Source organism: Lycorma delicatula, chromosome 7 (genome assembly GCF_047948215.1).
Source record: "Lycorma delicatula isolate Av1 chromosome 7, ASM4794821v1, whole genome shotgun sequence".
NCBI classification, from domain to species: Eukaryota; Metazoa; Arthropoda; class Insecta; order Hemiptera; family Fulgoridae; genus Lycorma; species Lycorma delicatula.
The window spans coordinates 86,672,180-86,784,319 of record NC_134461.1 but is presented as its reverse complement, the minus strand read 5'-3'; the positions used below and the strand labels follow the sequence as shown (position 1 = coordinate 86,784,319).

At 30.2% G+C, this 112,140-nt stretch overlaps 1 protein-coding gene across 1 annotated transcript; it reads right to left on the bottom strand.

Annotated features, from left to right (window-relative positions):
• Window positions 1-680: 680 nt before the first annotated feature.
• On the bottom strand, window positions 681-111,873 carry bif (protein phosphatase 1-binding protein bifocal). The gene is made up of 4 exons (XM_075372285.1): window positions 108,800-111,873; window positions 58,905-59,111; window positions 7,505-7,721; window positions 681-1,135 (listed from the first exon to the last, which is right to left on the bottom strand). Exons 1-4 carry the CDS (start codon window positions 111,374-111,376, stop codon window positions 900-902), a joined length of 3,237 nt encoding a protein of 1,078 aa, XP_075228400.1. The 5' UTR covers window positions 111,377-111,873; the 3' UTR covers window positions 681-899.
• Window positions 111,874-112,140: the final 267 nt, after the last annotated feature.

Below are 112,140 nucleotides of genomic sequence, written 5' to 3'. Positions count from 1 at the left end.
AAATCCATCAGAAGTTTAACTGGCGAAATTTTATATATTAATTCAGGCAATTATTTTGAAAGAGAATGAAATATTTTTCATTATACTTCTAACATCATTAGTTTCTATTTTATTGTCGTTATGAGAATTGAGCAAATATGGGCAACTTACTTGATTTACATTAAACTAAATGTTATTTTGACTTTAACCATTTACAGCTAAATAAATAATATTTCAGGCCACAAGGAATGGATTAAGAAAATTTTGACCCATTTATTTATAAACAGAGGTTGGATAGCAATCGATCATAATAAATATACGCCAATGTACTTGTTAACTCATACATTATGACTGCTATACTTAAATATAACATCGTTTCATAATTTTTCAGAAAAATTTTCATTAATATACAGCCATCTGAAACCATACTATGACTTATATATATACATACATAAACATATATATTAACTATAAACAAAAACTTACAAGACTAGATGAGCTTAATAAAAATTTTATATAATAATGCATAATACAAAGTATATAAATATATACATAAAAATTCTCACAGACAATAATGATGTTATTAATGACAATAATAATAATAATAATAATAATAATAATAATAATAATAATAATAATATACTCTACAAAAATTAAAACAATAAAAATTTATATAAATGTTATTAATTATTTAGGCCCTAATGGTTCTTCTATCAATTAAATACTAATATAAAAAAATTACAATTTTAGTAATAATTATACAACAACAGCAATATTAATAATAAATATTAAATGTATAAACAAAAATAATAATTTTATTTCATAAATAAAGCACAAAAAATAATGTTTAATAATCAAGTGATACAAAATAGTTTAATGTCATGTTATGTATTATTATGTAACTTGAAAAATTATATTTATTAGAAAAGTAAATCGGTAGCGGTCTCTTCACTCCATGTAACAGTCTGTTCAGAAGTCGCGGGTTTAAGATAATCAGAATTATTACTATCATCACCAGAATGTTGTAAATTCATTCCATTATTACAATTACTGGTGTTGCTACTATTTGCAGGTGGTGTATGCCTTGTAATTCCTGGCTGCCAATCTTCTGCATCACCCATTTTACTTGGAGTATAACTGGCTAAACTGCTGCCTCCTATGCAAATAAAAAAGCATACAAATAAAAGATTAAGTGTTAGGTAAAGTAATTTTTATTTTAAAAATAAAACAAGTACCTAAAAAAAGTGAGTTACAATAAAATTTTTTTTTAAATTACTACTAAAAAAAATGCCAACATTTTTCTTGCTGGCTTGTAATCAGATGGTCCTGGGTTTGATTCCCAGCAAGGATCAGCTTTTTTCATCAATCAATTATTCATCAAATAAAACAAATAAATGTAATTAATTCCTCCTTTAAGGACAGCTATAGGAATAATTAAACACTGTTCAAAGACCTTTAATATAAATCACCAACATACATAAAAAGATAAATATAAATCAATCACAACCAACAAATTACTGTAAATCCTAAAATAAAAATTATAATTTAGCTAGTTAAATAAAAATATAAGTAATATTACAGATTAATATTTTATTAAAAGGATAAAGTACTAACAACATTAATAATATTTAATGATAAATATCACTGTTACAAGAATTATTATTTATTACGAAAAAATAATACATTTTTCAATGTTTTGCTACATGATTCTCTAATTCTGAGCAGAACAATTTACAGCATTACATATTTTCAATGAAGCATGTTTTTAAAAATAATATCTACATTTTTTTGCCAATTACAAATAAGTTTTTTTTTCAAAAATATACTTAGATCTTGCTGCACTACCGTTTGTATTTTTGCAAAGTCTACACTTTTTAAATTAAATGAATACCTGTACAAATAGATATATAATATAACATTAAAAAAATAAAATAAAAAGTCTAATAAAATAAAATAAATAAACAGAAAATGATGTTAAAAAAATAAAATTAAATCTAATTACAGCATCACCTTACAAAGCTACAAACTTAAGATCAACTCAATCTACATGAATTAACATGAATAAATGTGAATGAAGGAAACGTACAAGTATTTGTTCATTCAGTGAAGATTGACATTAAAAATTGCCCTCTTTAAGAGTACAAATACTACCAACATGACAGCACACTACAAAAAGAAGTTTAATATGGTTAAAATTCATTGTCGACTCACTCTAAATCGTACAAACATACTTTAATAAAATAATTTTTACTATATATAAGAATTTCTGCTGGACAACTAAAATCTTTTCTTTTCTTAGGCAGTTAAGTCAGTCAGTAATTCTGGGGTTTTGTCTATATAGTTATCTAACCTTTATGAAAGATATTACATACATAAAAATTGCACACAACAGCTGATCTGAATTAATTTTATCAACTTCTACCACTTAATTTCTTGATAAATCAATGAACAGTTATTACAAAATTGGTCCAGCATTCAAGAATTAGAGCATGCTACAAAACCTACATACATACAGAGTAAATAAACTTATAACTCTATTTGACATGCCACAGTTAAGTATAAAAAAAAACATTTTCAAGCAATGTTCACAAATGAATAGACAAAATGCAGATAGAAATTTAAAAAAAAGAAAAAAACAGGATAATTCGGTAAGTTAAAAAAAAGAAATAAAAGTAAATAATAAAATTTTTTTATAATAAAAGTAAATAATAAAATTTTACTTATAACAGAAATTTACGACAACATTTTATGAAACAACAAAAAATTTTATTTGATTCTGGGACTACACTGTTCCTTAAAATTCCAATTACAGCAATGTAAAGGTTTTGTTAATATTCATACCAAATAGATCTGAGGTGCTGTAACAATTTTGTTTAATAAATAAATAAATAAAAAATACACATACTAAAAGAGTACATAAATTCAATCTTTTAACTGAATGCAATGGATAATACATAAATGGTCAAAGTCTTTGCATGGAAATGTAATAATTGTAATACACAAAAAATGCCAAGTGTTTCTGACAGTCAAATCTAGAACCTTATGGAAGAAAGGCAAAGATAGTACCACTCTGTCACAGAAGCCAACAATTTATAACTATACCAGTGGGTATTAATAGAAATGATTTGATCTTGATTTTGCTATCTTATTCTAACAAGTTGGAAGCACAGTGAAATTATGGACTACCACTACTTAGAAAAAAGGCTGGTGTATGCTTAAATTGTTACAGAATAAAAAATATTTTTAACATAATTATCTTTTTTCTCCTTATTTTTAGGAGCCAGGAGATTCAAGTGCATTACCATGTACTCTCCTAGCTGAGCCTGTCATACTGGACATCATGGAATAACTACTGTTTAAAAAAACTGATGATCAGTAACTGAAACAACTAAATAATTACAAGATTTAAATAAAAGAATTTTGAATGTTTTGATTAAAAGATTATAATACTGAAATAAATAAAAAATTATATTAAACAATTTTAATTAGTTTAAACAGTTACTGTGCATCGCCCAATACTTAGGGAGTAGCTAGGGGAGTGTACAAGGTCCCGAATCACTCGAATCTCCTGACTCCCAAAATTAAGGAGAGAAAAAAAGACTATTATTAGTTAAAAATATTTGACATGATAATTATAATAATTTCAGTCAGTATAATCAAATAGAGATGACAAATCTAATCAATATAGAGATGCAAAAGGAAAATTAACTGCTTATTTTAAATGCTATTAAAACCTTTCACTATTTTGTAAAAAATCATTTTGATAACGTTTAATTTACACCGATTAAAGATATCTACAGAATTATTACTTTTAATTTAAAATTTACTTACTTCTTAATTATCAGTACAAATACTTAATTAGATAAAACTGAAAAAAAATTAACTAAATTCGGTAAAGAAAAAATACAAATAGCAACACATAAATTAAATAGATAATTAAAATTACAATAAACAAAACTAAACACCATCGAATCGTACTAACAGATTTACACAAATCTAAATGAAAAATTAATTTTATGATTAAGTTACTGACATAAAAAGTTCATTAGAGTACACAAAATTACACTAATGACTCTGTACCGATTGGCCACAAATCAGAATCACTGTTTTTATCATCACTTAAAGAATTAACGTCAGAAACAGTATCATCAGAACCTGTAATAAGTAGCAACATCAGAATCTGTATAAGAGCCCTTTGACACAGAGAGTAAGTTAATAATTATCCACAATGTAACTTTATTTCAATTTAAAAACCTACACAAAACATAATTTCTCAACATAATCCTCTTGCTTTCCAATTTACTTGTTCAATCATTGCAAGTGATTTTTTTTATATTCTCAGGGAAAATATTTTTCGTTGAGTAACAAGCCACACAAGCACAACTTACTTAAGCTCTTTGTCAAGAGGTGAATCGATAGCCTCTTAATTCCTATTTGAGTGGACCAGACAAATGATATTTTAAAAGAGCAATGTCAGGACGTCAACCTAATATCTAAAACATAATTTTCTGGAAGATTTCAAATAAGTAGACGGCAGAATGCAGACAGGCATTGTCATGCAATAAAACAATGTCTTTAGGCAATTTTCCTCAGTATTACCTTCAAATTACAGGCTTCAGATTATCAATAAGCATTTCACTATCACGGGCACTATTTATTGTTGAACCTCTACTCATAATGTTCCAGTGTTGCTGAAATCAACTATGAAAATCAATTTTCTTGCTGAAGGATGATGACAAAATTCCATACACTCCCATTTATACTCTCTGGCTCGAAATGGTAGACTTGTCCTTTGTCTCGGTGATGATTCTATCCAAAAAAAGTCTAACACCTTCACTACCATATTGGACCAAATTTTGTTGAAAATTTCCAAGCACATTTGTTTATCTAGCAATCAGTTGTTTTTAAACTTATCTTGCCAAACTTCATAAAGTTAAATCTTTATAGATGATTTTGTGAACTATGACTATTTTATAAATCATTTGCTAATTCAACCATAGTCACTCATCTGTATTTCCAAACTACAGCATGTATGCGCATATGTTGTCATCAGTTGTAACCAGACTGACATTTGGCTCATTCTTTCAGCTTAACATTTGTGTGAACAATTTTTAATTTTCCTGTACTAGTAGTACTCCATGGAGTAGTAATACTCCATTGAAATAAAACATTATTCCCATATTGTATTAAACATCTTTTATAGATTTTGGCCCCTGATTCACCTCGAGCCGAAAAAAATGGGTTACTAAATGCTGATCTTTTTTAGTGCAAACAAAAAGCAGAAAGGTCATGGTTAATGTTATGGCTGCGACAGTAGAATTACTTCTAAGCTATGCAGAATTGTTAAGTCAGAAACAACATATAGCATGTGTATGAAACAGCAGTATTGCTAACAAAAGAAACAAATGCAAAAACAGAGCAGATAACTATTGACTCACCCTCATATATACACAGATAATAGGCAAAAATAAATAATGTTTTATCAAATCTTTTAAATTAAAATATATCTAAATGTTAAAATATAACATAATATAAAATGTCTAAACAAAATATAATCTAGAAAAGTTAATTAATAAACAAATAAAAAAAATTGATTCTTTCTGAAGCAACTTGCTTGCAACTTTCTTTTTATGAGAAAAAACACTGAAAAATTAGCACATGTTTATCAACACAACTTTCATTAAAGCAAAATCAACCTATGGTGAGATGTACCAAGTCAGAATTGTACAGTAATGGCCAATTCCTTCTTTAAAAGTACCAATTAATAAATTGATGCATTATCAGATTAATTGTAATCTAACAGGAAGTCCAGTGAGGAAGGGGAAATGTCTTATCTCTTCCTACACCATAACATTTATTTTGCTTTTTACATCCAAATTTAGACACATTACAATGTAAATCATAGTTTGTAAATACTAAATATCTTTAACAATTAATATAAAATGCAAAGTTAATTTACATTTCCAAAGTAACTTTTAAAACATCTTTCACACTATATTGTTGTTCTGAGAGTTCTTGACCTGACAAAGAAACACAAGAGTTTTCAGAATTTTTTTTTATTTTTCACTCTAGTCTCCTTGCAATTCAAAACATTTAGACCAGTGACTTTCTAACTTTTTAATATCCTCAATGTAATGCAATCTGTCCAACTGTAAAATAATTGGTTTTCTACTTTTACCTTACCATTTGAAGTGAATCTTTGTCAAGTGAGCCACTTCTTCAGATTTGGAAGAAGAAGTCATCACTGAGAACCAAATCTGGTGAATACAAAACATGTGGAAGCACTTAGATGCCTACATCATGAAGTTTTACAGCAATAACCCGAGAAGTGTGTGCAGGCAGTATCTTTTTGAAAGAGCACTTTCTTTTTTGCCACATGTGGCCAAGTATTTGTGGTATGAACACACCACAAGAATCCCAAAAACTGTAGCTAATACTTTTCCTGCAGATGGAACTGTTTTCACTTTCTTTTGTGCATGTTACCTGTTCCCAGCCACATTTGGTTTCTAGCATGTAACAGTGAATCCACGTTTCATCTACTGTTATAAAATATCAAAGCAGCTTAGAAAAATTACGTTTAATAATTCTAAACATTCTCGAGAAGTGTTCAGTTTAAAGTATTTTTTATTGACTATTAAAACAAATGCAGCACCCATACAATTCATTCCAAAACATTGTATTAATTGTTACTGGAAATTGTCAAAATGTTTGCAATGTCGGCAAGTTCTCATATCTTCAGTCAGTGATTATCTAATATGGCATTATGGATTTTTGTAACGAAATTGTCGGTCATAGTGGTTTTTTGACATCCAAGAATTCATCATTTTGAAGGGATGTATAACCACACTTAAATTTAGCAGCTCAATTCTTTACCAACAAAGACAAAGGGGAGGAATCCGCAAAGTGGAATCTAAGTGAAACTCTTTTTGTATGTCTATCAGGGTTAAACCTTTTAAAACAAAAGTATTTTAAGACAAATTAAACTTCAGTTTTATCAATTTTTCAAAAAATGTCAAAACTTGTTTGCTTATTCCATTGCGATAAACAAGCAACTAAGCGCTTGCTTCTGAAACCTTGCTGAACACAATCTAAAGGATGTTAATTAATAAATATCGTAGTTAATCGGTCATACATGCATAAAAATGACACCTTCATATTGTTTACCACAGGAAGTAGCAGTGATGTAAAAATCATTATCTTCAGCAAAAGTGATGAAAGGAAGTACCTTGTATCATTTGTACCTTTGCATGTGTCACAGTTATAAAAAAGATAGTGCAAAGCAACAAAATAATGTGCTACTTTCTATACTGAAACAATAACATAAAGGAAATATTTTACAATTAGGCAATATAATATTACAATATTATATTACATATTATTATTGATTATATTATAATAATATTACATTCAAATTTAAAAATAAATTGATCAGTCCTTTGCTTAGTTTATAAATAATAAAATTTCAATTTTTTCTGTATATTAAATATAAAATTAATAAAAAATTAAAAACATAAAATCAACTAACCAAGACAAGGTGCTGAAGGTATAGAAGAAACTGAGGCAGAAACAGTGCTCCCATGAGATGGCATTGACAGTGAACCTTTTCGTATCTGTGTAGAGGAAGAACGATCATCCTGTTCGTTACTAACATCTCCTCCATCAGTTGCTGTCATTTGTTCACTAAGCGAAGATTCTGAAGGATACTCAAATGTTGTAGGTTCTTCCTTAAATTGTATCCGCAACTGAAAAAAAAATGAAAAAATTATTATAAAATATTTAAAAAATACACATTATTGTAAAGAAATCTACCCAGAATTATTACAACTTGATGTATATATAACTGGAATATCTTCAGGAAGAGCATCCTAGAAATTTTACAGTGAAAATCTTAAAGTGAAACCACTATGTGATGATAATAATAATACAATCATTAACAATTTGTAATTCATAAATGTAACTTATTATTTATACATGTTAAATGAGGATGCAGTAAGTATAGGTTTTAAATTTTTTTAATTAATATTATAATAGATACAATTAATATGATTTAAAATCTCATAATTACAATAGAATAATATTTATTCTATAAAAGAAAATTTGTTAATTCTATTTGAAATAAATTTTGGAAAGAATTGTTTAAAAGGGTGGGTAAGTTATCAAAAATAAGAATATTTTTCAGTGACTAAGTCGAAGTGTTATGTAAAAGTAATTTTATGGATCGATAAAAATGGATTCTGTTAATTTTAGGAATAAATCAAACAAATGAATAAATCAAATTAGAAAAACAAATGTTTAATCAAAACATGAAGAAAAAATTTCTTCATCAAATGTTAAACAACCTAACAGAAATACAATAAGTATTTTATTACACAAAACTCAATATAGCACCTACACTTGAACATTTGTTCGATCACGAACTAGTGTCAGTTAATCCACTTATCTTACAAATTGACTAAGCTTGGTAAAAGCTTGATAATCAATTTAAAATTTAAAAAGCAGAAAATTAAAGGAAATTTTAAGATAAAGTGTCTGAAATTACAGAAGAAAAATAATTTAAGTAAACTAATTAAAATACGGTCAATAAAATACATTACGTTAGAAACCTTACTAGGTTAATTTCATTTCTTTACTTGTATTATCACACAATGGTATATAAAATAGAGTATAGCAAAAATAAGAAAATAAAAAATAAATTATATATATTATTGACATGTCTTATCTTGCATTTCTTTACCTTAAATATTACTTTAACAGTTAGTTAAAGTAATTACATCCATATATGGAGTTTATATAACTTATAATAATAAATTCAAACACACAAACAAAAAAAAAAGATAACTCATTTATACCAATAAATTACCATATTATTCTTTAATTACTTCAGCTAGTTATTTATTTTAAAAATGACAACTTTTTTAAAGGTAACGTATTCTATGAAGTGAACAGCAAAATGAAACTAGTATGAAGTTCTGTGAATATAACAACTTCTTTCCATAAACAATATTTTTATGACAATAAGTAAAAATATGTTCAGGTATTCAATAACAAAAAACAAAAAAGTATTCTTTAGTATTTTTTTTTTTTTTTTTTTTTTTTAATGACTAATAATATGCAATGGGAGAACACCTTACTAATGCAATATTAAACATTTATTTTTTCAACGATTAGAATAAAATAAGTAAAATTCTTGGGTATCTGATTTATTTCATTCTTGAAATTTTACTCAATAGATTAATTAACAGTGTCCTAAAATGAAAAATAAAAGACTGGAACACAGTTTTCTTTGCCTGAAAGTTTGTAAAGGAGTGCAAATTTTGGTTACTGCTTCAACAAAAAGTGAAAACACATGTATACTACATGCTATAAACCTAAATAAAATGACCTGACACAAAACACCAATCGCTTTCAAATATGGCACAACAATTCCAAAAAAGCAGGAAATTTAAGGACTAAATGTTTTCCATTGCTTTCTCACTAATCCACACTTTCATACTAAGTCGTGCCAAGACCATCAAAATAGAGGTTAATATTATGCCCTATAAATGACACCATTCTGTTTACTGAAGTTACTGGTTGAATAATGAGCATCATTACTCTCAGAGAAAGAAAACACGGATTACTGCCAGTGGTATAGCAAATGCTTTCTTTATGTGTGTCACAACCTTAATAGAGACTGGGATAGATAGTGTAAAGCAGCAAATTAATGTACCCCTCTGCTGAAAATAATAATTATGCATGTATAATGCAATGTAAGTAGTTGTTGAATGTATAACCATAAAATTTGGTACAGTAACTCAAACAAATGGAGCACTGATGCTGTTAATATTTATGATAATCAGAGAAGCGGATCAAGTAATTTTTTTTTTACAAACACATTACAACTATTTCAAGAAAAACGCATTTTGGAAATTTTTCAGGGAACATTTGAAAATTAACTGTGGTAATGGGAAAAAAGTCTGCAAAACTTACTCATCATTCATACTTTCACGTCCTCTCTAATAATAATAATAATAACAATGTAAATGTTCAATTTTTTTACTTTTTGACTATTAAAGCAGAAAATCTGGTACAGTGCCACAGGGGAGCATACCCTCCAGAGGTGGAACAGGAAATTAGAATCAAATTACTTTTTTCATTTTTAAATTATTCAAGACCTTTTCTAAGGACAAAGAAGTGGGTTGCCCTCTTTTTGATCCAAAACTATTTTCAAGACTAACAGAGGAGGTATTTTTTTTATTTTTTTACATGATCAGTATAGTCATTTTGTAATATATTTTGCCCTTTTTCTTTTCCAAAATTATAATCTTCATTTCATCTCACAGTATTTCAATTCTGAAAATTTTAGATGTTAAACACAGCAAGGAAAGTTTTGCAAATAGATTTTTTTTTCATTTAATATTTAGAAATTATAAATGCCTCATAAAAAATGTAAGCCTAACTAAGAAGCAATGAACATTATCAATGCTGTCATCATTAAACCAAATCCTTTAACACTTTTTTACACTAATGCTTACATAACACAAAAACATTTTAATTTTTTACGCAGTTAAAGTTTTTTATTTCCATTTCAAGAATTATAACTTGTTTTACTACAAAACTGTGATTATGACTGCACTTGAGCCCCAGAGTAGATTTTTTTTTAATTTCCAATGTATAGAACTAAATTTGGATTTTACAGTATTGTAAACAATAAAAATTAGGTTTTTATGAACATTTAAAATTAACAAATTACAATAGTAGATAAGAGGCCACAACTCATTGTAATAATACATATTTCTCTAAATTTATAAAAAAATAAAAGCATCAGAATAATGGCAAAGCACACAACCTATTTTTTTAAAATATTTGACCATTTAAGCATAAAATTTTATTACCACATATGTCACACACCAGTTAAAAAACATTTAAACTATTGGTTTGGGGAATCGCCACTTCTTCAAACTAACCAATTTGGTAATATGTCCACACAGACACTGTATACATCCTTAAGCCAGGTCTTAATATAATTCTTTCTCAAAAATATTTTTGTGTTTATTTTAAAATATTTCTGATAGCAATTATAATAAAATTTTATATCTAATTTTAACTACAATATTAGTTATAATTCTTTGCTGTGTTATAAATTTATTATTCTTTTTTGCATAGAGGATTTTTTTAAATATTTTAACTATGTGCAGGTTTTTTTTTATTACTCGAAAAAATAAAAATATAATAAACAGATTGGGAAACAACATTATATAACAATATAAATTCCAATGACAGCCCAATTAAGTGTTACGTATTTATTTCAGATATTTATTTCTGCATACCATTAAGCCAAGAATAACTAAGGAATGTTTTCATGGAAATAACTACTTTTTACTTCTAATTTTGATTATTATGTTTCTAGAGGAAAATAATATGTTGCAGCACAACATAATTGTAAAGTATTTAATGCAAAAATTATTTTTTATAACTATATTACTTGTGTCCTTTGAGCTTCTAAATACTATTCATCTTTCTATATGTAAATCAATTTGAATGAGATGGCAGTCAGTGCCTAAAAGGATAATCATCAAAATTTGACTAATATGCCATTATCTCTCTGCGGATCAATTATTCACTTTTTTTGCCAACCTATTTTTCTATATTCTTTATCCTTCCTTTACAGACTAAACAAGTTAATATGAATCACTTCACTTAGTACAACTCGTTATAACACTAGTTAGTGTTTATATAAGCTTAATCTGTGTTTTTAGGCAGATTTCATAAGAAAGCTACCCATTGTAATGGATACCATGATTCGACTTCTGGAAAATTTTGACGTATCTTCGTGTTTCACATACCCCAGACCCCAAAACCACCGTCAGTTCAAAAGTTTATATATATATTTCACTTTCTTGTGGACACAATAAATGCCGTAATTTTGCACCAATCACTTTCGAATTGATACATATAATACAAATATAAAGACCCAAAATCTAGGTGAGTTCGTTAATGGGCAAAATCGGACCATGGGGGTGGAAATGGGGGCTTTTACAAAAAAAAAAATATCGCTATAACCTTATTAAGTAAAATATCAAATTCAGTTAACGTTCCAACTATTCTTTGGATAAGGGGCTAAAACTTATTTAAATAAAGTTTTTTATATCACTAACCATTGGCCTAAGGGATGGAAAAATGGGGTTTCCAAGACAAAAAAAATCATACCTCTCTTAATAGGTACGGTATCCAATTTGTTTAAAGTGGTCATTAATCCTCTAAACATTACCTAAAACTTTTGTTTGACACAATTCTTGGTATGACCAACTCTTAGAGCAAGGAATGACCAAAATGTTGCTGGAATTGTAAGAAGATGGGGCTTGTTGTATGCTAAACAAGTGAAAAGTTTTTCACATCCAACCACTGCCGTATTGAGTAAATTTGAAACTTTTCTTAAATTTAAGGTGGAAATTTTTTTATCCCCTACTTAGCACCGATGAAATCTACCTCCCCGTTCTGGCCTCACGAAAGGGATTTTTTTACCAACAGATAAAGCAAATCTAATATTATTAAGTACCGTATGGGTACATATATGTAGATTCAGAAAGTAATAAAAATCAAGCAACAATAATTATTTAGTATTTTCTTTTAATCTAATTAGAAATTAAAAATGATTTTTCAATTTTGTAATTAACTGATTCCGCAGTATATGTTACTGCATCTACGAGATACATGAGTTTAGGATATGCATAATAAATAATAAGAGCACATAATGTACTGTGTCAAACAAGCTCCTAGGCTATTTAATTCTTCACATCACATAACGCAAGCATTTCAACACGTATTAACAGAAACCTATATTAAGAAACAATAGAAAATTTTTATGGCGAGGTTTATGTAGCCAGTATAAATCGGGTATATATGCATAAGTTTTTTTTCCTCCTCTAGTGTTAAGTCATCATCAGACGATGGGCAAACGACTGCAGCCGTAAAATTTCTACTAAAATACAGCAAGAAGAATTTTTTTTATATATACATGTATTTATTTTTTTATAAAAGCGATATAATGTTCCGCGTCCGATTTAACGCATTCATTAAGCAGCATACATACTATACGGTTACCATGCACGTCTTTCTCACGCTGCAATACGGCTACCTACCTATCTACCTTCGGTACCAACCGCACACATTTCATGCTTGTCACGCAACCAAACATCTAATACGCATACTACTCCGTACACATACAAAACACACACACACAAAAGGGAAAAGAATGCCGAACCACGCGACCATGGATCATATAATATCATCACACGCATACAGCCAAACACGGCATGTAACGCACATGCAATGAGTCGACGTCACCGAAGTCGATGTTAAATCAATGATGTAACAAAGACGGACTAGTAAACCAACCGCCAAATCTAACATCCCCCACCCTTATAATTAAAAAAAGAAGTTACGCAAATCATATAAAACACGTGTGTTTCATATACATTATATATATATATATATATCTATGTTCACTCACATACACACACATTCACACAATAGCAGAAGTTGCTTTGAGAGCTCAGACCTCACAGCAAGGGAAATGACACAACTGGTGGTAAGAAGTCAAGAAGCGGAATTGCCTCCGGGTACAGTCAACACACAAAATATACTTTTCACTTCCCCTAGTGAATATAATCGAAAAAAAATTATGAAGTAAACACACGTACGCAGTCGATAAAAATACTAATTTAAAAGCGGCATTTCAGATATTTGAAAATCAATATAATAAAATACTAGTGCAAAAATTAAACGTAAATAGTAAATAGTTTTCGATCACAACAGTGAAAAACGATCTAATAACAATAATATATCAATACAATCATACATCATAAAGTGATGCTAAATTAATTAACCTACCATAAAATTTTTAAACTCAAAGCATAAAAAATTCGCTACCAGACCGTTACACGCTATCGCTAAAGATTTATCGTGAATAACCACGCTGATACCGATACAAATTTTGAACGCTTGTTTTCTTCTTTTTTTAACAAATGTCTGTTCTAAGTTATCCGTTTCATATATTACGATATTTGTCGGTTTTTCCTCCCACACATCCTTTTATTATCAAATTTACTAATCCTAAAAGTTTAAATACGCGGTCCACTAATCAAACATTCGTCTTTCGGTAGTTTATCGTAAATTTTTCTCTTCCAATTGTCTTCAGAAATCTTCATTTCGTATTTTAATAACCCACCACCCTTTATTCTGCTCATTTTCTGGAAATATAACTGTATAATAAAAATATTTTTAATTTAATATCAATTTGGTACACACAATTTCATTTCTGCATGAAAGCTCTCTGCTTGTACCAATCTGATTTTGATTACTCTGTCGTAATTTTTGCAACTTCAGAAAAAATATCTTCGTCTATCTTAATGCAAAATTTCCCAATTATCCTCCATTCTATTATATTTAGAAATTAATTTTTTTTAGTCTTCTCAAGTGCAAACTGAATTCTCTTGCAATAAATCCACGCTAAATAAGAATTTCTTCAAACTTATTTTATACTTTTCCCAAAACAAATATCAAATTTATTTTTTATTGGATCAAACCTAAAATCAAATTTTTCTTTCGTTTCCCATATAGTTAAGTTGAAAAACCACGCGGTTACCTCAACATTACGCCTACACAAACCGTAAAAATATGCAAATAAGATAAATTTTTACAACTATTCTATGTTTAAGTAAATAAACCTTTTAAAATTATTCAAATAAATATGTACATATACATCACGGATCCATTTAAAATTCCTGCGACATGTAAAACAACTCTTCGGATATGCAAACGGATAGAAAATTATAATTATCAATTATTCGCGACACTGAAAGCTCTAAGTATATTATGACGAAAGATTTGAATGTAATTCTTGATAAAAAAGTTACTAAGGATGTAGAAAATTGAAAGATTAAATTATAGCAAGAAAGGTGAGACGCCATTATTCTGATTTCAACGTTTATTCCACACTTTATTTCACCCATTTCGTACAAATTATCTAAACATTATATACGAATGGTATCGATGGACTGCAGGAAATTTAATTATTTTTTACAGAACTATCTAGGTTTGAGAAGATTAAAAGGATTATGCTTGCCGTAATATTACAATTTATCTCTGCAGGATGAATATATGCGTACAAAATTTCATATGAATATTTACTCAGGACATGCATGTAAACAGAGACATGTGAAGTAGCGGGAGAAAATAAAAATTTTTCTCACCGTGTATTATGGACTAGTACTAACTACGGATACGTATTTGGAATTGATCTTCGGAGCAACGGGTAAAAGAATTATTTATTTAGAAAGGAGCATTGAACGTAATTATAATTTTCAGGAAGTAAATGAATTTGTTGTTTTGATTCGATCGTTGCCGGAAGCAATTACAAATCCTGTTTTACCTCTAATGGATCCATTCTTGTTCTTTCTCCCTTGTGGCAATGAATTTCACAAGTACGTATCAGGTTACGATTTGATCTCCATATCTACATAATGAAACCTATTTGGTTTGGTATTGAACGAAAAAAAATGTTATGGAAGAAAGACGATAATAATTTTGTATGGTTAGCTACGTACGGTAAGGGTTGTTGAATGCGGTCGAAATCCCCTACAATGGAGTGGCAATGTGTGGCAACATTGAGTTATTATAATCGACATCGATCCTCTGTACGTACACGATAAAAATAGGAAGGGTGTCTTCATGGTACTTGAATACCATAGTTTTCATAAAATCCAATGAGGAATCTAAAAGAAAAACGTACATTAACCTAAGAAATAATTCCAGATTTTTCGAAATTTTGTAAATAATTTTCCAGAAAGTAAACACGTAAAAATTTTGAAGTACATGTTATTACTACCACCATAAGCGATGAAGATTTAAAACGTACATCGATATTTCTGTATATACATCTGGTTATTGTTGTTGTTACTACTCCTATTGCGTTAAAGGGCAATTTAATTTTAGTGGGTTAAGAAAGTAAAGCAGGTCTGTGTTGTTGATTGTTACACCGTGAAACCGGCTCCTTCACAACCACAATATCGTGACAACTGAAACCAGCGCTCTCATAATAATAACAATAATAATACTAACAATCGTAATAAAAAATAAAAAAAGTCCGATGTCATTTCAACCAGCAGCAGGTATATATATCGTTTGAAGAAGAAATAACATGATAAACGAAATAGCTACCGACTATTAAACCTATCGGTTCCAAGATAATACTGTAGTTCCTTCAATCCTTGCTGTTAAAGCGTAAAAATAAAAAAATATATATTCTTACAAATTCACCCAGTGACCAATCGTATATTCTAGTAACAACATCCAAATCGCTGCTGGAAAAAAAGATACGGTTCACCGTGAACTTTTTAAAATTTGTTCCACCTTGTCAGTCAAAGCCACCGACTGACTAAATATATATATACTATACATATAAGATACTATTTCAGCTACTCGTTTTTATAGAAAAACAATAAACAACGTAATAAAAAGAAAAAACGTAAACATTTTAATTTTTTTATTAGTTCTTTTTTTAAACGACACACCATATTACAAAAATGTAACGCTATGATATAAATACAGGAAGCGCTCTGTTATTTGAAACTATAAAAAAAATACTTGTATGCAGTTGCAATTCCAAACTTATTTTTTAAAAGTAATTGAATTACCCGGCATCCCTCAAGTTCTTTTCTATTACAAGGAGGAGGACGTGTTTTTTTATCTAAAAACGTATTATAAAATACAATAAAATAATATAAATTAAACAAAAAAAAAGTACGGTAATCATTTTAAAATAAAATTAAAACTTAAAATACAAAACCAAAATAAAAAACTTAAACTAAAACACTAAACACGGATAACAGAAAAAATATAAATTTTAAATGAAATTCATAACAACATAAAAATAAAATAAAAAAAAATAAAACACTAATACAAAGTATCTAAAATACCAACACTTCAAAGAAATAAAAACACCTGGCCCAAAACTTCTCTGTCATTGCCCAGGATTCGTCGAATCCTGGGCAATGACCTGCCCCCCAGTTCTGGGCAGGAACAATCCTTGTTCCTGGGCAGTTTAAATTTCCGACACAAGACCGCATAACGTACGCAATCCACAAGGATGTGGCGCACAGTCGAGCGGCAGTCGCATCGGGTGCATACTGGTGCGTTTCCGGCCTCCGTAGAGCGAGTGGTAGCTTCTCGGCCTTTCATCCGGAAGTCCCGGGTTCGAATCCCGGTTAGACATGGCATTTTCACACGCTGCTTGTCATTCATCTCATCCTCTGAAGCGATGTACTTAACGGTGGTTTCGGAGGTTAAAAAAAAAAAAAAATACTGGTGCGTTTACTGCTGATATCAGATACCCGCGAGTAGCACTCGTATGTCTTATCTGCAATCGGCAGAGGACCACTTGCCCGCGACGAATTTTCCTACGTGAGAAATCCCGTGGCAACACAGAACCTTTAATGTACCAGAGTTTGTTATCTACTGTAGCCGTCCAGTCAGTCATCCTGAAGGAGGTGGAGGAGATGCACCTCGGGTGAAACTCCCGTTTAAAAATGTTTTTATTGTATACAAATAGGAAAAACATTTTTTATTACACAGGTTAACCGTATTAGGGAAACACACCAGCCGATCATCATGAAAAAGATTAATTGATGCTGAGCTTTCAAAGTAAAATTTTAATCTATCTGAAATCCCGTAAAGAACAATCAACGTAAAAAAAACCTGCAAAAAGAAAATCTTACGACTATAATAAAATCACGCATGCACTGAAATGATTTGATAATAATTATCGAAGTCAAAAAGATAAAATTATCAACACGGGAAAAAAATTAAATAACTAATTTGCACGAACTACATATATTAACAATAATATTAATAAATAAACAGACAACATATAAAATGTTATGGCTGCGGGACTTCGGCTCGACAATAAGTTAATATGTTACGACACAATCACTAACCGGTTGTAAGCGACCTTTTACGAGCCAACAGTCGATCCCAGGACGTGGTAATGGTACAACTATTCTACGGTTTAATAAGCTTCACATATTACATTTTAAAAAAGCAAATGAGGGTGTCGTGGTTTCAGTGATACCTTCGTTATACAACCGAATATTAAAACTATAGAGAAACAGAGATTGAAGCAGTTTCCTCAGTATCATCTTCGACGAACTGAATATCAGAACTACGCCGAGATATTCAATATCCTATCAGTGACAGTTTCATTCGATTCATCAGAGATAATGGCTAAAAATATATATTAGTCGCAAAGAAAACGACTCTTGGACCGATGCCGATTTTACTCATTACAAGTATCACAGCTATAAAAATACCGAGACATACATGTATAGTGTAAAGCAACAAATTAATGGACTCCTTTCTCTGGATAACAAAGTATTATATACGCTATTTCCACTCGCAGTAGGGGAAACGTTTTCAATAATGAATTAGTTGTATCTTTTACTTTAGTTTTTTATGAAAGTAAACGTATACACTTTTATTATTATTTTTGCACGCTGTTTCTGTTCACAGGACAGATTTTTATTGCTGAGAAATTATAATTTATTATATATTAAAAAATGGCGAAAGATAATGAACAAAATTTATAGATTTAACCTTCGGGTATTCGCGCTGTTGAATTCTGTATAAAAGGTATGATATTTTTTGTTTGTTTTAAGCATGAAAGGGGATTTTATTTAAAATTTTTGTATTCTTTAATTCGCTCAATTTTACTATGTATAAAAATTTATAGTCGTATTAATACTGAAGTTGAGTTCACTACGGGAACTAGGATTAAATTTCGTTGTTGCGAACAACATTTTTGGTGGTACGTTGTTGTTAATTTACTTCGAATTTCGAACATTTACTAGAAATTGGCTCAATAAAAGTGGAACTAGGCGCAGGGTTCGTGCTTCCGCGAACTCGATTAGCTAGTTCAGAGGGCAACGATGTAGGAGATTCAAGATGTCCAGACGAGGCCTACAGCGAAGGCAAAAGCCGAGTTTAAAAATCAACGATGTAAATGTCTACCGAGACATTTACATCGGTGGCATCCCAAAGAGGCCTGGCTTATTACTATGAGATGTAAAAAGTTACAGGACGAAAGACGACTCCCGTTAAAGTCCATCAAGGCTAGGAACGGAAGGGGGGTAGCGTGGCGACCGGAAGCGTCACAAGGCGGGTGTCTTCCTCTACGGGGTTGGGATGTTGCTTTAATAGCATAAGTATTGTTTTCAGCTTTTGAAATATTGTATTTCTCGGTCAAGCGACTTTTGAGACACCCGGTATTGTTAATGCAAAAAAAAAACTTTTAATCGTACTTTAAATAAATTGATGAGAAAGTTTTTAAATAGTTCAGTAATTTATTAAAAATACTTAAAAATGAAGACCCTTCTCGTAAACCACAGTATCAATTACACGAAAACAGTTCTATTATCCGATTTGGTAAAGGTACCATTGTTATTTTTTTTAATAATTACTGATTATTCTTTTCAGCAAAGATTGGATATTTATAAATACAGAGTGCCCAGTAAAGTCTCCATACATAGCCAAATAAATATTGTTTTTTTATTTTTTTTTGGTTTTTATTTATATAAGCTGTACCCGCCACGCTTCGCTGTGGCACATTGTGGTTGCATGGATGAGAAATGAGAAACAAAACAAAGCATACGTTTCATAGAAGTTTAATTTTGCAATACTTGTGGATATACAATATTTCAAATTTTCCACTGTCTGCGTAGATATAAAGGCTATCTGGTTTGCCGACTCGGGAACACGCAACATACAGTTGTCCATGTGAGAAGCAATCCGCATCTAAATCTAAACCACACAATTCTAAAGATTGACCTTGAGCTTTATTGATTGTGATTGCAAATGCCAATCGAATTGGGAATTGCAATCTTTTAAATTGAAATGGTGTATCGGTCGGTATCATGGGTATTCGAGGAATGAGGACATCTTCACCTTTGAAAGGCCCCGTTAAAATCGTTGCTTCCACTACGTTATTCATCAATTTCTTAACTGCAAGTCGCGTGCCGTTGCAGAGTTTTGGCTTATTAATATTGCGCAACAGGATAATTGGCACACCTACTTTCAATTTTAATATGTGTGGTGGCATCCCTGGCAGATCAAGTGAGTTTAATTATTCCGTTGGATAATTAACTACTTCGTCTGCTTCCACAACGGTGTCTATCGACTTATATGTAATTTCCTCACTTTGAATGCTGGATTGAATAACATTATTAAGTTGATAGACATCTTTATTCTTTGCGGCAAGGCGCAGCTCAATCACGACACGATCACACAAAAGTACCTCGATTAAAGTGAATATTTAATTCAGACAAAAGTGAATATTTAACCTAACAAAGAAATTTGTTTCTTAATCAATTGTGATTTTGTTTACATTGGCAACGGCCATACGGGCTCTTTGTGATTGGTCGTTGTGTTTGACAGCGGCCATCTTGCATTGATCTGATTGGTTTTCCTTTGTTTACATTTCCATCTGATTTATTAGCCTCTTATTTATTAAAAAACTGTACAAATTAAAAATAGATAGATAGATTTATTAAAAATAGATGAAAACAATCTTTGATGCGGGTTATATATCGTGCTAAAATTTGAGCTCAATCGGTGCAGAACATTTTGAGTTTTTGAAGCCGTACACAAACGAACTTAACATTTATATATATATATATATATGCACTACAAAACTATCACTGTTTTAAAAACACACTTCGACGCGTGTCCTTAATTACTGAAGAACAAAAATCCTCCACATAAATTTCCATACGTAGGGAAAAAAAATTTTTTTTGATAAAAGCCATGGTGAAAACATACAAAACATAAATTGTCTCAAGGAACTTAACAACAACGCCATTACAAGCATGTTTTCTATCTTTTACTGATACACTATGGCCTTCGTAAAAAAAAGAAATGTTTATTTTCCCTACGTATGGAAACGTATGAGACATATTATATAAACGTAAGAATTAGTTAACGTTGTTAATTTTTTTAAATAGTGTTGTATAGTAAATTAAAATCCACACGTGAATTCATTTTATGATCACATACGAGTATGCAGAGTACGAGTCCAATTGTATATATACTATGTATCACCTGTTAAAGAGAAACTAAGAGGAATGTATTTATATTAAAGGTAAAAGCCAAGCAAATGAATGGTGGACACTTGTGAACAAAGAACAAAGATAATGTAAAAAGAGAAAGAGAGAGAGAGTAGTAGTAAGAAAGAAAAGAAAGTATTTAATAACAGGAGTGTTTAAGTGGTTAATGTGAGACCGATTTAAATGATTACCGCCACCCATTTCCTCTCTTGTTCTGACCGGTTCATCAATAATAAAAAAACAGGTAATTTTTATACGTGCTTTTCAGTTTTGTACTTGAAAGTTAGTTTAATGAAAGCGTCTATAATCCAAGTATGTAAATTAAATGAAATTAATTGTTTACATTTACAGTTCATTGTGAAATTTCTTTTATTGTACGGTTTAAATAGACCAAACCGATAGCGAAATTTTATATTACGATCAACAGTTTAATCAACAGAAGAAACCCTGTTTTTAGTATTTAAAAATACACAGCAAAACAACACAAAAATAATAATACATTTGGTGCACTATTATACATAAATGGAATACTGCAACGTATATGAAGTTTACCATAAATTATTATCTTTTTTTGATTATCCATTCATCAATAATAATTACGTTTTCCGAAAATGTAAAATGCAGAAATTTACCAAACATACACAAGTATTTTAAGTCCCATTCCATTTATTTTTTAAATTTAATTAGAGGTTGAAGAATATTGAAAATCTAAGTAAATTAACTTTCTTTTCTTATTTATCCTCCGGGAATTACCGTTCAGGTATTACTTCAGAGGATGATATGTATGAGTATAAATGAAATGCATTCTTGTACAGTCCCACTTCGACCATTCCTGAGATGTGTGGTTAATTGAAAACCCAACCACCAAAGAACACCGGCATCCACGATCTAGTATTCAAATCCGTATAAAAGTAACTGCCTTTACTAGGACTTGAACGCTGGAACTCTCGAACAAATCTTCCCAAATCAGCTGATTTGGGAAGACGGGTTCACCACTATACCGATCCTGTAGGTTAAATAAATTAACTAAATGTAGTAAATTGTACTGTAAGTATAGAATATTCAAAAAGTGACGCAACCTTACGGGGAAAATGAGTAAGTTTCAATAGTTGTTAAAGGTGGGCTCCATTATGTGAATCGTATTATTGAATACGACGTTGCATGCTCTTAAACACATGTTGTAACATTTGATGAACTGTAGGGACAAATCGTTCAATCTAGCTCTACAACTCGGGAATGATGCGAGGATGAGTTTTGTAAGTAATAACCTTAAGGTATCCCCACAAGAAAAAGTTAGGAGGGAATAAATCGGGAGATCGAGGGAGCCACAACCCCTTCGAAATCACTTATCCATGAAAAAACTGATCCAAGAAAATCGTAGTGTTGTTGGCTGTATGAGCTGTATCATTGTACTGCTAAACCCGCGTGTAGCCGGTCCGCAGGTATAGTGTTTACAAATTGTTGCACCATCAGTATGCACTGCACGCTGTTCAATGTATGAATGAATGCCATGAAGATTCGCCTATGTGACATTGCAAACCAAACGCCCACTTTTTGTTCGCGCAGAGGAGACTCGTCCAGCTGCTCTGGACTTTCGTTTCGTTACACCAAATGCGTGAATTCTGTGCACTCAACGTATCCATCGAGGTAGAACCTGCCTCGTGAGACCGAAACCGATCATCGAGTCCTTCCCGTCTGGTGTTACAGATGACATGAACCGCTAACAGAAAGTTATACGTTTTCCAATGTCTGCAGGTAACACCTCGTGAACGATACGAATTCTATACGGATGCATCTTTAAACAACGAAGAAACCAGACTGCTTAGATAGGCGTCGCGCGGACTTCTTGGGATACAGAATATGCAACTTCCAGGTCGATCAACTTTTCTGGTGTTAACACTTTCGGTCGACCACTTTTGGCTGCATCTGGCACATTCCCTGCCTCTTGGAACTTGTCATACAGCCGCTTGATGGAGGACTTTTTGATGCATCTGCTCTATACATTTCTGTGAAGGCATTCTGTGTCTGGACATAACTAGTACATCTAATGTATTAGGAGACAATGAATATTTTCTGCTGCATTGTGTAACCCATTTTTCCTCAATTAAATCAGCAACTAAGGAAGGAAACATTTTTCCATAAAACTGAGTCATTTTTTTGAACACTGTATTTTTTAATATAAATAAATCGACTTTCTAGAAAAAAGTTTGTCAATAAATACAAAATTGAATTACTTTTTTTTTAATTTTATTATTTATTTACGTTCCTGCCTGTTATCTTTATAGTATATAAATAACCAAGCCTTTTCTATTCATATCTCTTCTTGATAACTCATTCATCACTAATTTTTTATTTTGAAAGCTAGAAAGTAGAACTTTACCGTACATCCGAGATCTACGTTCAAGTACCATATCGGTAATGTTTGTGAGCGGCCTGACACGTGACGGACACCCCAAAATCCGACATTTACCTATATTTATTTAAAATTTATATTATACCTTAATTATATCTTCCATTAGGTTTATTTATAATATAATATTTATATCACCATTCATATTTATTTTTAATAAGAAAAAAAATGACTATAATTAATTGCTATCCGAAACGAGCAAAACCAAAAAGGAATAAAAAACATCTGTCAAGATGTATTTTTATATTCTACTACCTAAGTACATGTTTTTTATAAGGGCAGATCAATTTCTACGTTGTATAAGTTAAACCAATTTGTAACACGATACGTGAAAGAAATGTTTGAAGAGTTATCTGGTATTAAACTTTTTTCATGGATTTGATTTTGTAAAATATTTCCAGAACTTTCGAAAATTAAACTGGAAATAAGAAATTCCTTTTTTTATTTTTTTTTTTAAAGGGATGTTTAAATATGTATCATCGAATTTCGTCTGCTGAATTTTTAAATTTTATTCAACGATAGAAATCATCCACATCGAAATTACGAAATTCGCAAGTATGTTTTCCTTTAAGGGTGGTTAAGAAGGGCTCTCCTCATTCATAAACACCGCTTACAGGTTATTTCTACCCCATTCAAAAGGGTGCAAATCGATTTTTTAAAAATTAAACAAAGTTCCTTCTAGTTAAGATGCAACGTTGAAATTATTCACGAATTTCCCTTAATACCACCCCAAGGGGGTTAAACGAAAAAGGTTCTGTTCGCTAAACTCTATATCTACTGAATACGTAATTACAGTTTGAGATCTCAAAATTTTATCAATACACCAGTAGTCTGTTCTCTCAAAAACCATCCCTGAAAGAGGGAAATCATATTATTAAAAACGGATATCACAGTACTTTAATTTTTTGCAATGCTATTTTAGTAGAAGCTAAAACTCGACTTTAAAAGTAATGCCAAAATATTTCAAAAAACAGATCTCTTTTAACCACCCCTAAAGCACTATATCCATGAATTTCCTAATTTCCGATTTTCATTAGTTAAAGAACTACCGAACTCTATGAAACATTAAAAAAATTCCCTTTATGAGGATATTAGAAAAAGGAATTTATTATTTACGGTTTCCATTTCCAAGTACTGGAAATATTTTACAAAATTACCATGTCTAAAAGAAAAGTTAACTTTTCTCTTATATGCTAACTTCTCTTATAATTTAACTTCTCAAATAACCATTTAAACGTTCCGTTTTTTTTCTGTTTAGCCTTCGGTAAATACCTTTCAGATAATACTTCAGAGGATGAATGATGTTGATATGTAGAGTGTAAATGAGGTGTAGTCTAGTACAGTCTCAGTTCGACCATTCTTGAGATGTGTTCTTAACTGAAACCCTACCACCAAATACCACCGGTATCCACGATCTAGTATTGAAATCCGTGTAAAAGTAACTGACTTTAAAAGGACTTGAACGCTGGAACTATCGACTTCCAAATCAGTTGATTTGGGAAAACGCGTTTACCACTAGACCAACCCGGTGGGTTACATTGTACTTTTAAATAGTTTAACTTGCATACCCCGGATATTAATCTGCACCTATAAAAAGCTTTCTTAACTTCGAAAGGTCAATGACACAGAAGGCTTCAAAAATTACTTATCTGACCTTGTGAAAAAATTGGAACTTAGCTAGTAGTAAAAAAGTGTAATAGATTTCAAACGTAGGGCTCCATGCCGCAGGGAAAATGCTTTATTCACAGAGAACTAATTTTGGCAAATATTTTCATCAAAATATACAGTTTTTTTTTTAATTTTTAAATTTTAAAAATTAGAAATTTTTGAAATTTAAAAAAGGAATTGAAGCACCGTTTAGGGAAAACAGTTTCTTCCGCTGTAGTATAAGCTGTAAACTTCAATGAACAATTAAATAACAAAAAAAGAAATCATAATTATTTAGATTTTGATCAGAGGTCTGCTTCCTGTAAATAGATATTGTTATTCAACATAATTTTGGATAATTCATTTAATATTATTAATTATACAAAATTAAAATGAATCAGATTTAACGGTTTAGTTAATATAATAGTAAAAGGCCTTTTACTATTATAAAATATTGTAGTATCTGTAGTAGTTATTTCTTTGAAGGAACTACACGTAAACATAACGTGAATTACAAAGGACCTCGATCAATAAAAAAAATGGAATGCGTTAAATTATTACAATTCCATCCTAAAAGAGGAATTTTAAACAGGCTACAACTCACATTTTACATCAATTAATTTATCATAACCGGTTGCTTTCACAGCTTAATAATTTTTTTACGTACAAAATATTTATCTGACCATTAAACATTCTACAACAGAAGGAATATATTTGATAAATAGCTCTGATAAGAAATTGACGATTCTACAGACATATTGTTTCTCGACAAAAGGGTATATAAATTTATTTCTTTACACTGTCACAATATTTTTATTTCTGGCTGTGACTCATGTAAAAGCATCACAGGGAATAAGAAATACAGGTCAAACGTTACTTTTTTTTTAAAGTAGTGATGCACAATATTATTAATTATTTAAAATATAAAATGAAATCATGTAAATATAATAAATATTTTAAAAAATCTAAAAAATTACCCACGATTCGTAAGACATTGATAAAAATTATTTTAAGCACATATTTATATATACGTTGAAAACGATACAGAAAATTCAGGTTTTTTTTTTAATCTTTAATTGGTATCATTTAAAAATTCAATGGAAACTTCATTACCTCATCAGACCGAAACCAATCATCGAGTCCTTCACCGTTTGGCGTTACAGATGACATGAACCGTTGACAGAAAGCTATACATTTCCTAATATCTGCAGGCAACAGCTAATAAACGACACGAATTCTGTACAGATGCATCTACATCATCTACATTTTGAGTAATATTGTTAATGTGAAAGAAATTGTTTTAATTGTTTCAATGTTCAATATATATTTAACCACCCAAGTTGAACATGGGATACTTTATTCTTGAGAATGGTTATGCCAATTTCATTCAAGAATCTTATCTCGTCACCTTTTTTCTTTTTCTTTTTCTTTTTTTAACCTCCGGGACCACCGTAATTGCTTCAGAGGATGAGAAGAATGACAAGTAACGTGTGAAAATGCCATGCCTGACCGAAATTCGAACCCGGAACCTCCGGATGAAAGGCCGAGACATTTTTAAATAATTGTAGCAAACACGAATATTCGTCGAGTACAAATGGGCTACCCCTTAATATAATTTTTTTTTTAATAAAAAAGGTGAAACAAATTAAGGATGCCTAAATAATATACATATTTCTAATAAGCATATTTAATTCGATAAATTACAAAGATTTAATTGGGTAAATATTCTTAATTTTAGAAGAAAAGAAAAATCATCTATTTACAACAAATACAATATATTTAATTACGAACTCCAGGGATTTTTTTCATTTTACACATGAATAATTCCTTTTAACTATTTGTTAAATTGAAAGAAATATCTGAATCATAAGAAAACAGATTTTTATCTCAAGTATATCTCTAACATTCTATAAACCTCTTTATAGTAAAAATTGAGAATAATATACAAAGTGTACATAATCCAACATAAACAAGAATTTTATTTCCATCCATGCGATATAGTAAAGGAATTTTATGAAAAAACACTCAAGTAGGAGGAAATTTGCATAATGTTGATTTGATAAGCAACAAAATACTTTTTGAAACTAAAATTGAATAATTTCCAAAATAATGATACAATTCCATTGCGATTCAGGGAGACAACATTGTAAAGTAACATCTAAATACAATTTTAATATGTTATATTTAAACTTTATAGCAACAAATTCTTATTTATATCTAAACAACAATGAAATTCATTACTAAATTTCTAGTAAAACTGAAGAAAATTTATTTTTTAATACAGATTAATTTGTAAGATCGACAATATGTTGATAAAACAGTTTTTTCTTCGTGTAAAATATAAAATAAAAGCACATTTGAAAAACTTTCATAGAAAATATACAAAGAATAAAATACAATAATGTGCAGACTAAATGTAAATAAAATACAACACAAGACGTCTTTTATTTCACGGAAAATGTAATCCTCACCACAATATCGATTGCAAGGTTAGGATTCGCGTAACATAGTGTATTTACTTCCCTTATCAAGTAATAAAAATCAATAAAGTGGTTGAATCTATATCTAGAGCTGGGATTCATTCGAGCATGAAAAATTATATACCGCAGATTTTATTGCACTATAGCAGGAATACAACATGCTTGAAAGATAAAATGTAAAACCCAATATTGGTAATCGTTAAAATTAATTTATTAAAACAACGTAATAAATAGAACTAAGAACAATAATAACAATTTTTAAAATACGACAATTATAATATAACAATAACTTCAAGTTTAATAATCTCAGCTCTTGAAATAATCAGTAAGACAACGCCCTCAGTTAAAATCGATTGAGGTAATTTTTTTTTTAATTTCCCAATGAATCAACACTTATCATGGGAATAAAAAGTACATTAGTCATGAAATTTCCTATTATTAAACAGTTATTGCAACATCTTATATTTTAATTATTCAACGTGAAAAGAAAACTCTCACCTTAAAAACAAAGCTTTCATCTAACGGGAATTTTAATATTATGGCACATATTTATAAAAAAAAAAAAAAATGGATAATTTAATTAATAAATATTTGCATGTTTGAAATAAAATATCTAAACTCAATTTTAAAGTATTCTTTTTATTAATAAACAATTCGAACGGTAAGATCTCGTTTTTTTATATTAATAATTTGCACAACGCATATATTTATTTCTACTCCTCAATTACCTGTTTCGTATACTGTTATAGAATTTAAAAGTAACAACGTGATAAACTCAATATGGCCACCACTGAGATCTCAAACTATAAATTCTACGAGAAACTTTAAATCGGGAACCTTCCCTATTTTAAAAATACAGTACTACCATTTATCAGCCAACGTAATTTTACTGCCCAAATCATAATTTTCTAAAAAATCTGCAATTTCTAATATGAGGTCTGTTCAGAAAACAACCGAACATTTTTAATTACGCACCAAGGGAGATATTTAGTGACGTGTGCGGTTGGTAGCATTGTGTTCCGCATAACCTCCTCTGTAACCACATGGTCTTTAGTTTTCGTGTTATTGTCATTGAGTGCAACGTGTTTAAGTGTTAGCAGCGATTTTTGTAATGTACGATTTTCGGGAGCAACGATACAACGTAAAATAACGCGTGAAACTGGGGAAAACTTTCACAGAAACGTTTCGACTCTTAAAACGATCCGAGATGATGCTCTGGGTCGTACTCAATGTTACGAATGGTTTTCAAGATTTAAAAGTGGTCGTCAGTAGATTGAAGATGACCCTCGACCAGGAAGGCTTTCGACTTCAACTGATGACACACGCGTTTAGAAAATCAACAATCTGATACGTGCAAATCACCGAATGACTGTCAGAGAACTTGTAGAAGAGGTTAGCATCTCGACTGGATCACACCGTGACATTTTGACTGAAAAATTAAATGCGCATCGAGTCGCAGCAAAATTTGTTCCTCGTTTGTTGCTCGAACAGCAGAAAGAACATCGAGTGGACGTTTGTCAGCAACTTCTTGAACAAGCCGATAACGATGAAACATTCATGCGAAGGATCATAACGGGAAACGAAAGCTGGGTTTACCGCTACAACAGACAATGATGGATTGGCAAAGGATCACCACGCTCCAAGAAAGCATGTCAGCCTCGATCCGATGTTAAAGTGATCTCTATTTTTTTCGATTTTAATGGAACTGTGCATTTTGAATTTTTATCTCAAGGTGAAACAATGAACCGTGTGTACTATCAAGGCGTTTTACAACGGTTACGTGTAAAAATCTGCAAAAAGAGACTGGAGTTGTGGCGAGATAATTCCTCGTTCCTTCACCACGACGATACGCTCACACACTCATCTACGTCGATTCGTCAATTTTGTGGGATTATCCTCCCTAAGCCTTCCTACTCGCCAGACCTGGCTCCTTACAATTTTTCCTTATTTCCGAAAATCAGTGATGAAAGGACGCCGTTTTGAGATTGTTGATAACATTAAAGCAAATTCGTCACGGAACTTAAAGGCCATTTCAAATGAAGTTATCCAGACCTGCTTCGCGAAGTGGAAACATAGCTGGGAAAAGTGTGTGAATAGAGGGGAAGTACTTTGAAGGAGACAAGAAACAATAAAATTAATAATAAAGATTAAAAAAATAAAGTACGGTTATTTTGTAAACAGACCTCGTATATTGCGTTTTCCTACCTTTAATATTTCATTTATATTATCTGTAAAAAACAATATAATTTAAAACTTATAAATCACTATTAATTGAAAAACATAAGAGTTTGCATAAAAAGACGTACTCTCACTTACAAAGTATTCATATGGTAAAGATTTTATAATGAAATAATTTATGAAAGAAAGAGAAAATCAAGTAAACATTATTTTAAACAAAAATTATGTAACAATAAAAATAAGTATGATTAAAAAATAAAACAAGAAATGGAGAAAATTAAAAAAAGAAGATATCACAGATATCAATCTAAAAATGTAGTAAAATAAACAATCTAATAATACGAGCTATTGATAAAAAGTAAAACCATACAACTAATGGAGTGAAAATAATAATAAGAAAATAATACCGTAAAGCAAGTACTCGTAGTAGTAATAATAAATGTGAAAATCCTACACAAAAACCAAACAGAAGTACTTGTACGTTATTAGTGCTGTTAAAACTACAATTCAACAAAAATACCAGTGTGGCCTACCTAATTTAAGAAAACAACAGTGAAAGTTGATTACGGTACATTCACAGTAAATAGCATCAACCAATATGACCCCTACTGTACAATAATACTAATCAAATTTTAATGTACTGAATAGTGCATGAGTACGAGTACATAGGGAGCAAATACAGTATCTAGCCGTTAATTTCCCCTCACCTTTTCTAACCTTTACGAGCTACACCTATTTAAAAATTCTATTCTAAAAAATTTCTAATTCAACAAAAATTAAACGCCGATCGATCGATTTGTTTCCCCAAAAGACTTCGATAAATCCATCTGTAACTGATCAAATAACGAGAGTCCATTAATAATTAATATAACACACCGACGATTTAACGTCTTAACACATATGCTTCCCTGGAACTATTAACTGTACCGCACGTTAAGTGCAATAACTTTATAACTGAGAGAGACCTGGCACGAGAAATACAAGTTCCTCGCAAAAAATAACCGGTGTCTAATATTTGGGCTTAACAGAAAAAATTAGTTTTGAAGCGGTTTCCGTTTCCTTCTCAAGTTAAATTGTTGTAAATCTATATACCAAGCCCACCAAAATACAGGTGGATGGATACTCGATCCTTAATTTAAAAAGAATGTACAAGGATCTTTACCCCATATACCTAAGGATTGAATTTATAATGAACATCAATACTCTTAAGAAAAATTCTAGATTAGAGCTGTTTGCTCTGCTTAATATGAATAAGAAAAATTCTAACAAACACTGTGAAGCAACAAATTAATATATTGTTACTTTCTGTCGAGAAAAAAGCATTATTAAGTGGCTATATATATAATGTATACAGGTTAGAAACTAATTATACAGTGACATGATGAACAGACGTCCGTATAGATCCCAAGGCACCTGTGCGCAGTAAATGAAAATGTATCAGTAAATGTGTAGTCTTGATCAGACTCAGGCCGACCACTCCTGAGACGTGTCGTTAATTAAAACTCACCGGTATCCAAACTCTAGGATTCAAATTTTCATAAAAGCAATTGCCTTTATATATCTACTTCTATTGGATAATTAGGTGATAAAATTATAATAAGAATGTCAAAATTAACTTACAATGAACGGCTCATTAAAACCAAAAACTGATTTGTGTTTTGATTTCCCGCGAACAGATACTTTTTTTTAAAGTTTTATCACGGAAAGATCGATCGGTTCCATATTTTTTTTAAATTGAAAACTTTTCGGAATAAATTTTTGTGAAGGTAGAGAAGGAACGCTTTAAAAATCGAACGATTGGTTCGAATACAATTTTTAGTAAACGGGATTCTTCCTCCCTATTTTAATCATACATTTTATACGTATTATATACAAGTACACGTAAACCACACGCACTCGCTTTCTAACGGAGAATTTCTAACCTTCCCTGCTTCCCCAACCACATTATCTCTCTCATACATTCCTACTATCAAACATCAAACGTATAAAATAAACGAAATACTTTATGACAAAGAATTCTAAGTAAATTATTTATGTATATATGACTAATTGTTGAACCCGGATTCTACTGGACATCGCATATTTCCCCTCTACAACTTACAGGTCAATTGATTTGTTCGTACGTAAATAATAACGGACCGTACATTCCGATTTCGGTGGGGGTAATCTTAATTCTTAAATTGATGTTCAACCCTCATCAGAGTTCAGTGGGACATACGTATATTCCTTTTTTTTCCTTGTATGAAGTGAAGGAAGTATTGTGATCGCGAAAAATTTTGGTTTTCAGATTGCAACGAAAATATCCAATTTGACCATCCCTGAATCCATTTTGAATAGTTTCAGCGTGACGTCTGTACGTACTTATCTCGGATAAATCAAAAACGATTAGCCGTAGAATGTTGAAATTTTGGATTTAGGACTGTTGTAACATCTAGTAGTACACCTCTCCTTTTGACTGCAATCGATTGAATCAAAAGTATCCAATAAAAGCCCAAAATCCCAAAAAATTTGGATTTTGAACTTTTTCTTAACTGCAATAATAAATCCCTCATTGAAAACTTTTCAACGATATATCGTAGGTGGTATTTATTTTCTTTGGTTCCAAAGTTATAGCCAAATAAAATTTTAATTAATGAAGTACTTGGATGTTACAAGGGGAAGGCACGTCGGTTCGAATCTCGACTTCATTTTTTTTAAACTCTTTTTTTATTTTAAATATATTGATTTATTAATAATTATTAACCTGTGATTGTAAAAATTTTTTACAATAAATAATAATTCAATAACAATAAAAAAAAATCATAAGTTATTAGTGAAATAACATTTTATGTACTTTTAAAAATGTGAATATGTAATTTAATAGGCATTATTACAAATGCGTATATGTAACAGATTTGGTGAAACATCTGATTATTTAATAGTAATTAAAAATTGTAATTTGGAATCGTATTATTTTTGTTTTTTCTAGCTTAACTTGTTTAATTTTTTTTAATTATTCCGGAATTTCTGTTTAGTTTTATCTATATTAAAGTTAACTACAGAATGACTGAAAAATAGACCCTCACAAGAACAACATATTCACTGAGACAAACATGCCCGACCTTTAACAAATTGCAAAAAATTCTTTAGTTCATTACTCCTCTGATATTGTAGGACAATATTCTCAAAGTCGGACAATAATATCCCAAGTCATCATCATTTCGTTTGTTTTTGTTGTCAATCATTTAATAGCTCTTTGGTTTGATATAATTCTTCTGATCTAAATTTGTGTACTACACGTTCTCTGCTTTTCAAATTTTCTCTCGTCATTTTCATCATCCTCTCATAATCTTTTTATTCGTTCTTTGGTTTTAACATTTTCTTCCTCTTTATATTTATTATCTTCTCTTAATTTTTTTATTCTTCCCTTGTTCTTAACATTTTCTTCCTCGTCATATCCATCTTCTTGTTTTTTTAGATATATTTCTTCATGTTATCTTTGTTTTTCCTGTATGATTGTTTCTTTTTCATTTTTGATTAATCACCAAATAATGTAATAAAAACTGAATATTTTACATCTTAAGGTTGAAATAAACATTTGTAACCAGTATACGGGAGTTAACTAAACGGAATAGTATAATTATTATTAACTTTTATTTATACGACACATCAGAAATCTAAAACTTTTGTTAATCAGTAACTCACGAAGATAAGAATAATACTGATCTAGTATTACGAGTAACAAAAGGACTTTTACTCTATGCTAAATATTTCATGATTGTTGAATTAATTGTTTAAAATATTTGATATTAATATTTCATCAATTGTGTAACTGTCCACTTTATTAAAGAATTGGAGGATCGTATCTCACTTTCAAATGAAATAAGTTTAAATGAAGTGCAGCAAAAAATGTGTTTTGAGTAATTTAATAGGCATACAAAGAACTCATCTGGTGTCCACATCAGATTTTTTTTCTTTATTCCCCTCTCTGGAAATAAAAAAAATATAGTAACTATTTACAGAGAAACAACTGCCAATTTATAATCGGCAACAACATTAGAATATTATAGTGTTGTTAAAATTACGTGTATTAACTAATAATCAGTATTTTTTAAACCATTCTTTGCATAACAATATATTTTTTAGATTTGTTTTCAGTTAAAATTAATATTAATTCCTTATCCCATTCTTGACACTCAGAAAGTAAATATTTATTTTGAGTTGAAATTAATATTAATTCCTTATCCCATTCTTGACACTCAGGAAGTAAAAAAATAACAACATATAAAATATTAATAAAGCCCACAACATTCCAAACATATTTAGTATATATAATATACAGTAACCGGAATAATTTGAATGCACATGATCCACCCAAAATTCCGGTTAGGAGTAAAAACTTTTCTCCTAGTATTAATACAAATTTTTCTTAATTTACAAATTTACGAAAGGAAACAAAAAATTCCGATCAGGTTTTCTAAATTTTACTGAATACTCGTATATAAACAACACATTATAGTATATCCTGCAACAAATTGCTCAGCCCGATAACTGCAAATTTATGAAATGGTTATATTATTCACGCATTTATAAATACAATGCAGGTGTACTGTATTGTAATAGTTAACGGGACGTTTCTATAATTTGTAAAATTGTGAAAAACTATATCATCTCCTGAATTGTACATTTGTTTACACAAAGAGGTAAATTAAGTAATGTGATATAAAAAGTTTCATCCTTATTAAAAAAAGGGGGAAAAACACAATTTTTTTTAATTTTTTGGTTTTGGTCGATTTTTTATTCTTCATAATATGAGAACCTGTATAAGAAAAGTTTTATTGAACTTTTTTTTTTAATTTGTAATGTGATTCTACTCCCATTGTAGGAGTATTTTTTTTTAATCATTATTATGAGTATATTTCGATCGAAATTTTTATAAGATAAAAATCTTTCCCATAAAAAAGATGGTGCGTGGGTTTGTTTGTTTGTTTGTTTGTTTGCTTGCTTGCTTGCTGTATATGCTCACATTTTTACTTTAGCTGTTACTGACGTAGACCGGGCCAATGGCGGTGCGCCGGGCGGCTGCGCACAACGTACGAACTATTCATTCGTTCGAACGATTTATACTTCTTGATATGAACGATTTATCTTTCTTTTTCCTGTTTAGCCTCCGGTAACTACCGTTTAGATAAAATTAGATATAAACGATTTATCTAAAATTATATTTGTGTTTTGGGGATAAAAAAAAGGTCTGGGTTACAGCTGTGTCAAAAAAATTACAACTAAAGAAACAGCTAAAATTGATCAGGATTTCGAAATTTTTCGTTGTATAAAAGTTTTTGTTGTAGTTAGTACGCTAAATTCATGAACATTAATTCAATTGGCAAAAACATTTAACAAAATCATGTATAATAAATCATAAACCATGTAATATTTTTGCGGCGGACCGTAGGTCCGGCTTTTTACCTAGTACTAAAATAAATTTCAATTTTAAGAAACTTATTGTTTTTCAACCAAGCTCCGTTCCCACTCTAACAAAAACAATTTATTATGATTTATACAAATAACTTTCGTAAAATGTTTCAAAGTATAAAAATTAGATTAAATAAAAGAAAAATCAGAAATTTTATGAGGGCTTCCTTCTGGATAAAAGTTAAGAAGACATGATATCTGAAACTGATTTCACTGTTTTTCACCGATTATAAAATGGAAAATTCCTATCGTCGTAAATGGTTTTATTACGCTTTATTTGGTGATCGTATTTAATGGAAAAATAAATTGATTTCCAATAAATTACCATTAATAAGAGAAACGTCCTCGACATCATATTTTATTTAATCTATCCTCCAGTCATTACATAGCAAGTTACACGGGTTTTTTTATTAATTTATACGGTAGATATTTATTTCAACATAGTAACGCAACGTTTGAAAATATTCTCATCAACAGAATAAAATAACAAATAGAGATCGTTGTTAAGTTAATTAGAAAGAAAAATAATCAACAATACATGTCTCCACTTCATCGGCTTTGGTTATTGGTTTCGTGAGATTTGTTATACGTACAACTTAGAAATTTAACCTCGATGTAATGGAACAACTAAAGACAAAAAAAAATCAATTATATGGAATATTATTTTCATCCGTTCAGAAAAAAGAAACAATTACTTTTATTTAATTTAGAATTCTCCTTCTGAAAATATCAATCTGCCGACGATTTTGATGAAGTGGTAACATTGAATAAAAACTGTTATTTTTAAGGTTCTAATCTCGGTCAGGCTTGGCAAAAGCTACAAAAAATTCACCTATTATAATCGACGAAAATGTATTGGATTTAGTACCGTTCTCGGTTCAATAAATAAATAAATTCAAGACTTATCAACTATTATTTTAAAACTTTATACGCAAAAATTTACAGTAAGAACTGAAATAGATTGCTAAGGCTTTACGTATTATCAAATAAAATTATTATTACAAGTACAAAAAAATTGTTAATAGTACGGTTAATTGGTTCTCGTAATAATAATACAAACATAAAAAAAGACTGTACTATATACAAAAAAAATATAAAGCAGATTAAATCAAACGGATCATTTACGCTACACAAAATTACAAAATAAATTAACTTATTATATTATCAAAAAAACTTTATACAATCCAATCAATCGATGAAAATTTGAGTAAACGTTAATAATTTAGTTCGACCCCCGCATATGTTTTATGATTTAGCGGTTTGGGGAGAATTTCCCTGAAGAAAGCCTGAGCCTGTTTTGAGGTAGCTTTCCAGATATCTAAAAGAAAATTATTTTTTGAACCATACACTTGTGTAGTCCAAGGAAAAATTATTTAATCAGTAATATTGTGTTTCTATCCCTGGTACAACAATTCCATTTCCCGATAAAGCCGGCTTATTAATAGTTTTATAGTTTTATTTACAGTCACCTTGATTACTTTTACATCTACAAAAGTATGTTTAATATATTCTCGTTTGTTAATCATAAATCCGATTTCAAGTTCCTAATCCGTTAGACGATAAGGCATGAGATACAAACGTAAATGATACCCAAAAAATTACAATAAAATTGTAAACCGTACAGTAAAAATCTCGCAGATATCATTTCTTCCGCTCAAAAGCAAAAATTTCTGTAATATAAATAAAACTGTTTTTAACAAAACTATACTGATATCATAAAAGGTAAGACAATGCATATTTCTATTATCAAAATATGTTATTAATTTAGAATTATGTTTTAAAAAAATACATGTTAAATATATGCAATAAACAATAGATATGCAATAACAGATAATAAAAAGTGTTTAAACGTTCCAAATAATAAGAAAAAAAGAAACATTTGTTACAAAACTCTTAGCGGCCCGATTTCATTTATACGTAATGCATATCACATTTACAGAAATAATACAATTCTTATGATTATTCGTTTTTCTAATAAATGAAATCGGGCCGGTAAGAGTTTTGCAACAAATCTTTCTTTTTTTCCTTATATTGAACGCTTAAAAATTGTTTATTATCTATTATTGTATATCTGTTGTTTATTACAAATATTTAACACGTATTTTTTTTAAACAAAATTCTAAATTAATCACAGATTCAATAGTGTCTTTTTGATACCAGTATCCTTTTTTGATATCAATATATTTTGTTAAAGGCAGTTTTATTTCTATTACAGAAGTGTTTTGTTTTTGAGCGGAAGAAATGATATCTGCGAGACTATTACCGTACGGTTTACAATTTCATTTTCATTTTTTTTTTTTATATCACAGCGTTTTGTTAGATTATTCTTTTATATGTTTTATGAATTACTGATTGTTATCTTATGGATTTATTAATAAAATTTATTGCCTTTCTAGAACAAACAAATTTAATTTCACGGCCAATTTGTTTTGTTGCTAGTCATATCATTCACTTCATACCATAATTTTCCTTTTTTAATAAAACTACTATAATGACCTTTACGAATCGAAGATCCGTCATTTAATATTGAACTTATTACTTTGTAAGAGTAACCCTCGATTTTTATCGTTAAATTCGATTTTACCAATCGAATTTATTTCTGTTTTATTTCTTCATTTTTTAATAGAACTAGTATTCTTTTACTTTTTTTTAAAAAAGAAGTGATGGGAATTTAAAAATTGTTTCATCTTCATACTTTCATTTACATAAAAGCATTTAAAATAAAAAATAAGCTATAGTATAGTTTCTTTTAAATTTTATTATTTCAAGTACATTATCAAGTTTTTGTACCCTACCTAGTACTATCAAACAATGCTATCTAGCAGCGAGATTCGTAAAGGTAGATTAAAAAATGAATAAAATGACATATTCGAGTCTCGCGGTTCATCAAATGGAATTAAAACGTTGCGTAACAAAATTCGAGGTATTTTTTGAAAATATTCTTTATTACAAATCAAACTGAACTGAAATATTTTATTTTCACGCTTATTTTATTTTTTCCCATTTTTATTTCATTGTTAGGTTATGTCATATTTAGAACTATAAACGTAGTTCGTTGACTTCGTCGCCTCTTACCGACGAAGTTCTAACGAACTCCGTGATAATCATTCATTTTAAGATAAGCCTATCGTTCCTATCGTCGAATAGTACTTTCTTTCTTTTTCCTGTTTAGCCTCCGGGAATTACCGTTCAGATATTACTTCAGAGGATGGCATGTATGAATGTAAATGAAGTGTAGTCTTCTACTGTCTCAGTTCAACCATTCCTGAGATGTGTGGTTAATTGAAATCCAACCAACAAAGAAGACCGGTATCCACGATCTAGTACTCAGATCCGTATAAAAGTAATTGCCTTCACTAGGACTTGAACGCTGGAACTCTCGAACAAATCTTACCAAATCAGTTGATTTGGGAAGACGCGTTCACCACTACACCAACCCGGTGGGTCTTTGAATAGTACTTACTTTCTGCTTTCTTCACAGAATAATTTTTTTATTATTCATTGACGTCCCAAGCCCACCCCGAAAAGCATGAGATTTTAAAACTCCAATAGTTCAGTACAAGTGCAAGCTTTTGGCTTAGTTCATCACAGTATAATTAACTTCATTATTCTCTGAGAAAACACCTCTTGACTGAAGGCTTTTTAAATTTAGATACTTTACATGCAATACAGTCGTAAAACCAATAGAACAAAAAAAAAAATTAACGTACAACTTCTATTCAGAAACAATGCATAATGCACAATGCATTGCTTCAATGTAATAAGAGGATCTGTTGTTTCTATCAGAAATTGGTTCAGAAAAATGGAGATAATTCTTTTTAAATTATAAAAAATATTCACATTTTACGATTTTTATTTTTTTATTTTATATAATTTTAAATAAACCATCCATTCTTTTGGTAAATGTGATAATATATCTGTGCCTGATCAGTACTTTTCTTTAAATTAAATAAAATAGCCCGTTCATCATCGTACAGTAGTATAATGTCACCAAATGTCACATCTGATCAGATTATCTAAAATGCCTTAAGACCCATATTTAAATCAATTAATAGTACATAATTGATAATTTTAACTGGATCTGAATTTCATGTCTACCGGAGTAGTTTTCTATTTCACTTCAACTAATTGCAATATTTTCAAGCATGTACGGCTAAAAACTACATAAAAGTGAAAGACAGACTGTAAAGCTGTAATTGGGCTTTCTTTACAGACAGCTGTGAAGGAATACTATATTTTACATAACAAAAAAAAGTATAAATTTGACTTGTTTGATACTGCAGTCGTACCAAACAAGTCAGCGTCCTGTATCTTAGAATGACCAAAAAACTATTACAACAAATGTAATGATACGTTAAAAAATACACAAAAAAAATGTCTATACAGAATGTAACAGGAAGTACTCCCGGGACTTTCACAACCTATTCTATTCTAGAAATAATGGAAAAATTACATATAAACTTATGTCCTAAAATGCTTCGTTTGCGAGTTACGGCTAGTGAAAGATTTCGCTCGGATTTCAGCTACCCCCATAAAATGAGATCGTACGAGATTTTTAGGACGTTAATTAAGGGACAGAATTAGTAATTATTTATGGTTTTAGACCTGAAAAATCGAATAAGATAGGTTTCATAACCGTATCTGCTGTAGTCTATGAGAAATCTAGGGTAAAAACCAATCAATTGGGGTAAAAAAACTGTTTTTATGTTTGACGTATATTATTTTAGTTAAATGGGTAATAAGCACATAAAACTTGTAAATAAAGTTAGTAGAAGATTTAATTCCGAACAAAATGGTGTAAGATAAGTTGAATAAAACAAAGAAAGGTTAGAATTTTATTTAGGAAGAAATTGTGCTAATTTTTTAGTCAACTTATCTTAGTTTTGTTCAGAATTAAATTACCTGCAATTTTTATCTGTTTATTACTCATTTAACAAAGTTATTGAACGTCAAACTTAAGAAAAAGTGATTTTTACTCCAATTTAATGCTTTTCACCCCAGATTTACCAAAAACTGCTTCAGAAACGGTTCTGGAACCTGTTTTATTCAAAACAAAACAGTTCAAAAACCATAATAAATCACTAATTAATGTCCTAAAAATTTCAGTAAGACCTCATTTCACCGGGGTATCTGAAATCTGAAAGAAATTTTTCACCAGCCGTAACTCGCAAACGAAGCATTTTAAGACATATGTTTATATGAACTTTTTCCATTATATTCACAAGTAGAATAAATTACGAAAGTCACGGGAGAACTTCTTGATATACTCTGTACACGTTTTCAATTAATTCATAATGTCAATACATAGGTTATGCGACAACAGTTCCCCAGACATTACAACGCCCATAGACATGTACTACGGCCGGCCTCCGTGGCGCGAGTGGTAGCGTCTCGGCCTTTCATCCGGAAGTCCCGGGTTCGAATCCCGGTCTGGCATGGCATTTTCACACACGCTACAAATCGTTCATCTCATCCTCTGAAGCAATACCTAACGGTGATCCCGGAGCTTAAAAAAAAAAGAAAAGACATGTACTAGGATGAATGTACTTAATTCTGATTTCATTTATCAAAATTCTAAAAAAAATGAGGATTTTCGTTATTCGAAAACGATTTTAAACGAGTAATTAAATGATTAAGGAAAATCGCTGTAAAATCATAGCCCACGAATAAAATTAAAATAAAAAAGTTTTGAAATTTTGGTAACTGATCTAATCATTCGATTTTAGTAGAAAGGAAATAAAGATACTACTGCCTTCCGTAAAAAATCTATGCGATATTTCCTAAATTCCATTACAGACCAGTCAACATTTACGTAAACTGAAAGTAAAAACATTTGAATGAATTACAACCGTTGGAGATCTCACAATCAAGTATCCTAGAACTAGTTATGCTTAAAAAAAAGTGTTGTGATAACAGTAAAGAACTCCAAAACCTCAACCGGAAAGGATTTTGTTAGGCTACAAAAACTCAGAATAAGATTACGAAAGTTAATAAAGGAATAGAATTTTAGGTTAAAATTTTATAATATTTTATCTTTCTGTTAGGAAATAACAAAAACTCTCCTTTTAGTTTTTAGCACTACAAGATTGCTAAAAGTAGTTTTGAGAATGGAGATACTCCGAAATGCGTCAACTACGAATGTTAGAATGGTAATGCTAGTAAAAGCAGAAAATAACACTGAAATCAACTATGATAATCCTAGCGGAAATATAAAATATTTTTAAAATTTTAACCTGGTCAATCATGTTAGTGAAGAAGTTTGAATTTAGTATTATGACATTTTTACACAAAACAATAACCAATATTTAATTTAACAGTGTACAGTGATATTCCGTTTTATACTAAAATCAACATCAAAGCAAATAATTATTCTTCCACAAAGGTCATCAGAAAAACAGAAAAGGATCTGGTGAAAATGGAAATTAAAACATTATATATTAAGAAGGACAACCTAAATAGAAAGATTTTAAACCTAAATTAATGCTTAATGAACATCTTTTAACAGAAACCTTGAATACAATAACATAAAAAACAAAGGTAAGAATTAAAAATGAATTAAAGAAAAAATATGACAGGCTTAATAGGAAATTAGAAATAACAAAATAAAATAATAAAACTAGAAAAAATCTAATGAATGGGAAGAAAAATGATATATTTTTTGATAGGTAATTAATTTAGCAAAAACAGATGTTTTTTAACCTCTGGGACCACTGCTAGAAATTACTTCAGAGGATGAGATGAATGATAATTTTTGTAAGCGTATGAAAATCCCATGCCTGACCGATATTCGAACCCGGGACCTCCGGATGAAAGGGCCGAGACGCTACCACTCGCTCCACGGAGGCCGGCAGCAAAAATAGATTTAGGAGAAGAGAAACAAAATTTATTAAGTAACGAATTAAAACATAATATACGGTGCACGAAGATTGGGAAATATTTAAAATAAAATATAATAGTTATCGAAAATGCACTTTCATTACTGCCGAATGAAGAACAAGAATGCGCAAGACATTAGCAGGAATGTTATAAGTAGTTTTGAGAACGGGTACTCCAAAACGCGTCAACTACGAATGTTGGAGTAATAATGCTTGGAAGAGCAGAAAATAAGACTCAAAAAGTTTAGGTATTATCGACCGAGATTACCTTTATATGGATTTCATGAAAATGGTTTTGACAGAAAGATGGAATTCCGTGAAGAATTTATTATTCGTTGGGAAGCAGATCCTAATTTGTATAGCTCAGTGATATGACTTTGTATAACTGTGTATGACTCCATAACTGAATTCGTTTTCCGATTTATGTTTGGTGGTACAGGATTACAAAAAAAAAGAACTGTTAAAGACATTATTTCTTCGACGAAAATGTAACAAGTGAATCTTACCTTGAAATTTCCCGAAACGTTCACATTTCCAAGTTAGTAAGCAACCCCTTATTTTAAATTACTTTCTTTTTACTTTATAGTAGCGTAAGATATCTCCATGATATTCTGAAGTTAGAGGCTACCTCAATCAAACTTTTCCTAAACGGAAAAGACGCCGAGATAACAATTGAATGGTTCATGTGATTGTCTTGCGATTTTTCATTCAAAGAAATAGTAAAATTCACGGTATTTTCATCAAATTCAAATGACTTGAATCGCTTCAAGATGCTGATTAAAAACCCATTTGATTTATAAATCGAGAAAAGAATACATAGCCCAATGGTTAAAGGAATGCAAAACAGCAGAAGGACGACGTTTTTAAGCACGATGTGAATTAAAAATAAAATCATAAAACGTATTCTGTTTGTCGAGTGATTAACTGTTTTCTTATTAATAATTGGGGGAAAACGAACTTTTAACCAACCCAGTAAGTTCAAAATTACAACTCAACAGTAATAGTAGTAACATATTTTTATTACTAGTTATAACCTTGATAATACCAACAGAGTATAATAGCGTTTTCAATTATTCAATACGAATTCCTACGCCAATTTTTATGTATGTTACGAGTGTTAGCGATGCTTAATATAAACAATTAAAATACCAATTTTACCGCTGAAAAATCCGAAACCATATGGATCCGCGTTAGATTAATACGCAATCATGAAAACCAGTTACGTACCATTGTATGTATAAATTTTTCTTTCCGTTAAATATAATAAATTGAAATTTAACATGACATTAACGGAACGGAACGGACTAATAAAATTGTACTACATAATAAAAACAACAAAAGTATAATGATCACTCGTTTTTTTTTCTGTTCTCTGGTATACTACGGGAAAAAATAGACTGCTTGAAAATGAACGGCTTCATTACCATTTCTTTAACAACAACTTGCGTAATAGCCTATATAAGGGTTCAGGGCCGACAGTATCACTCCCAACCGCTAATATGTCAGCGTAACCCAATATGAGAGGGTAATCGGCGAACGTGCGTGTGTTAATTAAAGTAAGCTTTACAAAATATATTATTTACACGTACAATAAAACAATACGTAATTAATTATCTATCAATAAGGTACAATTATTTTTTTATGTTTAGTTCCTTCCATTAATTCTTTTTATTTATTGAATGTAGTTAATAATCTAGTAACTATTAAAAAACGAATCCAAAATCTTTAAAACTAAGCAGTCAACAGAATAAATTATAAGAATAATTTAAATAATTATGTCCTCATAATACAACAAATTTAAGCGGTACCTAAGTAACAGGTATAATACCATTTTTGTCGATTTTACAAACAACCTGCTGAAAGGGTTTTAAAAGCATTTCTCGAAAGATTATTTAAAACCTTTCAACATCTTGAATACATTCAAACTGAGCCCGACCATAAATTTTATTGAAAGAAAGAGTACTACGAGTTGAACCTGTTTTAATGCAAGTGAATGGCATATGAAAAAATATATACATAAACCGTTACATAAAATTTATTTATGGAATGATGAAGAGTTCTTTGTTACCACAGGTAAAAGTTCCTGAAATTAATTCTAAAACCCAGATTTAAGAAGAATAAGACCATCAAAATAGCATTTGTAGAAGTGAAGCAAACACGAAATAATATACATTTTACAACAAAATGAAATAAAGGACTTCTAAGAAAAACTGTACTAAAATATAAAGAAAGATTTACAATCATTACAAAGATCAGGTAGCAGGATAAAGAAAGAATTTCTAATTCGTAAATGAGTGAGACAAGAAGTTCCATATCCCAATGCTTTAACAATTCGTACATAGAAGATATAATAATACGATATGAAATTGAAGGAATATAAACGATTACACATTCAAAGAGTTCCAAGAATATTTACTTCTTTTGGCAGAAGCAAAAACCAAAAACTCCTGAATGATAAAGATTTATTGTTAGAGAAAAATTCCGTTTTGCAATAAATATGAGTATAACAACGTTAAAGAAATGTGAGAAAAATGATGATAATGAGGAAACTGTTTTTAAAATAGATCATAATACCCCACCAGGTTGATCTAGTGGTGAACACGTCTTCGCAAATCAGCTAATTTCGAAGTCGAGAGTTCCAAGTTCAAATCCTAGTAAAGGCTTTTATACGGATTTGAATATTAGATCGTGGATATCAATGTTCTTTGGTGGTTGGGTTTCAATTAACCACACATCTCAGAAATGGTCGACCTGATCACTCATATATATCGTCCTCATTCATCCTCTAAAGTAATAACTAACGATGATTCCCGGAGAATAAACAGGAAAAAAATAGATCATAATACACAAAAATAGTTAAGACTTATTATACAAAGATTACAACTGATGAAAGTAAGATACAGGTCAAAAACTCTATAACTGGCACAAAGGTGAACTTTCATGCAAAAAAGAAATGGGAACCATCAAACAATGACCGAAAAATTGAAAAGAGATTATGAAAAGTAATGTTTGGAATGCAAGGTAGTGGAGCAAGGAAAAAGAATGAGAATAATAAAGCAACAGAAACAAACAAAATAGAAACTTATTAAACCGGGTGATTCAAAAAGAACTTCACAAATTTAAAAGGGTATAAAAATTTATTCAGATAACTTAAAGAATCGGTTGAGATCTCATTTCACAGCAAAACACATCAAGTTTTGACTCGCATAGTTCATCACTACCGAATTCGGCCACCCAGCGCTGTAGCCAGTTTGTTAATAAATTTACTTGTGCGAAAAGTATTCGCTGTGTGTTCTGGTTTCACGATTTGCAGTCAGCAAATGCAGTTCAACGTAATTTTCGTAGAGTACGGTTGGAAGCTTCATAGTTGACAAATATGTGGTGCAACAAAAATACGTTGAAACCCAGACCGGTCCATAAAGATTTATATTAAGAGTTCTGACTCTTGTAAGAATCTTGTAAGATCTTGTAAGGAGGAGAAAGACTTGCAGAGATTGGTAGGTATATGTTCGACATCTTTTTTTTCTGTTTAGCCTCCGGATCCCCCGTAAGGTATTACTTGTCTTGTACAGGATAGGCCATTCCTGGGATGTGTGTTAACTGAAACCCAATCACCAAAGAACACCGGTATCCACAATCTAGATTTAATTAATTTGGCAAGAGAAAGATGTGAAATGGGTAAAAACTATAAAAAAAAGAGATCATATAGAATGTATTCATTATTTAGAAGGCAAAAGGTTGGCACAGAACCACTAAACAGAAAGAAAGGAATGGAGAATAACAGACTAGTCAACTGACTGATGACTAAAAAAAAATATATATATATATATCTACCAGGGTTAGGTAAATCTAAAGACCGTGCAGTAAATTGATACACATTACACCACAAAGAAACCATAATTTCTTCATGCAATAAATTATGCTCAAATACTATCGTTTTAATTACCTTGGACTTAATTTCATGAAGTCTAGACCATTAAGTATCGAATAAAACTGAAACTAATTAAGCCATTACCGCCGTTTAAGTGCATCCAAATAAAAGAATATTCTTAATCGACTTTTATCGAACCTTGAAAAATCCTTGATCGAAATCAAGGCTGTCTTTGAAACATTAACAGACACTTACTTCCTTCCCCTTCTTAAAAGAATAAACACAGTAACATTTTCGGAATATTATCTTCTCTAAATTTATTTTACAGGGAAGACGAAGTATATAGTAGAAAAAATTAAACTCGTAAATTTTCCAAATACGTTTAGAAGAATTTTTTATCGAATTATTAACCGAAGGGGATTATTCCAAATAGTATAATACCATTATTCCAATACAAAAAAAATCCCCCCAAAAAAAAATTGTTATACGTGGTATAATTAATATATTAATACAAAAGGATTTTGATAATTCAATAATGATGTAATGTTTAACTGTGGTGAGAAATATTTGTTAACACAACGTTTACTTAACCGAGAAGCAACTAAGTAATTAATCAAAACAACAAGAATTCTCCTTTAGAAATCCAAAACAATAGTTAGTTGATCACGAGTTAAAATAAATACAAGGAGTACAGAAATAAATTCGGTTTCAAGCTTACTTAAATCTTTAAACCACCCATTATTTTACAAATGAATTTTGTATATAGTCATTTTATTTTTATAATTGTACTTTAATAGTAAAATGAAATAAAAAAATTATAGACTAATTAAAACCTAACTGTATAAATATACAAATTTATTTTGTTCCAAGATCCAAAGAAATTCTCCGCTAAGCTGAAATATCTTTTTTAAATGTTCTATCAAAAACATAAAATGGGACGACCAATTAACAATAAGAACTTCTAAGACTAGTTCTATTAATTATAAATTTACATAATATTAACAAAAAAATTTTTTCCTGCACATAAAAACAAAGAACTTAACTGAGTACAATAACGTTAAAAGTATAATATACAACTTTAAATAGATGAATACAAAAAAGAAGAATTCGGTTATTAGTACATAATAACAGTAAAAAAAAAGTTGGTTCATTTTTTAAGGTAATTTAAATAACTTCGGTTTTTTAAACTTTAAAATTAACGAGCATTCAACTTCATATGACTAGTTACGGTAAAAATAAAAAACAATATGAATTAAGCAACTCACGTATAAGCATTTGTTTTTTTTAACCATACATATACACAGATAATACAATCGCACACGGAGTTAAGCAGTAATTACTACTAATCACGAAGTATGAATAAATACAAAAAGTAATTGATATGAATAATATGAAAAGGGGAAAAATGATAAATAATTGTTAACAAAATTTGCGAGTCCACAACAAATTTTAACCAGGATCTATAAGTTTATACGTATTTAACTGTAAAATTCAGAACAATGAACACCCTCTAGGGTGTTCTGTTCTTTTTTACATCCATAACCAGAAGGACCTTCTTTTGATTTAAAATAAAGGCTACAGGATACGAGGAAATAAGGGTGTAAAAAGAAAAGTCTCATTTCAAACAAGCATCCTTCCTTGATGAACCGATAAAGTTATAATTTAACTAATACAACTCGATATATCGATCTTTCAAATCGATATTTACAATGTTCTAATCATTAAAAAAAAAAGCTAATAAAACAAAAACTGCGTTGCGGCAGGACACAAATTATAGTCCATTTAAAGGTACAGTTAATTTAAAAAAAAAAAAAAAAAAAAAAAAAAAAAAATGGTGCGAGCAAACAAAGTTGACCAATTCTACAGACATTTTTTAAACGTTGTAATATAACGCTACAACTTTAATATTGTTATAATGTATGGAGAATCTATATTTCGTCAAGGATAATGAATTTTTTAGAGCGAGTCGAGATTCTAAAGTATATCTGACATTTATTTTTCGAAGACCACGTTTACGTAAACTGAATCTCTCGCTTCCTTGCGGTTTCAATGGACACATAGTGATGTAATTGACACAAATACGCGTAAATATTTAACATTACAATTGCGTTATACCCTTTCTTTAACAGTACTTAAAATTCTAGAACTGGAGGTCATTCTATGAATCTTGAACGGGTGTAATCTTTTTTAATGTACGAGAAGTGAACTTGTGAAACTTTAACTTCTAAAAACGTTTTTAGTCCTCCATAAATATGTTTAAAGCCCTTTTAGAAAAAATTATGCATATAATTGTACCTTATTAAAATACTATTATTATACTCAGATACTTTCAAACTACTTAGCCTATATTGAAACTTTATGCACATCTACAACAAAACAAGTCGCATAAGAAAATACAACGGGCCATAGAAAACTTCTTGTTCGAAATTTCTTTCATACAAACTACGGAAGAGTTTGTAAAATGATAATCTTTCAAAGGAAAGGAAGTGAATCGCATGTTTCTACATTTGTTTTTTATTATTATTTTTTTGTTGTCTTTTGTTTTTTATTTATTTTAACATGTATCGTTTAGATTATATATCTGTTTACAAATCAGTCATACACGTTGAAAAACTTATTTATAAACAATGTTCTTTTTTTTGTAATAATTTTGTCTTAGATTAGGAAGTAATTTGCTTTGTTCTGGTCTATGAATAATTTATGTTTTTACATCATCAAAACATACTCTTGACAATGCAACATAAACAAAAAAGGCTAAGAGATAAGTACTTAAGTTTTGAAAAGGATCTTCAACTAAAACAAATTAAAAGCTTAAGTATTTTTTGCGAGGTAGTAACAAAAAATACTTTCATATATTTGTAAAATTGAATGTTTGGTTAAGAAAAAGATAAATTTTGAAAAAACTGATTTCTTTTTTTGAATGAAAATCCATTTTCTTGATGACGTTACGAATAAATTGATCGTATAGCCGTCGTATTATCAAAATGAACTATATTTTTCAGACTGAAACGTTAAAAATTCTTAAATATATATTCGAATACAGTTTCGATAATTAATATAAAGAAAATAACAACGATTATACAACTTGACTTCTGAGCTAGAGCTGATCTGTTGAAATGTGAACCTTGGTTAAATAGTGGATGGGAAGGAGTAGTTGCGTACAATTTACGAAGGGCATTTAATTTTAAAAGAAGGAACAGAAAAATTTCGGTCATCATCAATTCAAGATCACTTTAATAAAAAAAGATCCAACATTACCGTTTCAATAAGATTCTCTAGCCGGGAAGTTGGTTAAAAAATAAATAAATTTAACGGTTAAGGAATTATTTGGTTTTTCCAGATTTCCAAGAAAAACGAGCACTATAGAATTTAATTTGCTCAAGTTACTAAATAGAGGTCATACTTTCAAAATGAGTTATACTCATTAAAACTGAAAGACTGAACGATAAAAATTAACCCCTACCTATTATTTAATTGTTAATTTAATGAGATAGAAAATCATTAACAAACATATAATTAATGTAAAAAAAAAAACAACTAAAATTAGTGGATAACAGATAGAATACACATATAAGCAGCAAGAATGTTAGAACAAGCAAATCGCCATATAATTTCGAAGTTATTCAAAAACGTTTCACCATAAAACACAGTGCGATCGCAAGAACATGGGGCACAACAGTAGGGAGAAACATAAGTAATTGTCGAATATTAGTTCTAACAACAACGAATTAAACTGAACTACTACTCGACCGCGGTAACGGATGTGTGTCGTCATTAAATACAGTTTCCGGCACCACTTTTACGCTTCCGGCATAAAAATGTTCTTTCTTTACTGTGCTGTTATTGTTAATTTCGGATACTATTACATTTCACAATAACAAATTATTACATAGGCAACGTGCAAAAAAACACGAAATAGTAAGTACATTACGAATGTACTACACAAAAAACAAATTACTATACTGGACCGACATAGTCGATTATAAATTAAAAAACCGCGTTTCTTTGATTAATAAATTCACATCTGTGCCGTACACATTACATTACAACTGTTAATAGAGGAAAACAAATTTAGTCGTCTTGAAACACAGTAACGTAAACAAATTGTATTATTTACAATATTTATTAAAAGAATTTACTTTTCATCAATTTCTTCTTTTTATATCAGATTAAACATTTTCTCTACATCCGTTATCCACAGCCTACTTTTATTACAATCATTCTGTTATATTTTCTTTACTGCAAACAAAAAAAGAAGAAAAATAAAGGAATATTTTTAAGAATCCTATTTTAAAATTTAAAAAACAAACAGTAGCGGAAACACCAGAATCGGGAATCTAGATAATATACATCAGGAAGCAACACCTAACGAGTTAACGCATTTATAAACAAAGAAGCCAAGTAAGGCCGATATTAATACGAAAAATATTTTAAATTGTTCGCTTAAGATAACGGATCCGGAAAAGGTGGATAACAACAGTAGATACGAACTAGCAAGGAGGCCGGCTTCGAACGGATTGGTCGACGGCGAGGACAAATGGCCTTGAGAAATGCATCAGGTTTTCTGCTGTACGTACTAGTCGATCAAGTAGAAGAGTTGTGCAAGAAAGGAATGCAGGCGCTTGACATCACCAGCAGAGCGAGCGAGCGGTCGATTGTATCTCTAAAGTAACGGGAAATCGAATGCCTACCCCGGCCTGACGATCTGCGGCTGTTGTCCTCTTCGTTTTCCAGTGCGAACAATCGAAGTACTATTCGCAGTAAAATAAATAGTATTAACCGACACAGAAAATGACTTAATAACAACAGCGATATAAAAATATGCTAACTATCCGATCGGAATACAGTACGGCCTTGCGCCTGTACTCTTACCTTACCTCGTGTGCAGGTCAATGCGTGCAATGGCCGGTGAAATAAATCTTATTACAGCGCAACCTTTACACAGATGGCGTGGGCAGGAATGAAAGTAATAATTACGTGTCCGCAGCACATACAAAAATAAAACCAGGAAAATTCTCTTCTTTAAACATGATCAAACTTAGAATAGAAAATAGTTTCAGTTTAGTTTACCATTAATTTTATTTAAATATTAATAGAACTAATTGTTTTCTTATAAAACAACGTATTATGTATGTATGTATATATATATATACACATAATATATAATACATATATAACAATATATATATAAATCAGCTTTATCAAATAACCATTTTTTTTTATATTAAATAATTTTTATAAAAAAAAACCAAAAAGTATATGATTTTTAACTTTTTAAAATTATTTTTATTCATTTTTCTGATATTGATAAATTTTCTATTTTTTTAACTTCCTTCTACAAAGTACAAGGAAATATTGTAACCGCGAAAAATTTTGATTTTCTGATTTCAACGGAAATATCAATTTTGATCATCCGTGAATCCATTTTTTTATTTTCGGCGTGACGTCTGTACGCACCGTACGTTTGTATCTCACACAACATAAAAACGATTAGTCATAGATGTTGAAATTTTGGATTTAGGACTGTTGTAACATCTAGTTGTGCACCCGCCCTTTTGACTACAATCGACTGGACCAAAAGTGTTAAAAAAAACCCAAAATCCAAAAAAAATTGGATTTTGGACTTTTTCTTAACTGCAGTAATAAGCTCTCATTCAGAATTTTTCAACAATATATCGTAAGTGGTACTTATTTTCATTGTTAGCAGAGTTATAGTCCAATAAAAATTTTAATAAAATATTTGGTTTTACAAGGGGAAGTCGGTTCGAATCCGACTTCATTTCCTTCTTTTTTTTTTTAATTTAAATATATTGATTTATTAAAACCTCTCGATTGTAAAAATCTTTTTACATTTAAGTAATAATTTAATAATTAAAAAAAAAAAATATTAAAAAATGTAATGAAAAATATATGTAATTTAACAGGGGTACAAGGAAATCATGTGGTGTTCACATCATATTTTTTCATTTAAATTATGTTGTTTACACACTGATGAAAATTGTTCTGTTTAAAATCGTATCACTTTTCCGATCCAGTTTGTGTGTTTTGTTTCCAATTAATACACTTGAAGATCTCAAATTTGGGCTTAACTTTAATAGACATTATTTACATCAATTTTCTCAGAATAAAATGCTATATAAAGTAGAAATTTTTATTTGTTTATTGGTAAAGTAACAAAGTTATTTTATTCCAAATCTAAATAAGTGTAATTTTCGACAAAACATTTTCCTGTTTTATGCCGTTTTTCTAAAATTCTAAGTGAGATAGAGGTCTGGGACCACTTTTATTCCATTTCTTAGACAAAAATCATAAGGAAACATAAAAAGTCTACCCTTCGATTTGTACCACAAGGATTTCAGTCCGGTTTAATTTCAGAGAAGGAGCAGAAAGCAGGACTAAATGTTTCACGAACCGAAACTCGCTGACGAACCGTTTTCTGACCTATGTTTTTATGAACGTTTTTCTTATTTTTGGCTATAGGATCACCTCGAGAGAGAGAATGCCGTGCAATTTGGAATCAATTTGTAAACAAAGGAACAACTCCTGACTGACTGATAACCAACGGCAAGCAAAAACTTCTTAAGATAAACTGAAGAAAATTTATCCTCACATTTTTCTTACGGTATAAATGCAGAAAGAAAGATTTTTTTGAAATTCCGAGTTTAAAGGATTAAAATGGAGTAACAATGAAATTTATTACTCTTTTTAATTTATCGGTAACAAATGAATATAACAACTTGATTTTTGGTGTGTGTAATATCTTCATGTGAACATCTGAAAATCAATTTCTTACTTTTTTAAACTCGACCTTGAAAGAAAAATATCGAACAATGACTGCAAATTTCTCTCATTTCCGATTAACTAAACAATACATTTACTCGATAAGGGCTCATAGATACTCTTTCAGATAAATATCTAACAACCATTTCGAGTTTTTTGAATTTTAATATTTTAAGGGGGTAAAAAAAAATTTGTTTTTTTTTACGTTTTTACCGTTTAATGATACTGCTATTGAATCAATCTTTGAAACTTAGTAACAAACATTGTGGTTTAATTTGTGTTTGTAATTCTGATTATGTTATTTCGCAAGCGAAGCCGCGACTGGAAATCTAAAAATCAATTAGTGGGTCCTACACTGACCAAATATTTACTCTGAAGAAATTACAATACACTGATAGTTTTTATAAATTTAACAGGCTTTAATTTTTATTTATAACTATTACTCTCACAAGCATGAGCCCGTATACAAGAGGGTCCAGGGGTAAATGCCCTGGTTAGACGCGAGCGAAGCGAGCCCTAACAAGCTAAATATTCCCTGGCCGCAGCAGCAAACGCAATTAACCATATAGCGTTAGCGCTATTAACCACATAATATAAAGTGCCTGAAAATTTTTTTAAGGTCATCCAAACGTAATAAGGAATCCAAAATATATTTGATTTGCAGAATACTTTATTGTTTTTGCAGTAAATTATGTTATCAAAATAAATACAATTAACAACAACAAAGACGCATTCTTTCTGTGGTGAAAATTTTATACCGCTGGAAGAGTTAAAATCAGTTTTGTAGAACACCAAAAATAATTTTAAAACGAATTTATTTAACATTTTTAAGAAGACTGTGGAAAAAATGGGAACAAGTACAACTTTAGAATAAGAGTAGACTAGAATTCCGTACAACTAAATTTTTAACAGAAGAAAAAGATTCTCCTGTCCGTTACGCACCTTTTCTCTGTATTTTTCACTGTTATACAATGTTTGTGTGTGTGTGTGTGTGTGTGTGTGTGCGCGCACACATACACACACTTTGTTTTATACACACATTTATAAAACAAAGAATGCGTGTAAGAAAATGACTATAAATAACATTTTCTTTTACACAAATTTCGATCATTTAACTCCTTGACTACTAATGGTATACACAATAATAAAATGTAAAAGAATTAAATAATAGAGAAAGAAATAAAGAAAAAACCAACGGTATGGCAGCACCCTCCCAGCCGCTCCTTCCATTTCATCCCGGCATCAACGCAACATAGCTTTGCTTCTCCACTTCTACTACCAATGTCAGTCGGAAAGAAGCTGCTGTACAAGAAGAACAAAAAAAAATGAAGAAGTTCAGTGACCTCAACATTTCTCGTTCACCCGGACCGGAACATAGGACGACGATGTGACTCCGCTCTATAGTATAGTATTGCAGCCTTTTAACCGAATCATCTACTATAATATATAAGACTCGTACAATAATTGCATTAAAACAATCGACACGTAACAAACTTATTAAATAATATTCAACAATTGAATTACTTAATCGGCACGCAGATTATGACAATAAAATGTTAACTGAGGTCAAAGTCGTAGCCACCACACATACACCATCTTCCATAATAACCTTAACTTGTTAATTTAATTTTTAACTTAAATTATTTAAATACCATCGGTGTACCGGTTAGCATTACTACAAATATATTAGGAATCTCTATAACAATTCCCAATAAAAATGGAAATTATTATTTTAAAACTTTACTCCGTTCACAATAGAACAAATTCAGATATTGATTCCAGCCAAAATGTAAAGTTGACAATGTAAATAAAAAAATAAAAAATAAATGTATAAAACTACCAGAGTTTACGTTCCAAAATGACGAGAAAAGGAAATGAAACGACATAAAAATTAATGTATATTTTTACTTCCTTTTACGAAATAAAGAAATTATTGTGATAGCGAAAAATTTCGGTTTTCAGATTTCAACAAATATTCATTTTGACAATCCCTGAATCCATTTTGACTGGTATCGGCGTAACGTCTGTACGTATTTACCTCGCATAACTCAAAAACGATTAACCGTAGCATGTTGAAATTTTGGATTTAGGACGGTTGTAACATCTAGTTGTGTACCTCTCTTTTTGATTGCAAACGACTGAACCAAAAGTGCCCCAAAAAAGAAATCCAAAAAAATTTGGATTTTGGACGTTTTCTCAAATGCATTATTAATCACTTTCTGAGAGCTTTTCAACGATATATCATAAGCGGTAATTATTTTTATTGGTTCCAGAGTTATAGCCAAATAAAATTTTTGTTAGTGAAACATTTCGATTATAGAAGGGGGATTTTAACTTTTTTTAATTTAAATATATTGATTTAATAATCAATTATTATCCTCTAGGTTGTAAAAAAAGAGTTTTACGATAATTAATAATTCAAAAAAAAAAAAATGAAAAAATATCAGAAGTTATTAATGAAAGAAAATGTTATAATAGGCGTACAAGAAAGTCATGTAGCGCCCACAACCGATTTTTATCTTTAATTTTGCAGATAATCTTTTGTCCAAGTTTTCTACACCTAAGAAAGATTTCTACACCTATACATTTAACTAGAAAATAATGTATGTTTAACAAAATAGTCAACCACTTAACAATGAACATTATTTAATTTTCCTGTTTTTATTATATTAATAACGATTACGGCAAGATTATATTTATTAAACAAAATTATAATAAAATAATGTGTACGTAATTTAAAAAAACAAATACATTATAAAATTTATTATAGATTGTAAAAATGTTTTAAAATGGTTTATCGATATTTTACAACAAATATCTACACGTATTTTCTACGTATAAAACTGAATTTCAAGCACTGCACATTAAAAAGTGTTATCTTAATATTGGTAATAACTGATCGGTAAATATTGGTAATAATTAAGCGAAGTAATAACAGGATAAAATTAACAAAAACAAATTTTTTTAATGAAGTCAGATAAAAATATCATCCAAGAAAAAAACTTTTTGTTCTTTACTGCAGGTAAAGAACTTAATGTTTGAAGAAATGAATACATAAAAAAAAGCAATTATAAATAAAACTAATATATAATACTAATATAAACTAATAAGACTAATATGTATATTAGGAAAGATCAGAGTGCTCGGGTCTACTGAATAAGCTCCTTAGAGACAGACTGGGTTTTTGTACCGACAATGAGTTTTTGGATAGGTCAATTGGTAATCCAAGAAAATCGTAATGTTAACGTATCCACCATCCTCAATGGAAAATCTACGGAAGAAAAAAATTCAAAAAATGAATTATCTACCTACAGAAAGACAGTGAAACGGGAAAAACTTTTCCAACCATAGATTTATTTCAACGACCAAAAAACCGCACACATTAGACATTGATTCCATCCAAAATTCCAAAACAGATCGGAACAAATGGAAAAAACACATTAAAAAATAACGATTTTGCGTTGCAATCATGTATCAACAAACCGCTAACTATTTTTCTACGAGAAACAAAGATTCATTCGAGAATGAGCTCTACGCTTTCTTAATGAGAAACATCACCCAACCCCACAATTCTATGAAATTATAGAACACAAAAAGGATATCAAAGATGACGAAAGTTGACAAAGAAAAGCGATACGGTTCCTGAGATTCTTGATTAATTTTATTTCGTTATTTTCAAACCGGATAAAAGAAAACCGATAAATATTAATATAGAATCATATCCGAATATAATAAATATTCCTGGTTCGAGAAAAAAAGCCTGGTATAACTACTTTTAAAGATGTAATAAAGAATATGTTTATATTTCTAAGAAAATAGATAATATTACAACGTAAAATGATAAGATAATATAAATCGATTATTCCCACCCAAATACGTCATCGTCTTTAATTTACAAAAGGAATGTTCAGTAATACAATCTTGTATTTTAAAATTGACATTTTAATACGAAGATTCTGTATTACATACGCGTAGACTAATACTCTTTTTTATAATCAATGAATGCCGTCCCGCCCTTTGAATACCGAATTAAAAAAAAAGAAAAATTATTCACTATATTTTATCAACTAAAAAAAAAATCATTTTGATTTACGTCCTTATGTAGTAATGAGCTGACGTAACATGAGAGCCTAACTATTCATTTTCCATATTTAAAATGAGAAGAATGAATACTAATTTAATGCATGTATGTAGTTAGTACCTGAAATATAGATTTCAGTATTTTAACCGATAATAAATTTATCATAACAATACACGATAATAAATTTAAATATTTTGCCACGCCTCATCTTGTTAAAGTGATCATCAGACATCCCGTGGCCATGATACGGGTTAAATTTCTTCTCGTATTACGTTTTTTTTTTGTTTTTTTTATAAATTATTATTCATTTGTTCTTCTCAAACGGGTTTGAACAAGGATGATATATACGAGCAAAATATTTCAGTACAATTTTATAAACGATATTTCATATTACACTTTATAACTAAAGAAAATATAAACAGAAATAATACCGATCAAAACAAGGAATATCAAATTCTTTTAAAGAGGAAAAAATTCTACACAGGACAAACAGGAAGATTGATTCAAAGAAACTAACAACTCATAGAAATAAAAATAACTCACAAAAGCAGAGCGTGAACAGTGCCGATAACCAATAAATTTTGCGTTATACAATAAGGAATAAATCCCTTATTGCATTTGAAAATTATAATAAAAAAAACACAAAATCAATTAGCATCGACGTAGATTTTTTTTTTTTGTTACTCGACTTTAATCGATAAGTATAGTTACGATAATGACATACACGCACTATTTCATTCACTTATTTTAATGTTTATTGCTGTTCAAATGCAAAACAAAAAACTTAATTGTTGCAATTTTTAATAATTATCTTTAATGATAATTTCAAACACGATGGGGCAACTCCACACTTTCCATTAGCAGTTAGACAACACTTAAATGCGACTTTTTTAAAGAAGCGAATTGAACGTGGCGGATCTATTAATTGGCCCCGAAGGTCGTCTGTCTTAATATACCTGTCGACTACCACTTGAAATTAGTATATGAAAAAATGCGTAATATAAGTGAAGAGTTAATTATTAGAATTATCAGTGCGGTACAAATAATATAAAAACAATCCTGTTGAAATACAGTAGGCAAACAAAAACAATTTTCGTCGAGTGGCCACTATGGCGGAAAATATTTTCAGCAGTTTATTCAATTGTTTGTAATCTGTTTTATTGTATATGTCTGTATTTGTTATTTTCTAAAATATTAATTACTTTTGTTTTGTAATATTGAAATTTTGTTTCTTTAATATCAATATCCGCTGCATTTTGAGGTTTTTTTTAAACAAACTTCAAAATTCTTACTATGTATTTAGTTTCTGCGGACTTCATTGAAACCGTTTTACTCACAATCAAATTCTCCACAAGTTTTATTTAAAACTTTTGTGTTTATTACCCGCATAACAAAGTTATATAGCATACAATTAGAAAAAGGAATAACGATAGTGAAAAGGTACAATTTACCCACTGATGAACGGCAATACACCAACTAGAGATCGGCTAAAGACATCTGCCGGGCAATGGATATTCCTTTACCAACCCGCAATCCTTCGGGATAATATCAGGACGTTTTCAACTATAATGGGAACAACATATGATTTTTCTGAACAACAAAATTACTTTTCCTCATGACATGAAATGATAATTATATTTCCTCCGATAATTGATATACGGTTCTTAATGGAACGACCCCTCATAATACCAGCAATTGTATTAAATTGAGAAACATCGAACTTAACGACTAAACATTCAGTCAGATCCCAGCTGGAGACTTCTCTTGTTTCCTGTTTAGCCTTCGGAACCACCGTAAGTATTACTTCAGAGGATGATATGAATGAATGTAAATAAAGTGTAGTACTGTACAGTATTCGGTCGACCATTCCTGAGATGTGTGGTTAATTGAAACCAACCACCAAAGAACACCGGTATACGAAGTAGCGTTCAAATCCTTATAAAAGCCATTCAAAGCCTTTACTAGGATTTGAATGACTTTTTAAAAAAAGTTAATCAAAATTGTAATATTTGGCATACCTTATGTTGTTTCGGATGTTTACGAAGATTTGATTTTCCGTTGATCAATACGTTGTCATTGACGAAACAAACATCGCAAGGAGAAGGCGGATCCGTTGACGTAGTCCAATCGTCATCGCCATCGTCAGTCTCGTCAGTAGATGATTCTTGGCGGCCAGCAACACCACCCATACCACCTCCCAAAGATATAAAACCGCTATCACCGGGCTGAAACAGAAAAAGAAACAAAATAAATCAATAACTAACATCAATCGTGCAATTTAGGTAAAATTTTGTTACGATAAAAATATAATCTCATTCCGATTGTAAAATGTAACGATTACACTACGCCTTGAGAACACTACAGAGACGTACCAAATCGTTAAAGAGATAAGACCTAGTTTCTTTCCCATTCGTACATACATCCGAAAAATACTGATAAAATACCCGACCTAAATGAACATGTATACCAAACACGCACCTTTAACGCACATTTAAAAATATACGGCTGTCCAGCAGGGACGTTTAGGGAAACTTATTTACACTTGTACTAATTAAGATAGATCTGGGTTTACTCGACAAGTATTTCACTACTCAGCAACCCTTTTAACATAGTAAAAAATAATACAACATTTGAATTAACGGCAGAAGATCATCATACATTCGGCCACACAACCGCAAAAGATTTTATAATATATACTTTTATCCGGTTTATTTTTAAATAAGCCATTATTCGGTAATAAATATTGGTAGTACAGCAAAGAACTTTCCTTAAACCGATAACTCGGCCTAATAAACAATTTTATTGATATCCAGGCTTTTTATGGCAGATAACGACAATAATAAAGAGATTTAAATAGGATCTTGTTCTGATAACTTACACATTTACATTTTTTCCACAGATGAATTTTACACATACAAAACTTCTTTCAGGTTCAAAAAAAAAACTAGCAATCTTAAAATAATTACAAGACTAATTCAGAATAAGTAATTTATTTTAAACTATTTGCTAACATTTAATCAATTAAAAAACCAAGTTAAAGATTTTCAATTCTACGCAAAAAAAAATCACAGACAAAACTATGTAGTTTGTGTAATTTACAAATTTAGCATTAACTTCTTAAGGTTCTTATTTTATCACAGATGGGAAATCTGGAAGATCAATCTACATTTAAATCGAATACTTTCACGTATAACATTCCGAATGAGTGAGCTGTTCTTTGGATAACACTGTATATGCGTTCTCGTTTAGCCGTTTAATTTCTGGAGAAAAATAACTATATATCGCAGCATTTATTAATTAATAATGTGCTCCTTCAAATTCTTGATCTCTGAGGGACTGGAAGGCGGATGAGCGCTCGCTGCCTGAAACAGGCCTAGATCTTTTCTTCTGATATTTCGTACCGCAAATTATTTCTATTTATTTATAATTAAGCGTCCAAATAAGTTAACCCGTTTAAAAAAAAAGACACTTTTTTTAAGTGATGTATTTGTTTTGTCTTGAGAAATGAGGAAAGGTTCCTCCAAATTAAGTGAAGACCCCTTAATTTTTAACTTTTCTTCAGCTTTGATTAAACATTTACTAATAATATTAACACCAATTTAGACGGTTGTCAACGCGAGGCGAATAGCTAAATCCATAAAATAATGGCACGTTGATAATAACCATCGGTCAATTATTCAAACAGAATAGATGCGGTAGAACCGTGGGCGATAAAATAAACTTCTCGATGAAAGCGTGGGAAGAACAGGTGACGTTACGCTTCTTAAATCATACTTGCTCTTTGGAAGTTGAAGGATCCTACCCCCCCTCCCCAGCAAAGAATAATAAATATTGTAGAAATCATCCTACTTTTACTATTATTTACATTCCATAGTTTCGTTTTCGTTTACACAGAATTTTTTTATTTTACTACTTTTACTGCCGTTCAACGGACGGAATAGAGCTTTGTTTTACAACGTTTATCATCAAACGTTTCTGTATTATTTTTGTTATATAGCTGGATGAAATGAAAATGAAATTATTATCGTAGCTGTGGTTATTAATGTACTTTGCGGTTTGCTGTGCTATTTCCTTCAACCTGCCATTTTTTGCGGTTTGCATTCTTTCCCAGTTTTAGTAAAAAAAAAAAGTGAAGATTCGGAGGTCATACCAAAACTACTTTGTTTAAAATAATTTAAAACTAATATTTTATTTACAATATTGTAATATTTTTAGCAAAACTGTCCAGAAATTTTTTTCCAACCTTCAATGATATAAAACTAAACGAAAATGCAGCTTCTTTAACGATTTATTTACGGCAGCGCATACAATCTGTCTACAAAATATTATTCTTTACGAAAAATACTTTACATTTGTATATCAACACAACCGTTCGATTTTTCCACTACTAATCTTAGAATTTATAAAAATGAATATATTCAAAATATATTTAAAAATCAAGAGGTTAAGATTTCACAATTTTAGCAAATTACTTCAAACAATCATTCAACGATGTATTTACGTATCATAAGTGACAAAACCGCAACAATTGTAGGCGATCTGACAAATCAAGCATCTTCAAAAAATTAAGTAGTCATCTTCAAGAATAATAACCATTCCACGCCAAGTTTACTAAGGAAAGTGAAAAAAAAAATAAAATGAAACGACGATGCCTTCTTCACCAAATCTGAATATATGATTGCATATTATCACGCCAAATTCAGGGAAATCCATATGATATCTAACTTTAAAAGCGATTGATATCTTCATTCTGAAGTGGCTGTATATTAGACATCATTACTTTCAGGTAAACAATCCTGACTTAAACCCTTTTATACCTCAAATGTCATTATAGTGTTAAACCTGAACTATACATAAAGCATCAATTCGATATTAAACCTGTGAAATACCTTTTAGGTATCGAAGTGTTTTAATCTTTGAATGAATGATGATCCTCAAAAAGAAAAATGGCCTTTATGTCAATTTTTTACCTGGGCGAAAAACGCTTTCGCGTTATCGTTGTCCGGACATGATACATTTGTTATAAATAAATCTTAAAAATTGACAAAAATTAATTAAAAACTAAAACCTAGTAACGTAAAAATACATCTTAAAAGGAAAAAGCCTATAACACATGCTAAAAACGAAATAAAAACAGAGATTTATCACATAATTTATCTCGATTAAAATAATAAAATTACCATCTTCTTTACGGCAAATGGCAAAAATAGCTGAAACATAATAATTCAAATATTTGAATATAAACGGACGGCCCTAAGGAATCGTAAAACAAAAGAGCATTTCATTATCCCATAGTTCGCATGTTAGCCCCTAGTTTAAACTTTCGACACAATGTAACCGATACAATCCACAAGGATATGGCACTTATTTGGCAGTCGCAGCGATCACAAACGGGTGCATCTCTTTGCGTCATCAGATATCCATGAGTGAGCCTAGTGTGCCCAATTCGCAAACGGCAAATAATAACCTCCTCTCGACGGTTATTTCTGCATGAAGAGCTCCACAACGACACGGTGTTCTTAAACGGGCCAAGTTTATTGTTTGTGGTAGCATTCCATTGACTTTACCACTCATTATGCACCACCCTCTTCCGGAAACAGACATCCTTCGAAGCGACGCGATTGGTGAAAGGAGACTGGAAACAAACCTCTTTTGCCGCACCATCAACGCACTCATTCCCTGAAATTCCAATATGGCTGAGGAACCAGAAAAATTTCACAGTTGTATTACGTTTAGTCATCTGCGAAATAACACACTGAATGTCACAGACAACAGGGTGTCTGGAAAACATGTCACTAATCACCTTTTTTTTTTCTTTTTCTGTTTACCCTCCGGAACCACCGTAAAGTATGACTTCAGAGGATGATATCTATGAAAGTAAATGAAGTGTAGTCTCGTACAATTTTAAGTCGACCATTCCTAAGATGTGTGGTTAATTGAAATCCAACCACCAAAGAACTCCGGTATCCACGATCTAGTATTCAAATCCGTATAAAAATAACTGCCTTTACAAGGATTTGAATCTTAGAACTCTCAAATTTGAAATCAGCTGATTTGCGATGATAAGTTAACCCACTATCAATCCGGTGGGCTAATTGCGTCACTAATCACCTGTAAGGCGCTCATGGAATCTGAGAAAACAAGTACTTGTCGAAATGTTGGGCTAATTATATTTAATGCTTTATTAAAATAGCAAACAGCTCCGCAACAATATACTGACGGTGCTGAGAAGACCAAACATGTATGTTCTGTTGCCAAACACAAAAGCACAACCAACAGAATTAACGTTTTTAGAGCCGTCCGTATAAATTACAGCATCAGGATTCACGCTACTTATAATGCTATAAAATTCGTTTCGTAGGATAATGGGTTTATGTTCTTTCTACGATACCGACAGAGCAGAGCATTAATTAACAAGAAAAGAGGAGGATAATAATATGGAGCAATAGTAAGAACTGGAGGTAATCGTATTTAGAGCTGGGAAAAGGCGCTGAGCTCTGATGCCCAGCAGAACAGTAGATCTCGGTTGTTCTCGGTATTGATCAACATGGTAGTTGGAGAATACCGCATCAGAAGTTGAATGATTTGGTTGCGCTTTAATCCGAGACACAGAGTGACATATTCTTTTTTCAAAGAGAGCTACTATTACAATACATAGCTTTTCAATATTTTATACATTTTCTTAAGCAGTTTGACAAAAATAAAATACCAGTGAATACAATATTTTTGTAAAGAACTATTCCTAAAACTCTCTCACTCAATTCTAAAAATGTGTGATAAATGGAAGTATCAAATTACTAAATGTAAACTGTTCAACCAGGTCCCAACTCGAGAATGACGACAGTTATTAATAATCGCGTTATATACAATCGATTACTTGAAATTTTAATACCCAGAAACTTTATACTAATGAATACGGAAAAAACTAATGAAGAATAACCTTTTTCGATTACATTTTATCAAAATGAATAACCGAATAAAAACTAACAAGTTTACAAACAAAAACTTTACAAATATGTCGCATTAACTATATAATACCTACTCATCTATTTCATTGACCTCGCCAAATATGTATATTTTTGGACAACCTTTGACCATTTTTTAATATTATTTATTTAATTTATGACTATTTTATTTATAAAAATATTTTAAAAAACTGGTAATTTTTATCCTGAATAAAATTAAACAATTTTTAAAAAAAATCATTAAAACAGTAACAAAGTGGTGTTTGAAATTAAAAATTACATTCAAATAAATGTTTATTAAATAATAAGGATTTTAAGAGATTTTTTTACAGTATTAATAAAATAAACCACAAAACTTTTACTGTAAACTACTAAGAGAAGAAAAGGCGCCGTGTAATTTTCATGCCTAAAGTTACCCTTTATTAATCCCCAAGCATTTCAAAACATTTTCATTTTGACGTATCATATATCTTGACTTAACAATGGTTGCTTTTCAATATTTTATACATTTTCTTAAGCAGTTTGCCAAAAATAAAATGCCAGTGAATACAATATTTTTGTAAAGAACTATTCCTAATCGAAAAATAAACCAGATAGAGGATTTTTTTCAGTTATACAAAACCCCAAAACCCAAAACTGCTAAATAAATATGAAATATAATTAAATAAAATCATTAAAAATTATACTTGAAATATGAATTGTAATTTCCTTGTATGTACGTATGTTTATTAGTTTCTTATTGCGTTTTAAGTAGTTAAGTAATTTGTTATCGGTTGGTTTAGATTATTGCATTACATTATGACCTTCACTAAGAGAGCAATATTGGTTATAATGCTGTATAAATCATATTTCTTAGTGGCTTGGTACGTGAAAACTGAATGTAAAGAGAAGGCCACGGATTTTTTTTTCATTAAAAGGTACTTTGCACGATGAATGTTATTACAAAAAGTCACGTTGTATGCCTTAATATTTCCAAAAAAAAAAAAAATAATAATAATATGACAAGTAAAATGGTGTAAAATATAAAGAAAAATGAATATCTAAGAAATGCATAACTAACTGGAAGTATATTGTCCTTAAAATCGAAATTTTATTTTTTTATATAATATAATAATTCAGAAATAGTTTGGATGCCTGAAAAGCAAAGGAACAACAATAAAGCTGTAGACTGTTATACCGTTTGTTTCAAAATGAATATCGGGGTTTTAAAGCTATGTAATATTTCTTATGTTTTACGTACATTGCTTAATTATACATGAAATAAAAGTGCAACTCAAACTGTTTTTAGCTGTGCGCAAGCTCTAAAGTCAACAGATTATATGCGTGCTAGCTTCGCATATGAAATGATGCACCGTGACGATGAAAACTTTATCGTGTCGTATTCAGTGACGAATCAACATTTCATGTTAATGGAAAAGTAAACGCTCGTAATGTCCGTATCTGGGGATCAGAAAATCTGTAAGAAATATTTCAGTGTTAACGAGACTCCCCAAAACCGAATGCTTTTTGTGTCGCATCCTGAAGGCAAGTTTAGGGCCATTCTTTTTTTCGGAAGCAAGTGTGCGTGGAAAGAAATTATCTTGATATGCTACAACTATGGCTCTTTTCTCAACCGCAATACGAACTACAGAATTTTATTTGGCAGTGCGCCTCCTCGCTGTCATAACGCTATACGTGATTGGTTGAATGAAATTCTCCACGACCGCTGGACTGGTTACCGGAAACCAGATGACAGTACTTGTTTGCCGTGGCCACCACGTTCGCAAGATCTGACCCCGTGCGATTTTTTTCCTTTGGGGTTTATAAAGGATCAAGTGTTGTGCCACCGTTACCGGCTGACCTACCCGCCTTGAGACAAAGTATTGAAGCAGCTGTCGCATCAATAGACTCTAGACTTGCAGATTAAAGAATGGGATAAACTCTCCTATTGTCATGATATAAGCCGTGTGACGAATGGTTCTTACATTGAACCCTTATAGAAAAACCTGAGTTGCACTTTAATTTCACGTATAGTTTATCAATGTTAGTAAAACTTAATAAATATTATATAACTTTAAAACCCCGATATTCATTTTGAAACACACGGTACAATTTAGGTTAAATTACGTTTAACTGTTTTAATGTATTTCAACAAAAAAAAGGAAGAGAATTTTAAAGGAAGATATTTTTATTTTCGGCAAGTAAAAATATTCCCCTAATTATTAAGCGATAAAAAAATTCGATTTTTCTGGGCAAATGATTGAAAAGCTACTGGGCTAAAAAAAACCAAACTGGGCAAGAAAAATAAGAATAATAATTAAACAGTTAATTTGCTATACATCTACAAATGTTTTGGGCATTTCACATCCGTATAGAATCAAATTAAGTTAAAAAGTGGTCCAAAAAGAAAACCCTTTCTTTATTTTTTATTTATTTAAAGAAAAAACAAATCGGTAATAAAATACAATAATGCAATGATTTTATGCGGGAGTAATATTCCATAGATTTTTTAATCGTTATGAATCGGATTATTAAACTTGAAATTCATGGGAAAAGATATAATGCACGTAGTGTAAACACGGATCAGTTAATTATAAAAAAACGGCTCATTGTACCGTGAAGATTATGTCTACGGAAAAAATTTCATTTTCCTGACATCATTATTGAAACTATACACTATTCAAAATTAAAATAAAGTAAAGAAGATATTTAACCGCTAAATACAGTAAGGTAAGCGTAATGTGCAAAGAGCTGAACAAATGCGTCCCGCTCGCTTGCTTTCGTGCACCACTTCATTGGCTTTTTCTAAACGGATGGGTATCATTAGTTCGATTACTTTTCCACGACATCAAACTTCAATTTTTTTTCATCTCACTTCACTACTTTCTTTATCCGCTTGTTTATAATCTTCATCGATAATAATCGATGATCAGCGTAAACTAAGCAAAGATGATTTAGGGGAGAGGTTTTTTTTTATGAATTTCCAAGTATATCATTTCAGTTCTTTTAAGTTACCGATTCGCAACAACGTGTACTCCAAAACGGCAAAATTTTAGATCACTAATATTAACAGAAACATATAGGACTAATAAAATAAATGTTACTTTTTCATAAAAATAAAATTACAACTTAAAAAACCAACAGTTGTACATTTTTTTTATTTTGAATTAAAAATTGATGTAGGTATTACACTTTGATAACCGGTCCTGTATTTGATACCCACCAATATCTTTATGTTGAGTACTGTTAACTTTACTTAGCTTCATTATTTTATTATATGTTGACGCGTTTCGGAATAACTCCATTGTCAAAAGTTATTGTACTTTTAAATATCTTTTAGTCTTTATATAAGTTTAGTCAACGCCCCTCCATTTATTTTACGTTATGTCTAATCAGGTCATCCTCTTGTTTATTTGTTATAAACGATTATACTTAACTTTTAATTTTATTTATCTATTACCTGTTTTCAATAAATCGGGGTTCATCAAAAGAACCTAGATTTATTGAAAACAAGAAAAGATTGAACAGAAATCTGATGGAAGGTTCTAAATATCTTACATCAGATCAACACCAATAAAAAAATAATAATAAATAAGTTTCATATAAGCAGACATTGTTTAGAAAAAAAAACTTTAAAAAAAAGTCGGATAAAAAATATACTTCTTGATATTTCAAATTTTTCTTTTTCCTTCTGGAATGTTTGTAAGATTGGAAAAAACTAATGTCTAATCCAAAAAAAGGGATTAACCGAGCTAACCACGATAAATCTCGTTACAGAAATATAAAATTAATACGCAAACCAACCGTTTTTTTTGGAAGTTCTTTTACACTAGATTAGATAATTCGTTTAATAACAACAAAGAGTATGAACTAAATAATAACACGTTAAAAATTTAGTTAAGAAATACATATTATCTCCCTTTTTTATATAGATACCATGGTTACGAGTTAAAAAACGTTAAAAGAATAACTGAAAACAATTAATGACTTTTTTCATATCAAGAATTTCAGGTAATAATAATGCTTATAAATAAATGTCCTAGAAGTTTTAAAATTATTATACAGTAGAAAAATATTATGGGAAAGGTAAATTATTTTAAACATTATGAAGTCACTAAGAAGACACGTCTTGGAAGAAATACGGAGGAGGAATATAAGTTCATACCTAAGAGCCTCAATTAGTAATTACCTACAGGGTAGAGAGCTGCTGACACCAGTAGAAGGAGGAGAAATAAGTTTCCGGTTGTATGGGGGTTCCCCCGAGGATCTGTGCTAAGCCCCTCTTGTGGAACCTGTTTTTTAACGGGGTCTTGAGATTGGGGTTCCCGGAGGGGATGACACTCGTTGCGTAAGCCCACGATTTGACGATGCTCGTTGATGGGTCCACAGTAGAGGAAAAGAGCCATAAGGCAGATAAGCATGTGATTGGCGGCAAGTGGGCTAAAACTCGCTCCACAAAAAACTCAACTCAACTGCAAGAGGCCGACGTAAGATTAGAAAAGAATTCAAGTTACGGTCGATGTGGTTTGATTAGAGACAACGCCCTTTGTGAAATATCTAGGGGTATGGTTCGATCAAAATGGGCTATACAACCGACACCTTAAACAAGTACGCAGTAAAGAGGAGCGGATCGTCAACGCTCTGAGTAGACTGATGGACGACAAGGGGACCCAGAGAAGCTAAAAGTAAGCTTTTGATGATAGCAGTGAATTCTACAGTATTGTATATAGTGCCTGCCTGGTTTTCGACATTAAACAGCAAGATGAATGTGAAGATGATAACATCACTACAGATATGAATGAATTTAAGGGTCGTGGCAGCGTACCGAACGGTATCAGTGGATGGGGCCGGGATACCACCGATCTAGTTACGGGCTACTCAAACGAAACGGATCTATGAGGGCATGGACAAGGAAGATGCCACTAATCTCTTGCTACAAGAATGGCAAGAGAAGTGGAACGCCGCTACGACGGGGCGTGGACAAAGAAACTTATTCCTGAATTAGTACCGTGGCTGGGGAGGAAACAGGGCGTCGTAAGGTACTACTTGTCACAATTCTTCTCCGGTCACGGAGGATTTGGTGTATACTTACACAGGTTTAAAGGAAGAGACTTCCAAATTGTGTGTATTGCGGTCAAGAGGGCACTCCCTGCCACACCTTTTTTGAATGTGCACATTGGAAGGATCTAAAAACCAGATATAACGTAAAAGAGATCACCTCGAAAACAACAAAGTATATGTTGAAAGATAAAAAGGAATGGCTGAAAATAGAGAGATTCGTGGCTGAGGTTATACGAGCAAATGAAGTGGATTACAAGAAGTGGGAGGGAGGTACTTTGGGAAAAAATCAGAGACCAGGCTACTGATGCAGGGCTCGGGAACGGCACAGCCGGGCCAGGTGTCCCTGGCCTTAGCGGTTAAAGGCAGAGGCAAGATGAGAATAACAAAAAGATCCGGAAACGGTGAGCCATGCCGGACATACTGCCGGTAGGTCAGGAGGCTCATTAGAGTCGCAAGGACACTCCCCTGGGGTGTGTAATACTTGGTTGTTGAGCCAGCCCAGGGGAGCAGGAGGAAAAAAACTAGTAAGTTCAACTTATTTTTTCAAAACCCGGTATTTATTCAGAATAAATTAAATTAGTGGCCCCTTGCTGCTCCCAAGCGTAATTATTACAAAGTAATTTTAAAATCGGCTAAAAACCTTTTTCATTTACAACACGAATCACCTCCAAACCCCTTGTTTTCTCTTTTCTTTCCTACCACAGGTAAAATGCGTGCACAAAACCTATTTCGACTCCGTCCAGTCGTTCTAGTGGATGGATCGGGCTGAATTTATTTATATTCTACTCGGAATGACCCGCAGATATTATCATCAAGCATCGACGGACTTAAAAGTTATTCATATGTGAGTAATAACCTCAGAAAGTTCCTCAATTAAGGAATAAATGAGGATTTTTTGAGGATTTCTCAAGAGACTCAAGTTTGGGGTTCGATGACGCTTCATTACATATCTATTGGTCATTCTAAGCAGAATAAAAATTTAAAAAAAATCGATCCAATCCGTCCAGTAGAACGCCCAGACGACTAGAAATATAAGATACATTTCGTTTGTTATATATCTCTATCTATAAGCCGTATAAAAGTAACTAACTGCCTTTACTTGGATTAGAACCTTAGAAACTCTCGATTTCGAAATCAGTTAATTTAAGATGATTTCACAGTTAGACTAACCCGGTGGGTTCTATGAGTGAGCCTAGTGTACCCTATTCGCAAACGGCAGATAGTAACCTCCTCTCGACGGTTATTTCTGCATGAGGAACTCCACGGTCACACAGTGTTCTTAAGCTGAATGAAGTTTATTGTTAATAACAACATTCCATTCACTTTGCCACTAATCATGAACCACTCTCTCTTCAGGAAACAAATAAGATCGTTCGAAGCGACGCGATTGGTGAAAGGAAGATAGAAATAAGACCTTCCTTTGCGTGCGGCAAAGGATGGTGCGCATCAGCGTGCTCATTGCCTGAAATCCCAATATGGCAGGGGATCCAGCAGAAGCTCACTGTTATATTACGGTGATTCATTTGCGAAATAACACATTGAATCTCACAGACAACAAGGTACCTGAGTACGCGACATTAATCGCCCAGAGTATTAAAACTTCAACAAAAAAAAACAAGACAATGATAGAGCGAGGTGGATCTGTTCGATCAATTCAGACCGATTCATATTATTATTTTACGAATCATCGGGAATAAATCGTGATGATCAGGCACTTAATCCTATCGCGTAAAGCCTGACAGCCATTTAAAAACGAAATTCAAGAAATAGGAACAAGAGTTCCGGGTGTCTACTTAATCACACCAAGAATGCACGAATTCTACAGATCACAATATGGACATTACAGGGTCCTATCCGATATGAAATAGATTCAAGAATAAGGAAAACAGGTACAAAAAAGAAGAAAGATATGACCTTCCCGTGGAAAAAGTGCAATTCGAGACAAGTAAATCTATCCTGACAAAGCTGAAAAACTCCCACTTTACATAGTAGACAACTGATCTATGAAATCCCTTTTTTGAAATCGGGAAATTTTTAACCATAAATATTAATGATCAATAATTTTTGTGTAGACCAGCTTAAAATACATAATGCAAACAAAAATTGGTTTCCTGCAAAATTAAAGATGCATCCGACAACCGGTATAGGATTCTTAAAGGAATTGCTATAAAACTAATCCCTGGAATCGTCTAGAATTGTCCAAGTAAACTATAAACTGCTCTCCTATACCTGCATCCAAAAATAATGGTAAATAATTTTTAATTAAAAGAATAATTATTTTATAATGTTATTTTTAATTCACTTTAGACTACATTATGGAGTTAACTACATACAGCAATAAAAATTTAATTCAATAAAATTACAAATTAATTTCAGTTAAAATCACTTCAGACTTTAACTCACGATTCGTAAAATACAAATGAAAATCGAGATAGTAGATTAATAGTTCTAGATAGCTTTTATATCTAATATTAAATGTAACAAGAAAATATATTGAATAGACTGAAAACAGGGGCGGTACTTTGAACATTGAACAGACAAAACTTAAGTTATTACTACTGGACAACTAATTTCCTCCTTAATTTTTATTAGTTTCCTCTTTTTTGCTATCTTTTAAGTAAAAATAATTCGACTTACACAAAATAAAATAAAACTCCGAAAATAATAACGATTCTACATATTGTAATACAGCAAGTTAAGATTTAGAAAATTTAATTTAAAAAATCTGGTGAATACCATATGACTTCCTACTTTTCCTATTAAATTACAAATTCACATTTAAAAAAAATTAAAAGTACATAAAATTTTATTTCATTAATAACTTCTGATATTTTTTTTTTGTTTTTATTTAATTACTAGCAGACCCGACAAAGCTTCGCTATTGCTATATATATATATATATATATATATGTCGGAGAGGCGAGGAGATTTGTCAGGGGTTCAACGTTTTGTGTTTCACTCATTTTTATTATTACAAGTGGAGAATATATAAGATTATAATAAAGTTCAATTAATAAAAATGAGTAGATAACTCGTACAATGAAATAATTACAAATGATAATAATCACTTATCAATAACTCAGTAGTACACGAATTATAAGATTAATTTAATTTAGAATTCAAATAATATTAAAACAACTTGCGATAGACCGAGGCTCAGGGAAATAACGAATTCGCGATCACCAGGACGTCTGTTCGATCTCGGTTCCAAAGCAAGACTGCCTTTTCTCAATATTCTCAAATAATATGCCTACTGCATATTTCCTTTTCCTTATTAATTTTATGATACCCCTATCGTCCTGGGATCCCGACTACGTTGACAACCATGTGCCTACCTAGGCCTAAGCCTACCGCAATAAAACAATTTAAACCTTATTTTACAAAATATTACAAGTAATAGTACATTTCTTAAAACTACTAAAAATACAGATATTCTAAAGAATATTCTCATCGTTTTGTCGGAAGATACTCCACTGTACTTTATTCTCCGACACATATATATATATATATATATATATATATATATATATATATACACACACACACACACTTCGAGAGTGAGAGAGAGAGAGAGAGTGTGTGTGTGTGTGTGTGTGTTTAAATTAACACAATTGAAAATTTGATAAAAAAATGTAAAAACTGAACTTATTCTCCTCCCCTTTTCCCTTTCATCCTTCTCCCTCATCCTCTCCCAGTTTCCTTTTTACCCTTTCCCGTTTTCCCCTTTTTCCCTTTTGCCCGCGCGTAAATCGGTCCATTATTTTTTGGTCTTTAGAGGACACACATACGAACATGCCTTATATATATATATATAGAATAAAAAAGTCTGTTTGTATATTTGCTTGTTTGTTTAGTAAATATCTCGACACCGGCCCCACCTAGCGGGTATAGTTTTTGCAAAAATATTTCTTTTCACGTAACTAATATTCATATTCTGAATATGAACCAAATCGGTCTATAAATATAATTTTTCTAAATATCTCAACCCCCAGCGCCACCTAGCGGTTCCAAACTAATTCAGAAACCTTCCCTGGCATGCGTCCAACCATTCCCCAAAGTTTCATTGCTATCGGATGAACGGTTTAGGAAGGCATAAGAGACATACAGACAGACAAACATTCATTTTTATTTATATATATATATATATATATATAGATTATTTATTATAAAAATATTTTTTTATTCGAGGTTAATAATTTTTAATAAATTAATATTTAAATTAAAAAAAAGGAAATGAAATCGGATTCAAACCGATGTGCCTTCCCCTTGTAAGACCCAAATATTTTATTAAAATTTTATTGGGCTATTATAAGTACCGCTTACGATGTATCGTTGAAAAATTCTGAATGAGGCCTTATTACTGCAGTTAAGAAAAACTCAAAAATCACCAATTAATTACAATTAATGATCGTAGTAACTCTAGAATAATTAAATATTTGGCAAAACTATTCCATTTAACTTCAATTTTTTTCTTTCTTAATTACATAACTAAAAATAAACGTATTATTCAAAAAGAACATTTTGTAAAGAAGAATAAATTCAGCCTCTCCTCAAGCAAGAATATAAATAATAATTGGCCTACAATTCCTTCCTTCTTCCGTCAAAAGTTTACATTTACTACGAAATAAAAATAAAAAAATTTAGGTCAGTTACGAAACTGTTCCTTTTGCTTTTCTGTTTAAAGTGTATTACTGCATTACTGTAATTAGCTTACAAACTTCCTTTCGATAAAAAACAAAACAAAATCGCAACCTTCTTGATTGCCTTTTGTATAGACAATAAATACAGTGAATGGCAAATAAACTCGGATACGACCACTTAATACTTTCTCCCAAACTCCCTCCCGCACAACCATTATTTCTCTCTCTCTCTCTCTCTCTAATATATATATTAAAATTAATTTTATGGAATATCGGTTTATGTATACTTCGTTTTTAATGAAATAAAATGTTTAAGTTCAAACTCAACGTTGTGCTGGAATGAAAAACCGATTATAGGAATATTGAGTACTGGAATTAAATTTGTTTTATGGAATGGGTAATTGAATTTTTCCTCATTTTCTCCATTTATAAAAATGCTGTATTATAATTCATCTTATAAGCAATAATATTATAAATATGCACAGTTTACCCGATATGCGTTTAGAGAAAATCTTTACGAAAAATTTGTTCCTGCTAGAATCTTAGTTCTTCAAGGTTCTTCAAGGTAATTTAATTAAAATTAAATTACAGTAATTTAATAAAATTTTGTTTAAAAAAATGATATAAATTTTCAATAAAAATAATCATTTAATCAGTTTTTACTTCCTAGTACGAAGTAAAGAAAGTATTGTGATCGCGGTTTTTAGATTTCAACGAAAATACCCATTTTGGCCATCCCTGAATCCATTTTGACTAGTTTCGGCGTGACGGCTATACGTACGTATGTATCTCGTATAACTCAAAAACGATTAGTCGTAGGATGTTGAAATTTTAGATTTACGACTGTTGTAACATCTAGTTGTGCACCTCCTTTTCTGATTGCAATCGACTGGACCAAAAGTGTTTAAAAACAAGCACAAAATCAACAAAAAAATTGGATTTTCGACTTTTTCTTAACTGCAGTAATAACCCCTCATTGAGAGGTTTTCGACGGTGGTACTTATTTTCATTGGTTTCAGAGTTATAGCCAAAGAAAATTTTTATTAATGAAATATTTGGATCTTACAAGGGGAATGCACATCGGTTCGAATCAGACTTCATCTCCTTTTTTTAACTTTTTTCTTTTTTAATTTAAATGTACTGCTTTGTTAATAATTATTAACCTCTGACTGTAAAAGAAGTTTTACGATAAATAATAATTCAATAATAATAAAAATAAATATATATGAAAATATATCAGTAGTTATTAATGAAATAAAATTTTATGTACCTTCATTTCAAAAAAATGTGTATATGTAATTTAATAGGCGTACAAGGAAATCATTTGGTGTTCACATCAGATATTTTTTTTTAAATCAAGATTTACCTCTTAAAATTGAAATATATGTTTTTTTGATCTTTTGCTCTATCTCCCTTCGGTTTAAATATTTTTCATAAGTATTTTAAAAATTTATATTTCATGTTTAGAGTATCAAGAAATGTCAATTATTTTTTTTAAATTATAGACCTTGGACCTAAAATATAAAAACTTTTTTTGAAAATTTCGTTTTCTTCTTATTGTAGGTTTTATTAAAGGGGTTGTTTTAGAAAAACTTTAATTAAGTAAATTTGGTAAACTTTTAACCTATATATGTGTATTTTAACATCGGTTCAAATTCAACATTGATTTATTAATAATTATTAACCTCACATTGTAAAAAAAATATACAATAAATAATAATTCAATAATAAGAATGAAAAAAAAATTATGAAAAAATATCAGAAGTAATTAATGAAATTAAATTTGATGTATTTTTCATTTTAAAAAAATGTGTGTATATAATTTCATAGGCGTACAAGACAGTTATGTGGTAAAACGAAGTCAACAAATTTTTTCTTAAGTGTTCATTCGTATTCAACAAAAACTAAAACAGAAAACCCAGTAATTCAGAAACTGTTAACAAAGATTTAAGAGAAAATCGCTTTTACTAGTATTTATCGAGATTTTCAAAAATTAACGTTACTTATAATCAAGCTAGGCGATGTTTTCAATTACCCGTTTTAATAACAACGCACAAGAATTTAAGAAGTCAGCACAGTATAATCTCTTCTCATTTTCATCATTGATGTATATAATACTTTATAAACAAGTCTTTTTTTTTTACCTTTTTAACCACTCAGGGGCAACCGGTAATCGCCTAGAAGACGCTGCCTCGGTCGGCCCTGACTGACGTGGCTGCAGATTAATCCACCCTGTCCATGCAGCTAATCGCTGTCCTACCCGTCAGGGTCCCTCCTGGGTCATTGAGTCATCATGATCGCCACTTCTGATTGCCACGACGGCCCTCCCCAGAAAGGCTACCCTTCCCGTTCATATATCCTAATCAGAGTCCGGGTATGCACCCCACGTGTACATCCCCGAATCGCGCGCCCACCTCACATACCTTGAGGGTCGTCAATGCTTCATCGGAGCGCCCCAATCCAACCATTCTTGCATGTGGATGGACTAAAAAATCCTCAGCATTGAGGCTACGTCCCTTGTCCCTATACGTGTCCACGATTTAACCCCTCGCGACCTTCTTTTTTTCTTTTTTTTTCGCCAGACTTTAAACAACAGTCTAAGTCAAGTTTATTATCCTTGTGTTACATACGTGAAAAAGTATTATGATTTAATTCACTATAAGTCCGATTTATTGGAATATTCTGTTTAATCAAACAATCTTCTTAGCTGAAAAGTCTATTTTATTAAGCAGGTTTAACTACATACTCATTTATAATCAAATATATTTTTATTTTAACTGTAGCGCACAAACGAATGAAACAAAAAGTAGCCAATTGCCCCTTTAATTTTTAAATTGTAAATAAAAGCAGTAAAAGAAATAACATGTAAAATTTAAGAGCAAGTTGATAACCCGGGGACAACAGTGAAAAAGTTAAAACATGTATTACTTTAATAATTAAAAGATGAAATAAAAATGGATCAATTCACAATTAGGAAAAAATTCGTTTTGAAAGTAAAATAAAATAAATATAATGAAATGAAAGGAAAAAAACATATGAGGAATTAAATGTTAAGATAGGGAAATACAATAACAAAAAGTTACAGAATTTTGTTATTTAAAAAATAAAATGACAGAAATTATTTTATTTATTTTTCTTAATACTTAACAATAAATTAATAAGTAGTAAATCTTTCTTCATTTTAAAAATATTTACCATGCATATCCTGTAAATTCATGACGTGTCAGCTTTAATATTTGAAAATTTAACTCAAGATCCAATGAATTTAAGTATAAGAAATAAGATCCAATGAAATATTTTTCTTCAGTGAATCCCCCAGACATAAAAATCCACACACATACCGAATTTTTACAAAAATACAGTGAGATGTTAAAACAAATAAATCAGGAAACGTTAAATAAATGATGTTTACAAATAGAATTATGTTTTTTTCCTATCAATAATAAAGTAATAAAAGTCTTTTATTGTGCTACTACTCAATAAAAGATTTTATGTCAACTAACAAAATTTAGCAGTCGTTGCTGGCGTTAATATCTAACGTAGCCTACACCTAACAACTATAATAAAAAAAGCTGGCTTAAACAACTCACAGAGTGAATTAAATAACAATTTTCTTTCTTTTCTAACATGTGTAATATTTTACTAAAATGGATCGTAAACTACAAGAAAGAAAACAATAAACAATTCATCCCTTAGAGAGCAGGACCCTTTTTAAATAATCTACACTTCAGTAACGGTTAAAATAATTTCGCCAAATAAATTTTCGTTTAGTAGATTTAATCGTTCTTAATAAGTAAACATACAAATTATTCCGAAGAAACTTTTGAGATATGATTGCAGGTAATACTCATTTTTGTAAGTTAAAAAAATAAATAAATTCTGAAACACTTTACTAAAAAATCGAATGTTGACACCACATAACTTCCTTGTACGCCTATAAATTACACACACTTTTTTTTTTAATGAAAGGTACATAAAATTTTAATTCATTAATAACTTCTGATATTTTTTTCATATTTTTGTTTTTTTTTTAGTTATTATTGAATTATTATTTACCGTAACACTTTTTTTTTACAATCACAGATTAATAATTATTAATAAATCAATATATTCAAATTAAAAAAAAAAAAAGAGTTAAAAAAGGAAGTTGAAAGTCTGATTCAAACCGATATGCCTTCCTCTTCTAAGATCCAAATATTTCATTAATTAAAACTTTATTTGGCTATAACTCTGCAACCAATGAAAATAAGTACATATCGTTGAAAATAAGTATATATCGTTGAAAAGCTCTCAATGAGAGCTTATTACTGCAGTTAGGAAAAAGTCCAAAATCCAAATTTTTGGGGATTTTGGGCTTGTTTGGACACTTGTGATTCAGTCGATTGCAATCAAAAAGGGAGGTGCACACCTAGATGTCCTAAATCAAAAACATCGTACGGCTAATCGTTTTTGAGTTATGCGAGATACGTATGTACAGACGTCACTCCGGAACTAGTCAAAATGGATTCAGGGATGGTCAAAATGGATGTTTACGTTAAAATCTGAAAACCGATAACAATATTTTCTTTACTCCGTACAAGGAAGTAAAAAGAACTGCGAAGGAAAGCAGCGTGAAAAGTTGGAAAAAATCTACTTTTTACTCTTCTAAGAAATATTAAAACACAATAATGAACACTTACATGAAAATATTTTGAAATAGTTTCATAAAAATATTTTAGTAGAAAAATTTAAATATAACCTCTTTCTTTATAATACAGACTGATAAGTATGTATTTTTAACCTAAAAACTTCTTATCTAGAAAATAAGAAGTTTCAGTCGATAAGTTAAAATAGTAAAAAATTAGAGAATTCCTATTTTTAGGGATAGAATTATTTCCCTAAGCATTCACGAATTAAATCTAAGCATTTAGGAATCTGAAGTCAATTGGTCGATAAGTCTTTTGTATTATTGAATCCACGAACATCAAAATGACCAGAACACAAAAATACGGAAGTTCATTTATTGACCTACACTTTCCTTCTATTTTATAAAATAATAGCCGGGAAAGAATAAATTAATTAATTCTTTAATAAACATTAATTAAAAACTGTTATAATGATAAATACGAATAACGATACCCGTATCTTAATTAGATGGGCCACATGAATAAATTATAAGTAACTATAAAGGATATGAATAAATAATGAAATTTGTAAAAGGACATTTTAGCGTACTCTTTTTTTTTATCGGGACGGTGAGACAAAACAAAAAGCTGAAAAAATGTTCAAAGAAAACCTGAACGTACAAATATCGTTATATCATGAAAAGACGGAAAAGAAAAAAAAGTTATTTTTATACCCTAAGGAAGGTAAGCATTCCATACCTGTACAATTCACTCAAAAAGAACGCAGTTTTTATTTTATTATTACTAAAAAAATCTTAATATTACTGAAAGCGCTCAAAAACCTTTTACAAAAAAAGAAAATAATAAAAATCTAAGAATAGATTTCCACTTTGATTATTAAACAATTATAATCAGTTAGATATTGAGAAATTATTATAAAAAAAATAAAATAAAATTTAAAATTACAATGAATAAATAATATAAAAATTAAAACCGCTCACAAAATAACTACATAACCAATGTTTATAAAATAAAAAATAAAAACTATTTTTACTTCTGCCTAATTTTTTTTTTTATTATGAATTCATTAATTCACCACAGAAGCATTTACGTGAGAATATAGAAATGGAATTTTTTAGTACATGAAAAATCCCACACATGACCAGGATTTGAACTCGCGAACCCCGGATAAAAGGCAGAAACGTTACCACGGAGACTGACGAAGCGGAAAATGCATTTATTTGTTATTACTAATTAGTTATATTTTTTCTTCATTTTTTTCACTTATTTCTTTTATTTTTTCCGTACAAACTGATGACGATCGTTTGAAAATCGAAATGACCATCTAAATTTTAGTTTTAAAAGAAAATTTAATTAACGATTTTTAAACGCTCATTTATTTTCCAATTTAAATCGACCTCAAATAAAAACTTATTAAAAAGTACCACAAAATAGAGATTATCCGATTTAAAAATTATTAATTAAATGGAAGTGTTTTATAAATATATATAAATTACTATTATAATTTTACGGAAATCTATCAAGATAGATTTTTTAACAGTAAATTTCCGATGAAATTCAAGTAATTAAAGAAACCAATAATGTAGTGTTTACAGCTCGTAGTATCATTTAAATGATCCGCCCGTATAACATGATCGTAATTATAAAACTATTATTATTAGTTTTTATTACAGTTTATTTCACGGTAAATATATTTTTACGTTCATCATCATATCAGTTTGCAATAAATCTATTATACAGCTTAACTAAAACGTCAAAAAGTTTCGTTTCTGCGAAAGATTGTAATTTCCAAAATAATTGAAAATTTGAAATAACGTAAATTATTTATTTATAAAATCGTCTTATGAATTTGAATTAAATATTTTTAATTATTTTGACAAAATAATTAATTTATTCTGACAAATTTTTTTTAAGTTTACCCTTTCTAAGTGAAAAATTATAATCGAACGGTTACTGATTAATCTACTAGCTTAAGTTATATGGAAGAAAGTTAATGTATGATCACGACAGGAATTTTTTCTATAAAATAGAAAATTAATTAACATAATTTTTGTAAATTTGATAAAATTTATAACAAGTTGATCACCTGAATTACAGATGTTCTTTACGGTAGGTGAAAAATGAATTTAAGCCTGTCAAGAGAATCAAACCGTTATTCTTCGGCGAAAGTCCAACACGTTATCTCGGAACTAGCAGACACAAGTTTAAAAACACAATTTAAAAAAGTAGCAACAATGCGGTTCAAATAAAGAAGCTTCTTCTAAAGTCGGTTAGAAATTGAAAGGGGGCCGTTTTTGCGAAATGCAAAAGAAGACACAAACAGATTTTTATTTTATTTAAAGGATAAGGGAGAAGATTTCTTTCTATTTTAATGCAAAAGTAAAAATTTGTTTTTGTGTATTTTAAATGAAATTTATTAAATCAAATATGTGCCGTTTTGATCCATCAGCTTTTGCGAATTTTGAGGTAAAATTAAAATCCGGTCACTCCGATTTTTTTGTATCCAGTCTTCTTCAACAAAGCGATTTAAATAAAAATTGTTTTTTGGTCGATATTCAATTCGTTAATAATATTGTGACTGCTAATGTTCTGGGATTGCAGGATTTTTTGCACGATTTCATCGACTTTTTCAGTCATTGGGCCGACCGCAACGAGGTGCATCAATGACATCAAAATTTCCAGATTTCTGGAAACGCTTTAACCAGTTTGTGCCATATCTACTGACACTGCATCATACTAAATAAACTCACAATTGGTTTTTCTTTTAGCAGCCTGAATCGCATTCTTAGCTTTTTTGAAATAAAAATATACGAAAAGAAGATGAAATCACAATTTAAAACTACTAAACAATTTAGGTACCACTAATTTTACTGCTGCATAAAGTTTTTAAAGATTTAATATAAAAGCAGATTCTCATTTCAATCAGTATATTTTTTTTATATATGTTTGTCTCATTCAATGCCAAATGAATCGATTTTGATTATTCTTTTTATTATTTTATAGAAAAGTTCCTTTCGTTGTCCAGCTGTTAAGTTTTTATTTTCTAGAAACTTGCAACTGATTACTTCAATTTCATTCATAATAACTTAACCAGATAATGTTGACAGTTTCTTTAAAAAATGAAAAAAAGAAATATATATATATATATATGTCGGAGAGGCGAAGAGATCTGTCAGGGATTCAACGTTTTGTGCTTCACTCATTCCCACCATTACAAGTGGAGAATATATAAGATTACAATAAAGTTCAATTAATAAAAATGAGTAGATAACTCGTACAATGAAATAATTACAAATGATAATTATCACTTATCAATAACTCAGTAGCACACGAATTACAATATAAGATTAATTCAATTTAGAATTCAAATAATATTAAAACAACTTGCGATAGACCGAGGCTCAGGGAAATAACGAATTCGCGACCACCAGGACGTCTGTTCGATCTGGGTTCCAAAGCAAGACTACCCTTTCACCATATTCTCAAATAATATACCTACTGCATATTTCCTTTTCCTTATTAATTTTATGATACCCCTATCGTCCTGGGATCCCGACTACGTTGACAACCATGTGCCTACCTAGGCCTAAGCCTACCGCAATAAAACAATTTAAACCTTATTTTACAAAATATTACAAGTAATAGTACATTTCTTAAAACTACTAAAAATACCGATATTCTAAAGAATATTCTCATCGTTTTGTCGGAAGATACTCCACTGTACTTTATTCTCCGACATATATATATATTCTTTTATACAAAGACGAATTGAAGACCTTTTCAATCTTTTTGTCTTTATCATTATAAGGTATTGAAATTTAAAACGTAATGACATATAATCTGACGTCAATCAGATATTTTCGCGCAAAAATTTAAGAGAACTGCTTGGAAAATAAATGTAAAAAAAGGTAAATATATATATATATATATACCCGCATTCCAGAAAACTTTATTTCATATTCTGAAAGAGTTCTTTTTTTGTTTTTTTAAATAGTCGCATCAACAATAAAAGTCATTAGCGACTTATTGTAAAAATTTGTAGTCTTGAACAAACTCCTGAGACGTGTGGTTAATTGAAACCCAACCACCAAAGAACACCAGTATCCACGATCTAGTATTCAAAACCGAATAAAAGTTATTATGACCTTTATTATGATTTGAACCTGAGAACTTAGACTTCGAAATCAGCTGATTTACGACGAGTTTACTATTTGAGCAACCCTGTGGGTGGGTTACTTAGTTTTTCTTCATTCTTTTTTCTTATTTTTTTTTCTTGATAGATTTTTCTCACCTTTTCTTTTCTTTACGTCGAATTTTTCTACAATAGACAGTATACACAGTACGTCTATCCATCATTTAAAACCGTGTTATAAAATCAAAAATTCTTTAAATTTCAGTTTTTTTGAAGTCGTCAAAAATTAAATATCAAGAAACAGTTTTTTTTTCTTTTATTTATCAGGGATTAATAAAATTTGATTTTAAACAAGAAATGTAGAGTTTTTTTTTTATTTTACAGCACGAATTTTTTCTTAAGCACGTTATTTTTTTCTATTTTGATTACTTCAGGCCACGCTCTAACCTCCTTATTTTCTATTTTTTCTCTTCCCAGTACATTTTCATTCTCTCCGCATGTTATTCTTCGCATTTTTCCGACAATTTCATTTACGGATGTTCTTTCGTCTTTTGATTTTAAAAACCCTTTTTAAAATCATAATTCTATTTTTAAAAGCGTCTCTATTTTTAATATTTTTCCTATTATATTTTTAAATCTTTTTGTGCTCCTTTACTCAGTTTCCTATTTTCCTTTTATAAAAGAAATCGAAGATTTACTTAACCTGTTTTTAACCAATCTAAGATGACCAAAAAATATCAATCTTCTATTTTTCATTGTGGCCGATTATATTTTAACATATTTCATCGTTGCTTTTAAGTTTAAGTTTATATTCTCGTACGGAAAAATATTTTCTCTCATTATACTCCTTTATTTTTATTTAAACAATTTTTTTTAAGGTAGGGTAAAATTGTAAATAAAGAATAATCTGAATGAAAAACGTAATTTACTAAAACTGAATTAAAAAATAAATAGTAAATATATTATAATTAATTTGTTAATTAATTAAGGAAAGCTACTGAATGTGACTTAAGTATTAAAAAACAAATAAATCGAAAGTATTTCATAAAGATTTAAATTACGAAAAAATAATAAAAATAAAGCTAATATTTTTAATTACTTTCAATTTGTAAAAAATAAAGATTATTTAATAATAGAACAATCCAGGAAGGAAGGAAGGAAGGCAGATGATTTACGAGATAATAAACATAACATTAATAAGTACTGGCAAGTTTTCTCCGTAACTGGTAAGCAAAGCAATTACCGAACACATTTAACAGTTACAGTTAGTAACTTCTTTAAAAATTAAAACAGTACCAAAACATGAAATACGGTAATTTTATTAACTGCTTTACAGAACAGCATAGCGTGTTAAAATTAAATGAACAGGTCTGAAACGGTATTCCGGTGTCATTAACATAAAATTTTGTTTTGCAGATATGCGGGTATAAGCGCCGAGATACAAACAAAAAATATAAAATACGGTCAAATTCGATAATAAAAAAATTGACGTAAAAATAATGTAATGTAATTGTCGGTATTAAACAATAAAAATCCCATAATAATGAAGTAATACGAATTTAAAAAAATATGAAATAAAATGTTATTCTCATTAAATATTACAAGCTAAAGAAATTAAATATGTCGTATTTTAATTTTTTTTAAAAATGACACATGGCAATACGTAATAGCTAGGCTAGGCTAATCTTATCCATAATCATAAATTACACATTTTCACAACAAAAGTCAGTTTACGTAACTAATATTTAATAAGCTAAATATTTTGTTAATTACTATTTTTTTTTTTTTTTACAAATAATTAATATTTTATACGAATAACATATCCATAATTTATAATACTAATATTAATAAATTATGTAAAATATTTATTTTAAAAAAATTCTTCAAAAAGAATGATTTAGTGTGCTTTTTAATAAAAATATCATTACAGATTATTTTTTAATTTGTTTTGCGAAAAAATCTTTTTTTTTTACAGAAATGTTACAAAGTTAGAAATGATTTTGCTAAAATTTTCCAAGAAATTCAAATTTCCCTCTCTCTTAAATGTAGCATAAAGATTTAAACATTAATTTCTTTAAAAAAAAATTTATATAGAAAAAATATGTTTGGAGCGTAGCTTTATACGGATGTGAAACTTGGACGATCGTAGTACCTGAGAAGAAAAAGATTAGAAGCTTTTGAAATGTGGTGCTATAGGAAAATGTTAAAAATCAGGTGGGAGAATAAAGTGACAAATGAAGAGGTGTTGCGGCAAACTGATTAAGAAAGAAGCATTTGGAAAAATGTAGTTAAAAGAGACAGACTTATACGCCACATATTAAGGCATCCTGGAATAGTCCCTTTGATATTGGAGGGACAAGTAGAAAGGAAAAATTGTGCAGGCAGGCAACGTTTTGAATATGTAAAACAAATTGTTACGGATGGAGGATGTAGGGGGTATACCAAAATGAAACGACTGGCACTAGATAGGGAATGTTGGAAAGCTGCATCAAACCAGTCAAATGACTGAAGACAAAAAAAAGAAAAAAACAGATCTAAAAGAAATTAAAAAAAAATAATAAATACTTTTACAATACTTTAAATTTCGACTGCGCAAAATTATAAACAACGGTTAAACTAACCAAAACTTACTTTTACCACACTAACATTATCCACGTAATAAAAAAAAAAGCTGACAACACAGTTTTAGTATTTTCCCGTCACGTGGTTTTTTTCTGATGCACGGCTTACACACAAATTAATTAAAAATATTTATTTAAATATTATATATATATATATATATATATATATATATATATATATATATATGTAATTTAAATATAATATTTTTTGTTTATTTAATTCAATGATTGTAAATTAAAGCGCGTGCGCGCATACCGTATTTAATTTGCATGCGTGTGGCAGTACTTTAAATACTTTTATACACTTTAAATATTACTAATTTATTTAATTCTACCGGTTACCTGTGACGCCACAACATAGTAGACGACTACAGCAACCGTACGATAGTGCTACACTAGCGCTCCTTATGGTGAGGGGGGGTACTAATGACACAGTATACTCACTTAACCAATAGTTTATTTAGAGAATTTTTTGTGGCGGGGGTGTGATTTTGAAAAGTTTTTTTGGGAAATTTTTTTTTGTTAACAAATGTGCCAAAGAAAAATAAGAACTTAGGAGAAATCTCGAAATACTGAGGGTGACCTTGCTCTACCAGCCTCACCCCCTTGGCCATTTAAATTGAAAATCTAATGGCATCGATGCCCCTCGTACATAGAAGTAATCTGACCAAGTTTGGTCAAAATCGGTCGAGTATTTCTGTTTAGATATAAGGTGATTTAGAGAATAACACCGAATACACATACGAACGAACATCCAAAAAATTTCCATCCGTTTTTTTGGGTTCCTTAAATGTCAAAACATAAAGATCCGGTGAAAACCGCATATACCCTAATTGAATCGATCACAATAATTTCCCTTCTATAGCTATGGCTCTGCTACAGCGATAGACGGAAAAGTAAAAGTCGAAAAAATATACGTTATTATATTTAGGGAGTTTTGTTAAGATTTTTTACTTTTTATTTAAAAAAGTTCCAGTTTTGGACAATCAAAAAATCAACCGCTACCTACATGAAAGCAACCCACGTAAAAAAATCACACAGACAAGCAACCTACATCTTGATAAAAATATGAAAAAGAATGCAGAAAAATAACATAAAGAAACTGCTTCAGAGATAAGATAAGATAAGATAATTCATCTATGATTTTACGTAAAAATTCTTTGAATATCACATGCAATATGTTACATATCGTAATTTATGAATTTCCAATATTAAACAATAAGAAAAAATAAGAAAAAATTTAGGCAGTTCTGCGTAAAAGGACAGGCTTTCCGTTAATTTATAATTTGGTTTTAATGTTTTAATCTTTTTTTTTAATTTGGTTTAATATTGCAAAACAACGGACAATAAGTACCCCAGATAAAAAAAAAATATTCACGTTCTAAATTGCAGCATCATAACGAATCCACGCTTCTAACTTGCCAAGCTCAAATTTCTTCAAACTTAAATTGAGCGTAACTCAACCAAAAATTACTCGACCAATCTTCACTAAATTTTCACATGCACGTCAGATACACTGTAAAACAGCATATCTAAATTTCAATGAAACTGATTTATTAGTTTTGGAAATTTTCGAACCACAAAATTTTATAAAAAGGCCTATAATGCATAAGGTGACCCCAATTTATGGGAATTATATTTTCGTAATCGTACCTCAAAACTTAAAAGAAAATCCATTTTTACCCACACTACTACCATGTGACCGAAAGTAATACCGTAAGTTTCTTCGAAAAGTCGGTAAAATGAATTAAAATAATTATTTCCAAATCGTGTTTATCCAGATAAAGATTTTTCGTTAAAAAAAATTAAAAAACTTAGTATAGGTTATAAGAAAGAAACTTAGAACGGAACCTCCACCCCCAGAATTTTCTTCACTAAATACAGGTACATAAAAAGCTGACAACTTCCATGACTTTCCCGACTATTAATAATATAAATAAAATGTTAGAGCCAAAAAACAAAAAAATTTTTTTTTCGGAGGTGGGAAATTTTAAGGAAAGGTTTTCTAAAAATATTTTGTATACCTTAAGAAATTTGCGTCAGTAATGATTTCCCTAAATCTAACATACTCTTACTAAAAGTTAAAATACGAAAAAAAATTTTTTCTAAAAAACCTTTTTGTATTTTAGGTCCGGGATCTAAAAAAAAAAAAACTGTACACTTTTTATAGCTCCATGAAGTATAAATTTCCAAAATTTTTTGAAAAATATTTAAACCGAAGGTAGATATGAGAAAAAGAACAAAAAACCTATATTTTAATTTTAAGAGGTGGGGTTGATTTTTTGAACAACGGTTTTGGTTTATTTGTATATGCATTGCAGGTAACAAATTTGCTTTAATTAATTTTTCACTAAAATACCCCAAAGAAAATTAAAATTGTTTTTACACGATATCCCCCACCCCCTAAACGAATACGACCAATGCCCCATATATAAATTTATGTCTAATTTGAATAATATCGGTTTTGTTAAATCTGAGATGCAAGGACAAAAGCAGTGTGACAATAAGTACATACGTGCACACATACATATATACACATGTTTTTTTTTTGTTTTTTTTATATGAACTAATAGGGCCCTAAAAAGTAAAAATCTGAAAAAAAATCGATACCCCATTCTTGACATGATCTACTTCCTCCTTTAATATAGCTATATTATTCTATAGCTGTATTATATTTATTCTTCCTACAGTGTATATTCTCCGGGAAAATAAAAAAAAAATCGAAATCGATCATTTTGATAAACGGTACAACTTACACGTAGAACAATAAAAAAATAATGGCCAACATTAAGAACCTCGTCATTTTTTAAAATAGGTTTAAAGTTCATTTGTTTTCTTATAATAAAAATTTATAGTAGAATTCAATCCTATGTAAAAATACATCTTAACCCTTAGACTACCAAGGAGGGGGGGGGGGGTTCCAACTGTCCGTACTTTACAGTTTTATCGATTTTACAGGAACCGCTTGTTCCTAAAATCACTTTTTTTAAGCTATGTATCAAAAACAGTTCTCTTTTGTGGAAAGGTAAAAAAAAATAAGAAAATGCAAATTTTTACAGGCGACAAATAGAAAAGTACAAGCTGGCTCTTGGAACCCGCCCGTTGGTAATCGGTGTGACAACATTTTTAGGCACATCTACTAGTGAACTTTTTACTTCATTCAAGAGCATAATTTCTTTAAAAATTCATTTTTAATTTGTACAAACAATATTTTTTTTATTAATAAATAAAATATTACGTCATTATTTTTTGTTAGTGTTGCGGTAAAACGATTTGCATCAGCTGATATTTCATTTACAGCCACCAGTTAGTTACTTTGGTATCTTATATTACAAAAGAAAAACCAAAAAGAAATTTAATTACGCTTTTTACTATGCACCAAAACACAAAAACTCAAGGCCGAAAGAAAAAGCCTGATATAAATCTTTTCTACAATTTAACGAAAGGTAGTATTGATACGATTGACCAAATGGACCGTCCTTATAACTGCGAAAGATCAACAAGACGTTGGACATTACCAACATTTTTTACTGTGTTAGATATGTTTGTGGAATAAATTCTTTTACGCTTTTTGACTTGCAGTACAAACAACGGAACAGTAACATAAAGAGCAGGAGAAAGTTATTTCTTTTGGATGTTGGGTTGAATCTCATCAAGCCGTATATTGAGCCGGCCTCCGTGGCGCGAGTGATAGCATCTCGGCCTTTCACCCGGAGGTCCCGGGTTCGAATCCCGGTCAGGCATGGCATTTTCACACACGCTAAAAATCGTTTATCTCCTCCTCTGAAGCAATACTTAACTATGGACCCAGAGGTTAAACAAAAAAAAAGCCGTATATTGAAGAAAAAAGTACCGATGGATTACATAAGTACATAATTGTTGATATGGAATCGATTTTGAATTAAAAAATTAGTCAAGGACAGAAGCTGAGGCAGGAACTGCCTAGGAGTAGAGGTCAATGTTACATATGCACAAAGGAAGCATCATCAAAAAAAAAAAAAAGCAAAGGATGTGAGCAAACAATTTCAATATTGTCATTCCTGCAACAGATGTGTGTGCAAGAAGCATTCATAAACTGCACTCGATGTGTTCACTCAAGGGACTCGGAATGAACGATTTTCAATTTAGAACACGTGTTTCTAAAAATAAATACATAAACTAAAAAAATTTTAGTAAACTTCGTTAGTTTATATTTTATTATTACCACTGAAGCCTGACTGCAGCAGGCTATAGGAACCGTCCCCCTTGGTAATCATTGGCACAAAAAAAAGCTTGGTACTTTAAAGGTTAAGATATCACATACCTCGATTTTTTTTTAATTCTGTCAATTTTAAACAAAAAAATACGGTTTTGAAAGGGAAAGGGAAATTCCCTTAATTATAGAAAGATATTCCGAGCTGATAAGTTGAAATACCTTAAATTTAAGAAGTAGATTTATTACATAAGATCACTCCTAATTTTTAGATGTGGTAGTTTATTACCCCAAAACTTTTATTATTACATTATTTACGTTTACCTTTATTATTATTTACATTTATGGCATTATTCACTGTTATACATTTTTTAAACGAATTTTTCGATGATATTTCAACTGGCATTTCCGATATTACGGAGCTCGTCTTTTAAGTTTTTACAAAAGATTATTAGATGGCGCTATTGAGATGTGACATTACTATTGTTGTAAAATTTGACGTTTTTATTCTAACAATAGCGGCAGCTAGAAATCGGCCGAATAGTTTGTTTACAGTGAGCGTTTAAAAAAGTTTTATGAAAAATTTTCATTTTTTCACAAAAAATTTCGTCGGATGATTTTTTACAATTTTTTTAAGGCCTAACTCAATAATAATGCCTCGAATCGCTTCGTTCAACTTTTGGTTACGAATAATCAACAGGAAGGCTATTTACAATCGGTTTACAGAATTTAGTCGTGGTCGTACTTCCGTCAGCGATGAATTTCGTAATAAGATCGACCAAAATCGGTTGATGTTACAAAAAAAAGAATCGATGCTGTGCGCAACATGATTGTAGAGGACCGGCATGTGACTTAACGTGAAATAAAGGCATCCTTAGGCACATCGAAGACTACACATTCAATTTTCCATAAAAATTGTAGCTGTGAAAAATATCTGTTCCCGATGGATTCCGCATAATTTCACGGATTCATGATGGTCAACCAAAATTGGTTGTTCCAAAAAGAATCGATGCTCTACGCAACATGATTGAAAAGGATCTGCATGTGACAACATGAGATAAAGACATTATTAGGTACATTGAAGACTACAATACATTCAACTTTGTATGAAAATTTAGCTGTGAAAAAATCTGTTCCTGATGGATTCCGCATAATTTGACGGAAGCTCAAAAACAGGCTCGTGTCAATCGGTGTCAGGAAATACTCAAAAGATTTGACAGCGGAAGTGCAAAATCCATAAACACATCGTAACAGGAGACGAAACTATGGTATATTCGTACAAGCCGGAAACTAAGCAGCAATCAACTGGGTGTTTCAAGATGAACCGATTCCAACAAAAGTGGTTCGTTCGCGAACGAAAGAAAATAATCGCTTGTTTCTTCGGTTACACCGCTGCTTTTGAAGATCAAAGAACTTTTGATCACGAACAACTTTTGAGCTTTTAGTAGTTGTAACCACTGCTTTAGAAGATCAAAGAACCGTTAATGCTGAATGGTATACAACAATCTGTTTGCTACCAGTCATCAATGAAATCAAGAAAAACAATTGAAAACATCGCATCATTCTTCATCGTGACAATGCCAGCTCTCTCACAGCACGTCAAACAATTGATTTTATTTGATGGAGAAAAATATTGAAATAATGTCTCATTGCCCGTATTCACCTGATTTATCGCCTAACGACTTCTTTTTGTTTCAAACAAAAAATGCATGGACAGTGATTTTCATCGCCTCAAGAAGCTGTTGAATCCTTCCAAACTGTTTTTTTTTTTTTTTTTTTTTTTGAGGTACCAACTTCAGTGGAAATTGGAACACATGCAAAAGTGCATAAATTTTAAAAGCGAATATTTTGAGAAACAATAAAACTATTTGTACAAAAAAATATTTTCTTTTATTGTTTTTGTAAAAACTTAAGGGCGGCCCTTGTATTTTGTTATAACTTACAAAACACAAACAAGCAAGTAAAACTTTCTAACTTCAATGTCCTTCTTGCTACAGTATTATATCACTCCACCCTTATCCGATTAATTCAAAAATTAATTGCCAAAATTAATTAGAATCAATCCTTGAAATATAAAAGCTACCGTACTGAGTTTTAATAGTAAATTAAATCGTTCCTAAGGTCAAATTAAGGCAAAAAAAATATTAACGTACATTTAGAATTCTGCAACCAAATTTTATCGTTTTAGACTCGACGTATTATCAAAATACTCTAAAATTAAAAACAATCCGTAGGTAAAATTTTAATAGATTAATACATTTTCCTTTATTATACAAATAATACCCGTTAAAGTAACACAATCTTTACGTTTTAAATTATTTCACAAATGAAATGAGATATAAATAGACCAGCAATAAAGTATTATTAACCCAACAAATATATTAATCAATAGCTTCTCCCCACCAAAAATAATGTGATCATGCACCATAAACCATTTAAATTTTTAATTTTTCTGATAATTCCAGATGACGTGAAATACAAATATACAGTTAAATCATGAAAATCATTAAATAATTCAGAAATTATCATAAAAAAGTAATTCTGTATTTCAATTAGGAAAAAAGAAAAAAAAAAATATATATATATATACACTCAATAACTCAAATAAACTACAAGCTTAACTGTGAAGAAACATAATTAAATAAAATTAACATGAAGCAATGCACAATCTGTTTAAAATTTACGTTCAATTATTCGTATTTATTAACGATGCGAGCTCGTTCAAAAAATAAATAAATAAAAGTTAAAATTACAACACAATCAAATCACAATTGATTATTAATTAATTATATCAAACTATTGTATTTTAAACATCTAGAAAAAAGCATTTATATCAAGCAGGAAATTAGATTTTCTAGTACAATAAAGTCTTTAACTCTATTATAAGAAGGTATTTTTTTATAACAATCATTTTGACAAAAACTGATAAAAAATATATTTAACTAAACATCATAGTTTTTACAACGAAGATATGTTAAACTATTTCACAACATAATTTCGTTGACACTAAAGCATTTTTGAAATCGGAGACGAGCTTGAAGCAAGTCGTTATCGACCTGCCTGTGTTTCCGTTCTTTTTATTAAGAAAAAACAAAAGTCAAATGGTTCCAGATCAGGATTTTATAGTTGCTACTAGTCCAATACCTCTTACAAAAACCTTTACAACCGTTCTGCCGAGGTTTTGAGCAACGCGTTACGAAGCATAAGTTTTCCCTTCACTGAATAGCCGATACCGACCTACGAGTTTGTCTTTGCTCACACGCGTCCATACACTTTAATTGTCGATGAATTTCAAGTGAACGAATGATTTCTTGTTTTTTTCTTTCTTGGTAATTAATAAATGGAAAAGAGTATCTCTTGAAAAATTTTTAAATGACCAGTATAAATATATATACACGAGTATATTCACAGTAGCACGCAAATTAATCCGACCACATATTTTTATAATGTATAAAAAATTACAATGTTTTATAATTATTATAAAACGTATAAAATATTATGTTATAATGTACTACAGATTTTTTTTTTTATTTCTTCCTCGTGAAACCGTACCGATATGGCTTTAATGAGTCAATTTTTATAGTACAGTTCATTTTTGAGTCGTTTATTTACTGTTTCCCAAAGATTTTCAATTGGGTTTAAGTTTGGGAAGTTGCCTGGCCTGGAAGCACTTTAATAATTAGTTCTTCGAAAAAAGTTTCCAATTTTTCGGCAGTATGGCATGACCCCAAATCTTATTGCAACATACCGCTACCTTGTGGGAATTTTTGTTAAAGTTAACTTACAACCCTTTTCTTCAGAATGTTGATACATCCACCCCACTTTTCAACATACCATCTACCGGAAGTAATGAACAAGGTCCTTCACATATGAAATAACTCCAAAACATTTTTTTCTGGTATGGTTAACAGATTGTTGGATATGATCCGGTGATGTATTTTGACCTGATGCTTTTCTAACGTATGAAACCCTTAGCCCCTCAACATAAGAATGTAACTCGTCGGAAAACATAAAATTTGTCCAGTCTTCTTTAGTGAAAAAGCATTTTTTAGCACACTGCTGGTGTTAAAAGATGCTTTTTGCTGGCCAACGTCCAGTTGCAAGAAGTCTGCGTCACATGTAATAACACGTCACGTTGTCACGTGTAAATCTATTCCACGGGCTGCTAATTCTCGATTTAAGTCCATAACAGATAATTTTGGATCAAGTTTATTTTAACTCGCTAATAATCGATGCTGTGTTGGAGTAGTTTTTCTTTTACGAATACATTTGCCTTTCCTTTGAGGTGAAAAGGAACCAGTTACTTAAAATTGTTTTAAAATAGCATTCTATGTCCTAGTCCAACATCACGCTCAGAAGTTATTTGTCTCTGTGTCATACTGGTATGCTCAAAGGAGAAACAATTTTCGAAAGCTTTCTTGGAGTTACGTCCATTATTACACATTCAAAAAAAAAAATTAGTCATAAAAACTGAAAAAAACTTTCACAAACACTATTTATAACATGAAAATTGCTAAATAACCACACATTACACAGATAACTTAAAGAACGGGTATGGTTAAGCACTGTAGCTACAACATTGAAATAAACAAAAAATTCCCATGCTCGGAAATCTTTTTTTACCAATAATTTTGTTTTAATTTTTAAATCATATATTTGACTAATTTTAAACTACTTCAGAATTTCTTTCTGTCCCCCCCCCCAGCTTACATTTTAAAATTAACATATTATTTCCTGTTTTATATAATACAGTCAGGGGGTGCACTCGTAAATTTTTCCAGTACCGGAAGATTTGATTTTGCATCACAGCAGATGGCTCACAGCCACAGGCTGACTGTGACAATTTTATGAAAAATTTATTCATTTCGACATTTAAATTGATAAGAAAAAAATCAAATCTTATTCATGCCAAATGTTTAACTTTTTTCGTGAATTAGATTTTTTTTAGCGATTTATTTTGTGCCGTTTGCCTACGGATATTCAAAAGCAAGGAACATTTTTTGCGGTATGATTTTTAATTTATAACGGTGTCTTCATCACAAGCCATTTAAGGACGTGATAATATTTTTTCATTAAGAAATATGATAACAATCAATATTTAATATTAAAATAATACGTAAGCCAAACTTTTAAGTTAAAACAAATTTTATGTGAAAGGACAATTTTTTATTTCTCCCAAACAGCATTACTGGGGAAGTCCTTGATTCCAATCCTTGTAAACCACTACTTTTAAACCTTTTTACATCTTTTTAGTGACTTTAAAATTGTTATTACCAAATCAAAAGTTAAATCTGGATATTCTACCCTCAATATAAACTACGGTCATTTAAATAACCTGTAGTCGTTCACGTTCTGAACTATTTTTTTTCTCCTTTTTTTATTGGGAAATTAAATACACTAGTTTTATTCAAATGACGCAAATTACTTGAACTCCATTAAGATGAAGGAAGGAAGTATAATCTCTGATAAAGATTGTACCTCCGAAAACGACTTTTTCACGTAAATAAATAAGAAAATAGCAATTAGTTTTACTTTTTACTTTTTCAATTATTTAATTTAAAACCATTTTCAATTATTTAATTACGATTAAAAATTATAATTGTTATATATTATACCGAGTAGATAAAACAAAATAGCCAAAATCTCAAAATTCATCTATCATGTAACATTTATATTAAATTCCACAATATTAAAATTATAATTACTAAAAATTATGACTCGCGCTAAAATAACAGGAGATTTTTCTCCTCTATCCCGTACATAATTTTGGAATTACTATCGTGGAATAAACCCATGGCATTCCAATTAAACTAATTACTCTGAAGGTGCCTTTAGGAGATCAATTTCCAAGTAATTTGAAAATAAATCGTTTAAATGCTAATAACTGTAAAGTGTTATCAGGTTTCGATATTCTGTTCAACGAACTGAAATTGAACTGTGTACCGGAGATGTGTAAACACAGTATACGACAAATTAAAATAAGAACTAGTTCTATATTTATTTTTACTTTCATAACTGTTACAGTGTACAACTGAGGGAAAGTATGATTTTCTAAGGGAAAAATACTCCACCATCCTCAGATTTCTATTTTTTCGGCTTTTATTTTTATTTTAAGATTCCCTGAATCCAAACATACCTTGATTACAAAAATCTGTAATCAAGCATCTAAGTTTTCTATATTAGATTGATATGAGAGACTTTGTTATTGTTGTTGTATTTCAGTTTTAGGAAACTGAAATATTAAAATACTTCTTTTTAAAATAGAATATTCATTCAAGAATAATCACAGTATTCCTCAAGCGAAATTGAACTTAAACGAAAATCTTATTCTTGGGTGATTTTTAAAGATCACAGAAAAGTAATTCAAATTACTACATTAAAGATTACAGAAAGATTACTAGAATAAAGATTACTTAAGACTAAACTTACTATAACGATTACAGAAAAGTAATTCACGAAAATCCCCAGCAAAAATACTATTCACTGTTCCTTCATGTTAATCGTATCAAATTGTCATTTTCTGTCTTGACAATTGACTGTTACAACGATCTATCGAGTTCTTTTTTAACCGGATATGAGATCCATTTGGAAACTCAGAGCTAATTTTTAAATCATGGAGACTGTGTATGGCATCTCATCTTACATGTTCTACGAACACGTGTTCGGCACATACGAACTTAGAAATTTATATATATTTACCGTCCTGTTAACGTTTAATGGAATTCATAGTTTTATAATTTTTAGTAACTAAATATCAAATTTTAAAGTATATATTTGAGTTTTTATTAATTATTAATAAAAAGCTAAAAAGAATCGTTGTACTGCAAGTTATAAACAATGTTTCACCAGATTTGAAAGAAAGTATACTCAAATGACATTCCAAGAATGCATACTAAGAGCTCAATGTATTCAGTCTTCCATTGTTAAAGCTGTTTTTTTTTTTTTTTTTTATAGAACATAAATACGACATTTTCCTTTCAGTTTTATTTATTACTTCGTAGTAATTATTATTATTACATAGCATATCTCAGAATATTTTATATTTTTCACATATCTTAATCCTTTTTTTACATTTTTGATGTAGTTTTTTTTTTAATTTTATAAAAAACTAAATTTTGATAACATTTTTTCTATAAATAATTATTAGTCGATAAATCTTATATTTTTTATGCTAGTACTTTTATTTATCTGTAAAAACTTTATGTAGCAGTTAGCCAAAAAGAAACTAACAACTGCAATTACATCCTGTTTTATATGTTATATTCCTACTGTATGAAACAGACATATCAACAAAAAAAATACGCGTCACTCTTTGCCCATGATATCCCACCTGGAATATCATATGATATTAAAAACAACTAATTAAAATACGAGTTAGTAGTTTGTGAAAACGTATAGCGGTCAGTTGGGAAGAATTAGATTTTTTCATGTGGACTATTACTAACACAAGTGAGACTCTATATGGTAGAACTCATGGCAGTCAAGGTGTAAATTAGACATTATCTAGAGGAGAACAATTCTCAACACTTATCAATAGTTACAAAAAAATCCAACTTCCCTAATCTTAGAAAAATGAAATTGTATAGTTTTTTCTCCTTTTTTTTTACTAACTTATTGACTCTATAAATATATACGTTAAACGGCATAATCGCAATGGTTAAAGAAGACCCGGCGTTAGTAACAAGTCACTCGCAAAACCAACAGAACCATTCTGAAGAATAACAAGTAACCCGTACCAGGCTTATTAAAAACTGAGAAATTAAATTATATAATTTACTTTTTACATATTATGCTGTTATTTTTATTTCTGATACTAAATCCATTGAAATACAGTTGCTATTCACCCCTACAACCAACATCTAAACTTTATGCACCACAAGAACTGCACAATGAACATCGGTTTCACTCATAGAAAGCAGCTCTAACCGGTACCTCTTACAGTTCATGTTTTACACGCATCGAGAAATCCAACGTAGTGTAAACAATATATTAAAGAAATGTTTTAATTTAAAAATATACATACCTTTCCAAAAAACCGGTTTCAAACTTTATCAGAGAGCAGGGGGATGCTAATTCTCTACCTTTAAAAACAGAACTTCTTCACATTTTTCAAATATTTTACAGTTTCGGCAAACTGATTGCCGAGAGTCAATCAACTGATTGACTCTCTTCTTTTTTTTTTTCTAAATGAGGCGTTATTAAGATAATAAATATTTCAATCTTTACAAAGAAGAAAGAAAAGTTTTTATAACGACTATTAATTTTTCGTTTTACATATCCAAAAATAATTTCATTGATATTTTAACTACTTTTTTATGAACTCATCGTGATATTTAACCATTACCCTACTACTATTATTTACTTATTTTTTTTAATAAAATTAAAAAAATCATTCTTCATCTCAGCCCGAGATGACCCTTGTGACCTCCTCAATAATTAGTCTCTACCGCTCTCTATCCTTTACCCTCCACAAATCCTGTCAACTTCATCATCCTCAAATCCATCAACACGTAAGCCATCCATCCCAATCTCATTAAACTAATCTCGTGGTGCAATCATTATAGACCTTTTTTAATATTAATTTGGTTCCGATAGGAAATGCATAAAGTAATAATAATTTTAAATTTAATAATCTCGAGCGGAGACGAGTTAAATTTTAAGGTTTAAGCAAACGTTAGGAAAATTTAGCGACATCGTTACCAGAACTTCATTTTTTGTAATAATAAAATGAAATTTCAGGAAAAAAGAATATCATTCTTGGGGCACCTACTTAGGCAAGAAAACACCAGACTTACAAACCAAATAATTAACTTATACTGGGAAAGAACAACAAAACCGAAATGGATAAAGGAAATCTGAAAAGACACGGAAGAGTTGAGAATCTCCAAAGATCTAATCACAAAATCTGGAAAATACGACCGACTAATTAAAACTAATACGATAACATTTGAACCTAAAATCAAAAACAAATCCAACAGGGTGTATTCAGACGACAGACGCCAAAGATCAGAACGCCTCAAAAAAGTGGGCAAAAAGAAAAGAAGCAGGAATAAAACGACTCACACGATTCGGAAATAAGAAGAACCGATTACAAAATGGACTGGCCCAAAAAGTGGACTAAAGTGATCCTATGAGGTCGCAAAATCAACAAAAAAAAAATATTTACTTTTTAGACAATTTTAAATTACATAAAAAGAATTAACTGTATTTTGTTATTAATCGTAAATAACAAAGAGATGGTAAATTTAAACAAAAGATAACTTGGTGGTTTACAAAAAAATCGCGTGCTTCACGTATAAACAGATAAAAAAATTCTGAAAGATTAGACATTTTAAAAGGCCACGCGGAATTAATAGTTAAAAAAAACTACAATTCAGAGGAGAAAATAATAATAACAATAACATAATAATCCTTGAAAAACAATCGGGAGCTGAATTTTTATTTTTACATCAATACAAAAACTAAAAAATATTGTTATCGAATTTATAATCGTGTACGAATTGTATATGATAATTTTTAAAACAAACATGTACTTAATAATTGATATCAACGACCTTCCATCCAAGAAGCAACTGCCTTACAACATAACAAACATCGGACGTGGAAGTAAACCGCAAAATCGAAAATATTCTTGCAATTACATTTTCCTTTCTTCCTTCCTTCTTCGATGTAAACATTAACTTCTTCCGGACATTAGTCTATACCGTGATAATATCAACATACTTAAAAAAAAGAAGATATTTAACCTTTTGTTACAACGGATATCCTTCTAAAACATCGTTCGCATCTACAAATTATTAAAAAATCTATACAAAAAAATGTTAAAACAATTATATAAAATGTTAAGTTCTTCCTACAAAATGTTAGGAACTCTTTTCTTACAAATCTACAAAGAAATTCAATTATCGATATTTAGTTTGTTTGTCTGGGTTTTCATATCAACGGGAACCTCGAATTTAACGAAATTTGTAGTTCCTGAAAGTTCATCCATTAAAAAAAAAAAAAACCGATCAAGTCTTAAACTTAATAAATCTTAATTTATTTTTATCTCTACCTGGAATTTACCACTTTTATAAAAAAAATTGTACTACCAAGTGTTTTTTTTTCATTTAGATAAATTTCTGTAAAATTCTAATTACCTTGGACTAAATTCCACATAAACATCAAAAAGATTACTATCATAACCAAATCGAATTTTACTCAAATATTTTAATGGGGAATATTACATAAAACAAATGATTTAAAAAGTAACAGACGCTTACCGGGATACGAACCCGACATCGTGTAATTTAGAAGCCAAAATACCAAACAGTCGAAAATAACAATTTTACAATTAATAAAAAAAATATTTAATTAAGTAAACTTTAACATTCTAATAAACTTATTAGAAATCAAAGAAATTAATAAGACAACATACACATAGTCAGACGGTTAAAAGAGTAACTTAAGTAAAATAAAAAAGAATATTTACACCCAAATTTCTTCCCCTTTTCATAGAACTAATCCGTTCAATTGGACCGATACGCTCATATTTGCTATCAGAAAGAACAAGCAACAAAAAACAAATGTCCGGGCCCTGCGTATTTCTTTCTTAACATTTGTATTTGTACTTGTATTTGTATTGTATTCGTATTTGTATTTCTTAACATCTTGCGAACCAATCCGTTGTGATTTATTCGGATGCCTAAAAGTGAGATCGATTATGGGTAATAACCCACCGGGTTGGTCTAGTGGTGAACAAGTCTTCCCAAATCAGCTGATTTGGAAGTTGACAGTTCCAGCGTTCAATTCCTAGTAAAGTCAGTTATTTTTACACGGATTTTGAATACTAGATCGCGTGGATATCGGTGTTCTTTGGTGGTTGGGTTTCAATTAACCACACATCTCAGGAATGATCGAACTGAGATTGTACAAGACCACACTTCATTTACACTCATATATATCCTCTGAAGTATTATCTGAAAGGTAATTACCGGAGGCTAAATAGGAACAAGAAAGATTATGTGTAATATCTACTTAATTATTTATTAATGGTAATTTTCAAACTAATGTTTAATGTAAATATATATTGTTTCAAACAATTCTATTTGAAAAAAAAATTCACATCTCATCTTTCAATATTCAATAAAAATTATATTTATACTAGCTGTACCCTGCCACGCTTCGCTGTGGCACGTTGTGGTTGCATGGATGAGAAATGAGAAACAAAACAAAGCATACGTTTCATAGAAGTTTAATTTTGCAATACTTGTGGATATACAATATTTCAAATTTTCCACTGTCTGCGTAGACAAAACTGTCAGGCTATCTGGTTTGCCGACTCGGGAACACGCAACATACAGTTGTCCCATGTGAGAAGCAATCCGGATCTAAATCTAAACCACACAATTCTAAAAATTGACCTTGAGCTTTATTGATTGTGATTGCAAATGCCAATCGAATTGGGAATTGCAATCTTTTAAATTGAAATGGTGTATCGGTCGAGATCATGGGTATTCGAGGAATGAGGACATCTTCACCTTTGAAAGGCCCCGTTAAAATCGCTGCTTCCACTACGTTATTCATCAATTTCTTAACTGCAAGTCGCGTGCCGTTGCAGAGTTTTGGCTGATTAATATTGCGCAACAGGATAATTGGCACACCTATTTTCAATTTTAATATGTGTGGTGGCATCCCTGGCAGATCAAGTGAGTTTAAAAATTCCGTTGGATAATTAACTAACTACTTCATCTGCTTCCACAACGGTGTCTATCGACTTATATGTATTTTCCTCACTTTGAATCCTGGATTGAATAACATTATTAAGTTGATAGACATCTTTATTCTTTGCGGCAAGGATAGCTCGTTCACTGAACCAATCGTGATTTCTATGATTAATTTGAATATCAGGAAATACTTTTTCCATCAGTTCTTCTTTCAATGTTACTAAATTACAAAAATTATCAGGAAATGATATTCGTCTAGACGTCTCATCAACTGGCAGCTGTTCGTTTCCAATGTCCAGTAACTGTCGTGAGAAATAGATAAAAACAATCTTTGATGCGGGTTATATATCGTGCTAAAATTTGAGCTCAATCGGTGCAGAACAATTTGAGTTTTTGAAGCGTACACAAACGAACTTAACATTTTTATAAATAAAGATTATCGGTAGATACAGACTTATTATTATGTTTTTAAATAAAAACATTTCCATTATAATAAAAAAAAGTTACCGAAACACACGTACACAAATCATAAATACGTATAACAGAAAGGTTTTTTATTTGAATAAACTACTTATAAAAAACCATAAAAAGTAACAATGAATAAAAAATAAACAATCTCTTATCAAATATTAATAATTTCCTTCCTTATTTTAGGATTACACAAAAATAATTTAAAAGTGAAAAACCGAAAGAGGAAAACAGAAGTCTATCCTCTACATCCTCTATCCTCAACACAAAACGATTATAATACTGAATTTAAAAGCAATAATCAATTCAAAAATTCTAATAACATAATAAATGATAAATTCTAAACAGAACAGTCCTTAAATAAATTTATATAAATTACTAATAAGAACGAATGACTGTTTTGAGATAAAGGGAACCACTAAAATGTGGAATGTAGTAATATCAGAAGAAACAAATTAAGGATGAACCCTAACGAATAAAATTGTGTTCAATAAACCGGATTTTTGTTCATTTAATTAAAGTATTTACAAAAAAATGCGACTGGTGGCTTTACGCATTAAACTAATACATAAAAAAAACTATTTTTAAATATGAGATTACTTTTAATAAATCAGTATTTATTTTGTATTTCTGAAGATACTAAATTTAATTATTAAACTGTATCGAACAAAGAAAATACGTTGCGTTCTAAGTTAAATAATAAAACTACTATCCGCTTACAAAACATTGTAGTCCTAAAAAAAATTCAATATCTTTTTTTGAGTTACCTCAAAAATAAAAATAAAGAAAAAACTAACAAAACATGTCAACAGCCGGTGTGACACTTGATAAATCGGTTCCAATAGATAATTTAAATTAATTGTAGCAGTTGAGTGTACACTGCGGGAAATTAGTACAGGGATATCCATTTAAAAGGTAGCCAGAAGTACAGAACAGAGGTATAACTGTAGACCTCATCTTAACTCCTCAACTTTTCCTCTTTTCTAGCAAGATGTCAATCTATACAATAAATTATTTATTTTACTTTCGTAAGTATAAAAATATAAAACACTATAAGAAAACTGTTGTAATGGATTAAAATTTTGGATACCTTTTTTTAGCATTAATTAAATTTTTGAAAAACCAAAGTCAAAAAATGAAAATAAAAAAAGCAAAATCTCACTTCTGTTGTTTATAAATGTTTATAGCATTTTACTTTAACTTTCCCATCTAGATAGCAGCACTATATCTCTATATCTCTAGAAGACAAAGTATTGTAATCGGTCCAATTTGGGCACATGCGGTTTTCATCGGATCTTCGACGTTTTGACACCTAAGGAACCCAAAAAATCGATGGAAATTTTCTGGATGTTAATGTTCTTAAGTACGTGTGTTCAGTGTTTGCCTCTAAATCGCCTTATATTTCCCGAACAACTAGACCGATTTTAACCAAACTTTGTCAGATTACTTTTATATATATGAGGCAATGATCCCAATAAATTTTCAACTTGAAAGATCAAGGGAGTGAGGCTGTAGAGCAAGGTCATCCACCCTCAGTATCTCGAGATTTCGCTTAAGGTCATATTTTTCTTAAGCGTATTTGTTAACAATTAAAAAATAACAATATTTTCAAAAAGAATTTTTGCAAAATCGCACCCCCACCGCAGAAAATGCTGTTGTAGTCGCCTGCCATCTTTTTATGTCACAGGTGAGCGGTAGAATAAAATAAATGAATAATATTTAAAGCGAAACGAAGTAACGCGGTCTGGCTGGGTCTCGAACTCGATCCGTTAAGCCTCAAGGCTACACCGGTCTGCCGATCGTACAAGCGAAATTTGTTCTAAGTAAGTTGTGAAATTACATTAGTTTAGTTAGTACCGATCGTCGCCGCTAGTACCGCCACTCCCGCGTGAATAAAATACGGTGTGCGCGCGCGCTTTAGTTAGAATCATTGAATTAAATAAACGAAAAAATATTATATTTAAATAAAATGATAAATATTTTATATTAAGTTGTGTGCATACGTGTGTCTAAGCCGTGCATCAGAAACAAGTTGTACTTTTTTTATTCAATTAAAACAAGCAAACAAATCAGAAATCAATCACGTATTGGTTAAAAAAAAAATATTAGATGAAAAGAAACTAGTAAATTATCAAAAAATATAAGTTTAACTAATCTTTAAAAAATTTTGGAATGCTCTAAATAATCTTTATTTATTCTTTATTGGACCAACCCATTTAAATTCATACAGTCAAAATACTTTATAATATGTTACAAATCGGGAACACAAAATGAGTAGCGTTTAATCAAAATAATTGTGGCAGGAAGATGATATCAATTATCTTTTAGCATTCGAATATAACTGGTTCAGATGGGCCTCAAACCAACTCCTAACTGACTTGTACAGGAAGTCAAGTCTTCTGTGTTACCCTAGCACATAATACCGATTAAAGATATCCCCTTACAATAACCACCATAAAAATGAAAAAGGTATATTCCATTTATCTACAGCATAAATATAAACATATATTACTCTCCACAAAAAAATCTTGTTTTATGTTATTTTAAGTAATTAGAAATAGAAGAGTTTATCGATACATGGTATAATTCAATTTTTTACTGTAAAATAAATGTTATCACATAATTATGAGATATAATACACATGATCTACAACAAGGAAAAAATTAAAATCCAAAAACAATAAATGACATGAGTCATAATTAAGTTTAATGAGTTTAAGTTTATGAGTTTTATAAGTTATAAGAGTCATAATTGAGTTTTAATTACATGAGTCGACTTCCACATCAGAGCTGAGTATTGCTCAACTACTCATTTTACTCTACTGGCAATGGTGACAATTTATAAATTCTTAGGTACATACAGAAAAACAAAAGAATACCATTTCTAAAGGAACTTTCATTTTTTAATAGATAAATTAAATAAAGATTAGATATGGCAGAATTTAAAGCATTAATAAGCCTACAGTAATGACTTTTAATAGGTAATAAATTAAACAACTCAAATAATATCTAAGAAGTAAAAACTGATAACTGGTAAAGTGGTTACGTGTTATCAATAACTACTACTTAATTATTTATATGATCAGAAATATACCAAAATTAAACAGGTATATCATAACTAAAATGATAAGAAATCGAAATATTAAATTATAATACATCTACTTTTCTATATCACTTTCTCAAAAAATATTGAATCATCAAAGTACATAGAGAAAGCTATTAAAACAACAATAATAGACAAACCAGGTAATATTTTAAATAAATTAAGATTTCATTTTCATTCTTTCTTGAGAAAACTCAAAATATTAGAAATACAATAAATAAATTTTTAACAATTCAAGCATATCCTAGAAATTTAAGTATGAAAACCATGAATGAAAGGGAAACAGTGATATGGATAATAACTGAAGCTTTTTTTATGTCAACCAAGCAAGCTGAAAAGCGAGGCTATAGAGACTAACTACTAGCAATATTTAATAACATGTGATTGAAAATTAAATGAAGTTTGAATATTTTAAAAGATATCAACAATGAACCTCCCTTTTAATTTAAAAAAAAAATATATGATCGCAGATCAAGAAGATAAAGATAATTTTCTCCTAGAAGGGATGACATGTATTCCTTTCCTAAATATATCTTAAACAACGTAGTAATAAGTGTTATCCATTCAAAAGGCTCACTAAAAACAAAAATAATTTTTAAAAATATAATTTACAAAAAAAAATTTGAACTTAGTTCAAATTTTTTCTAGACCTACAATACTTTTATTTTCTTATATATGTATATTTATTTTTCTTCTATATGTAGAAGTAATATCACACAGATAAGAAGTTTCTATGATCATCAATTATGAAATCTGTTTTGAGACAATGCTAACCATAATTTCCAGTATACATCAAATTATTGTTGATTGGATATGAATTTAATGTCACCAGTATACTGCGGTAGGAAGAATTAAACTAGCATCCAATTTTACAAATGTTCTGGAAATAAAAAATAATAAATATACGAACATCAGCATGTAAACAAAGATTAAAAATATGCATGTATGCATTCAACTTCATAAGATTTCATTCAGTAATTTTTAAGCATAATGTAGTTGTAACAAATATAAATTGAAAACACACTTAGTAAAAATTTTAATTTAGTTATTCAAGATACTTCACGCCCAAAAATAAAAATACAAAATGGTTTTAAGGCTGAATCCAGTACTATTAAAAAGAACGTAAAAAGTTATAAACTGAAAGAATCTGAACTAACTTTCATTCTATATCATGCAATTTCGCAACTGTTGCTGAGAACATCGATTATTATGCCACTGGATACAACACTGTTCTGAAAGATCACTGTTACTTTGTGAACTGTGAAAGAGTTTGTAGTTTATATTGTATTTGTTTATTTAAAAAGTACTTTTATGGCGTGTTTAAGTCAAAATATACAAACACACCAAGACAATATTAATGTTCAAATGAATAAATATAATTTAAATTATACACATGCTTTGATCACAATGAAAACAAGGAAGTACCTTCAAAATATAACCCATAGATCAAAAGCACAATATGGTGCTCCCAGAACCAGTCTTTGATAAAGTTTAATTTATAGGAAACGTTAGCAATTCTGATAAAGTTTTTATCATTTTTACTTGAAAATAAAAATACAAATTACAAATTATTTTCTACATTATTTCCATTTTATAAAAAAAAAAAACAAAATAATCTGATCAACTAATCGCCACCCATCTCCATGGTAAAGTGGTAATATATTTCTGATCTTTCATCTGAAAGGTTTCAGATTCAAATTCCAGTCAGCCTAGGCATTTATTTACATCTACAAGATTCAGCTTTCCTTAATGAAAACAAAGTACACCAAACTGCAAAGGGTATCAGAGTGTAATTGAGAGCATAAATAAATAAAGCACCCCTTACATCAGATTTATAATATAATTTATAAAAGAATTATTCTGAATCTTATCACCCAAAAACTGTGTAAATATACAAAACCTTTATCACCAATCAAATATAATATGGAAGAAAACAATACTAACATATAATAAAATAATTAAGAAAACACCATCTAATCTTAAAGACAATTAAGAAACTCACAAACAAGTCAAAGAATGGTCAAACTCAAACAAAAAAAAAACAGTATTAGAAGTATGCAAAGGATGAGATATTCTGAAGTAACATCAACAAGTAAGTAGAAAGAACAAATAACATTAACAATTATTTAAGGGGAAAAAATAAAGTTTTTTTGATTTCTGATAACAAAAATTTCTACACAAGAAACAGTTATATCGAGGCTTATTTCAATTTTAACTCTGAATATATGGAATCTTCACAAAATGCCATTTTCACTAAAACTCAATAATTTTAATCAAAATATTCTCTCAAATCATATTTATTTAACTTGTAATTAAATCATTTATTTATTTAATTTTTAATCTTCAAAAATGTTGAAAATCTCCTTCCAGATTTTTTTTTAGTTTTTTGAAGACATACATCATTAACAACACTCCTAATCCTACAACTCTACTGACAAAGTAAGCTTCAAAATGATTTATATTATATTTCAATTCTGTATATAATTAATAATTTATTCTATTCCATCTAAGGATGGATATAATTTAAGATAACTAAGTTATCAATAAAAATTACACTGCTCTCACATTTTTCATTCAACAATGCATAAGCAAACAGACAAATTCATTTTTTAAAATTAAACTTCTAATGGTAGTCAAAGACATTATTTTTATATTACGAAATTAAATTAGAAATAGATAATAAAACTGTGACCTAAAGAAATGTGCTAAAAAAACAACAAAAATATTAATTTTCACTTATTTAAAATTTGAATTATTTATGTATGCACCCTATATGTTGATAGTTGTTTTTAATTTGACATCAACTTAGAAAAATGTAAAATTTAAGGAAGTATTGAAAAATGATTCTTTTAAGTTTACAACTTTTTTTAATATTATTCATATTTATAAATCTTGAAAACTGTCATCAAAAAATAAAAATATTTTATAATCCAAAGACTGTAGTAACCTGTTGTCACTATTTTTCTAATAATATTTTAAATAAAATAACAAATTGAAAAAACAAATAAAGAACCATTACTTTCTGCAAATCTTATCAAGAATTATTGTGTCTGTAATTGTAATTTATGCAGTTCTAAATTATAATGATCTGAAAAAATTTATTAGTGTTTAATTTTTTCTTCACATTCAGTACATTGAATACTATAATAAGTTAATTTCAAATAAAAGCTCAATTATCTGCATTCTCATTTAACATACTACTTAATTTTAATTAATACCTATTGTTATTTTATTATGTACTGATTTTACTTATTTATCTTCACATATTTGCTTCACTAATACTTCACATATATATATAATTTTTTTTTTTGCGATGTTAATAAGATCAGACTTTACTAATTATTTTCCTTGATCCTTCAAGGAAAATACCTTTTTTTTTACCTCTATAGTGCAATTAGCAATCCTGATATGATTTGTATATATGATTACACACAAATAATTCATTAATTCTGAACAAAGAATAAATTATGTTATGTTTAATTATATACAGAATAAACAAAATATTTATTTATTAAATGAAATTCACTGATCATGATTAAATTTATTAATATAAAATGGACCTGTAAATTTAACTTAATCCTTGATCGAGATCTGAGCTACATTTTAAACTTAAAAAATTTTGGTGGAGGTCTCTTCGCGTCTTTGGACAAGTAGTTTTTTTTTTTGAGTTTATTCATTCACAATATATTTTACAAGGAAAAATTTAATCAATCAAAATATAAATTTCATACAACTCAGAGAGCAAATTTTAATTTAACAATTTTTAACACCTTAATAATACGACAGAATATGATGCGATAACATTTTAAAATTACCAAAAACTATGATTCATTTTCAAATTACAAGGAAATTTGAAAGCTAATGTTTTTTAAAAGTGCAATAAATATTTTATTTTATGTAATTGGTATTTTGTTGTACAAATGAATTTTGGTTATGTGTTTTTGTTTATGGTTTTGTAATTTTTTTTTAAACATGTGCTCTAGCACAATATATGGTAGAAACAAATTTTGTCACTTTTTCATTGATGATGGAATTTACAAAAATACTTCAAACAAAAAAAAAAGAATAATTAAAAATTACTTCTTTGAACCAATTTAAAAATTGTAAAAAAGACTACAGTACTCTTCTGATGAAAGTTTCATTCTTCATTATGTCTAATTAAGGTTGTTTTTAATAAGAAAATATTTTTTTAGACAAAGCAATAAAATTTTGAACAGCTTTTATAAGAAATATTTTTGGGGATTCTCTTGTTAATGATTAGAATCTGATAATGCAGAAATATTGCACAATTCGATTAGAAAAATAGCATAGTTATATGACATAATAAAATAAATATCACCAGAAATATAAAACAAAATTATACAGGCTATTATTACTACAACAAAAATTAATGAGATTTTAAAAAGTACAAATAGATCTTTACCTTTGGGCGATCCCGTGCTCCTTTAAGGATAAGTCCATCATTTTCAATGTAGTCTGGGATTTCCTTCCGATTACTGAAGTTAAATATCATAGTATTCTGACTTTGGTGCCATGACTTTTTATCAGACCACAATCCTCGATTTTTAATTTCACTGTTTGCCATTCTTGTAGCAGGAACTGGAAAATTTTTATTAGATGATAAATCAGATTGCACAGAACTGAGAACAACTGAATCCGGTAAAGTTTTAATCGCTACAACTACTTTACTGACAGGTTGATCAATAGATTTAACACGGTTAATTAAATTCTTTTCAATTTCTAAATTGGTTAAATTACCTGTTGATTTAACAGGAACGGTTGATAAATTTTGATGAATTTTAGAACTTAACATAGGCCTTATAACACCAACCTGTTTCACCTGAGGTGTTGCTGAAACTGGCAAAGCATCTTGTTGTTTCAATGCTGTTTTTAAAACTTTGGATACCGGAGATATTTGTGATGTCAATAATGCTGTATTTGTTGCTTGAGGAGTTGGAGGGTCTCTACAAACTGGTAAATATGATTTTGTAACAACACTACTACCATTAGTATCACTACTGTCATCCGTTTTAAAATTGAATTTCACAGACGTACCTCCTTTCCTAATATTTTCTAATGCTGTCTGCGATACACACTTTGATACAGCAACTGACAGATCACTCTCATTAGAATCATCAGTATCAACTAAAGGTGAAAATGATGTAAAACTTGCAATGGTGGAAGAATCATCATCTACCACTTTTGTTAACTTCTGTTCTACAATTACATTAGTATCTGTAAAGTTATCATTTGACACAACATGAACAACTGGTGACACATTCTGCGCATTATTAATATTACTAAATGAGGAAGTCTGTTGTTGTGGTTGTTTCTTATCACTTATCACAGCACTATTGACCGCAGCTGCTATCACTTCCTCTGATTTCCTGCAACTTTCATCATTAAAGTTATTAAAATTATTTTTTTGTTGACTAGTAGTAACATTATTTCGATTGCTTTCATTCTCAGTTTTTATGCTCTTCCTAGGTGATGTAGGCCTTATTTTATTTGATGAAGAACGTTTTTCTGGACTCAACACTGGTTTTGGCGATAACACAGGTTTGTTTACATGTTTATCCTTAGAATTATTACTGATCGAAGAACTTGTCATTCGTAATGGTTTGTTGCTATTTTGACCAGATTCTGTTTTTGTTTTATTAAGTATTGTAACCGTTTTACTCCTCGGCACACTTTCAAACTTTTTTAATGTCTGTTTAACAACATCAGGAGGTGGAAGCTCTTTTTCTTCAACACATTTATTATTTTTTAAATTTCTACTCTGTTGCTGCAGGGTGGTTGTTTTAAATTCATCACTCAACTGTGAATTACAATTATCTTTACTAGAATTTTCAACAATAATTAAATCCTCATTTGCAACAGAAGCTATATTTCTTTTATTGCCAACTGCCTTATCCTTATTTACGCCTGTTTTACTGTTTAACCTCATAATCACAGATTTACTATTAGAATGAATAGACCTAGTATCACTGTTAAGTAAAGTGTCCATAGAACAAGCCCTTTTCATAATAGATTCAACATTGCGACGGCCAGATGTTACTCGATTAAAACCGTAAGGATATGATACAACAGCACTTCTACTCACAGTCTTATTACTATTATTTATTTTACTGATATCACTATATTTATTGTTGGAATCAGGGGGGTTAACACTTCTTGGAGATGAAACTGTAAGATTTTGTTGAGTTTTTATATCATCTTCCAACATATTTTCTAAACTAGCTGCTCTTCTTAAATTTGAAAGTGAAGGTCTAACACCCCTTTTCTGATTTTCCCTTAACGTCATGCTTAAATACTTTGTTTTTAATTTACTGACTATACCTGGACCGTATTTTAATTCCTCGCTTGAATCCGATTGAAATTCATCGTCTTCTTCTTCAGGTGTTTTATTTTCACTGACACTATTAACAGAAGCATGTCTATGTTTACGTTTAGAATTGCTATATTTATTATTACTATCTATAATTGTTTTCGAAGAACCACCACTGGGGCGTTTTATTATAATAGATTTTTCTTCCCCCATTTTGTTATTAACAATACACGTAAAAGCACAATTATTATCTAACATAACCTTATTTGTTGCCGAAACACCACCACAAACTAAATCATTAGTACCATCATGACGGCGATCCACTTCCACTAACCGCATGTTCGAGACTGAACCCGTAGTGAAGGAAGAACAGCTGGGGTGAAAGTCCGCTTCGTTTTGGTCCAGCGAGCTCTTGCTCGAAACAGTCGTTACACTGGATGTACGTTGCTGCTTACCGCTCACGTTCTCAGCAATACTAGCACCTGCTCCTACAGATTCATCGTTCCTGCCGACTGCAGCAGTAGTAGTGGGACAAGTCAGTTTCATACAAACGTTGCCAGCTTGTAGTGTCCTCCCTAATGCACGACGTTTTAAAATCAGTTCCCGTTTCCACTGTGGAATACTTTGATCTAACAATCCGTTGTTGTTTTCCTGCGAATTCGAAGCTGCCATTATCTATATCCTGCGCGGCCGATAAGGAGGCTTGTTCTCCCCACTTGATTTTAACAGCTGTCAATCTGTATTTACATGAATACGCATACAATGCTACAATAAAAATAATACCGGACGAAAACAGAATACGTATTACACAACATGCTTACTGCACCCACTTCCCATATTGAATGACCGTAGGTTAGCAATAAATAAATAATCTTGTATATCAAAATACTCGCAAACACTTTAAAACGTGACTAACATCTCAACCACTCACGTAATCTTTTCGACTATGTACTTATCGCTAACTGACAAATATTTCACTTTTAATTACAAACATATCGCCGAAGTCATGCACATATATTCTATCCTAACACATTCTCTGCTATCTACTGGTAACCTACGGAACGATCTGAGGCCGAGCATGCGTAGGATAATGTCAACAACCTTGATCCAGAAATCACAATGCAGAAATTTATTCAGCTTTGAATGTCCCTGTCAGTAAAAAAAAATTGTATTAAACTGAACGTAATTATAATTCGTAATGAAGTAACTTAAAAGTAAACGTGTATGCCAGATTTGTGTTTTACTTTCAGCAATCATTTGTTACTTAACAGAATTATGCTGCTATCTATACTTCTTATCAGTAAGTTTCTGTGTCAAATGACAGAATAAGTTGACGCGGGGAATTTAGACATTTAAAAATATAAAGAGTTTTGTAAGTGTGAGTGCTACATGTCAATTTTCTAAATAATTATTTTAAAACATCTATAAAAGGTTAT

Bases quoted from the DNA above. Each gene is read 5' to 3' on its own strand.
- bif (XM_075372285.1), bottom strand. From the start codon at position 111,376: ATGGCAGCTTCGAATTCGCAGGAAAACAACAACGGATTGTTAGATCAA. The intron at 59,112-108,799 runs GTAAAGATCTAT...TTTCTGTTTCAG, and splicing joins GAGCACGGGATCGCCCAAAG to CCCGGTGATAGCGGTTTTAT. The intron at 7,722-58,904 runs GTATGCCAAATA...TTTTTTTTTCAG, and splicing joins AACATCCGAAACAACATAAG to TTGCGGATACAATTTAAGGA.